Source organism: Diplotaxodon limnothrissa, linkage group LG4, assembly GCF_057381915.1.
Source record: "Diplotaxodon limnothrissa isolate DT_005_m linkage group LG4, D_limnothrissa_male_GT1.1, whole genome shotgun sequence".
NCBI lineage: Eukaryota > Metazoa > Chordata > Actinopteri > Cichliformes > Cichlidae > Diplotaxodon > Diplotaxodon limnothrissa.
Window position 1 is genome coordinate 8990942 of NC_140599.1, and position 106176 is coordinate 9097117.

Consider the following 106176-nt stretch of genomic DNA (forward strand, 5'->3'; position numbering starts at 1 on the left):
TTCTTGAAATGTATTTTAGATATCAGCACTTAGAAAATGTTCCAGAGATCATGTCAGTCAAAACTGAGATTTTAGTAAAAGGTTCAGAGTGTAAGAAGAAAACGCCCACTCCATTAATCTGAATTCTCCAAGTGACATGATCCTTGCTTTTAAATCAGAACTATACTATAAGGGTTTTCTCAAAATATTTGAGAAAGCATGGTGGCACGGTGGTTAGCACTGTTGCTGCACAGCAAGAAGGTCCTGAGTTCAATTCCACCATCAGGCCGGGGTCTTTCTGTGTGGAGTTTGCATTTTCTCCCCGTGTTTGCGTGGGTTCCCTCCGGGTACTCCGGCTTCCTCCCACCATCCAAAGACATGCAGCTTGTGGGGATAGGTTAATTGGATAATCCAAATTGCCACTAGGTGTGAATGTGCGAGTGAATGTGAGTGTGAATGGTTGTCTGTCCTTGTGTGTTGGCCCTGCGACAGACTGGCGACCTGTCCAGGGTGTACCCCGCCTTTCGCCCTATGACAGCTGGGATAGGCTCCAGCGCCCCCCGCGACCCTGAAAAGGATAAGCGGAAGCGAATGGATGGATGGATGGTTTTTAAAAGACTGAATAATAATCATATCTTTTCTTATTAAGTAGATCTTCAGTAATGTGCAATCATGTGCGAACTATCTTAGTCAAGCTCTTTAAGCAGTCTTAAGGAATACTCCAAGTGCTTTCATGGACTTTCCTGTAATGTTTGTCCACGTAACCTGCTGAATATGTACGGAGCTCTGTCATCCCACAAATATTAATGAGAACCTATTACTCAAATTCTCACCAAAACACTCTTATTCTATGATTTGTAAAGTGTGTTAGCTTGATTCAGAGTTCAAAGTAATCCTTAGTTATGTTATGCTAGGCCCTGATGTGGCCTATCAGTTCATTCACTGTGTAAAATGTGCTGTTATAGCTGTTTTTTCCTTTAAGGACCTGACTTTAAACTCATTTTCCTTTGACTGTCTTTCCCCTGAAAACAGAGAGTTAGAGCGACAGATACATGGGGCTTTGGTGCCTACAGCTGAAGCTATTTTATTTAATTCAATTTAGTTTGATTTAGCTCCAAATTACAACAACAGTCCTGTCAGGGCACTTTATATTATAAACAATAATAATAATGGATTGGATTTATATAGCGCTTTTCAAGGCACCCAAAGCGCTTTACAATGCCACTATTCATTCACTCTCACATTCACACACTGGTGGAGGCAGCTACAGTTGTAGCCACAGCTGCCCTGGGGCAGACTGACAGAGGCAACTGATATCGCGCCATCGGCCCGTCTGGCCAACACCAGTAGGCGGTAGGGTAAAGTGTCTTGCCCAAGGACACAACGACCAGGACAGAGAGCCCGGGGATCGAACCGGCAACCTTCTGGTTACAGATGCGCTTCCCAACCCCCAGCACCAAGCCAGCACTTGGCCATGGTGGGAAGGATAAACTCCCTTTTGACAAGACTAAACCTTAGAGAGAACCAGGCTCAGGGAGGGGCAGCCCTCTGCTGTGATTGGTTGGGGGTGAGGGGGGGGGAGACATGATTGAGCTAGAGATTAACAATAACTAATGATTAAATGCAGAGTAGTGTGGTGGTGTTTCATCATCAAAGTCAATCAAAGAATCAGCTGAGAACATAAAAAGATTTTAAAAAGTGATCACAGACAATTATATTTCTTCTCCTGTAGAGATCAGGACAGTCCTGCTACGAGACAGAAACAGTGATGGCAGTCACCAGCCCTCAGAGTCACTGTGTGACTGTTTCACCCAAGAAAATTTTTATTTCTTAGAGCTAATTTGGTTCAAAATGTTATATAAAAGTGCCTTTTCCCCTCTGTGTAATCACAGATACGACACAAGGAGCAATTAAAACTCCTTGTTGTAAAAAGTGTGTCTGTGACCAATGTTTTTATAACTTTTCTCTGTTTTCCCTCCCACCACCATCTCCTTCTCTTGCAGCCAACAGTGTCTGCATCCCACTATAACGCTCTGTTTGGTTCCCTCTCCCAGCGCCTGACATGCCGGCACATAAAGATCTTTCATTTACTTTCCCTGGAGTAAATGTCAGAGATGATTTCCAGAGGGAAAGAATATAAACTGCCTCAGAGCGATGCAGGCCTCTCCAAACGCGTGGGCAGCACCATGAATTGGTGTGCTTCCTCTCCACCGCTGGGGATTATTCAGGGCATTTAGAAGAACATACTGTCAAAGCAGTTAAAAGAAAGGGAAGAAAGAAATAAGAAAGCATAAAGTCTTTAATTGGCAAAGCATGATATTGCCTTTCTTGGGACTCTTTAATGTCTCATCTAGCGCTATGTGTGAGAACAAGCGCTTCCACAAGCATCTAATTAGAGTGGCTTGGCAGTAACTTGTCTACGTTCACACACTATGGAGCCCTGATTAGTCTTCTCAGCCTGCAAATGAAATGCAGTGGAGAGTGTTGCTCATCCGTACGTAGGTCTGTTTATCTGAAACGAGCTTTATCAACTGTCATGAAAATGCAGTTGCAAAAGTGACTGCCTGGAGGAGAGGTGCAGATAAAAGCAGGGCAGACAACAGCAACTGAAGTGAAAATTCATATTCAAGCAGGATGGTCCATCAGGAAGCATTTTTTTGGTGACAGTAGTTCTGCTTTTGGACACAATAAATCTCCACTGCATGAGTCATCAGTGGCCGCAGTGTGTATTTCTGTGTGCGTGCGTGTGTAGAGGAGGGCAGCTGAGTTAAGTTATGTGGAACTGAAACCATCTGGTTTCTTCCTCATCACAGAGAACAGAAATACCTCAACTCGTCACCAGACACGCGCAACAGCCTCTCATCCTGTTGTCATGGCAGTAAAGCGCAGGATGGCGAAAAAATATTTCTTTGAGCAGGTCAGATATTTATGTTCATGGCTTCCACCAAACAGCTGGTTTTGTTATCTGGTAATTACACTACGTGTAGTGTGGCAGAAGTGTGGCACACGCACAGTAGCTTTTTAATATGTAATCAACATGACTGAACTGTGCAAACATTATATGGATTATAAAATAACTATTCAATATGAGTGACATCTGATAAGCTTTATACTGAAAACCAACCTAATTGTTAGTTTGACCATGTAAATATACACACATATACACATATACATAACTAAAAATATTTCAGCACATCTTATCCCACTCACCACTGAGCCTCTGATCAGCTGTGTGTTAATGCAAGTATCTGATCAGCCTATCACATGGCAGCAACTCAGTGGATTTAAGCATGTAGACATGGTCTAACTCTAACCTGCTGAAGTTCAAACCGAGCATCAGAATGGGAGACGAAAGGTGATTTAAGTGACTTTGAATGTGGCATGGTTGTTGGTGCGACACAAGCTGCTTTGAGTACTTCAGAAACTGAACATTTCTGTCATGGTTCTTGCTGCTCTGGTTGCTGTGCTCACCTTCTCCTCCAGGGCGGCGTCTGTGCCATCCTGGATTCCACGCCCACGCTCTAATCACCTGCTGCTCATCTCTACTGATTACTCCAGGCAGTACTTAAGGCCTCAGTGGAGTGTTGGTCCTCGTTGGATCGTTGTACTTACTTCACCCTTCCTTTCAGATTGAGTGTTTTCATTATCACAGACTGATTGAAGAGGTGTGTGAGTGAGTTTTTCCCCAAGCCCTGGACCTTCCCTCTGAACCCCAGGAACCCTCTCCCCACATTCACTGTATATATGTACAAATCTCACCTGGTGCTGTAAATAAACCCTTTTGTGCTTGCACATCTCAGAGTCCTGCATTTGAGTCCTGCCCAGCAAATCGTGACAATTTCAGAAACCATCACAGTGAAAGAAAAACTGTCCAAAGAGCATCAGTTCTCTGGGTGAAAATGTGTTATTGATGTCAGATGTCAGAAGAGAATGGCTAGACTGCTTCGAGTTGATAGGAAGGCAACATTATGTTAAATAAGGTATGCAGAAGAGCATCTCTGTATGCAAAACATGTCAAAGCTTGAAGCAGATGTTACACAGCTGCAGAAAACCTCACTGGGTGTCGTTTCCATCAGCTAAGAAACAGAAATTGAGGCTTTAATTTACAAAAGAGAGAGTTTACAAAATCTTACAATAAATGACTGCAAAAACATTGCATGGATCCATGCTGCTGTGTATTGCTGCTGATCATGCTCATCCCTATATGACCACAGTGTTCCTATGTTCTGATGACTGCTTCCAGCAGTCAACACATCATGTCCCAAAGGTCAAATCATCTCAAGCTGGTTTCTTAAACATGACAATGAGTTCACTGTAGTCAAATGCTCTGTTGGAGATCTGGACATAGATGTCATTCAGGCAGCTTTGAAGGCAAAAGGTGCTCCTAGCAAGCTGTATCTAATAAACAATGCATATCAATCATTCTTTCTATCTATGTAATATGTACTATTTTAATAATTACATGAAACATTATTCTTATTATTAAAAATTGCTCATGATTTTATAGCTGAGTCTGATGTTGCTGATGTGTTGATGATATCTTTTAAAAATGGGAACTTTAGAGCTGACACTGCTGCTACACACAGCTGGAGTAGTCTCTGGATGGAGTCAGCGAAGGAGTCCATGAACTACGTGGACCACATATTAAACGAAGCACAGGGAAATATCAGCGAGCGATCACCGAACACTTACAGAAGGGAGGAGGCTCCTTTAACCAGTGGATCTAATATTTAGGACAAACACAAAGGAAGAGCACTAAAAATCTTTATTACAACACTCCAAGATGCTACATTAAGAGTTACATGAAACTTACTAAACAGTGGACACAGTTGTTTACTATGAATCAGATCTCACATGTGAAACTCGTCTTTTAAATGTTCTTTTTAAACAAACACTGCATGACTCCTTACTAAAAAACAAGTTATGCCCAGTTACAGTCATAACAATGTAATTACATTAATCAATGCGCCACAGCAAATGCCAAAGTGAGACTGGTAAGAGTTTGCTCTCAGAGAGATATCTGCATTTCCACTTTCTAATATATCTTCAAAGGCTAATGGCACCGTCAGAGCAGCTACAATAACGTCTAAGTACTGTAACCGAGCAGGAATCGTTAGCAGATTCATAAGGCGGCAAGCTCTCCTGCTGCAATACACGGTATTTCACAGCAGCACACCAAACAAACTATTTCAGTACATGTCACTCACATTACAGCAGAACACATATAATCTTTCCTGTAAGGACACAGCTGATACAAGAAAGCACTGAGGAAGCCTGTTTATGTGCACACACGCACACACACACACACTAACAAACGTACATTTGAAGATAGTATCAACTGTTGTCACTTTTCGTCTTAACGTCTGGTCACTTGGGATGTGTGACGAAACATTTCTCCCACTGAAAACTCAACGCCCAGATGAGCAGAACCCACTTTCTGGGCTTTCTGAGTCACATGACGGAGCAGGTGAAGCCGCAGCAGTCTTTCAGCAGCGTGAGGCCGGTTTTCGTGAGAAGCGGCGCTGAGGTCTGCTGGGATTTAAACGCCACCTTTCGATCTTGCGAAGCACCTGAAGCTTAAAGGAGAGGACATGACAGTACAATCACCACAGTGGGTTCACAATCATTAAGATTTACTGGTTACTTAACTGGCTTCAATAGTTAACTGTTAACTGCCAGCTTTCTGGTTAGACTCACCTTTTGCAGCCAAAGCTTTGGGAAATTTGGACTGTAAGAAGGCTGCCATCTCTCTGTCTTCCTCTCTCTCCCTGTGAAAAAGCATATTTCCTTGTTATTCACTGTGAATTACAGGGTTTAAAATTTTTATTACATCTTGTTAAACACCACAAGGCTTGCTTTAAATCCCAGGCTGTGGGCATCACAGCATCCTCACAGTTCAGAATATTTTCGCATTTACTTTAACTAACGAGCGGAGGTGACTGTCACGCTCCTGCTAAGTTTTTACAGGCAGATTTTTCTCCGAAATAACAACCTAGTTATCAGAAGCGACAGCTGATCTGTGAGTGATGGTGGACATGCTATCATTAATTAGGAAAATATACAAAGGGGCTTCGTAGGAGTGGAGCTATATGAAGAATTAAGTAACAAATAACTAATTAAGGCTTTAAAGCTGTATGCGCTTTTGTCAGTGGAAACATCACATGAAGGATCAGATTATTGTCCAGATTCTGTTACACGGCAAAGGTGGTGAACCGAAGTGCTCTGACAGAACAGAACCGATAATCAATAATAAACTGTAGAATTAAAAGACAAGTCAGGAGATGCTTTTTATGTCTGACTCATCTCTGTAATCCCCCTGAATACCAGAGTGTGGCACTCAGTCAAAGTTCTTTTCATCCATTAGCCTCACCTCAGCCTTTCAAACTCTACGTCGTCCACAAGGAAGTCTCTGGTCTCCACCAGCTTGTTGATCTGCTGCAGCAGCTTCTCTTCTCTCTCCCGGTCCTCTTTGGACTTGTCTTTGTCTGTTCAGTAGTCACGAGACAAGCCTTCTGTTAGAAATTGTAGTCACTGTGCAGTGTACCAACAGACTTTATAAAAAGAGATGGATGTAGCCACTGTGCCAGCATCTGTCAGTTTCATTGAGAAGCCTTGAGCTTTAATTCAAAGCTGCTTCATCCTCTATTTTACTCCCATCGTGTTGTATTCAGTACGATGAGAAACGAACTTGTTATAAATGTTAGTGAGGTGAGTGAGTAGGGTCATTTTCATCTTGACTTCTTTTTGGGACCACAAGAGTCGACCAAGAATATAGATTCTTATGCCCTTCTGCACTCAGCGGGGGAAATAAGTACTGCGTCCTTCACTGAATTTGTAAGTTTGCTCACTTCCAAACAAATGAACAGTTTGGAATTTTTTATGGTAGTTTTACTACTTTTCTTTTTAGTTGCCAGAGCAACTGTCTTTTCTCTCTGGGTTGCCATCTCAACTTAATGAACAGAGGAATGCGAGTATTCCTTCGACAATAAAGAAATAAAATTTAAGTAGAACACAGAAAAGGCTCCAGAGGCTCATTGTTGCTTTACCTGAAAACCTTTCTTTTAAAAAGTATTTTTCTTTAATTGACAGCAAGCTCGTTCTGAAGATGTGCTTAATTCACTCCAGTCCTCGCTGAACTGCGTTACTGGAGACAGCTCATATCTTTTCAACTATGACAGAGCAAACAAGAACCGCACAGGGCCCGCTCAAAGCACACTGTCACCAGGTTAAAGTCGAGAGGCGCAGGCTACTTTTTAATTTACCTGGAATTGAGACAAGCTTCTGCAACTCCTGCTTCAGCCTTGTGATTTCTTTGCAGAGCTGGATGTCGTCCATCCTGAGAGAAAAAAAGACAAATAAAGAAAATATTTCTTCACCAAACTTTAGATATCTGCAGCAAACAAGCTGATATTCAGGTAAAACAACAGTTAAGCTACACTTGTCTTCACATGGGCTTTAGAAAAAATATGTTTTATGTGGTAATTCCCACCTTGTGTGACAATTGTATGGGTATATCAAAGAAACAACCACTGGACTCAGCTTTTGGCCACAGATGACAGTGGTTTATTAGCTGAAGTAACGCCACCACATTGCCCTCTGTGAATGAATCACACCCAACAGTATCACATCTCATTTTGTCCTCTGACTCTGATGGCGATTTCCAAACAACAGGGGCTGGTTGCATGGGTATTATCTGTGTATGTGGCGGCGTGTGCGCATACGTGTGGGCTGCTATAAATAACAGTGGTGTTAAAAAGAGGAAAGTGACTGTAATAGATGTGCTCTGAGCTGCTGCTTTAATTAAATAGGTTTCACTTCAGTGTACTTCAGCTGTATATATGCCAGCGTGACTCATAGGCTCACAGCGACATGTTTATTCAAAATGCTTGAAAGCAGGAGTTTGTATGAATGTCACAGAGAGCCTAAAGGACGAGGATGTGTTTGCTGCCTATAAGAGGACTTCTGTGGTACAACCCCCCCCCACCAAAAAAAAACAAAAACAAAAAACCCCAGGAAAGATACTCAGAGAACATAGAGATCAAAATAAACCCAAACAGTGTTGGATAAATAATAGAACTATGCTTCAAAGGTTGAGTTTGAGATTCACCTACTTAATTTTGTTACTTTTAATCTTTTTAGTTTTTAAGCTTTGCTACCCAGATAAAGGGGAGCCCTGAATGTAAAACGTTTATCTTATTATCTCTTTGCTAATGCTGTTCTCTAATAGTTAGCTAACTATATTAACTGCTTAAAAGGATGTGCTGTTAAACATTAACAACAGAATGGAAAGTCAGCCAAGAAATGGTAAAAATGGTAAATGGCCTGTATTTGTATAGCGCTTTTCTAGTCCCTAAGGACCCCAAAGCGCTTTACACAACCTGTCATCCACCCATTCACACACTGGTGATGGCAAGCTACAATGTAGCCACAGCCACCCTGGGGCGCACTGACAGAGGCGAGGCTGCCGGACACTGGCGCCACCGGGCCCTCTGACCACCACCAGTAGGCAACGGGTGAAGTGTCTTGCCCAAGGACACAACGACCGAGACTGTCCAAGCCGGGGCTCGAACCGGCAACCTTCCGATTACAAGGCAAACTCCCAACTCTTGAGCCACGATCGAGCAGGTCATATAAATAACTATATGACCTGCTTAGTTGTTGACATTGGGCAAAAGTAAACTTAAGTTCTTCAAAAGTCTTGAGCAACCCTTCATTTCTTTACATTTTGCTAGGAAAATGGAAAAGTATGTGCAGTGATTAAATGAAATGTGTGCAAACTTACATGGAAACACAGGCAAAAAGAGAATTTCTACAATTGTGGTGAGCTTGAAAGTCAGTATTTGGTACGACCACCGTTATTCTTGAACTCTGTTATGCCTGAACTTTCTTATGCAGACTTCTTGTAGTGTCTTTAAGTAGTGTTCAGGAACAATTCTCTAGACTTCTTGAAGGACATTGAAAGCTTTTCTTTTCATGTTGGCTGCCTTTTGTTCTGTTCTTTGTCAAGATTAACCCTTCACTGCTTAAATAATGCTGAGATCCGGGCTCTGGAGAGACCAATCCATGACTACTTTGTGTTGTGTTAAAACTTTTATGCAGTACTCTACACAGTTCTGTACAATTTTATTTTTAATGTGACAAAGTCTGAAGTTATAACACTATCCACATAGTAGAATAAAAAAGTTATCTATTGGCAGTTATTATTATAAAAGGTCGGGTAAAAGGCTCTCTACACAGGAAACAGCTAAACCTGTTGTTTAAAAGGTCAAAGAAATAAACTATAATAAATATTCTTTGTGTCATCAATTTCATTTCCATGTAAAATTACATGAACAAATAAATCACATGAACAAGTGACGTCTAAAGTTTGACGTCTTACTTAGGAAATGGAACCATATGTTGACCACAATACGTATCAGTGGGAATCTGAAATAGGCTTTGTGTCTATAATTGATCTGACAAGTTGGGTTTCACTTCTCCTGGAATAGGATGAGCGCTAACCCTGATTTAAAAGTAGTCTGGGAACTACTACAAAAGTAATTGCACCAGCTTGGTTTCTGCATGCAGTCAAACGGATGAAACCATGCAGATTAAATGAACAGAGTAAATTAACAGATTTTTCACAGGATTCTTATTAGAACTGTTGTTATTTGCACAATTTTTCCTGCTTCATGTATTTAAGCCAAGACTCCCAGCTACATGTTTAGTAAAAAAGTAAAACCATGGCTTTAATAATTGTGAGTGAAAGTAAAAGAGAGATAGGAACATTGAGACTGTGCATCACTTCTCACCCTCTGGTTATGGCTGAACATGAAAAGAAATGATATTTATGACATATTTCATCAAAAGACAAAACAAAACCCAGAACAACAATGATTATTTTCAGTTTTCAAGTTCACCATATGGCTATATTATGCAGTGCTAGCCTCTCTTTCTTACTCTGCTGCGCCAAAATAATGAGAAAAGACCAGCAGAAACAAAAGCCAGCTTTCAAGATCGAATAAAATAACAAACAAACTGTGGGTGTGTATGTGCTGTTCGTCTGCTAAGGCCTGAAATAGCACGGCTGTTTTCCTCACTTCCATCATCCACATGGCTGCTCCAGTCACTGATGGTTGACAGTTGTGGTGCATCATCTCTGACTCCTGAGGGTATCTTAGCAGTATATTGGTGCATTCAGATCCCTGAACTTTAAAGTTTTGTAGTGTATGTGGCAGCAGGGGACCAAACAGTAAAACATCACATGAGATAACAGAGGAATATTTCATCCTCTTACAAAAGCTCTCCTCCTCCAACAGACAGAGAACCATAAATCCTAAAAAAACAAACTAAACTAATGAGATGTAGTCTGGATTTATGCCCTGAGCATGTTTAAATGTACCTAACACGAAGAGGTCTGGAGAACAGGCAGATCTTACATGTATCTCAGCTCTGACTCTCTCCGCACGAGAATGTCTCGTATTCGTTCGATTCTGAACAGCTCTCCTTCGATATCCTCGACGGTGATTGTGGAGTCGGCCATGGAAATGACATCATCTGCTGAGAGACAGACAAGATCAGAATACAGCTGTTTGGGTCTGATAATACACCTTGGAGAGTTTACTCATAGTTAGCTCCGAACATGAAGGCATACAGAGGACCCGTTACGCTTTTCCTTATTTTTAAACATGTATGTATAGCTGCAAAGTGTGCACTCGTATTAAACATAGCCAGAGTATTATATGATGATCTCAGTGTATGTAATCCGTGAGTGCCCTAAGTGCTCTGTTTTGCCCATTTTTTCACCTTGTGGCTCTGAATGAAGTCACTGGGAGCGGTTATCTATAGTAGACCTGAGAGGTCAAAAGCACAAATATAAAATATTGCAAATATCACACAAAACACAACAGAAATTGAATAAAACACAATGGAAAAAGAAAAAACACTGAGAAAAAATATCACAAAAATCTTGTTGCTTTATTGTCTTTTGTGGAGACCATGAAGCAACAAGCTAACAGCAAACATGTATCTACAGTATTAAAACACACATGAGTGGCTTCTTTTTCTCCATCACAATAGAGATGAATCCTCCGCTTTTTTTAAGCGTGTCTCAGTCTCCTTCACTTTCACAGCTGTTCTGTCACATTATTGTGTTCCCAAAACCATCTCTGAATGCTATAAGTCAAGAAGGAAGTCACCTAGGATTTTCAAATATTTACCATAGGTGCATCTACTAAGAGGCTGAGGTGTAGCACTGACGGTCATCAGTATTTTTCTATTTGCTGCTGTTTTCTTAAGCTGCAGTGTGTTTGACCACTCAGGGCCACCGTAGATACCCCTGATATGGTCATGTCCGGCGCACCTATATTCAAATCTTATATTTAAGGGGCAGCCAATCAGATGAAACTAGCTTAAAGAAGAGGAGAAAGAGCTAGCACAGTTTGTTTAAGATGGTGGATAAACAGAGGGGCTACAGCCTCCAGACTTGTTAAGATAAATAAGCATTATTTTGAACTGTGACTTGTGCAAGGCTACTCTGGTAGAGTACATGAAAAAAAAAAAAATCTGAACAAGCATGATATGTCCCTTTTAAGTATCTTTTGTTAACTGAATTACCCTGGAAATCCCAGCATAGCATAGAGTGTGATGAGCAGTCTTCATAAGAACAGCTGATTACTATTACCAGCGTGTGGTTTGCATGTGTAACTTTAATCTATGTATACTTCTAATATTTAAATGTAGCAGCAGGACAGGTGTACAACTGGATTTTTTCAAGAGATCCAGGTGCAGAGCTTTGGTATTGTGGGTGCTGATTCATGCATCACAGGCTAATTATGCAAGCTGTTGCTGTCTGTGCACATTGAAAGCAAAGTCAGGATTGTTGGCTTGTCGAATACTTGCAGTTTTTATTTTAACTTGATTGCAACAATGGATTTTAACATGTAAGCCATGTGTGGCAAATTTCTCCAGGAAAATCAAAATCAAGATAGTCAAACAAGCAATTAAAACCACCTTGGGTCTAAAACAGCTTCCCGCTACGATGTGATCAGAGCTTTGTGGATACTTCCCCCAAGTAACTCTCTGCACGTCCCTGAATAACTGCATTCCCCACCCTGCTCCCGCAGCCTCCTACTCCTCACCAGGAGCGATGAGTCATCCAGCAGAGCTTGGATTGGCTTTTAATTACCCGACCTTGTGTGAAAACATACTACAATCACACTGAACAGCGAGCCAACACAAACACAAACCCTCAAAACTCCCCACATGGCAATCCCGCCGCTGTTCATCTACATATTAATTATCAGCAGGTGTTTTAGTGTTGAAGCAATCTGCATGCGTTCCTTTTCTTGTCATTTTTTTTTGGCTCCGAGCTTTCTGTCAGAAACTGTTTGAAGCTTTTTATTTCACCCTGTCACTTTAAATTATTCACTTTGTACAGAAGCTTCATGTCAACACGCAAACTGTATCGTTTACTCGTCTCGAGCACCCAATCCAAAAATCTTTGATGTCGTTTCCTTTCAGATTTTTGCTGCTGTCAACCGTAACTTTTTTTTTACCCTTTTGAATGTTGCTGTAGGTCCATAAGTGTGTGACAAAACTGAAGGTGCAAAGACCCACAAGCAAGCAGCAGCTGAAGGTGACTGCAGCAAAGGCCAAGCAGAGCAACACAAGGCAGGAAACACAGCACAGAAGCACGAGTTCTAAATTTTATCCCACTATTAAAAATATCCATCCATCTTCTTCCGCTTATCCGGGGCCGGGTCGCGGGGGCAGCAGCCCAAGCAGAGAAGCCCAGACCTCCCTCTCCCCAGCCACCTTCCCCAGCTTGTCCGGGGGAACACCAAGGCGTTCCAAGGCCAGCCGAGAGATATAATCTCTCCAGCACGTCCTGGATCTGCCCCGGGGCCTCCTCCCGGTGGGGCATGCCTGGAAAACCTCACCCAGGAGGCGCCCAGGGGGCATCCTTGGCAGATGTCTGAACCACCTCAGCTGGCTCCTTTCGATGTGAAGGAGCAGCTGCTCTACTCTGAGCCCCTCCCAGATGGCTGAACTTCTCACCCTATCTCTAAGGGAGAGGCCAGCCACCCTTCGGAGGAAGCTCATTTCCGCCGCTTGTATTCGCGATCTCATTCTTTCGGTCACTACCCACAGCTCGTCACCATGGGTGAGGGTAGGGACGTAGATCGACCGGTAAATTGAGAGCTTCGCTTTTACACTCAGCTCTCTCTTCACCACAACAGACCGGTACAATCTGCACCAATCCGTCTGTCGATCTCCGGCTCCCTTCTCCCATCACTCGTGAACAAGACCCCCAGATACTTAAACTCCTCCACTTGGGGCAGGAACTCGTCCCTGACCCGGAGTGGGCACTCCACCCTTTTTTTTCCAGCTGAGGACCATTAAAAACATTAATTACTAATTACGTTTGAGTCTCTGAATGCAGAGAACAAGGCATAAAAATGTTATTCCTAAAACAATTAATGAAAAACTTTGTTGGTCACAATCAGAATACTTTAATGATCCATAAGAAATGATGTAGGTTATAGTTGCTCTAAGACAGTAACAGACTAATTAAATAATACGATATATTACAAAAATTACAAATTTAAGAAACAGCACTAATATATACAAATCGCTCAGTTATAAATATTAAGAATATTACAGGGTGAAATATATATGATTGACACTTAACTCTAACCTCTGTCAGGTCTCTTAACTATAAGCTGAAATTCCACACTTCAATCACAGCTTTTACTCTTTGATTTAAGATTAATTATGATAAAATTACAGAAAAAAGTGTCATTGTCCAAATACTTATAGCCCTAACAGTATACAGATGTTCCCATAAATATATATATATTTTTTACAAATTCAGTAAAATGTTATTTTAAGTAAAATGTTCTAATTTTGGTCGGCATATAAACTACAGCTGTTGGGACTACTGACCGAGGAGACTTTGTTTGGGCTGCAGAGTTCAGACAGCTGCATCATTCTTTAAGTAAAAAAAAAAAGTGCACGCCTCAGCTGAATGCACCACTTTTCCTCTTCTTGTGTCACAGAAATGTGAATACGTGGAGATTATCTTCCACTGCGTTTCATTTTTTTTTTTAGAGAAAAAAAATCTATATGTCAGTTAAAGAGATTGACAGTTTTTGCTCTCATTAAAAAAAAACAAAAAACAAAACAAAATTAAAGGATTACTTTCAGGCACATTGCTGCAGACCAAGCTGCTGGTTGCCTCATTTTGCTTTTATTGCCATTTGTGTATTTATATTTTAAAATTTGAGTATATTAGGGAATGACAAACAATTGTAATAAAAAAGGTTGACATCGTTTAATTAATTGTCCATACGAGATGGGATTAATGTTGATAACTGATCTATTCTAGTAAACTTCTTACACATAGCCCGCCCCCAGCCCGAGGGAGCCCTGGCTACGGCCCTGCTGACATACAACTTTAACATGATGCTCACAGTGGTGATCTTCAAGGATCTAAAAGTCTGCTTCCTTCCTAGATCACTTCTCGCAGCAACAGCACACGCACACAGGCAAACTCAAACACGATGCTCAGAAAGTCACCTGCTTTTTCCGCCGCTTCATCCACCTGCGTGTCTTCCAGAGCGCTGCACACTTGAGAAGATTTTCTCTCTTTTTCCATTTTTCTTAAAAAGAAAAAAAAGACACTTCTTCTTCTTTGTCTGCAGAGGAAATTCAAAGGAGATTCTCGCACAAGCTTAAAATGAATATTAAAAGGTGTCCCCCAGGTCCATGCAGCATTGCCCAAACGTGTGAGGAAACACAAAGAGAGGACAGCTGCCAGCTGATGCTGAGTCCATCCAGTCCTACAGCCGTGGATCTCTGAGCATGGAAAAAAGAAAGCTGTTGCACCTCATGCGAGCTCCGAGGCTCCACCTACTGACTGGCAGGAGCAAAGCAATGAGTGCAAAGTGGGAGAATGTGGAAAATTATAATTAAATCCATCAAGAGAGAAAAAAAAAATGTTCCAAACTAAATTTGTTCTTTCACTCTGAGTCACATTAAGATCTTAAAGGATGTCAGATTATAAGGAGCCTAAAGCCATGCCAGGTGATATTTATAGACAGCAGTGCTTGTCATGAATGTACTCTTTCCCAAAGTTGGGGAACGAAATCTCTTTATAAGCAAGTTCTGCTTTTTTAAATCCAAAACTGAACCGACTTCCCTTCACTTCACCTTCAGAGGAGCACAAAAGTCTGAATCAGAATTCATGGAGATCAATGAACGGAGACATTTTAGTCAAACTTTCAAATCCTTCCCTCAAAAAGTTCAGGTATACCTCTCATGGTTCCACTCTCAGAGAACCATCATCATCAGCGTCAATGGCAGTCTATCTCAGTGTGGATTACTATGGTGGTCATAAAAAAAAATCTCTACACAGGTTCACTGGATGTTAGGCAAAGGCACAAAGGTATCCTCATTTTAAAACAACAAAAGACAACAAAGGTTAAACAGACTTCTTCCGTTTTAATGGTTTCCTCCACTGTAACCACAACAGTAGCACTCTCCACAGGAGAATCCAGCTGTCTATCATCATGAATTTTTCATCTAGCCTGACTGAGTTCAGCTCTCGACAAAGTGGAGAGAACTCGATTTCACGCAGGCGGGCCCTCGAGGCAGCAGGCCAGATGTTCGGGGAGTGCAGCATGCGTCTGCCCGCACACTAGAGCTGCCACTGTGCCATAGATAGCCATGTCCCACAGCCACGAAGCCAGCCAGACACTTCACACATTTGTTGCCACAAGCCCAGAAGCACATGAAGGAAAATGACTGCCATTCATGTTATATGACAAGGCAAGAACATCTGTAAGCCCGACAGAGTGAACACTGTTTCTAAAACTGGCTCAAAATGTGTCGCACATTAAAGTTTTTACTATCTACTTTGGCTTTCAGGTCATGCAAAGTAAGTAGCAATATAATTATTCAAACCCCCCAAACACATCACAATCATTTCTTTTATATACCATTAAAAAAAAACAAAAAAACAACAACCCTGTAACTATAATAATCTTATGGAGCCCTTAGATCAATGCTACTTCACTGCATAGAAATTAAATGTTTAGCACTTTTAAGTGAAGACAAAACCGGAGGTAAAATATCAGATTTCACAGTTTTCATTTGGAGACAAAACGTTTTGGGATTTTTTTCCACTTACAGCAGAGGTGTCGAACTCCAGGCCTCGAGAGCCGGTGTCCTGCAGGTTTTAGATACCACCCTGGGTCAACACACCTGAATCAAATGATTAGTTCATTACCAGGCCTCTGGATACTTCAAGACATGTTGTGGAGGTCATTTTGCCTTTTGAATCAGCTGTGTTGGATCAAGGACACATCTAAACCTGCAGGACACCGGCCCTCGAGGCCTGGAGTTCGACACCTGTGACTTACAGCATTCCCACAGACTGTATACAAAAGATGGACTTAACCAGTGTTACTCCACTGACTGGTTTTTAAAGCTTCTAGTTCAGCAGTTTATGCCATAGACATCTTGAGCAACGTTGAATCTGACTGAGGACTCTATGAAGTTACACTTGTACTTGTGAAGCCATGTCCTATAGCAGCGGTGGGCAACTCCAGGCCTCGAGAGCCGGTGTCCTGCAAGTTTTAGATCTCACCCTGGGTCAACACACCTGAATCACATGATTAGTTCATTACCAGGCAGCTGGAGAACTTCAAGACATGTAGAGGAGGTAATTTAGCCATTTGAATCAGCTGTGTTGGATCAAGGACACATCTAAAACCTGCAGGACACCGGCCCTCGGGGCCTGTAGTTGCCCACCCCGTCCTATAGTATACTCTCATTTATTGTCTATTAAACTCTAAACTGGACCAAAATTTACAAAATAAGAACACTTGATGCTCAGAATTGAGACCATAAACTCATTGGAAAAGCATTTATGATAAATTGGTTCAGAAATAGGTTCTCTTTCATATAGACTTCTATGTAATTGGAGTCCTTTCTCCAAACGTAGCATTTGCCCCCTGCTGGTCAGTGCAAGAAATGCAGATTTAAGGTTTCACAGTCTAAATCCATCTTTTATGGAGAGAGAACATCTGACATGAGCAGAAATATAAATTAGACAAATAAAATTTTAAACAGGTGTCTTCTGACTGTCGTCGCAGCTCAGGGCTGTACAACTCAAGTCATTTTTGCACAAGACATTCTGAATGTGCTCAAGTTACCCCAGTTCAATACACATAAACAAAGATTTTCATCTTGCTTCATCTATATCTTCAGTTCAGAGTTTAGAGCCCAGAGGGAGACACAAAGCTGATAAGTGAGAGCAGTCAGCTGCGACTCCTCCAGCTGATTAACAGCAGGTTCGGGTGTGGTGGTGCAACAGTTTGGCCTCACCTTTTGCACACGTCTTGTGTTTATACACCATGAGAGAAGCTTCCATGCTTCCATTAACACAATACCTCAGGCTGTTTAAGCTGCCCGGCGGCACTGAGTAATTGATTTGCTCGGCTGTAATCCTGCTGCCTTCTTTGCTTTAGAAAACAATAACCGCTTATGCAAATGTACATTAGTAAAAGCTCAGGAGGCCCAGAGATGAATCCCAAAATCCATCCGTAGAGCTGACACTCACAGACTGATAAAAGAAAATAAAATAAAAAATGGAGGGACAGACTGGATGACGTAACATTTAATTCTGATGGAAAAGTAATGAGAAGGAAAAGTCAACACTTTTGATTGTAATGAATACTGTCAGGGTGGGAAATTAATCATCCCCATCTGGACTGTGCAACTTGGTGATGAAGAGTGACATATCTTTAAGCAAGGCTGCAGAGCTCGAAGGGAACGATGACTCCCATTTCCATATTAATAGCAAAATCTGATTCATTTATTATGTGACAGTGAATTTATTCTTCTTATTCACAGAATTGCTTTATGCTCCTTTTAGTATTTTCACCGTCTGGAGGTTTTAGTGGTTTACCTTCCTTGCACTGTTGTTGTTGCTTTTGTCATTTTCCATTGCTTTATCAAGCCAGTCTCTCTCCTGTTCTGACTCGGAGTCACTGGCCTCGCTTGCGTCCGCTGCCAGCAGGCGGGAATAGTTAATCCTGCGGTGGTGGGGGGCTTTCCACTGGAGCAGGGGCAGGCACACACACCACACCATCAAAACCATCGCCAGTCCTCTGAACATCCATGTGAGCCCGATGCTTTGGGCCACAAACCCTCCAGCCAAACTCCCCAGTGCACTACCCAGATGAATAGAGAGGGACTTGTAGACCCTCCTGACGCTCCTCTCAGCCCCTGGTGTGGCGATGTCCTCACACTGGAGCTTCACGGCCCACCAGAGAGCTCCGCTGCTGAAACAACTCAGCACCTGAGCAGGCAGTGCAGCCCACGCTCCCCAGAGGAAGGAGTAGTAGAAGCACTGCAGGCCGAGACTCGCGGCTCCAACTGCGAGCATCCTCCTAGGGCCGAGCAGCCTGGAGACTCGGCCAGCCATCAGAGGGAAGGCGGCCTGCGAGAGCAGAGCGAGGGCAAGAGATAGTCCCATGTGCAGCTCACTGCTTCCGCGATCCTGCATCTGCCACAGGAGGAAGTTGTCGATGGCCGAGTTCGCCACCCCGACCAGCAGGGTGGTGAAGACGCAGAGCACAGCCTGTGGGGAGCCGCGCACCAGTTGCAGGGCTTTCAGGAGCCCGCTGGTCCTGTTTCGCTTCTTGTTCAGGTAGAGAGGGAGGGACATGGCCAGGGGCAGGACCAGAAATGCCAGGCTGGCATAGCAGTAGAAATGCACCACACTCCTTGAGGTCTGAGCAGCTATGAGGCATGCCAGTCGGCTCACCAGCAGGCCGGTTACCCCAACCCCGCATGCTGCTCCAAGTACACCCCACACCCTGGTGCTGCTGTAGCGGTCCGAGGCATCCGCGAAATCTAAATATTCGTAGAGGCCGTCGTCTACATTCCACTCCAAGGGTGCGGATGCCACCTCCCACACACACATGATGATGAGTATCAAGAAGAAGAGCTGATGCTGAGTGTCCATCACCTTTAGGCTGCCCAGGAAGCCCAAAGAACTCTCATCCTTTTTCTCCCCCATTTGCTGCTCTGATTTCAGCTCAGACCTCTTGTTTCTGACCGGAGTTGCCAAAGAGCTGCTGGAACTTTCAAGCACCTTTGATTCATTCTTTTGTGGCGCATAAAGAAGAGGAGATTCAGTGGTATGACTGTGATTGTGATGGTGATGATGATGAGGTGAAGTTTCATTTGCAATAACAGGAGCTTTCCTATCAGCATCAGGAAGATGAGTGACAAGCGACTGGGAAACATGAGGTTTTGGATGGGATGTTACAGGTCCAGTGATGTTCACTGACAATACATCAGATGGATTTTGGGGTGGGCCGACATGCGGATCCGAGGCGTTACAAGTCCATGCATGCATATCCGTGTGCGGGATGAGCAGGAGGAGCAGAGCGGCTGCTGCCGAAAACACGACAGAGCCGCAGATCACTGCTCGTCTCTTGTTGTAGTGTTTGGAGAGCAGGCTCGCCGCGGGGCTCCACACCAGCGTAATAAAGTGCTTGGTACCCATGACGATGCCCGTCATGGCAGGAGTCAGGCCAAGCTGTCTGAAGTACAGGGTGAGGAAGGGCAGCAAGCATGCTTTAGCGCAGGAGCACAGGAAGTTAAAGGTTCCAGCCATAGCGAGGGCTCGCTTTATGTCAATCTGCTTGATCCTCTTCATGTTTGAGCAGCTTAGAGTCCGTCCTGCTAGCTGTCACATGGAGCGATTCAAACTGAGAGAGACAGAGAAAATATAAAAATGTTAGTGCAGACATTTCAGTCTTTTGATACTAATACATTCTGAAAAGGCATCAGGCATCATCATACAAAGATTTGACCTCTGACCTCTCCTTAAAGAAAGGCAAAATTATCTAAAGGTCAAAGTGGTAATAATGCTATATAAAGCTATTTAAAACTATGTTTCTTCCTGCCATTGTTTATATTGACAGCATATAGATATATAGGGATTCTAAATATTACGTTCCTTTGACCTCTGACCTTTTTTAAGGACAAATAAAGTCAAACTTTCATAATATGTCTTTTATCTTCAGAAGTGTGCTTTAGATTCTGCTGACTTTGTTTGTATTGGCAAAAATCAGGAAATGATACTGGTGTATGAGGACTCTAAATATCACATTACAGTTTGCGTGGAAATATCAGTCGCATTTGACCTCTGACCTCAGTTTTACATTTTCAGATCTGCTTTTTTTTAAGTTGACCCTAGAATGTGTGTTACATATTTAAAGAAAGGATTGTCAAGATGCCAAACTAGATAGAAATACACTTTAGTTTAATATTATATAATAAGCTCAAGTTATTCATGTCCAGTCTTTTAAAAATGAATCCATTACTTGCTCACAGATAACATCTGTGCAGTCAAAGTAAACACCTGTCATGCTATCCTTGTATAGCATTTAAGAAATATTAAATGTGGACATTCATTTTAGTTATGTTTTGCCATTATGTTGGCCATATAGAGTTGTTTAAATAAATAAATTGAAGACTCCAGGCGATTTATTTCTGTTCTCGGGTAATAAAATGATTCCTCTGCTGTTCCTAATGCGATAGAGGCCCTTAATAAATGAGTTGAGGGCTGGCCCTCGTTTATTTCGCTGTAGCTCCAACAATAATAAAGTATCTGTTTTTATAGTAACTTATCCACACTCACATGCGAAGCAGACAGACTCAAATGATCACCCTACAGCGACTTCATTGTGTTTGAGGAAATAAGCTGACACGAAAAAAACGAGGAAATGACAGACTGTCAGGAAACCACCCGTCAGGCTGGACGCACCTGTGCCTGCAAGATGTGGAGGACTAGTCCACGTCACGCCAACTTTATAAAGGAAGAAAAACAAAGTTTTAACATTTACCTTTTAAATTCTGCCCAAGTTCCTTATCCTCTTCTGTCGATCATTTCCCACCCGCGACTCCGACAGCGCACTCCCGGGTTTGAACCTTTGTTGCTCTGAGCTCTGGACACCTGTAGCAGTCGGGTACGCGCTCAGCAGCAGCAGCAGTGCGAGTTCACACCTGTGGGCGCAGATTCCCACGACTATAGCTCCTCCTGTTGGTGTGGATGCCCGTGTGCACTACAGAGAGCATCGTCGCAGCTCGATTAGGCGATAGGCGCAGTTCATCAGAGAGTGATCAGAGAGCTCCAACTCCTCTGTTTTGATGTCCAATTACACGTTATTAAAGCAGGTCATCTGGTTTGAATTTTATATTTGTCTCCTCAGTGCAAAGATAAAAATCTTCAGTAAGAACCACTTCAGTTAGTGTGATTAGTGCTGACTTTAAAATCACCCCCTTTTTGGGGGGATTTGAATCTCCGGACTTCTTTTCTTTTGAGCAATGAAACTTGTGTGTTTGTTTGCCTGGATCATGGCTCAAGTCGCAGAAAGCATCGTACAGCAGTTTGACACAAAGCAGAAAATACCAAACTCCAGCACATGCTGTTTTTTTACACCTCTGCTCTCTAACAGGTGTCACATGGGGTGATTCAACTTGATTCAACCCTAAAAATTCACATACATCAAGAGGTTCAAATCACATATATGTTTCTTTCTTCTTCTTTCTTTTTACCTCCCCAGCATGTGGGACTTTAACCTCGTCTGCTGGATGCCACATGGCATTATTGTAGTATTTCATTGCACTGATTAAGTTGATTTATGACATAAAAAATCCACGACCAGCTTATAAAATATAAAGTTTATTATTGAAAAATGGCCACAGGTAACAAGCACTTGGATACTTGTAGTACTTTGTCTTTGAAGCAAATTAACTGAACAGGTACTTATGTAGAGCTTTAATACAAACACTCAAAGCACATTTTACTGCAAGCCTCATTCAACCAATCATGCCTGTTCATACAAGCACTTTTTTCCTGTTGCATACACACCTCTAACATTCACACATTCAGGGGTAGATCGATGCATTGGGATACTTCGACATGCAGACTTGCTCTGCATTCTTAGTTAGTAGAACCTAACTACTTTTTCTCCTGTAGAGGATCCGTTAACTCTTATCACAGGATTTGTAAGCATTTAGAATTCAGTTAGCGAGAGAGATAATGGAATCCAAATAATCGTGTGTTACTAAATTAAGAGGATCCAAAGGGATTAACATTAATGTTACTAAACACAAGACAGTGTAGATGATTCTACTCTGCAATGTAGAGGTGACCTGCTTCTGCCTCTAGCTCTAGCCCACCACGACCCTGAACTGTATGCGAGGTGAAGAAAATGAACTGATGGGTGGACGGATATGCTTTGCTAATGTAACATTAAGATGACTGTGAAGCAGTCAGCCTGTGTCCCTCACATGCTGACACCAGAGAAGCTGTTGATTGGCAGTGACATGACTTTGTCCAGATACTTGCTGAGTGGCAGCTCTTGCTCGCTGCCGATGCTGTACCTACACCGAATGGTGCAACCCGGGTCCAAGCATGGAGAGATTTCTATTCTGTAAAAGAACAATGCAGCATGTTAGTTTTTCTTAAAGGGCGAGAGTGGACAAGTAAAAACAGAAGAAGCATAAAATTACTTTTGGACATTGGTGTATATCCTGCGAGGGTCTTTGTCCAGACACACGCAGAGTGTTCGTTGCTCCATTGTCCTGATGCTGATGTTTCGAGTTTCGATTTTCTATCATTAACAGATTCAGTTAACGGTTGCCTTCAGATATGGATAAAGCACTTCCACTGCATCATGCATAATGAGATATAACTAGCCAATAATCCAAGGCAGAAGAGAATAACGTCTTACTGTGTTGTATGCGGGGTTCAGAGAGTCAAACCTTGCAGCCAGGTAACTCTCCCCTAAACAAAATGAAAAGGATGACTCAGTTTTTTCTCCACATAATTCTTATTGCACTGAAATAAAGCAATTGATAAAAAAAAACCAAACAAAAAAAGAAAACCAACAACAAACCTGACGCTGAAGCTGCCGGCTCTGAGGTAATCACCACACGCCAGGTCATAGATGCTTCTCCTTTAACGTCTCGTTTGCTTAAAGTGGCCTGTTGAGAACATCAGTGAGTGTGAGTCTGTGTGCAAGTGTGACAGTGTTAATGAGTGTAAAAGGATAAGGGGTGCACCTTTGTGTAGTTGACCGACAGAACCACGCCAAAGAGTTCCACCGATGACTTCTTTTGTCGTACAGAAGGTTCCCCTGTCAAAGACGAGCCAGTTTATGTCGCCATCTGTTACCGTGGTTACATCAATATCCACACACACATGCACAGAAAGATTCGCACACATACTCTGCTGCCAGTCTTTAAGGTGTCTGAAATCTGGGATGTCGGCCTCCAGGTGGGACACAAACAGCTCCTCCACTGAGGCCAGATCAGAGTTGGAGAGGGTCATCTAAACACACGGCATATTTAATCAAATCAAAAACCAGCGTGAACAAACGAATGACAGCACCTACCAGACTCTACACTGAAGAAGTAACTGCTAAACTCAGTTTAGTTAAAGCTGTAACATTTGAATTTGTTTGGAAACAGTGAATGAGCTGGAAAGACATTTGGACGCCCATCTGCCACTTTATTAGGCACGCATGTTCATCTGCTATTGATGCAAATATGGAGTCAAACAATCAGCAACTCAGTGCATTCAGGCATGCAGTAAGGATCAAGTCACATATGTTTATAAAGGCATGTAGGTCAAGACGACGTGCTGAAGTTCAAACTGAGCACCATGATCTGAGTATTTTAGAAACTGCTGGTCTGCTGGCCAGACTGTTTTGAGCCAATGGGAATGAAATTATTACTCAAATAGCCACTCTTTACAAACGAAGCATGCAGAAAAGCATCTCTGAACACACAACACATTGAAGCAGATGGGCTGCAGCAGCAGAAGACCACGCCGTTCGCTGCTCTTGTCAGCTAAGAACAGGAAACTAAATCTACAATCAGAGTCACAATACTTTTAGAATTAGAATGGGTTCACCAAAACTGAACATTATCGTGGATCAACACACCAAAATCTCTGAGGAAGGTTTCCAGCATCTTGTTGAATCTTTTTCATAAATAATGAATTCAGCAAACTGTACCTAATAAACTGGCCAGTGCATGTCACCAAAAAGCTTGTGAAGTTATTATGAACTGAGATCAACATTTCTTGTACTCTGATTTGGTCCACCTAGTGGATAAAGTGAAACATTTTCTCTCATCTTAGCTCAGATTTGTTATCCACACACTGTAGGAAAAATATTTTATGCTAAAACTTGAAAAAAAAAAACAGTTTCCAAAAATAACACAGCATTTAAATTAGATCAACATGAAATTTGTTACAGTCATAAAAACAACAACAACAACAAGAAATTGTTGCATAAGTGAATCCCTGAGAGGGGAAAACCCTCAGATGCAAACACAGGGACTGGTTCACCTTTCTGTGAGTTGAACTATGTGGTTCAGGAGCTTAAGAATACAATTTGAAAATTTGGCTGTTCCCTCATCTATTATTGGAATAATGAACAAGCCAAGTCAGTTTTGGCTGTGAACTTTGATATTACTACATTAGAAACAGAGAAAAAGAACTGAAACTCACTGAAAATGATACAAAGATCCACACACAAATAAAACTAATGTGAGAAATTATGAAACAAAGATATGACACAGGAGGTCTAATACTAAATGTCTAAGTCCCCATATCAGCAGGAAAACATTTCATTGTCCAAACTCTAAAACTCAAATTCAACACGCAGTTACACGATTTGACACAAGTCCAGCTTTAAGTAAGAAAAATAGACATTATTTATTATTATTTTCTTTTTAGCTGAATTCTGCTACGATGTTTGACACATGAAAAGCCAGCCTTGCTCTTTGCCTTCCACATTTAAATGCATGTAAAACACAATATCTACACACGATAGCTCTGCTGTACCTTAACTGAATAGACCGGGAGGTTAACTGGCTGTGTCCCACAGCGAAGGTAGTAACACAGGGTGTCCAACAAGTAAAGGCTCAGCTCTGTCGGTTTCCTGGAAACAGAAGGCTGTGCAAAGGGCGGACAGGATTAGATGGACTGCATATAGTTATTATTAATAAGATGTAATCGCTACAGTTGGTTACCAGCTCAGGTAGCGTCGGGATGGCAGCTCCCAGACTGCTAACGTTGACACTGTACCACGGATCCACTCTCTCCAAACAGGACGCCAAAGACAACCTGCTCTCATCCTGTGAGGAGTATTAAGAGTTACGTAGTCCTCTACACTCACACCTGTCAGAGCTGCTTTGAATGTGTCAGTGTAACTCACAGGTGAACTCGGTGAAGCCTCTGCATCAGAGACTGGGATGTAGTACAGCTGCAGGTCTAGTTTCTTGGTCAGCATGTTACGTTTGGCCTCTTTCTTGCTGTATGGACATTTTTAGAAAAGTTTATTTAAAAGTGGGCATGCACACACACACATACACACACTCCAGTATTTGGGATCCTCACCGTATGATGTAATAAGCCTTGGTGAGCTTTCCCAGGGTGCTGTCATCCCCCAGTACCACAACTCGAGCCGTGTGACTTCGCTCCTCTTTGAGTAGAAGCGAGTTTCCAGTAACATCTTCCTTCATCTTCTCCTCCATCAGACTCAGTTTTTCTGCAGACTTTGGCTTCTTCAAGGCATTTCTCCGTTCCCGCAGTGTCTTTTGAGCCGTGTAAGGCAGCTGCTCTGCTTCGTCTGAGTCCTTTAAGTCCTTCACTATCCCGCTGTCTCTTGAGATCCTTTCTTTGTCATCCTTAATGGAGTTGGAGCCAGAAGGTAGGGCAAAGTCTGTCAACAGATTCCCTTAAGGAAAGACAAATTTAACGTCAGTTTCAAGTAAAACTGCAGCCTTCTTGTATGTGTGGTAAGATTATAGATATGAAGCATCAGTTCTTGTTTGTTTGATGGGCTCACATAGTATCTCTTCATCTGTCCACATGAGGAAGTTCATCTCTGGCAAGGGCACTGTAGTGCTGTACACAGGACCTTGTTCATCATGCAATACATCTGAGAGAAGTTGATAAGAAATATTATTATTATTATCTCCACTTAGAATAACTTGTGTTATAACACACTACACTCAGACCTTTTTCAGAGGCAGCCAAGATGTGTTTGTATATCTGCTTCAGCCCCTTCAGATAATCTGCACGACTGCCGGGACCATGCTGTAAACTCTGCTTCACAGTTTCAACCACATCCTGGAAATATTGCCTCACATCATGGTCCTCTAAAACCTGGAAGAAAAAATTAGGGGAACACATCAGATCTTGATGAATAGCTTGATGTGAATAAGGGAACAAAATGACACAGGAACATCCATCCATTCCACTTCTCCGTTTCAGGGTCGCAGGGTCACAGGAGCCTATTCCAGCTGTCATAGGGCGAGAGGCAGGGACACCCTGGACAGGTCGCCAGTCTGTCGCAGGGCTAATGCACAGAGACAGACAGCCTTTCCCACTCACATTCACTCCCATGGGCAATTTAGATTAATCAATTAACCTATCCCCACTAAGTGCATGTCTTTGGATGGTGGGAGGAAGCTGGAGTACCCCGAGAGAACCCACGTAAACACAAACTGGATTTGAACTCAGGACCTTCTTGCTGTGCGGTAACAGTGCTAACCACCGTGTCACCGTGCAGTGGAAAACAAATCCTTTCAGTGCTGGACTCAAACTCACAGCAAAAAAAGTTAATTTTGTTAAGTTTTCCTTGATTTGATTTGATTTTTCTGAGCAGTACATGTTATTTTTTATATTTATAGAAATCAAGGTGGCGTGAACTAAAGTTCTGTTTTTGAAACCTGGAAAATGAAACCTGATTTATACATATACACCATTTGAACTAATGGGTGATTAGTTCATGTAGCTTATGTTTATATTTATATACATAGTAAATAATAAATCTGGGATCATGAAAATGAATGGGATTCATCCTCTGGGGATCACTACTGTTTCTTTGTCCAAAGCACCCTCATGGATGTATTTACCTCAAGAGCTTGAGCTAGTCTGGAGCTTTGGCAGGTCGTCCCTAACCCTGTCTCCAGCACACGGAAAAGCACACTTTTCTCCATAGTCCGTGTGTTTGTGAGCCGGCGTGACACTTCCAAGTATGCTTTAACCGTAGCTTCCAGTGAAACAGAAAACACAGCTGGGTCTGCCAGCACAAACACTCTGCAGGACACAAGCAGGAGACAATAATGTTGCGATATACAGTTGAATCATTCTGATACAGGTCTGGAGGTCTTTCAATATGGCCTGCTTACTTTTCCCTGGCAGCAAAATGCTCACTCTTGATATTTTGCTCTGCGATGACTCTCTTCAGGTACAGAGATCCTGTTGAGGAAAGGGTTTGTCTGGTAAGAGTGAGGGCGGATTTTAGTATCGAGGTCACGCGTGTAAGGATATGTGATACCTGGTGCAGTCATTTCCATCTTGATGCTCCTCAGAGTGTGCAGAGCCACAGCGGAGTATGGCGATGGCAGTATCAGCAGTTTCCCCAAACACTCGTACGCTTTGTGATAAAGACCTTTAGGAATTGTGACACCTGACTGGACATTGAAATACAGAAAAGCCTTTCAGCCTGTATTTGTACATTATTTACAGCTTGTTGCTGTTGCTGCAGTGTTTTCATGAACAATATCGTATTTTCAGCTGTGTGTTGCCAAGTGCGTCTTACCTGAATGACTACATAGTAGAGCGTGTGCAGCACTGGGTTGACAGACATGTAGGTTTTTTTCTCATGGAGCTACACCAGCCAAAAAACCCAGACAAACAAGAATTCAGTATCTGAATTCATTTTGTACTTTTTAAGCAGAAGTAAAGAAAAGAAAGTCTTTAAATGCACAGCTTTTGCACAACTGCACAACTTGATTTTGACTAGACTTGATGAAAGACAAACCTTGGAAACTGTTGTTAACGTCTTCTCCAGCTTTTGGACCAGAATTGAGATTATTGAAAGGCTGCAGGAAGGATTGACTTCCACCTTCCTTTGGAGGTTCCATACCAGCATTCCTGCAAATCAGGCAGACAGTAGTTTGCTTGCATTGTCTCAGATAAGTGTGACTATCTATTTTAGCAGCTAAATTATCCCACTGTGTGTGAAGAGGGTGGAAGGTTGATACCACTACTATTAGCTAATTAGCTTAAAATAACTAAGCTCTGCAGCCCCTTATTAGGTATCCCTCACTCAAAACTATAAATCACAGCTTTAGGAGTCACATAGTCATGTGTAAATACTTTACACTCACCGGCCACTTTGTTAGGTACACGTGTTCATCTGCTCATTAATAGAAATATCTAATCCACCAATCACGTGGCAGCAGCTCAAAGGATTTAATTATGTGGACAAGGTCAAGATGACCTGCTGAAGTTCAAATCGAGCATCAGAATGGTTGTTGGTGCCAGTCAGGTACCATGATCTGAGTATTTCAGAAACTGCTGATCATGGAAACCATCTCAAGAGTTTCCAGAGAATGATCAGAAGACGAGAAAATATCCAGCTAGCGACGGTTCTCTGGGTGAAAATGTCTTGTTGAGTCCAGAATTGAGAGATGAAGGGGCACATTGCTTCAAGTTGATAAAGCCAATGATAACTCAAATAACCACTAGTTACAGCCAAGGTGAAGAGGATCTCTGAATGCAAATATGAACATATTAAACCTTGTAGGCAGACAGGGCCCCACCAACAGACTGACACTCCTGCCACCAAAAATCAGGAAACTGAGGCTACAGTACAGTTTGCACAGGACAACAGAAGATTGAAAAAATGTTGCCTGGTCTGATTAATCTTAATTTTTGCTGCAACATTTGGGTGGTAGGGTCAAAATTTACATGAAACAGCATAAAAGCATGGATCTATTCTGCTTTGTATCAGAGGCTCAGGCCTTCTCACCAGATCTCAGTCAAACAGAGCATCTCTGGGAGAGTCACATCATGGATGTGCAGCCAACAAATCTGCAGCAGCTTAGTGATGTTGTCACGTCAACATACACCTAAAACCTCTGATGAATGTTTCCAGCAGCTTGTTGAATTAATGCAGTTCTGCAGGGAAAAGGAGTCTATCCCAGTATTAGGAGCATGTGCCTAATAAAGTGTCCAGTGACTGTATGTGTAATAGATTGTAAACAAAGGGAAGGAAAACAGGAAGTGATAAGGAAATATATCACAGTTTTAGAATCTATTTCTTATAATTAGTAATTAAACAATACTGTTAAAATGATCGCCTGTGTTGATGCAAACTATCTGCTAACGGAAGCGTCTGTTTTACTAGACAAACACGTTTCTCAGCAATGATGACGAGTTTTTAATAATCCATTATGTTGCTCTTTGACTTCAGACTTTGATTTCAGCGCGCTTATATACTTTCAGTAGTGGATACCTTTGCGGGAACAACTCTCGCTCTTCATCTCTTTGAAAAGAGCCTGGACATCATCACACAAGTTGGAGTCCCAAGTGGAGGAGAGGTCCTCTTTAGCTGTTAAAACACACACACACACACACACACACACACACACACACACACACACACACACACACACACACACACACATTTTGTTTGCATTCTCTAGACTCCGAAGCTGCAGCTTTTACTGGTGAAACGAGAATGCCCATGAAGAAATGAAAACTCTCACCTGTGGGATCGACCATCCTTTCCACTCTTCAGAGTTTTTGCTTCTGTCCGAGCGAGCGTTTTCAAGTAAGTATGAACACAGTTCCCTCCTGAATATTCCCTGCTGCTTCCTGTTACTGACATAATGCCATGATGATCATCACATTGCTATTTTAAGCATGCTCGGCAGGGTGTGATTAACTTATTGGAGGAAATAAAATTCTGAAACAAAACGTCACTATCCAAACAGATGAGTGTAGTCTTTATTTCAGTTGGATGAGCTACAAAAACAAAGTGAAATGCAAATGCTCATGAAGGTTTAAAAAACCAACAACACATGAGAATAAATAACTTAGTTTATTACACAACATTATTGACTTGAAAATGTACACATTAGTACTCAAGTAATCAGTTTTCAAATCACCCACAGCAGATTTTAACCCACCCCTACACAAACAGTGCCGGTAAGACAAGAACCTGTAAAATCCCCCAACACACCGACAAGTACACCCACATTCCTCAGTATGCAGTGAGCGTGCCAGTGTGTCAGAAGAAAAAGATGCGTACACTTCCTTAACAACAAGGCGGCACACCTTAATCTCAATTGTGGCGCACGCATGAAAAAATGTCACTCTTTGTCAGTCTGTTTATTTTTCACCAGCTGTACAGTGTCCCTGTCCTCAAACATCCCAGCATTAGAAAGAATCCCACAGCTTTCTTCTTCTTCAGTGCGGCACCGAGCTGGTCATGGATACGAGGACGAGAAAGAGGTGATGGGGAGGCAGAGCATAGAGCAGTAGGATGGGTGCAGAGGCTGAACTTGGCCCAGCAGCGGTTGGTAGGTCCTCCAGTCCAAACCGCTTCCCGGCTTACAGCACAGAGACACCTCACACCTGCGGGCGAGACAGAGCAACACTGCATTAGACTCGGAGACGCTGAGGTTGTGATTCACATTCGGAGAAAAAGGAGGCACAAGAAAGAAATTTGCCCCCCATCCCCATCATTTTCTCTCAATGCATTTAACAGATTACATAAAACAGAAAATAACAGCATGTGTGGCATATCTGTATGTAGCTGTGCAATGGTGCTGAGTGCAAAGACGTTGGAATAAATTATGGAATAAATCAGGGACAGTGAACTAATTACTATATATACAGCATATACATAAGGACAGCGTATAAATAGTATATAGGCACTGACAACAACAAAAGATAACATATACAGCACACTTTGGTTCAGCTTTGTTCAGTTGATATTTAAATCAAGTATATTAAGTGCTGCTGATTTATTGTGCTTCATAATTGGGGCTGAAACCTTAAAGGTTTTGTTGTTAATGCTACAGTAATGCACAAATACAAAAGTGCAGCAGCTCATCTGGTGTCCTTCTTTCTGAAGAAGAAGAAGCAGGTCTGGAAAATGCTTTTAAAATGAGCCAATTGGTCCTGTTGCTTAAAGTGGGTCTTGGGAATTTTTCGTATTTTGTTAACAGAAAAGAAAGGTCATAAAGAAACTGTAATAAATCCACCAGCTTTGGGCTTTTTATCTAAGGTTTTTGTGGAAGTCTGGATAAAATTACTAAATTTATTTTTTGTTATCAATTTATGCTCCAAGACATTATTAGAAGTTAAAGTATTTTGAAGTTTGGTGAGAGTGTTTTCTTTGTGTAGGGGTCCCAAGAAAGAGGGCAAATGAAAGACTGAGCTGATATGTTTTTCAAGTTATAAATATGAAAGATCAGCAGCTCAACATCTGTCCACATCTTTTGCTTGTAACAGTGTAATTTTAACACGTTGCTTTGATCCTTTCATGTAAGTCACGCATCAGAGTATATTTATTTTCCAAGGCTTTAAAATGCAGGAGGAATTCTTTCTGCCACCAAAGTCAGAGGTGATGCTTCGTTTTATACCTGGTGACACTTTGAATAAACTTCTTTTCATCCTGATCCAAACACACAGCAAACGTCGTCCCGGGATCTCTCCCATTCACCTGCATCTTGTCCACCTTCACTTCTGAGACTGAGATGTGCTGCCGGAGGGAGAAGAAGTGTGAGGAAGGGAAGGGGGGTTGTTTCAAAGGGAGAGTGAGCACGTCATCACATTTAATATCACCCTCACCTGTTTGTAGCCCTTTTTGGACTTGGAGCACTGCCTCTTCAGGACTTCAGTCATTGTGAGCTGCAGGCTCTCTGCTGAATCTGCACAGGCAATATTTGAATAGCTTAACTTACAACAAAGCATAGGCAAGACAAAGAAAAAAACAAAAGAAGAAGTGGGAATCACACGCACCGAGCTGCTGAGGTGTCCTCCACTGTTTGTGAAGATTAATCGATGTGCACATGATTTCTTTATTGATCCACTGGCTCCTCCCACTGATTGCCACCTGTTGCCGAGTCACAGATTAAGGAAATACGCCAGGCTGTGAATTTAAACATCATCTTATTGCTTGTGTTGCAGGAAACGAGTGTGTGGGAACAATACCTTGTTGTATGCAAGGCTTAGTGTTAGAGGGACAGCCTCTCGTTCCTCATCAATGCCAAACCTTTTGCTGGCAGCACCTTCAGAAAGAACACAAAAGTGTGTGTTTGCCTGAATGGTGTCGCTGCTGTCTGATTACAGACATCACAGACTGATTTCAGAGTGTGACTCACCCATGGCCTTCACAGCTCTGGTTCCAGCCGTGTGTCCAAGCTCCAGAGACTGAATAAATACTTCCCTTCTCCTCTCTCCTCCAACCAGGGTGAGCTGTGCAGAGGAAGGAAGTATTCATGGTTATTGTGTCCTGTGCATGCCTGTGTATGTGTCTGTCTGCGTGTGTGTGTGTGTGTGTGTGCGCATGAATCTGCTCTGACCTCAACCTGGTAAAGCTGCACCAGAACAGGCTGGTCTGCATGTCTGCAGTAATAAAGCACCAAATCAGCCAGCAGGGGCAGCTGCTCCGTACCGCTGTTGCTGTGCGATACGCTGTCATCCTTAGAGGCCGCCTGAGTCATTTAAAAAAACAAAACAAACTATGTTGTTATGTTGGCAGCATGTGCATAAATTAAGTATGCTCATTAAAATAGTTTTGCCCAACTCGCCCCTGGTATAAGGAGAACTGAAAAGGTCGCTATTTTTAGGATGAACTTCTGAAACACTGAAAAGTCCCCACAAAACTGATTCAGCTCATGAGGTGTTTTCAGATCTCCAAAAAGTCCTCCACACATGGAAAAACTGAGAGATTTACTATGATCATCACTATGATCTCCAGCCATTTCATTGCTCCTTTCATATAGCAAGTGCCTCACAAGACCTCAAAGGATGTGTCCAAAATGAGGCCTAGCTTACTTTTAGTGCTAGTTTGCTGTAAGAAAAATTAAAACAAGGACACTGGATTCTTTATTCCCTGTAATTCAACTTCATCACTTAAGGATAGTGATTGGAAAAACATCAGCGACTTTTATAGACTTCTACTGTGTGGCGTATGAAACACTGAGAGGTGATGGTGACTGAGTAAAATATACCTGAGAAAGCACGTCAGAGGACAAGCTGAGCAGACTGAGGACATTTCGCTCATACCAGGGATCCATTATACCCAGCATGTGAGCTATATCTGTCGTCCAGTCGTCCACTGCAAGGCCATTTGAGTCCTGTATGAAAAGTAAGGTTGTCTGTTCAATTATATTAATGACATTTTATTATCCAAACTGTTTGCACAGCCATAAAAACATGGCTGTTATTTTACAGTACTCAGTGCTTAATGCTACCCGGTGTGTTGTGCAGCCGACAAATCTGCAGCAACTGTTTGATGCTATCAAGTCAATATGGACCAAAAATCTCTAAAAGTAGTAGCTGTAAACCCAGTACTAGCAAGGTGCACCTAATAAACTGGCCATTGAGTGTATATATCAGTTTTAAGTTTATAACGAGAAAACTTCAGAAATGGCAGGTTGTTAAAAAAATGTCTACAAAATCAGATTAATGCGAACTCAGCAGCCAGTGCTTTGGGTAATGTTCAGAAATAGTGTCAACCACTCATAAAGGAACAGTCTGATGAAATTGTTCTAATTACCAGCAGGGGGCGACTCCTCTCTTCCAGACTTTTAAGAAATCTATGAGAAAGTGACTTCTCGCCTCCCTTCATTAATGATGTCAAAATATCATTTGTTGAAGTTTTATTTAACGCAACGCAGTATCAATTTTGACATGAATCTATTTAGAGAGAAGCTGATTGTATGATGATTTGAAGTGTTGCTATGAAAGTTCTTATCAAGTTGGTTTTGTAAAGTTGAACAAACAGCAAGCAGGCAAAACGCTCAGATAAAGGTATCGAAACAAAACTAAAATAAATTTGCTGGCTACATCCATCTTTAATGTACAGTCTATATATTTGACGTCTAAGTCCTGGAGAGAAAGCGAATTTATTATGAACAATGAAAAGACGTTTTTTTTGGAGCCAGGCACATAAAGTACTCATTCATAGCTGATCAATGAAATTAAAAGTTGTTTTAAGGATTATTCTTTAAAAGTGGTCCCATCCTATCTATGAACATATGGAGATAAAAGACGGGATAAACTGAGATGCAGAGGTGGCAGATGTTCTCACCACAGAGGTAGTGGTTTTGGTTAAACCTACTATCCGCTCCTCAGTTGGTGTGTGCCCTCCTCCCGGACTTCCACTTTGTCTTTTGGTGGGAACAAAGTAAAACTGCAGCTTGCACACCTTGGTGAGCTGGGGACATTTGCTCTCTTTCTGATGCAGGTCGCTGTAGGCTCTGGCCAGCCTTCCAGCCTCTCTGTCACCTCCAAACACCACCACCTTGACGAGGGTAGGTGCTTCTACCAGATCCTCCTCGTTGCAACTCAGGATCGGTCTCCTGCGGACGCACAAATGCTTTTGAGGGGAAAGAGGATCCAAGGGAGCAGGGGACTCATGAAGGGGATGAACTTTGGAGGGTTTGAGGTGTGACTGAGTTCTTTCAAAGTCTTTGTGGTAGGCCATGCTCTGGACACGGCGGCAAACCCTAGGACTGCGAGAGGGCTTGAAAAGCAAAGAGAAGCCTAGGAGGGATCTAGACTTCTTCTTTGGTTTCTTTCTAGGTTTGGGCTGTCTGTCTGGTCTTTCCTCTATGTCCTCCTGTGTTGTCTCCTCGCCCGATTCCACACCCGATGAGCCAGACGGCACAGACCAGCTGGAAGACAGAGAATAGCCGGAGTCCCTGGAGGACGAGGACGCGGTGGAGATGCGATGACTTTGAAACTCAGGATGATCTTTGTTTCCTTCCGGTTCGTCTTCCTCATCAAAGCTGGTGTCGTTATTGTCATCATCGTCAAGTCCGGTTTTAAGGAAACAGTCTGATGAATCCATGTCATTCTGAGCTCCAAGAATGTGTTTCAGAACATCTGCAGTGATGCAAAGAGCAGGATTAGCGTTAGCAGATTATTCTGTAGCTCAGTTAAAGGAAGCTTTAGTCATAAATCTGTTTAAACTGAGCTTGTTACCAAAGTTATCATTTTCCCAGTGGCATTTGTGGCATTTGGGGAAGGGCAGCGTGAAAATGTCAACAGCTCCTGATGAGAAGAGGAAATACTGAGATTAAAGTGAACAGCGCCATTTTCATATATAGTGCTTTCATGTTATTTCATGTTATTCCCTGACCTACCCATGTCTGTGCCTTCATCGGCACGAGCAGGTATAGCAAGGCTTTCTTTGAGCCTCTCCATTCTTTGGAGTATTCCCTCTCTTGCTGATCCAAGATCTGCTGCAGAGGCTGCCATCTCCATGCTTTCTGTCAGTGACTGCAGAATCTGGTCCAGCTCCTCAGGCTGCTTACTCTGAAAGAAACATTAAACATTAAGAAAAAAAACAAAGAAAGAAAAAACTTTAAGGGGAAAAAATTGTGAAAAACCTTTAGATATTTACAGCTTGCAACTAGGGATGTAGTTCTCCTGTAATACAGTAAAATTACATATAATATATAATAATATTTACCTACAAATAAAGGTGCGGTATGCTAGAATAAGGGGGAGGCAAGTCAGATTTTCACAGGGAGCAAAGAAATAATTATACCGTAGGCAAATTTAAGTAAGTGATTTTAAGTAATATGCAATTGAAAAGTATAGTCACATTAGAAAGTGTTACCAAAACAGTCAGTGAGGAGTCACCTGCAGGGCTTTGTGGAGCTCCTGTAGGTCATGTTTGGTGCCCAGAGCTGCCTGAAAGCTGTGCAGGATCAGAGTGATGGTGACGTCTCTGCTGCAATGCTGGGAGGCACTCAGCTGCTCGGAGACAGACTGCACCTCTGTAGGAACATCATCATCTGGACTCACCAGCAGTACCGTGCTGCATACATTAACGCCCACAAACACACACGCAAATGTTTAGTGCGCACAGAAATATCAGCAATGTTTAACTCATTTAACAGATCTTTTTTTTAATATTTTCACTCACATTCTGTAATCATTACATTTTTCGTGGACTTACATGGTTTTAGAGCCGTGAATCTCATGGGAAATACCCTGCTCCGTCCTTACCAGTCTTTGAAATGAAATACCTACAGCAAACAAATAGGAGAAAGGTCAAATACATGGATCTACAAGTATGAATGCATGAGGTGGTTTTGTCAGGGAGACACTGCCTCCATGTGGTCACATGGTAATTAACCAAACCAGTGTTTTCTATATTTTCATGTGTCAACACCAAATGAACTCTATTAGACCTTCAGTGTTGTTATATTCTCTCTTATAACTTAACTGGTAAAGTAACAATGCCTTTTTGGTTGTTAGTAGCTTACTTTAATAACCATTTTGAGGAAAGGCACATCAATGCGCACATACACCACACTTGGTGTTCTCTACTTTACACAGAAAGTAGTACCACAAAACTATAAACTGATTTTACTAAATACATAACAAGTGTCAACAGCAGTCAGTCACTAAGTGGATTCATATTAGGTGGCACTTAATTCTACTGGTGGAAGTTTCCACATTTACCAGCAGAATTAACCACCATTTGGGATTGTTTGGTCAAGTCTGATTACCTGATTAACCAAGTCTGATTAACATTAAACTGATAAGTAGCTTTGAGTTAACTCTAAACTATCTGTTAGCTGCTTTGTTTTGAACTCAGTTTGCTTCCTCCTTCTCTGATTAAAGGATACAACCTTCTTCCTTTTGTTTCTATTAAACTGGCTTTGCTGCCAATGACGCTCACTATTATTGTATAAACACTTAGCTAGTAGTAACTACTGGTGGTATCTATTGTTATGTCTTTCATATTTTACTGCTGTGCATATTAGTTTCATTGCAACCTGGTGCTCGGAGCTCCTGCTGGATGACATTAAGCAGACGTTTAGCAGCAGAACTGCAGGGCTCGGGCCAGGACAGGAAACCATGGAACAACAGGTTGGCGTCCTGCAGCACGCCACTGTTTGCTGGCAAGTAAGGAGCCTGCAAGAGTGAGTAAGTGTTAATGTAAGTTCCACAAATGTTTTTACTGTGCAGCTGATAATGGGAGGATTCCTTCTCATTTCTGTCCTGATCAGTAAATAATAACTCACTCTCAGGAGGGTGGAAGAGAACAAGAGCGAGAGCGGCACCACCAGCTCATACTGACACTGCTCCAGCACCTGTAGAGGAAGAAAAAACTTGAATTGAAACCACTGCCTTTCCTCCTATAGCAATAAACAGCGCAGAAATTGATGTTGGTGTTTCGGCTTTTCACCTCCTTTGTTTTCCTCAGTATTTGCTGTAGAAGGATGAGGAAGTTGTGGGGATCTCTCTTCACAAGTTCCTCCAAAGACCAGCGATTGATGCACAGTCCGGCTAGTCAGGGCAGAGAGAAATTTTAAAAAACCTGAACTGAGCTGCGTATTTCTCCTTTTAGGTTTCAGTCTGATGGCAACCAGTAAACAGACTGTTCAGGTACTCGGCTTATAGTTAGAAAGATGCTTGAAAACGATGACGCCACTTTCACTTTTGCTGCCTGTTTTTCAATGAAGGGTTTTTAGTTAGAAATTTTAAAAAAGGATCTTGCATAACCGGATACTTGCTCATTCTGTGTGTCACCACTTTCAATTCCCATTTTTCTCTTACAGCTCCCAGTTCATTGAGGGTATAAGTCTTATTACATTATTATTATTTGGAAATAATAAATATTTAATATTTTAAATAATATTTTAAATAATATTATTTTAAATAGTTTTACAGTTTTTCCACCAGTAGTCTTAACATGTCTTCCCCCGCCCCTCATAGTGGTTTGTTAGGCTGATGATATCATTTTCTGGGGTGTTACCATTAAAAGCAGCTTTGCTTTTGAATCCTACCTTTCCAGAGCTGTGTGTCAGGAGTGTCGACACCCAGGTGACTGAGGCAGCGCTCGAGGACATGCTGGATTCGATCCTCGGTGCATGAGCTCTGATCCAGCGTCTGCATCGTCTTCTACTGAGGCAGACAAATAGAAAAAAGCTAAATTACTCCCTTTGATGCTTTGGTCTCTTTTGGTCTCTGGTCTCTTCAGTCACTCAGACTTCCCACTGATGGTGCTGGCCACACTTTACAATCATTGTTTATCCCTTTCCAGACCAACACTTGCTCTCACAAGCAAACAGCAAGTGTCCAACCAGTGTCCACAGCAGGGTAAAAAAACACAGCAGACTGGCACTTCCTAGTAATGCCAGTGAGTCACAGACTGGGGGAGTGGACCGGAGATGAGCTGGTGGAAAACAGCTCAACAACTTCTACTTTTTCATTCTTAAAATCAGCTGGTGACACCACATTCATGTGACTCACAAGCAAGTTGGAAATGACTTACAAACGGACAACTTCCTATTTGAGCCTCTTTAGTCCTAAATCAAGCAAATGTGTGACTTTGAAGTAAACATGGTCGCACAAGAAAAAAGAATTGCTGGAATTCACTTACATGCACCTGTGGTTTGGGCGTTCACACATTTAGCTGCAATAAAAAGCGCACAGTGAAGTAGGTAGCAGCATGAGCAGATTCCCCTGAGACATGGTTTGCTGCAGTATTTACTTAAACTCAGATCACACCCTATGACATGGATGAGAAGGAATATTTCCCCTGGTACTTTTTCTAAGGAAGCTGTAACTGGAAAAATGGGCTAATCTCAACCAATCAAAACGGGAAAAGGCCTCTCTGAGGCACACAGTGTAAATTAAAGGGAACATCTTGTGTCATTTATATATATATTGTCGATGCTCATATTAAGCATGCCTAATGAAATAATGTGAGCAAAACGTTTCAAGGCTTCAGACTGCTCCAAACATGTGTTTTCCAGCACTTATTTCTTGTCTCAGCTTCATATGATGTCACTGAGATAGGATATCCCTTATACGGTTATCTCAGGCGCAACAGCCCCACCCACCTGCTGTCCAAACTTGTTTACCAGAGGCAGTCAATGAGAAGACAATTAGCTTAAAGGAAGGGGAAGAAGATTAACAACAGCTTGTTTTAGACAGCAGGCCCAGTGTAAAATATGTAGGCATTATTTTGAATAGCAAATTATCCAAAGAGTTCAGCAACAACCAAAAATATGTAGCTTGAAATGTGGATAAAGAGTCCAGTTGAAATTTTAAAAGAAAAATGGAACTACTCTCTTTAGACATGGGTAGACATGCAGAGCGTTCACAGTATTGCAACATAGTGGTGACGCCGAACTTTTATTTTTTTAAGGGGCTTGCTTCCATGGTCAGATGAACTCAGCTAACCTTTCACCAACATCACCAGTCTAATGAGATGTTTCAGCCACATATCCCTTACCTTCAGCTGCCTACGGTATTTCTTATAGGTAATGATTTCAAACTTTGTGTAATGTGTTTGTGTACATGAAGACACACACAAACACAGAGACACACATCCTCTACTTGGGAACGGCCGTAACAGAGGATACAGAAAAACAGGAATTAAAGCGGAACATGAAACAAGTCACTGACACAGACAATGACTTTTAGTCACGCTGTGGCTTCGTAGTCGTAGTTCAAGCTTAAAATCTAAAGCTGCAGGGCACGAAATAACTACATCTGCACATAGCACATGACCAACAAGGATATGCTGGAAGTATTTGTTTGCAGCAGCTACCTGGCATATCCCCTAGCAGCAAGCAAGTCCATCAATTGTCCACTGAGGAAGCAGGTGTTAATCCATTGTATGCTTTCAGGTTATATTGTTCAGGCCTGCCATGTAAACATGACGTGCCACAATGCAAAAAAAAAAACAAAATACCATTATTTGATGGGAACTTGACACAATAGGATTGCTGCACTTTAAGCCAATCAAATGTATTTTTATGGCGTGACAGCCTGGTTACATCAACATCAGCTTTCAACAAAAGAAGAGGAACAGGAAATCTGCAGAGGTTGAATTAAAGTTTGCCGTTAGGTCTCTTATAAGCTGGGTGATAGATGCTCGTTCTAAAACGAGTTACAGACAGCCTGATATGAGCAGAGATGCACATGCAAGTTGATGCTTAAATGTTTTTAATGCGCATAAAATTAGAGACAACCAGCAAAGCGAGATAAATCTTACCAGTGAGCACTGTAATCTGTGTCCTAGATCATCCCAGATGTACCACAACTGAGAAACGCCAACGAAGGGAAACAATACGGAGACCACATCCTCCTGTGTTGGTGCTTTTCAAAAATAGACCCTCCAACTGCACAGCTAAGAGAGCATGTGCTGCAAAACAGGAACTTGATGAGTCTTTATACTGAAGTAGTTTACACAAGACATTGTGCTGAAGCAGTAGGAGGAGTCTTTTTTTTAAGACAGACCTCATTTGACTAAAGTTGTTCACAACATTGTGCCATAAACGTCTAGACTGTTGTGATCAAATGTGTCAGTCCCCAGAGATAAGGCGATAAAAACTGGGGTTCTTAGTCCTTTACATAGAGAAATCAATCACACAAATTTCATATAAATTTCTGAACACAGACTCCACAGCATGCCAAAGCCTCTTTGGATGGCCTATGTGAGTGTAAGCAGTGCACATACAGCAGTTAGGAAAGCTGTTTTAGGTAGTAAGTGACACCAAGAGATGTTAGCTACTCTTTCTGGTAAGAAAACCCTTTAGTAGGAAACATATTTATGCCATTACTGGTAAATGCCTGTTCACATGGTATAATTCAGTGAGTGTCAGAGGGAACTAGATGTGTGCATCTTCTCTGTGCCCTGAGTGCAGGACTCTAGTTCCCTCTAGTGCATTGTGTGAGTAGAATAAAGGGAAGATAAAGTGAGGTAGGATGTCAGTTAAGTAGATTTTGAATCCTTCTAGATGCAAAATTAGCTTTGGCGGTTTCAGGCAAATACAGTAAACCCATTAGATGCTTAAACCAAAGAGAGGCGAGCTGAAGCTGTCGCTGATCTGTTTTTCCTTTTTAAAAACATAAGAAGAAGAAAATAATTATGTGCCTGGTTAATTTCCTGCTATTAAAGTTGATATCGCTTCTGAGATCCATAATAGCCTGTTTAAGTTAACACGTTCATGTTTCAACTCATTGTAGGGTGTCTTCATCTCTTGTGCTCATGTTTAATACAGGTATTACCAACATAGGACAGTCTTGTCAGGGGAGGCACTGGGGGGACAGCAAATTTTAGGTGCTCCCCAAAGAGAAGCGGGATACAGCGGTAGAAGACCATGCTGGGCACCACTCCTAATAGCTAAGAAAAGGAAACTGAGGCTACAGTTTGCATGCACTCACCTAAATTAGTCAACTGAAAAAACACTGCCTGGTTTGATGAGTCTCTTACTGCTGTAATATTCAAATAATATGGTCAGAATTTGGAGTAAACAACATAAAAGCATGGATCCATCCAGGTGGTGTAATGGTGGGAGGAATATTTTCTTGGCACACTTTGTGTACCAACGGAGCATCATGTAAAACCACAGCATACCTGAGTATTGTTGCTGACCATATCCACTGTCTTATGACCACATTGTTCATATCTTCTCTGGCTGCTTCCAGCAGGATAAAGAACTTTCTTGGACATGACAGTGAGTTCACGGTGCACAATTTTCCTCCACGGTGCACAATTTTCCTCCACAGTCATCAGATCTCAATCCAATATAGCGCCACTGGGATGTGCTTTAACAGATGATGCACATGCAAATCTGCAGCAGTTGCATGATGCTGTCATGTCAATACAGAACAAACCCTTTTAGCAAATATTTCCATGACCTTTATCAGTCTCTGCCGTTAAGAATTAAGGCAGCTCTGAAGACAAAAGGTAGTCCAACGCAATATTAGCACAATGTAAGAAATAAACTGCTGAGTGTAACTTATTGTTGCTTTGTGTATCAGTAGTGATGCTCAATGTGCTACATTTGCTTTTGTTTTGTGATGTTTCCTCTTTTACCTAACATTATCACAGCATACGTAAACACCCAAAAGAGTGTTGCAATTCTGAAACATTTATCAGCTTCCCCTTTCCTATCAACAACCCAGCAATTTCTAAAAACATTAATCAGAGTAAAATTTTATCTACAAGTTACCAAAAATAAACAATGGTTAAAAAAAAGACACACACACACATATATAATACTATATATATATTTATAGTCCCTATCCCTAATCCATTTCATCCACTTGTGTGTGACTCCTTCAGTTTCCAACACCAGAGGTTTCCCCAACTGGGGAATGATGGGCCATGAGGTCATTTTCAATATCTAAATTGTCATGGTGCGTACAATTTACAGAGAGATGGGGAATGGCTCCAATCACAGCTTTGTAAGATGGTGAAAGACGTATCCTTAGCCCCCCTCCTTGATTCAAAGATGCTCTTTCCCTTCAAAGGATTTCGTTATACCTGGATGACTGAGCATGTATCAAGACATTCTAAGTACTCGTTCATATTTTCACAACACTTACTTTATCTGACTTTACAACGTTGTTCAAATAAATAAAATAAATGGAATCCAAAAATAACAATCCCAATTAAAACTGAAGACAAGGTTAACAAAAGTTAACCTATGATTAAAAAAAAAGATGGCTTTAAGCTGTTTATATGTAATATTTCATTATATATCTCATTGAGACGACAGTTCAGATGATTTTTTTTAATGTACAGTGTGCCTGTTAGGCAATGTTGCATCACTCCCTTGCTGGCACATTAGACAATAACGACATGAAAAGGAAGGTTGTGTCTTGCTACTTGCAGCTTACTGGGGCTGCAAACGTGCAGCTGATTTCCTGTGCGTGAAGATAAGGATGTGGTTTAAAGACCAGCGATGAAACCACGGTGGTCATTGATGGTATCTTAGACGTGTTTTTTTTATTATTGTATCTTAGTTAAATAACACATACATACACTGTTGATTAAAGAGAGAGAGGTAGCTGAAAAAATCAAATGACTGCATGACTCTTAAGTTTCATTTCGAGTTTGCTTTTTAAGCTTGTAGTTCACGTAATATGTCGGACGATGTCGCTGCTCCATCTCCGACGTCGAGACATTAAAAAAGAAAAAAGAAAAAAAAAAGCTCCGACTCCTGACTGAATGAGCGGAGCCCCCTTTTTTCTATTATAACAGAGAGGGAATGGGACAGAAGGAGATAGAGGTGGGCAGAGGTGTGACTGAGTGGACAGGCAGAGGCAGAAGGAGGGTCAGAGCCAGCTGGGCATTTGCCATATCTTGGTTTTATTCTGGGTTTTTTAAAGAGGGGGGGGGAAGTATAACTATAGCAGTAGTTGCGGATTAAATCGGATAGGCTGTTTCTCCAAATTCTTTGGAGTTCTCCTGCACTTTCAGGCTGAGCTGTATATTTGGAGGTAGTGGTCTAGGTGGAGTTTTCTTGGCCCTGTAAGAATATTTTATACACATTTATTTCTTTTCATGCATTTGTTTGCGTCCTAACCCACTCTCTAATTTCCTCGTGAGCGTTATTTATTGTTTAATAGCTGTCTTGTTTTCTTCTTAATACCTGACTGCAGCGCTGCTAACTGATTATCTTGTCCTCGTCGCATTTCAGCGCAAACCCACCCCCTACGACTCACGGATTACAATGCAAAGGATTTTGGAGGTTTGGGTCACCTTGGTGACAGTTTCTGCGCTTACCAAATGTGTCTTTGGGGGATACGGGTTCAGCATGTTTGCTGCACAGTCTTCCCCTCCGGACCCGTGCTATGACGAGAACGGGAATCCTCGGAGATGCATCCCCGACTTTGTCAACTCTGCTTTTGGGAAGGACGTGCGCGTGTCCAGCACCTGCGGCACTCCGGCCGCCCGCTACTGCGTGGTGACCGAAAAAGGAGAGGAGAGGAGTAGGGACTGTCACACGTGCGACTCCGGAGATCCCAAAAAGTCCCATCCACCTGCCTATTTGACAGACCTCAACAACCCTCACAACCTCACCTGCTGGCAGTCTGAAAACTACGTGCAGTATCCGCAGAACGTCACTCTCACCTTGTCCTTGGGTAAAAAGTTTGAGGTCACCTATGTGAGCCTGCAGTTCTGCTCGCCCAGACCCGAGTCCATGGCGATCTACAAGTCCATGGACTATGGCAAATCGTGGGTACCTTTTCAGTTTTATTCCACTCAGTGCAAGAAGATGTACAACCGGCAGAACAGGGCAGCAATTACGAAGCAGAACGAGCAAGAGGCGATCTGCACGGACTCCCACACAGACATGCACCCGCTGACAGGTGGGCTCATAGCCTTCAGCACGCTGGACGGCAGACCGTCGGCACACGACTTTGATAACTCTCCGGTGCTTCAGGACTGGGTGACAGCCACGGACATCAAGGTGATCTTCAGCCGGCTTCACACGTTCGGAGACGAGAACGAGGACGACTCCGAGCTAGCCCGCGATTCCTACTTTTACGCAGTGTCGGACCTGCAGGTCGGAGGACGGTGCAAGTGCAACGGGCACGCTTCAAAGTGCGTCAAGGACAGAGAGGGGAATCTGGTTTGCGAGTGCAAACACAACACGGCGGGACCGGAGTGCGACAGGTGCAAACCTTTCCACTACGACCGACCCTGGCAGCGCGCCACGGTTAGAGAAGCCAACGAATGTGTCGGTAAGGGATCCCCTGTTTTCCAATTCACTCTGGAAATATTTAAGCATTTATCAGTGCCAAAATAATCGTAATGAGTGTTGTTATCAGTGTTTTCTGCTGTACACACACACACACACACACACACACACACACACACACACACACACACACACACACACACACACACTTAATTCTAGCCAGGTGATTATTCGTTTGTCTTTACTTTTGTTTTTCTCACTCCCCTGATAACTAGTCTCTCCAATTTAAAATATCATTTTGCGCCTAAGTCTAAAATGCGTACTTTACGCACAGGGAAATATGGTAAATGGTGCTCCTTAAATTAGAAATAATTAATTTCTTTTTGGCTAAATATATTTTATTGGAGGAAAAGAGGAGGAAAAGGCCTTTATGTCAAAAACAAGCTGAAATCTCAGCACCTGCGCAGTGAAAACCCCTCAAACTAAAACGTCTATATCTTCAAAATACTTTCTTGAAAATTAACCAACTTATTGGTGAATTATTATCATTTATAAGGGTATTTATTATACTTTTTATATCTCTCAAACCAAATAAACTGTTGTTGAAACGACCGCAGGAAAAAAAATAGCAAGATCTTTTTTCAGTAGAAATTAGGACTAATTGCTGTTTCAGCAAATTAAAGATTTCGCCAATTTAGTTTGAAAAAAAAAAAATACAAATTACGCTAAAAGAAACACCAATGATTTCTAGGAGGCAGGTGCGCCACCGTGAAATAAAGAAAAAAAAAGTCTTTTTCTGTTGTTTCCCAACTTTCACATCCTCCATATCAGTTCTGCAAAAACGCACTTTGTCAACCTTTGATCTTTATCAACATCCACAATAAATCCATGAATAGCAAAGAAAAGGCAGGAAGTCGTTTCAGTAAACAAAGCGCGCCTGCCCAAATGCGTGACTTCGTTTTGCCCCGCGTGTTTCCGACTGTAGTAGCAGCTCTAATAGGAAAGGAAACATTGCAGCTGCACAGATACACTGCAGGGGCGTGTTGTGTTTCCATAAGCAGGTGCTATTACAGATTGGACGGGCGATTAGGGCGGTTTTATTGACATTTTTGGCACGTAGAGTATAAACTGCCACTTTAGAGGCAGTAAACTATTCAGAGAGGAGGACAAAGCGCTGGGTAATCTGAAGCCAGATCGCCCCTCTTTTTTTTTTTTAAATTGTAGGGAGAGTGTATTTGCTGCGATGCTGATTATTTCTGAACAGAGAGCAGGAAAGTTTATATCAACAGCTTAAAGCGAAGCAAACCTGGAAATGTAACAAAGTCTCCGACACTGCCATGGTTTGCTCAACCAAACGGAACAAGTGAACAAGTTGTTCCCCTTGGCCTCCGCCTTTCGCCCTTGCAAAAGCCAGCATGTGAGTGTATTTTACTAAAACAAAGGCTTGTCACTTGTGGCATCCATCTCGCTGTAAAGGGGAGGGAGGGAGGGCCCCCTTTACACCACCAACTCACTTTTTTTTTGTGCGACTGGTGTCATCAGATAATAAAAAAAAAAGCCAGACTGATCATGTCTCCCTAAGAGAAAATAATAAGGGTGTCCTGACACCTTTTGCATGAAAGAAGAGGAGCCAGGGGGAGGGGTTGTTTCCACTGAGCGCTCTGGTCCATATGGTCTGGCGGTGGGGATGCAGAGTTGTGGCGCTAATGATGTGTCTGGATTTCTCCTCCCCGCTGGAGGACATCGCGGTGCTGAGGGAAGAGAGAGAGAGAGCGGTTATGGGAGAGTTGGTTTCACTTATTGTTCAGGACAAAGTCAACTTCCCATGACTTTGCATGCAGGGTCGTCATCAAAAAAAAAGAAAAGAAAAGAAAAGAAAGAAAGAAACGCATTTACGTTGGCAGCAGCATTCCTATCAGCTGGAGGTGAACGACTGACAAATTTGACCATAAAACAAGAGGGGCACGGGTCCCCCCTCCTGCTCTTTCCCCCTCTCACTCTCACCCCGTGGAATGCGTTTGGCCACCCAGCGTTTCTTCATAACTTCCATATGAAGGGAACGTCAACATTTACAAGGAGACATCGAACGGCTGCAAGAAAACCCCCCAGGACATTCAAAATTACAGTAAAGAGACTGAAAAAAGATTAGAGCGAGACTCAAACTGTCTCTCTATAGTCACGAGGTTTTTTTTTTTTTTTTTTTTTTTGCACATATTTTATATTAGAAATAAAAAATGCATCATTTATTTTGGTATTGCATCTCTCGCATAGTTGTTTTTAATCATCTTATTATAAATGGGAATATTTTGCATGTTGGGCAAAAGTATCCACTTCTTTTAAATCTCCGTGCGGCCCTCAGCTATCCGGAGTCATTTAGGTGCCTTTACTATGCGCGACCTTTCAAAACTCTTTGAAACTTTCACCCAATCTAACAGAAAAGGTAAGCAAGTAAAAGAGACGGCCGTGAAAACAAAACCACGCAGGCGCTGCTCTCAAAACTGTGCCGTGGAAAGTAAAATAAATGTGATTTCAAGTCTGAGAAAAGCTCAGCAAATCATTTAAATCCGCAATTCATTTTTTAAAGTGTGTTACACGTTAAAAACTGCAGCATCTATAGTTTTTCTCCAAAACATATTTTTTATTGCGAGCTCTCTGTTTTTTAATTACGTAACAGACACTACTGTCACACACACACACACACACACACACACACACACACACACACACACACACACACACACACACACACACACACACACACACACGCACGCACACACACACACAGCTCGGTGCTTGTTTAATTACTCAGTGCGTGATGATATTTGACCGTGAGCCATAAAGGAATGCATAATGTTGGGAAACGCGCACATATGGTGACACATCAGGCTCTCATGTCCCAGGCAGCTGCTTCATATTCTCTTCGTGTTCCGCGTATATGGCGCTCTGACCCCTGACAGTCAGGCCCCTGCTCCTCTCCGGCCTGAGTGACTGATGGGCTGTGAAGGTGGGGGTGGGGGAGGGGGGAGTGTACTGTGGGAAACTTTGGCTTGCCAAGTGGGTTTCGAGACGAGATGAAGATGGTCCCTTCACTCATACGTGTAATTTTGCACTTGTTCGATTTATGCTTTTGCTTTTGCTGTCACCCTGCCGCGTGATGCTCTGTTTTTCTTTCTTTTCTTTCTTTCTTCTTCTTCTTTTTTTTTAGAACCTCCGGACAACTGGAGGTGCAGTCAGTCTCATACAATTTTGAGGTGAATTTTCCTGTAGCTGCTTTTATGTGTCTCTAAGTGTAAGGAAAAAAAGTGTTTGTAGGAGAGATTCCATCGAGCAACCCTGTAGTGTAGAAAACGGCGTCAGGCATTCATTAAACCTACACAGATATCTTTGTGAGGAAGAGCCAACCTATTTGCCACCCACAAGGCAGCTGAATTAGGATGTGATTGTATCAGACGGCTGCTGGCTGACTCTGCCAGTACACTCTGTAATAAAGAATCTAAATGCACGTTCACGTATCTTTAAAGAGCCGCCGGGATTGACGGTAAATATGACAGAAGAATTCAAATCAATGCTACAGCTGCCTTTGAAGTGGCTTCTTCTGGTCACATGTAACCCAACAGTCCTCTTAAAGACACTCAAGTACTGCCAACAGCAGCACTCGTTTTTAAAATGCCTTCATCTGAATTTTAAAATCCGTTAAAAATGGATGTTAATGTCCACTTACTGCCAGCGGAAAAGTGGATATTGTCGCACAATATTTTCATCTGGAAGAAGTGTCCGTGTTCAAGGCCATTTGCATTTGTGCAGCTGGGCTGTGCACTTGGATTCAATCGAATCAGACTTTCAAATCAGTCGGGTTATGAGTACCTTGCATGGCAGCAGTTCAGAGAGAAAGAGAGAGAGGGGGGGAGAGGAGACACTGCTGGAGACAGGAGGGAACCAGAGCCTGGCGATACAAGGACACCGCAACCATGTGAGCCACTCCACATCTAAAGCCCTGCTTTCATGTTCAGTTTACCGCTGAGCCATGATGATTTCAAATATGGCTCAGTGGCACCACTGACACCGTTTCTGCTGACGGTGTCTGTGCCACCCGCTCCCCGCCCCTGGGATGCCAGGTTAGGCCGGGCCAGGCCTGCTCACCATCTGGGTCTCATTTCAGCTCCTTAGCAGCAGCCCATGTGACGGGAGAGAAGAATTTCTGCAAAGCAATGATGTCATAGGTTTCCTTGTAATAGAAGCTGCATTCGGGTCCCTTCGCTCTCCCCCCCCCCCCCCCCCCCCCCCCCCCTATTCTCTGGCCTGTCGCTGTGTGGCAATGCCAGGGGGCACAGAGTCAGCCCTTTCTGTTGAATTTGGAAGCTGAGACATATTTGTGTGAGTGTGCATGTGTGTGTGTTGCGGGGTAGAGTGAATTTTCTTTCTTTATGTTTTTTTAAGGCAACAATAGCCAGAGGTGACCGCTATTTTTGGGCTTGTTGTTGTTTTGATGGGTTTCATACGTCTTAACAAGCAGGCACAATACACACTGTGTTTGCAGATGATCAGACAGGAAGGTTTTTAGTCCCTCTGATAATAAGTGAAGCGTTCATAAACAACACTGGCGAGGAATCAGGTTGGCTTTAATAGGGATAGTGATAATAAAAAACAAAGTAAATGTTTGAGTGAGCGACATGCTCCTGTTGTGGGCTGTAAATGATCGCAGGAGGAACAGTCTTTCCCCCCTGGGTTTGAAACAACCTTCACTGCGCCGTGCAAACAGTCTAAAGCAGACTCAACAACAGCAAAGCAAAGTGTCTTTAATAAAGGTGGAATAATGAGAAGAAAATAGAAAGAGATGTTCAATAAAAAGCAGTTAATAGGAAACAGGTGTGCTGCAGGTGAGGAAACACTCGGGAACATTTCTGGCACTGCAGCAGCGTGGAAAGTCAGACACCCTTGACAGAGTCCAACCGGGACCGGACCGCCAGGCCGCCGGACTGACGAGTCTCAGTCATGTAGAACTTGTCAGCGCTGCACGGCTGCAGCTCGGAGGCGCACAGGGAGGAAATCTCAAACGGGGTGACCGACGGGAGAGAAAATTGCAGGCAGTAATGAAGCAATTTATTTCAATCAGTAAAATCAAATGTGAAGCAGACCCGCCTGTGCTTTCCTTATGAATATGAAAAAGAAAAAAAAAACTATCGGCACAGCTCAAATGACGGACTCCTCTGGGGTCGACCCTAGCAGGAAAACTGGAGACACTCGCTGTGGAAACTGTGACAAGAACCATTATCCATCATTTTCTTTTGTTTTTGGATCCATTTTTTAAAGGCCACTTAATTGCGAGGTTATCTCGAATGATATTTGAACAATTCCAGATTCCTTTGGCATTTGTTGAAGGAAACCCCAAGAACTGAGATGTGACTGCGAAGAGTTAACGCCTACCAGGGCTTTGTTTGCCATATCTCATCATATATGATGTACTTTTTTAAAATCAGTAATTTAACTTGACAATAAAATACCTTAGAAGCGGGATAAAAATTAATCTTCAGTAAAGAGACTTAGTTCTTCTGTTTTTGAGTCTTGGTCTGCTTTAGACTGTTTGCACAGCACTCGTGAAGGTTGGTTCAAACCCAAAGGAAAAGGAGGTTATCCCTGGGATCATTAACAACCCACAACAGGAGCATGCTGCTCACTCCAACATTTACTTTGTTTTCTATTATTATCATAACCATATCATTATGGTTATTCCGCACCAATGCCTTGTTTATGGGCACGTCACTTACTATCAGAGGGGGTTGAACCCCTTGTTAAAGAAAGTCTGTCCTATCTACTTGAGCTAGAACTTTCTCACACTTATCATCATTTAAGTAAAAAGAAAGAAAAAAAATACTTTAATGATCTCAAAGTGACAATAAAATAATAAAACTGCACTGAATTAGTTGGACAAATATAACTGTTAATAACAAAAAGAAAAGTAAACAGTCATTTTAAGTAATTTCATAAATAAAAAGAAAATGTTACATTTTCCAACATACTATAATTAACACTCTAAATTTTACTGTAATTTAGCCCCAGATATATAAACATAATGGACAGTGGATGAAAGCTGGTTGTACCTCTTGGGTTTGACAAATGAAGCAGGAACACCTTAAATCTTCATGTATTCTCACGGCCAGCAGGGGGCGACTCCTCTGGCTGCCAAAAGCAGTCCATCTCTATAGAGGTTTATGGGAAAAAAACCCTCATTTTCTTTATCGTATGAGCTCAGCAAACACTTTCTTGATGAGTTTACTTTTAAAATCTCTAGTTTAAAGTGTTGTTTAATATGGAGTGGTGTTCATTTTGTAATTCACGGCCCCTTTAGAGTCATAAGGGAAGATAAAGCATCTTCTGTATAAGAAGCTTTTAATGAGAGGGCAGTGTCCTTCGGTTTCTCAGTAAAATCCACCCGTTGCTTGTAATGACTGGTTTCCAAAACCAGCATGTTAAATGCTTCAATGCTCAGCTTGAAGATTCACTATACAGTGAGTGATGTCACAGTACTTCCATCCATCTCTTCTATACAGTCAATGATAAAAGCAAAACATATTCCCTCCAAATATTTTGTATACAGTCCTTAGTCCATATTGCACATGCTCTTTGCTAAAGCTATTTGTCCATGACCATAAACTTAAAAGCATGTTGTGTGGTTGATTACAGGGAAATCAGTGTTTAGTGTATTGCACTTCATAGACCTTTCATAGACCTTTCTGCTCAGTAGGACTACAACCTACGTTTTTTTTGTATTTAAGCCTCCATGTTAGGTGATCCTTCATGCTGGAGCTGGATACGTCCAGAAATACATCATTTAGCTCTGTCACGATTACAAGTGGAGAACAATGCTTCTGGTATTGGCCTTCGCTCTGTCGCCTCCAGTCTGTCTTGCAACATAAGCCTATGTGCCTTTGGTAAGAGGTTTCTCTGTATACAACCAAACCATAAAACAAAGAGATGTATTTGGGGGATCTCAAAAAAATCCATGCTCCGCTACAACCCAGTGTCCTCTGGGTAAAGCCTGCATGTTTTGAGGATTTTGTTTTGTTGAGCTCATAATTCAACACAGACACGGCTGTTAGGAGCCAGAAAGGTTTCACTCGGGCTTTTAAGAACATACTGAAAAATCTTGTTCTGCGAAGTTGTGGATGGTGGTTTGGAGAGGTGACTCAGTGTTTCGAGAGGAGTGTGTTCACCCTCGCTTAACGCTCGTATTCTTCACTCAGGAGCTGTTGGACGCCATAACAGCAGTGTCGACTAGCACAGAACACAGAACATGCTGACACCTAGCATACAGATTGCTTTATTATACATTTTAATCCAAAAGTTTTAGCCTCTGTCAGATGACAAGAACCACACGTAGATTTGGACACATGATGGGCTGTGAAAATGGCCCAAAATATATAGTTTCAGACAACAAGTGCAGTTCATCCAGCCGTTCTTTTCCTTTAATGGAATTTATTGCACAGTAGAGAACAAAGTTTGACTCGTGTTGCACAGGTGTCGCCTTCAGCTTGTGTCTCATTGCATGACTGAACTTACAGCCAAGAGTAACCCTGGCTGAATGATTGTCTCTTAAGCTGATGCTTCACAGAAACAGTCAGTCACATGAAACAGTGCAGTGACCACAGCATAAGAACTACTGTACTTACTGCATTTGAACAAAAACATGTTTAGATAAAGTCCACTTGGTCGGAGATGCACAAAACACACAATTTACACCAAATAAAATATGGAAACCAGACTTGACTCATGCATGTTTGAAATATGATTTCTCATATATAGGTCTCAGCTACCACACAATTCATCCAAAGCATCAAATTGGCAGATATCGTTGGTGGCTTGAAGTCCTGTAAATCAAAGACACACAAACCTCTAAAAACGGCAACAAATTTGTTCAGTGCGAACAACATAATTTTAAATACAAGTGAACCATATTCCACTGTCAGACAGGTGCCTGTTAACAAAAAACTTAAATATTTTCACTTAACTGGAGAGAATTTTGTGTTTTTGTTCTCTCTTTCTGCTGTCAACTCTCATCTTTCAAAATAAAAGCACCCACTTCAAAATAAAACCAGCAAGATGGATTAAAATCAAACTTCAGAAAATTCGCAGCAAAATGGACAAACATGAAAAACAAGACAAGACATCAAGTATGTTAAAACAAATGACATATGTCAAACTAACTTTAATTTTATTATCCTCCCAGGTTGTCAGCTATGACCCTTTAATGGCTTCCTATTTATGATCAGACATATATAAATTTCAGACCTGATCGGTAGGTCACTGTATGACATACTCCTACTTGGACTCCAATTACACTCACTTTCAGATCCTAAATAATATTATGATTATTATTATTTTAATTCTTCTGTTTATTTGACAACAGACCACAGTGTCAGTGCCACAAGGTGAATGGCGAAGACAGCTCTGAGTGTTTATTTGTCTTCATTCTTGCTCACGTAGCCGAGATGAAATGGATGCACATGTTTGTGCGAATGTGCGGATGCTCGACTCTTTGTGTCCATCGTCTGTCTACACGGAGCTGACTGGGGCTTCCAGGGTGGCATCGAGACCACCTAGTGTGTGCACATCGAGCCCTTTTGAGGCGCTGAAGCAGTGCAGCCTGGGAATGATTAATGGGCCAGCGGAGTGACACGCTCCGCAGCTCAGCTTCAGACCCCCAGCCAGCTCCCCTGCTGTGTCGCCACCCGACACAGCCAGCTCAGTGACAACGCCGCTTGTACGACCACACACAACACGCTTCCTCGGTGTCACTTACCCAACTTTCCCCCGGTGCCACCTCCCCCCAACCTCTCCACTAAAAAAAGCATTAAGCAGCTCCACTGTGGAGGAAACGCTAAGCTCCTTTAGCTGGTACCATCCTTCCTGCTGCGCTGTCAACACAGGTGTCTTTTTACTGGAAGACAAAGGCAACAAGTGACAACCGGCTCAGTTATAGATGTCTAACACGTATGGTCATCTGCAAAATGTCTTGAACCCTACTAGAATAGCATTGATAGTAAGTCTTTGCTACAGTTTTATGGGAAACCGTCATTAGTTTAGGCCTCACAGTGTGTGTGCCTGATCTCAATAACATCATGTAAATTAAACGTGACTGCTGTTTAAACCTTCACCACGCATTAGAAATTCCAGCTGCTAATGGCCTCACACCTCTTTTCACTAACAGCAACTTCACTTTTAAACAAAGGATAGACATAATATGCCGGCCTCAAAGAGGAAATAGAGCTGCTGGTCCCGCTTACATATTTATTTTTCCATATAACCTCTGCGGAGGCGTCTCCGAGTGGCCCTGTTGCTCCATAATGGATTTCTACATCCTCCTGTGCTCTGGCCTCATCTCTCACATACCCCAGTGACCAATTCTTCTCTGAAAGAGAATGAGGAACCACTTATTGGATTTGAGGGGATATCCAGCAGGATAGATAGAGAACAGGAAAATTCTCTGGCTACCAGACATCGTTCCCTAAATGACTATAAATATCCTAGGGTTCCACATCTGCTCAAAGGCGGGAAAACCTGGGGATTCATCAGCAGGAACTCTCCCTCTGCTCACTGTGTGTGTGTGTGTGTGACTGACGCAGACTGCTTTAGCAGCCTGGGAGCAAGGAATCATCCACAGGCAGAGGATTAAGCCGCCTTCCAGTCTCCTGTAACCCTTCCAGTCTGAGTGGGCATGTAGACTGTTCCCATCCTCCTCTTATCTCTTGTTCAGGTCGTCACAGCTACCGTGGGGCAGATGGCTCACGATGCCTTAACAGGCTCAAGCCAAACAGTATAAAGTGATTTCCTTCCTCTCCTGATTCGTCTGAGACATATAACAGGCGGTTTCCTTCCATCTCTGCTCACAGGAAAACCTCAGGCGCTGACTGTGCTCAGGCAACGCCGAACAGCCTATAGCCTGCAAACACCTACATGTGTTTATTTACACGGATAGCGAGGCAGTTTCTCATGATAGGGAGTTAGAGATAACGCCTTGTATCTGGTTCCCACTTATACAGGCATTTGGGAAAAATGACCTCAGAACAGAGAAACCAAACAGTATGTTAGATTTGACCGTGACATACAACTGGTGCAGTACCTGGGCTCTGTTACGGCACCATTTTTGTCTTGTGGCACTAACCATAAGACTTTAAAGAAGTCACAGAAGTGACTGCAAGGTTTCTATTTATTTATTTAAAAATGCATAAAAAAAACATAAAAAAGACTTAATGTAGACACTGATGCAACAGTGCTTGCTGAGAAGTTACAGTCTGTTTGATCTCACAGCTCATTGTGCTTGCTCTGATTTTGATCTGAACATTACAGATTTCAAAATTAAAAATGAAACTAAACAAAAAAAACCACAAACTGAGCAGATTCTTAGACTGACCTGAGGTTACTAGACCACTGTGCTCGCTCACTATCTCTACTAGCAGATTGTGCATTAGCCACAAAAAAAGCCCCAACAGAAAAAAATGTTAGCATTCCTATTGCATTGTGGGTAATGTGCATATACAGTGAGGCCGAGATCAGAGAGTAAAATCATAAATATTTAACCCTGTTTTATATACAGTCATTAGCCTCTGGAGCTAGAAATGAAGCCAGAGCCAAAAACTGTAGTTCCTAGAATGACCACTTGAGGCTGGCTTCTGAAGTGAGTCAATCTTTATAGACTCCAGTATTAAAATGCTCAACTTCTGAGCTGAAATGAAAATGAACTTGTTTAAATTCTTCTAGAAAAAAGGGTCTTGGTCTTTTTAGTGCTATTTTTTTTTAATCGTTAACTTAGTTTCCATGGGTCTTTTCCCGTGTGTTATGAATAAATCTTCTTTTTTGGGTACCCGTACTGTTTTATTATGTTGTATTTATCCGCGACACCTTAAAGGCTGGTCCGTGAAAATATTCTCGGACATAAACCGGTCCGTGGCGCAAAAATTGTTTGGGGACCGCTGGCTTAAAGGTTGGATTATTTGGACCATATCTGATTTGAATGACAGGTGGGTACCAAATCAGCACCTGTAGTCACTTACCATCAGCTAGGCCACATATATTTAAGGTACATAACTGGACCTATTACCCCTTTAAAGCCGGTTGGAGCAGGCACGCTCCATTTTGCGTAACTATTTTTAAATCCCTGTAGAACCGGAACCGCGTAAGCTAGCGCAATAATTTTTTTTGCATATGAAACCGGAGGAGTTGTACTTACATCTTATGCCATCAGCTTGTCCTAGGTCACGGTTTCCTTCCACATATAGCTTTGCAAAAATTGCATAAAAAGCTCTTGCAGGAACAAAAACATAATATTCCAGAAACACGCTTTGCCGATCTGATCAGCTGTTCGTAACACTTCTCACATTGAAACCGACGTCGATCGCATGTCCGCCATTTCCTGCCCGAAACCGGAAGGGACGTTGTTTTCGCGGAAAATATAGTTTTTTATTTGTAGGCCTTAAAAGCCTATACTGGTGTTTTTATAAGTCATGTTTGACTTTATTCTTTTCTGAATAGTTTCTGGGATGCTTAGAACTCGAATTGCACTGCTGGAAATAGTTTATGTTGATGCACATGCTGTTTTCTTTGCAAATTTGCATCATCGTTTTTCCTTCAGTATATAAAAATTGGTGTATCTCAAAAATAAAACTATGAAGACACTCAAATTAAATTTCCTGTTGTTGTAAACTATTTTTGCAACTTTTTTGTATTTAAAGTTTTGAGGGATAAACCTCTTAAATTTCTCCAAGTAGAAATTTATGTAAAAAAAACCAAAACGATTTTCAATTCTTTTGTAATTTATTGCACTTTTTTTGCAATTAATGTAGTTACTATGGACTTAATGCATTCATATTATTAAAATATGGGCTATAACAGTTGTATTGATGTATAGCAACTTTAAATGCTCCCATAAATGGCACTACAGCATGTAAAAATATAATGTAAGCTCTGGCGGACTTGGTTCTATGGTAGGTCTTAAAGGGTTAACCAATGATGTTATCTTTTAATGCAGTTATTTGAAAAAAAACATCAGATGTAATTGCAGTAATTGCACTAACAACTAACAAAAAAGCATGTGCATTGCGTTGTGTTACTAATTAGCAGGTCGGCATAATGTAACTAGAACAGCTATGCAATCTGTGCGTGCACCTTGACGACCCCACTTGCTAGCTTTAGCAAGTGGGGTCAAGTCTCTTTAGTTCTTGTTCAAAACAACAACAATGATAAAAACAAACAACAAAAGACGCTATAATCAAGGATTCAAAAAGAGCCATTTTAAACTAACAGCTGACGTTACTGTGGCCATCTTTCACATACAGTCTTTGGCCTGTGACTCTTGTTATGACAGGCAACTGATAATGATTTGCAAAAATAAGGGTCACGTCCCTTTAAACAGTAAAATGATATATTAGTAATAAACCAGGCAGGTCTGACTGACAGCTGAGGCCTTTGTACTGCATTTGTTTTACTCATTACTCCAGTAAGGTTCAGGTTCACTGAACATTGCCACTAAGATTTCCTCAGTTAACGTGCCTCAGGAAGACACCAAGCCTTTTCCTCTTCACTCAGTACCATGTCCTGGAAGCCACCTAGCAACCAGGACAAACTTTGGGACGAAATGTACACAGCAGTAACAAAATCCCTGTGACTTCTCAGTGTTTCCATAAAAGCAACCATTAACCATTATTTTCCTAATTTTCCCCCCCTCCTATCTGAAGAAAATCTGATGCTGTTCAAGCTCTAAGAGTTTTCCTAAGTTGGTGTACAGCTTTCCTTCACACCTTTCTTTGACTTGTAAAGAGTTTACACACCACTGTGTGCAAAAACTCCACAAATGTCTCAGTGAATTGAATGAAAACTGAAAAACAATTGCACTTAAGCTTTATCTTTGATAGCTAGGACAGGGGGTTAAATGTGCAATCTAAAATACACAGGAGAGACATTTTTGAGATGGGAATGTGGCCAGTTATAAATAGGCCTTTGGAGAAAAGTGAAGAAAAGCACAATAAACATGCCACAAGAACGATGGATTGTCACCTCAGCATTATGATTTACAGCCTAGTGGCTTCCTGCCTCTTCCTCCCTTATTCCCTCTGCACGGGTGAACACCGTGGAGCTGCCGTGTGCCGGAGTGTTAAAATAACCTCCTTGCTCTGTGGGGGAGATTTGGACCTCAGCCTAACACTGGAGTCCTGCAGCAGGACTGTTTAGGACAGGTTTAGTCTGGAGAATACCTCTTATGACCACAAGCTCAATTAGGCTCAATTCATGTAATGCCAGGTTTACTGTAAATACAAGCCGTGAGCTGGAGGAAACTATTCAGGCCGGCCTCAGTTCGGTGATTACAGTTAGGATAAGTGGGTGATTTTCAAATGTCTCCCTATTGTATCAACACTAAACCACAATTCCCATAATCCAAAATTACTCACAAGACACAATGAATAAGAACTATAGGCTGCAGTAATCTAGACAAAGGACAAAATAAGTACAAAGCTTGTGGTGCCACAAAGGCCACACTGCTCCAAAGTCTTATCCTACGTCATGCCCTGTTCCAACCAGCTAGCTTTGTGACTCAACTTCAGTGACAGAGAACTTTTAAGATCTTGGTAATGACATGGAGAAAAAAGGTTTGACAAAGGTATATGGACTTACAGCGATAATTTATGATGTAGGAAATCTGGCAAATGTTAAGAAATTAGTAACATTTTTTTTAAAAATTAAACACTGACTCCTGATCAGATCCCACTGCTTACTTATGCAGGTTAAAAATGCAAAAGTAATTTTAACTCCATATACTCTGGCCTACAGTACCGTGCAAAAGTCTTGAACCACCAGCGTGACCTTAAGAAATTTGAGGAAACTGGGAAACTGGATAAGTGGAGGACAAAAGAAGAAGTGGCAGCTTTAATCTACAGCCGATGAACAGTATCTGAAAATCATGTCATTAAAAAATAGGAAAGAAATCCAACAAAGACCAGAAACAGGACCTGAGAGATGCAGATGAACCTTCAATGGAAGGAAGAGGAAGAAACAGCAAAAAAAGTCTGAGGCATGCATACTAACTCCCAAACTAGAATGAAAATGAGTAGCAACAAGTCTTATGGAGTGAATTTGAATTTGAAATCTTTGGTTCAAATGATCATCAATATGTACAAATGAGAGGGATCAGGCGAGGCGTTACAACAGTGAGTGTCTACAGCCATCTGTGAAACATGGTGGAGGCTCTGTCAATGTTTTTGGCTGCATTTCATTCATTTGTATTTGAGATCTTGTTTAAATTGATGGAAATATGAACACAGGAAAGTAATATCAGATTTTGATCCACTATGCAGAACCATCTGACTGCCAGCAGCTTAATTTTTCATCATTACAATAACACGGTAGAAGCATACCTGGATAGAAAAACACAGTGGAACAGCCTAGACCTCAACATTAAATGGTGTAAAGAGCTACTGAAGTAATGGATGAACAGTTAAGAAAGCTGGGCACAGTGGTGTTATAGCATTTAGATGCAATCCGCATGCAATAACCATATAAGCTTCCTTTAGAGACAGAACGGGGGGAACAGAATTTGCTTATCAAGCTTAATGACCTTAATGACCGAGGACCTTTTCATCACCTCTCCCATAAACTTGAGGAAGGAAAGGAGCAGCACTCCTGTCAGCCTGTTTCCACACCTACACTTTGGAAGCGCTCCAGTTCATAAATGAAAATATACAAGGCATCAAACAAAAACACACAGCTCTATCAGAAGCTAATAAGCTTTTATGAGATTATTACTCAAGAGAATATTTCAGCAACAGTCACAGCGGGCATTTTTAGTCAGTGACGCAGTTGTACACACACACACACACACACACACACACACACACACACACACACACAGAGCATAAAAAAGGAAGTATTCTCCAGTGAACGCCCCGCAGTCTTGAAAAGCAGTGACAGCAGGATGTTCCGTCACCAATCCATCAGCTTTGTGCTTTAATTGGTCATTTTAAGTGCAGTTTTGTTTCCTCCAGTGGGCTGCCAGGAAGCGAACCTCAAACGCGATCAAGATTTGGCTCTGCGTTAAATTTAAACACATGACCTCTGATGGTGGGAGGATCAGGTGAAAGAGAGGCCTCGACAACAGGTCTGGACATTTAAAGAAAAACTAAGAAGAAGAAGAAAAAAGAGAGCTAATAGCCAGCATGTAAACACATTCTTTTACACCCATCCCATCCCCTCGTGTATCTGTGTCCCATTTCATTCCAAAAGACGAGATGAAAAGCGTGACAGAAAAAACGAGTGACACGCAACAGAGGTTCCAAGTGAGGCTGTTGCAGTTACATGGCGTATGTTCCAGCAAACTGAACTAGTGCTACGCCCACTCCCGCCTCCTCTGGACCGCTCCCAATCCTACAACAAGAGGATAAATGGGCTGAGATACACTGGCCATTATGCGTTATTATTCATAAGAGAGGGTGTGTTATCGTTGGCACCACCTAGCAGCGGCTGTTTAGAAAGGGGAGTGAATAACTCTGGTCATTACTGATTGCACAATTACAAAATGTGGCTGCTACAAAATGTCGGGTCGGTTTTGTTCAGCCCCCCTTGGAAGTAAAACGGGTCATGGCTCGGATCAGTCAGAGCTCACACACTGCAGAGAAACTGGGAAGTGCTTCATTGTGCTGTAGCACATGCAGAACACTGTGAAGGAATGCACTGAATGTTGTTAGAATAAACATTTTTTGCGTGTGTGTTTTAAGCAAGTAAAGCCAGGATAATGTCTACAGATCAACCTGGCTGCATTAAAACCTGCAGGCAACTGCTGCTCTTTTTAAATCACCTCCAACAGGTCATTAATTGACACACAAATTATTACCAGCTAATCTTAAACTACACTGGCTAATGGTAAATTGCAACGAGCTGATGTCACGCTGCATTACCTAATGACATGCACTACACTGAGGAGGAGAGGCCAGGCTGACTTTGGGTGGCTGTTTATGTTGAGGCAGTGCATTCCCCCGTTCGCCAGGCAACCAAACGGTTTACGAGCAGTTACTCACACAAAAGCAAGGGGCGGGCTGATTGCTCAACTAATTGATCTCCACCAGAGATCACAGAGCCGTGCTCATAAAGAGGGAGGGGGAACGCCTCCCATGACATCAGCGCATGCTGCACGGCGAGACGGGACCTGCAACTCAGGGAAAAGACTTCTTCCCACACTGAGAGATGCAGTCGGCAGAGAGTTTACACACATTTTGCAACCAATAATCAGCAGCGGGGTACTCTGCTATTAGACAAAGTGGTTGGTGGTATAATGACAACCTTATTAGAACTCCGAAATATAAAATAATATACACATAAGCTTCATGGGAAACATTTGCCATGCCACCTTCTCTTTCAGTGTTGTGCAAAAAATTTGCTTCCAAAATCTTGATTATGCCTAACACCCACAGGGAAATTCCTGTTAGGTCAGAGGCCAGCTTTAGTTGCTGAAATTCCCTTTTTGTGAGCTGACAGGTGTTCGGTGTCTTTCAGCGAAGCTGATGTGAGCCAAGAGTTTAAGCACAGATTAAAAAATCATTGTTAAATTCCATGTAGTGAAAAAAAAAATCTACTTTTCATGTGTTTTATATAAATATAAGTCATTTAATCTATTCTAGATTTTGGATTGGAGCAGCTATATGTTTTTCTTATTACACAGATATGAGAGAACAACAACTTTCAAGTGTGATAGAACTGCACAAAGACTAAGACCCAATAGCTGGGATTATTTCACATAATCCCATATTTCTTTTCTCTGTCTCTCTTTTAAACACAACCCATCAATTGATATCTGCACCGAGGCCAAAAGCAAACACAGTAATGCCGCACGTTTTCACACAGACGAAGAAACATGCTCGGGCCTGGGCGAAGTGGCAAAGAGGGATGGCTTTAGACAGTCTTTCATTGTGAGGATAATTCAGTTCATTAGCACCACTCATACCTTTCATCTCTTATCTGGTCCCCGGGTACAAAGTGCAACCTTGTGTTGTCTGGCAGCTCATCGGAGGTGAAAGGTGAGCTGAGCGATGGCTCATTGTGTTTCTGTGTCTGCAGTTATGGTAGCGGAGCTGTCGCAACTCCTGCCAGCAAGGAGCAGATGTGTGGCTGCCAAATTAGCCGTGATGGCATCATTAGCCTGATAGCATCTGCCCTCATAAAAGCAGGCAGATGCTGCTAAGCTGTTCTGTTAGCCTTTGGCCTTCATATGGAGTGGACAGAGGTAATGGTTCTTGTCAGCTTTGCTTTTGCTGTCACAGACCATAAAATATGTGATGTAATGTTAGCTCTCTATGAAAGTGTAAAAGATGTGGTTGCAGTTGTTTTCAGCCAAAAATTCAAATAACCCAAGGTGGATAGCTTTGCACTGCCGTCACGAATGCCTAATAGGTAGCACCAAGCCAAGGTTTGCGATGAGCCATACTTAGTGTGTGAGGGACCCTGGTCCCTGAACTAGTCTGATAGTGCCAACAGATTCCTAGCCCCAAATCTTGACTCCTGGTCCTTATCCATATCTTGCGTTGACACTTGATGGCTGAAACCCAATCACCCTGAGCGGGTAGACCACGTGGGTTGGCAACGCGGTGGAGTCGGGGGGACAAAATGAATGTGAAAACAGTCAAGTCAAGAATCCAGCAGACACTCTGTAGCCTCAGTGTGTATTTTAATGTACATCCTGCCTGGCTAGAAATGAAACGAACCAAAAAGAAGACATTTAACTGTTATTTATGTTTCTGCCACAGCATTGTGCTTTCTCCAAGATCATGAATTTAACCTGATTTGTGGAACATCTCCGTGGGCTGGCACTGAAATGAGCTGTGATCATTCAGCCCCAAAGGCCACACAGGCAGTTTAGTAGCTGGGGACCAAAGAGGACATTGTGGCATATCTGAGTTTTGACCGTGCAGCTATTATCTGTCGCCAAAGCCGAAGACTTGAGAGGGAGAGAACGTTAACACGAGCTTGACCTCCTCCTTTATTTAATGTGGATGAACACAGAGGTGTGGATTGAACCACACATAGTGGGAATCTGTGTTTTTTTCCAACAATCTTCTCTCAGATGCTTATTTAGTAAAAGATCACGCACTAAATGTAGCGCTATTGTTTAAAAATTGGTCAAATGATTTCTTGTATTTTAAAAGCTTCACTTTGCTATGATGCGCTCATCACATTGTCAAGATAAATACCCAGTGAGAGGCTTGTAGCTCTGACAGTTTCCACAAATATGTCAAAGAACTGTTTTGTCCACCTTAAAAATTACGCCCCACGGCTGCAGTTTGGCTGCGCCCCAACTGGTCACAGAAGATCTCATTTTAAAAGGATTTGTTTTTCTTCCCAGTGCTGCCGAGGTCTTGCTCATAGGGAATTGTAGGATCATAGTGATTTTATTTACCTCACGATATAAAATGGCCTGAGATAAAATGACTGTGACTTGGAGCTCTATAAATAACAATTTGCAGCATCATCGCTGCCACAGAGACACGAGACTGAGACAAAAACTGATTTCACAAAAAAGCTAAGTTGGTGGGGTTTTTTTTTATTTCTGTTGCTTTCCCCCAAACTACCATCTACTCACTATTAAAGGAAGTGGATTTTTAAGCAATTGCAAACTTGACTTGCCACTTGGTGATTGTATGATAAACAGTGCAGTAAATCCTGTTTCTAAAATCCTGTAGTTAAGTGCATGTTGCTCTGGTTTCTTGTCCCTGGGAAAATATATGGACTGTAATTGTGAGGATAGTTTTGATCTACAGTACTGCAAAAAAAAGTCTCAAGCCATCCCTCATTTCTTTTTAGCATTTGTGTCCAACAAGCCAGACTTGCTTGTAAATTGTCTTGAACAATAGGCTTTCTGAAGGTTTTGCAAAGTTCTTCTTTGGACATTGACTGCTTTTTGACTCATTTTCAGCCCAGTCCTTCTACCGGACCATTTTCAGTGGATTTTTTTTATTTTTATTTTTGAACCAGCGTTGTGTCTACACATAACAAACAACTTAGCAAAGAACCAGTTTTGAAGTGTATCTTGTCAAAAACACACATTCTTTGTTCCCCATTTTAAATATAAAAAATATGCCAAAGACACCACAGTTTGACAGACATGAAATACTTTGGCATAAACAAAGTTATTCCCAAAGAGCTTTTAATCAAAAGCTTCTCTCAGCATGGTGTGCAGTGTGTCATTGGAAAATACATAGAATCAGTTCATCCAGTGAAGCCTCGTCAGAAATGGTGTCACTGGAAGAGTGGAAGAAGCCATTATTGAGGAAGGGAAACAGAGAAAAGGCTGAGGTGTGCTGAATTACACAAGAACTGGACTGAACATCAGCAGCAAAAGGTCTGGCGGAGTGATGAATCCACATTTAAAATGTTTGGTTCAAACTTTAAATAATATGTACAGAGGACAGAGGTGTAATAGTGAGTGTCCACAGCCTTCTGTAAAAGACGGTGGAGGATATGTTATGTTTTGGCCCTGCATTTCAGCCAGTGGTGTTAGAGATCTTGTCAAAATGTATGGAATCACGAACACAGAAAAGTACCATCAGATTTTTGATCCACCATGCAGTAACATGTAGAAAGCATTTAATTAGGGACAGCTTCATTTTTCACAGTGATAGTGATCTCAAACACACTGCTAGTGCAGAAAAAAAAACTACCTGAATAGAAAAACAGACAATGGAACAATCAGAGATGGATTGGCCTCAACATTACTGAAACAGAAAGAACAGCCAACATCCAATGAAGAGCTTTGAATATCCTTCAATAAGCCTGGAGAACTATTTCTGGAGACTACTTAAGAAAGCTGCCTAAGAGACATCAGGCTGTGTTGAAGAATAAAGGTGGTCATACCAAATATTGGCCTTCACGCTTTTTAAAACAAAACAAACAGTTTTTGCATTATATATTGTATTTCCATGTGTGTTCTGCACATCTTTCAATAACTAACTGAACCCTTTTCCAATTTTCCTAGCAAAATATAAAGAAAGCTGCTAGAAGGATGCTTGTCACTAGAAAATACAGCATGTACTCTCTATAAGGAAATGGCTCTCTGGCTCTCCTGTGATATTGAATATCTGAACGTGGAGTCTCTCCTTTTCTGTTTAATATAAATAGTATATGAGTGATAAAATGCAGCAAAATGAAGGCCCCTTTCTCATTTTTCAAACATCCTGCTACCTCCAATATGTGCCTCATTAAAACCACATCTCGAATACCAACTCCTCATGTTCCGACTCAGTTGTTTATCTCATTCATGCCATCTCCTTTTTGGCTTGATCAAAGAAAAACGAAATCTTTAAATAATTTTCTTATTCTGATGCTTTGTTTGTTTACATAACACCAAGGTGACGGGGCAGAGGTCGATGCGTAAACCCGATCCATATTCTGCGGGAGATTGAAATCTCCCCTTTGCAGATCCATTTGGTTCAGTGTTTAAATTTTTTTCTGAAATCATCAAAAGCGCTTCCGGAAACTTGTAAAAGGATTCATCATCTGGAGTCCTTGTTGTTGAAGTCCTTTGTTGTTGTCTTTGCCCTCATCAAAATCGCAGCTGCTGCAGCGTCGTGTGATCGAAACGTTCATTGTTTGGTGTCGTGAGTCTGGTGGAAGCGAGCCTGGAGGCAGCTGCGGGTGGGGGTGGGGGGGTCGTGGATCATTTTTATGCCTTTGCATCACCGAGTAAAACGTGCTTTATTAAAGAAAGTCCAGGAATTCTGTGCGACACAAGCACTGACTTTAATAACGAGTCCATTCTGGGGCCGTGGCAACTGCAACACTGTATTTATGACAAAGATTTAAGGGCTGTTCATCATCAATCATCTGCTTTTCTGCCATCCGTTTTATGCAACATGATGTGATCAACGACTCCGTGGCGTCTTTATGAGCCTTAATAGCAACGACTACTGCAAGAGAATTAAGGATAATCTCTTGGTTGCGTTATTAGAAGTGGATTTCTAGTTTTAAGCATCAGATTAGGGAACCACCTTATCTATTAAAACTACACTGCTACAGCTCTGTACAGTATTTAAAAAAAATATATATATAGCCTATATATATATATATATATATACACACACACACACACACACACACACACACACACACACACACACACACACACACACACAGGGGACGTGTTTGCCTATACAGCATTAAATAACATTAAAAGAAAAACTTTATGGTCAAAATATGACTCTGCTATACTGTATGTAAAATGTCATTGGCATAAAATTCGCTATGGAAATCCTCCAAAAAGACTACTTTTTATTATAAATATTTTATAATACAGTTTTATAGTTGAGAACAATAAGCTGTAAAGAAGGGTGTAACTGTATAGCCGAAGCCATAAAATAGTTATGCACATGTTTTTTGAAATGATAAAATGTTGGGGGAACTGTAAATGTATTTTTGAGCTCCATCTAGGAATCAAAAGTGTTGGAGAACCTCCTAAAAAAGCTTTACATATAAGTATCGCTTTTCTGTGTGTTACTACTAAATGATACTACACTACTACAGAGACATAGCTGTAGAAATGAGGGAGAAAGCTAACTTATTATAGTGTAAGTCATTTAATACAATTTAAGTGTTACTTTTCTTTTTATAATACACATAAAGTACAGAAGCACTTCATGGATATGAATGAACTCTTGCGACTTTTCTGAAATATCACCCACATATGCGCCATAGGTGTTATGCAAGCATTGTATAAGCTCTGTGCACTGGAATCAAGTACACGTGACGCATTCGCAGTAAGTGCGCGTTTGTGTCTCTGTGTGCCCAGATCAATAAACCCACTGTTGTCGTGAAAATATGGCTCTGTAATCTGCAGCCTAAGTGCTGTCTTTCCCTGAGATCACAGACCGCCATGAGACATGAACCCTGTTTGATTTGGCGCACGCCTCCCGCTCATCATACCAGCGACTGTACAGGATTACACACAGTGAGAGAATAATTGCTCCTGGATAAGCAACAATTGCGCTGGAATTCGTTCCTTCTCCACCTCTGAAGAAGCGGCACATTCTTTTCAGCCGACACACACACACACACACACACACACACACACACACACACACACACACACACACACACACACACACACACACACACACACACACACAGAAAAAATACAACCCTCACACAACCCTCTCATACATGTTGTATGGTTAGACATCTGACACCTGTTGACAGGGTTGGTAAATTCCTGCTGCCGCCATGGCGCATTTTCAAACCATCCGTAACAAAATTTCATTAGAGATCATCGTGCACAGACATTTGATTGTTTCTGAAGTGTAATCCCCCCCCTTGTAGACGGGACGAAAAACCGCCTCCACCAAGCTGTGGGATGCGTAATTTTCATCCAATATGCACACCCACCGGGAGCGCTTCCTTACTAACCCTGATAGATGGCACTTGAACATAAATAGATTGCAATAGCATAGCTCTAAGTAGGCCCTTGAAACCAAATGAAAGCAGACCCAGAAAAGACACATTGCCACTCTGGATGTCCAATCAAAGCAAGCAGCTGTTTTGCAGTAACCATTCCTTTCTGAACTCATAGAAGATGAAGCTCTGTCCTGCAGTGTGTCTCTCTGATTGCATACAGTATGCTAGACCTAATAAAATAGCTTATTTAACCAAATTAGCTAAATGTTCTTCTTTAATGAGCTGCAGTCACCCGACTGAGAACTTTTGCACCAGTTTTAGTATTAGATGGCAGCAGCATACAGTGGAATTATTGGAGTTACTGGCCGAGATTTACCTGTGGCTAGGCTTTTCACTAACTCAGTTATTTGGCAAATGTGTGACAGATTTTATTGAGAGGCATTTGGAGCCTGCTACTGTGCACATGGCTTATTATCAGCACTCAAGCTATTGTCACTGCAGGAAAACCACTACAGTGGCAGTGTGAGCAGAGTGGGGATGTGTGGATGAGATAACACAGCTCATTAGAAGAGCCTGGGGACAGCTGAGGAGATAGCACTTATTATTTTTCATGATGCTCTCGCAAACATAGAAGTTTTTTTTCCCATGTGAAGTAAATATTAAGGATCATTGACACCAAATTTTTAAAAAAGAATGAAATTAAGATGTATTTCCTGCTTTTTTTGTCAAATGTTGTTGTGTCTGAAAAGTGATTGTGTGTTTTTAAATGATGACTTAAGTGTTACAGTATGTGGAAAGATGAAAAGTGCAATACCAGCATTGGCCTTCTTGGAGAAAGACAACTAAGAGCATTCCGTTACCTATTCATGAAAAGGCCCTGTTGCATTTTCCCTCACACTTCCCTTAAGTGGAGATAACATCTGGGATAAGAAAGAGAGTAAGAGGGAAAGGGAGGAGGGAGCCTGTGTGTGTGTGTGTGTGTGTGTGTGTGTGTGTGTGTGTGTGTGTGTGTGTGAGAGAGAGAGAGAGAGAGAGAGAGAGGTTCTTCAAAGCCTGGCATAGTGCGTGTTGGATCAGTCTTGGGGAGGGAGGTGTGGGAGATAAGCCTGCGACAGCTGCCAAACACCTCTGTGTTTTACTGTGTGTGTGTGTGCGCGCGCTTCTGGGCCTCCCATTCAAAAGCAGTGTTTTTGAATCCCAGCCACCTGCCAGCTCCGGTCTCTTATGGCAGGTGTGAATCCGTTTGTACGTGATTCAGACCACTGATGAACACGGAGCATATGTGACAGTCTTATCGCCTGCATCTCCCTGTAATAACAGCAAGAAGAGCGCACTGATGGAGAGATTACCAAAATGTGAGGTACTGTGGGGGCTGCTCATAAAAATGGTACATGACTGACAGAGGCAAAAAAAATAAAAAAGTAAGAAAAAATAAATTATATATATATAACACAAAGATGATAACAGTTGAGAATTTAAATGTGTTTAATATTAAAACAAATATGAAATTATGGTATATATATATATATATATATATATATATATATATATATATATATATATATATATATATATATATATATATATATGACAAAATGGTGGTGGCTAACCAACCGGACATAGTGGTGGTAGACAAACAGAAGAAGACGGCCGTAGTGATCGATGTAGCGGTTCCGAATGACAGCAATATCAGGAAGAAGGAAAACGAGAAGCTGGAGAAATACCAAGGGCTCAGAGAAGAGCTCGAGAGGATGTGGAGGGTGAAGGTAACGGTGGTCCCCGTGGTAATCGGAGCACTAGGTGCGGTGACTCCCAAGCTAGGCGAGTGGCTCCAGCAGATCCCGGGAACAACATCGGAGATCTCTATCCAGAAGAGCGCAGTCCTGGGAACAGCTAAGATACTGCGCAGGACCCTCAAGCTCCCAGGCCTCTGGTAGAGGACCCGAGCCTGAAGGATAAACCGCCCGCAGGGGCGTGCTGGGTGTTTATATATAAAATAACTTGCAAAATTACCCTGCCACAAAAAACACTAAAGTTCCCCCAAAGCAGTGTCTTGTTTCACTTTTGCTTAAAAGGCAACGCATGCAACAAGACCTGGCAAAAATTATAGAATCAAAACACCTGAAGGACCACTTTGTAGCAAATAGAGCGAGCACAAATATGACACAAAACAAAGTTTGAAATGTGTGACGCATGAATCAAACAAGTTTAATTAAATTAGGTTAATTCATCACATATATTTTCCAAGTAGAGGAAGAATTGTGGAATCACTTTGTGTTCTGCGAGTCTGAAACAAATACCTGCACAAATCTAAATATGTTAAAACAAGCTGTTGTACCTGGCTAATTGAAAGGAAGCGTGGCCCCAGCAAGAGAGCTGTTAGTGGAAACAATGGAAAAGATTATGCAACTCCTTAAAGATGTTATTTGCACCAAAACAAGAAATTAAAAGCAAATGTGCAGAAACATGAGCCAGTGTTTGCGAAGGAACGGTAAGAAATGGGCTGAATGAAAAGGGACGTGCATACAGTAAAGCCAAAGTGAAAAACCAGCACTAACACTGAAACAGAGATTACAGCAATCATGTACTGTCTGCCGACATTATGCTGAAACTTTAGTCTGGTGACGTTTTGGTGAAACAAATAAAGACGACTGCCTTAACCTTCCATGACCCGAACTCTTTCATGGCATGCATTTTTAATTTCCCTTTGCTATTTGTGCTGATTGGGACCTGATGATACTCTACAAGGGCCTGAGATCCACATATGAGGACATTTGTTTAAAATTGCAACAGAACAGTGGCAGTACAATATCCTCGTAAGTAGATATCAGGCCCTCGTAGAGCAGAATTTTGTATTGTGGTCTAGATAACCCAAAATGTGATGTCCACATATGTGGACGCCAGGCCCTCGGAGGTTTAGAAAGAAAACAAGCACATTTGCCTTCATCCTGCTCATTTATCAAATATGGGTTGAATGTCCGGTGAAGGGCGAAGAGAAGATGATTACCTCACCAGGAAAGCCTGACAATGGGTTTCTGATCAATCTATCTATCTATCTATCTCGGGATCTCGCAAAACTTTTGCGAGATCCCGAGTTTGTTTTGCGAGATCTCTCAAAAGTCCGTCTTAATTTTTTTTTCTCCCATGTCCCCTGCGGGGCTCCGTATGTATTTAATGGACTATGCTTATAAAGTTTTGACTTGCCATTTTGATTTTTATTTGTTTTTTTATTTTTACTTTGGACAAGGAGGTAGTGTCACGGCTGCACAGCAGTCGTGTGGTGAATTGAGAAAAGGATCCAAGATGCAGGCACTGACTGGGGTGCGAGTGAAAATTTATTTGCAGAGGTGATAAAGTGACAAAACAGGAAGAGCAGAGCGGGGAGTAAACAAACCTAAACTGGGAAAACTAAAGAACAAAACTTAAACCAGACACTCACGGGAGGAGGAGCGAAATGCACAAAGAGAGATGGCAGAGAGACGCAGAATGAATACCAGGTAACAAAATAATGCAGACTGACATGGAGTTAAACAGACGACGCGACAGAGAGCACAGGAAAACACAGGGCTTAAATACACGGGGAGTAATCAGGGAATGGGCCACAGGAGGGAGACACAGCTGGGAGCAATAAGGCTAACGAGACAGGGGAGAGGTAAAACTGAACACACTGACATGAGACATGAACTTTCAGAATAAAACAGGAAACTAACAGACACAGAACCAGACCGGACACTGAACTTGACAGGCAGACTCATGAGCAGACACAATAACACCATGGACAGACAGAGGGAACACAGAGAAGTGGAAGCAGGCAGGCAAAGAACAGAAACCTAACAAATGGCAAAATCACAACAGAATACACACTCTGAATGAACAAAAGCATAAGGAACACAAAACACTGAGTCCTCAGACTCAGGACCATGACAGGTAGAGCCAGAAAGGTAAACAGTATTAGTTAATGCTAGCTCTAGCACGTTAGCTTAGTTAGGACATAAATACCTCAGTGTTATGACAATTTTCACAGAATTTAATGAAGTATTTATACAAAATCAACACTGTACACTTGTACTAGCCTATGCTTATTTTCCCCATGCTTAATTTTCTGCTCAACATTTGGAAGCAGCCTCAAGTGGCTCTTGGAGGAAACACACTTTGTGTCACTTGTGTGTTTTGAGCCAAGCTCACAGGTCAATATAGCTAGCTTGTTAATTGCTTAAACCAAGTATTACTGTCATTTCAGTGACTTGTACTTGGTTTAATAATACTTGTTCTGATACACTTCTTGTTATAGCTAATAATCTAATAGCTAATTGAATTGAACTGTGTGACCAGTGACAAAAGTGTGATAAATTAAACAGGTACAATGTTATTTTTATTCACACGAGCTATGATTTCAAAAATGAATTCTTTATTTAATGCATCAGTGCAATATGTATCTTGGGGTCGATATTAACAAGTCTCTCAGATGCGTGGGAGAGCGGAAGAGAGTTTTCCTGCCAGACATCACCAGAGTTCAGAGGTTAAATTCACAAGCAGGTGGCCCAGCAACACAGAGCTTGAACCAGGACGTTTCTTTTAGAGGCTTCATTATCTCCAATCCAGACCACAGCACACCATCTGTTTCAATAACCTCGTCTTACTCTGACGAACCCATACTGGGAGATTGAACTCTGTGATGTTTTTTAAGAAAGTGCATTTTCTCAGACTGAATTTGGCTGCCTCATAATTGCAATTTGGAAAGTCTTTAAACTTGTGTGCCGAGTTCGTCACTGTCAGATAACAAGCTCATATTTCTAAAACGTCACCTTTTCAGGAGCTAAGAAAAACAGCGTTGTTTTCTAGCTTGATGACACCGCATTTGGTTTTGCGTGTCCACGGGTTTAGAGTGTGTCAAACGACAGGGGACTGTGTAACCACTCAAAGTGAAAACATGAAAATCAGAAAAACTGAACGGTTTTCAATGGCATTACCACAAAGGGTTGTTTAAATTCAATAAACTAAGTAATGAACTTATTATGCTTAGCCCAGCTGCAAAATGTCAAGGTAGGAGTTTCTGCATTAGTGATGAAAGTCTCCCTCTCTCTTTCTCTCTCTATGCACTCAGCCTGCCACTGCAATCTGCATGCCCGCCGCTGTCGTTTTAACATGGAGCTGTACAAGCTGTCCGGCCGTAGAAGCGGTGGAGTCTGTCTCAACTGTCGCCACAACACAGCAGGACGCCACTGTCACTACTGCAAGGAGGGTTACTACAGGGACATGACCAAATCCATCTCTCACCGCAGAGCTTGCAAAGGTAACAGGATGGTATGGTGTAATTCTTGGAATATGAATGATCCTCAGTCTTTCTCTAAGACCAACCTTTGGACACATGTTGAAGGTGTCTTCCAAAAGGAAAAAAAATGCTGTGCTTGGTACAATGTATACAAGTAGAAACACAACAGTTTAAAACAGACTTGAGTAAGCGACTTTTGGCTGCTGCCTTATCACGAGGTTTGGCATAGCAGGTAGCTCCATGTGTTTGATTTGGCAGATTTTTACACCGGATACTCTTCCTCACATATCCCCAAAGGGATTTGTATCTCTGCCTGGGATGAAACTGGGGATGTTTCGCTTGTTAGGCAAATGTTTAAAACCACCACACTACAGAGCCGGCGAAACAGATTTGAGTAAGCAACATCTAAAAATCTCATATCTTGTAAGCTGCACAAAAAAAGGCTTAAAGCCAAAAATTGAGGGCTTTCAGGTGTGGTTGCTTGAAAAGAGATGTCCACTAGGTGTCACCTCAACTCACCTGTACCACTGACCTGGACCTCTTGAGCATGTTTTCGGCGTTGGTGTGCTTTGGATTATAAAAGCCCAACATTATCTGAATGTCATTATCTAAGTCAGCGGTCCCCAACCCCCGGGCCTCGGACCGGTACCGGTCCGTGAGTCGTATAGTACCGGGCCGCGAGAGTTGAGGCTCAGGTGTGAAATGTATCGTTTTCAGGGTTTTTATCAGTTTTCAGCGTTATTTTGTTATCATTTTTATCGTTAACTCGGTTTTCCTGGGTCTTTTCACGTGTGTTATGAATAAATCTTCTGTTTTTCGGTACCGGTACTAGTTTTATTTTGTTGTATTTATCCGCGACACCTTAAAGCAGCGGTCCCCAACCTTTTTTGCACCACGGACCGGTTTATGCCCGACATTATTTTCACGGACCGGCCTTTAAGGTGTCGCGGATAAATACAACAAAATAAAACTAGTACCGGTACCGAAAAACAGAAGATTTATTCATAACACACGTGAAAAGACCCAGGAAAACCGAGTTAACGATAAAAATGATAACAAAATAACGCTGAAAACCGATAAAAACCATACATTTCACACCTGAGCCTCAACTCTCGCGGCCCGGTACTATACGACTCACGGACTGGTACCGGTCCGAGGCCCGGGGGTTGGGGACCGCTGCCTTAAAGGCCGGTCCGTGAAAATAATGTCGGGCATAAACCGGTCCATGGCGCAAAAAAGGTTGGGGACCGCTGATCTAAGTTGTCTAAAAAAAACATCCATCGAGTCAGTGTTCAGTATCCCGTTGGCATAAGATGAAAGCAGCTACAAGAAGTCACCAACTGGTTTGTGAAGTCCTGTTTTGAAACGTTGAGGTGGGTGTTTCTGACGTGGTTTTTTGAAGCCAGTGTGTGTCAGATCTCACTGCGAAATTGCAAGTTGTTAGCCCGTGAGGATTCCCCAGATAACCCTCCAAAATAGACTTTTATTAGGTATGACCCAGAATCATATTGTTATTGACTATTGGTATTTCTGGCTCCAAAAAAAGTGTGAAAAAACCACCACATGCCCACACCACCAATGTCTGGGTATGCGACTATCTTTTATATACAGTCTATGTTTGGATCCAGAAATCCCAGCCCTTTAAAAGAGATGCTACCAAAAAAATAAATGAAACTTAAGTTAAGTAATACAAATTTGGCCAAGAAATACTACAAAAAAATGCCTACAAAAATCACAAAAAAAAGGAAAGATGTAGTTTTTATAGAAACTGTAACCTCCAAAACCAGGCTCTTTGTAATAGTTTATACACTCACTCTTCACCATGCTCAGGTATGACAAGAATTCGTTGAAAAGTTTCGAGTAAAGCACACACCTGTCTTGGTGTCGATGAAAGGACCCCTGCAGCTCCCCAGATATTTGAGGTTCTCAGTGAATCCCTGACAAGACAAACATAACAAAGCAAAGGTGCGAGCTGATCCACTGAGTGGAGCGGTGAAAACAGCTCGCTAATCGTCCCTCTCTTCCATTCATACTTCCAATGCACGTACGCATGTGGACGGGGAGAAAGGAAAAACAACACGCGCACACAGGTGTGAGCACATACGTCGAGCTGCAGAGGATTAATGTGCGTGGGGGACAAAAGCTGAGCTCCTTCTGTCTTGCAGCTCCTCTGGGAGTAAAGACAGGCTCAGAGGCCCTGAGCAAACAAACTGCTGTCACTCAGTCACATGCACTAGCAAAATACTCAACAGATGCACAAACAGTCCTGTGTGAGATATGTACAGTAAGAGTGCATGGACCATTGTTCTTTATTTCTGTAATCAGTCGGGCTAAAGTTTGCCTTTTGGATGGAAAGTCTGGATAACAAATAATGTAATTTTTTACTAACTTTACAGCAGTGCCTCAGCATGCTTTGTTTAAACAATATTTCACCCTGCCTCTGTGCATTTAATCTCCAACCTCTTCCCACACACTAATGACAAATGAGAAACTCTGGATAGATGCTCATAGTGTGGTCTTCAGCCACATCCACCGCTGAGCTCTGATTGGCTGGTGACAAAGTCTTGAAATGCCTATCCTCTGGTGCCCCTATCCTTGGTACACCGCTGGCTATCAAAACACCGGAACAGCAACGTGATATTTCCTACTGCATGCCACAACAGCTTCCTCTCCTAATTCACTCAGACTTCTCCAGCTCGCATGAAAGGAAAGCGAATGCACGAGAAGCCGAGCCCACAAATGCGTTTTATAGAGGCGTTTTATATCAGAGACACCCTCAAACAGAGCTTGCTGCATGAGGCGAACTGAAGCCTGATAGATCATCTGCGCACTTAGCTTAAAACATGACGAATGGTTCACTGTTTCAGTCTGCCAGCATAAACATTTTCTCAGGCTATATTTGGGGAGTTGTTCAGTTCAGGGGGTCAGAGCTAAGAGCAGGTTATTTTAACAGAGGTTCTCACTGCGCCTAATGGTGAAGCAACACCCATACATCTTTCCAAAGTCTTTACAAACAGCTGTACTGTAACCTGAACACTTGAAGCCCTTCTTCCCATCCCCTTCACGTGTGCTGCTCATTGCTCTGGAATCAAACCCAAACAGCCTACTCCTCAGGTGACAAAAACACGGTGATGTGACATCAGTTAAAAACCGCTATATTTATTGTTCAATTCAGCCAACCATCCCACTCTGCTGTTGTTGGACAGGAAATACAGCGCAGCGCCAACACAGCCAGGAGGAAGTCTGCTTTCATTCTCCGTTCCTGCGCCCGCCTGCTCCCCCTCCACCCCCCAAAATACTTCACATCTCAACAAAAAACATTCCTCCCAATAATTTGCTTGGAGGTTTAGTGGGAAAAAAAACAGGCTCTTCCTTATACTGTGCCTACTTTTCCAATAGCTACATGGAATGCCTCATGCTTTATTTCCCAGATTAACAACTTCACCCCTCATCAAGCGCAGTGTAAACGTGGCTCATGGAGAACCACAGCGCACGCCGCCCGCCCCTAACAGTTTGTTTTTTCTCGAATTACCTCCTACGGTTGGCAGCCTAGAAGTATTTAACTAGGCACGGTGAGTCCAGAGAGATGGAACTGGTACATGGTTCACTGCATCGTACCCCCCCTTCCCTCCTAAACCATTCAGTAACCATTCATGAAATTAAGTCATGTTTCCGGTATTTAACACCTGTAATGAGGGCAATAGTACTGTAGTTTTCCAGTGGTTAATATACAGTCTAGCCTATCCTTCCGCTTACACAGTTTTAGATCAAATATTGATTTGGAAACCTTAAAGAGTTTCGAGTCAAGTCTACAACTACTTAAATAAATATGATTCAGAAAAATAATATTTAGGAAATATGCTTACTTGCTTTCAGCGTTAGTGTTATTGTTAGCAGGCAGTTTAGGCACATCTATAATGATCACTCTGAATCTTTAGCTGAATTCTTTCTTTGATAGAAGTCTGAAATAATTTTACAAGATTAAGACATTCATATTAGTGGCAGACTTAAAGACCCTCATTAGCAATGAGTAACTGCACTGCTAGCCAGCTTAAGCTAATGAGGCTTACTTCACCTACAACAACAGAGGTAAGCAGCATGATTGACAAATCTGACACCACCGAGCTACAGGAGATGTAAAGATGTAAAGAACCCCAATTTCTACTTTGAACTATTAAAGATGTCATTCGTCACCTCGTGCAGCCATCTTTAAAGGTACTGATGGTAAATTCTTCTGTTTAAATACTGAAATAGCTTAAAACTCTCCAAAACTAACAACAGGCTTTAACGCAAATGGAGGAAACATCAAACTTTTTGTTGTGCTCCTCAAATCATTCCTGAACCATTTTTGCTTCGTGGCAGGGTCCACTATCCTACTGAAAGAGGCCACAGCCACCAGAAAGTACTGTTTCCATGATAGGGTGTACATGGCCTGCAACAATGCTGAAGTCTCAAAGTAACATCCACATGGATGGCAGGACCAATGCTTTCCAGCAGAATATTAAATAAAGTATTGCACTGCCTCTGCTGGCTTACCTTCTTCCCATCGTGCAGGTGTCAGGTGTTTCTACATAGCCAGTCATTTACGTGATGTAAAGAAAATGTGATTCATCAGACCAGGCTACCTTCTTCCATTGTTCAGTGCTGCAGTTCTGATGCTCATATGTCAATTGTTGGTGTGTTCAGTGGTGGGGAGGGGTCAGCGTGGGCACCCTGACCTGTCTGCAGCTATGCAGCCTCATACACAACAAACCGTGATGTATTCTGATGCCTTTCTATGAGAATCACCAATTTGAGCTACAGTTGCTCATCTGTTGGATCAGGCCACACAGGTCAGCCTTTGCTACTCTCATGCTATCAGAGAGCCTTGCCCGCCCATGACCCAGTCACTGGTTCACCACTGTTCCTTCCTTGGACCACTTTCAAAGATACTGACCTCTGCAGACCGAGAACATCCCATAAGAGCTGCAGGTTTGGAGATGATCTAACCTACTCATGTAGCAATCACAGTTTGGTCCTTGCCAAACTCTCTCAAGTTCTTACATTTGCCCAATTTTCCTCCTTCTAACACATAAACTTTGAGTACATAATGTTCGCAGGTGCCAGGATGAAGTGAAAATCAGTGTTATTCACTTCTCCTGGTCATAATGTTGTGTAAGTACCTTTAAAGCATGAGTGTACTCAAATGTGCTAAAGAGAGTTTCCTCTTACAATTAGCAACTCTGTCCTAGTGTGTGGAAGATTCATTAATCCACTTAAACACCATAATAAAATTACAATCTCTCATGAAAAAATTAGGCTTTTTCTCTTTTTTTTACACTGCAGCAAAATAAATTAGAGCCACTTTAATTTTAAAGTCATCATCCAGATACTTGCTTCTATTGCTTGCCCTGGATCTTAAGTTATATCCATAAAATTCACCAAAGCTCTCCTCCAAAGTCATATTTCAATGTCTTTTAGTTGTTGGCTTTACTCTCTGCGCCCTGAAAACGACAACATGCTTGTCTCCATCCTGCTGTTATTAGTATCTGAAGCAAAGCCACAACCTGCTCATGAACTCTTTTGTCAAAGTGACATTTAACTCCCTGTGGTCTGTTGCTCATGGGAAATTTTGTTAATTAACTCCTGCAAAAACCTGAATTATTGAATAAATAACGAAGTTGGATTGTTTGAGTCTTTGATTACAGCCTTTATCCAGACATATGAAGCAAGTCTCACAGCATTTGTTGACAAAAGACCTCTTCCAAGCCTGGATTTTAATCAGTGTTGTCATAAAGTCAATAGGATTTTGAAATGAGGTTTAATTACTTGTGGAGCAGAAACCAGAAGTTACAGTTTAGCTTTGTTCCCATACTAGCTTGAAATTTTATTTGTATGAACTGATATTTTGCAGTATATACATGCAAACATACAGTAGCAGTCAAAAGAAAACTAAGCTGGTTGAAATGTTTCGACTGAAACAAAACATCTCTCCATTGCATTGTTAATTTTTATCGTTAGCTTATGTGATGATCATTTTATTGCAGCTATGGTTTCCGTTAAACGACCATCCCTTGGATTTATGTGAAAAACACACTGGTGTTGATTTCTTGGAGGGGAAAAGAGGTAGATCCCTAAAAATGTCACCATTTGGTTTTATTTCAGCAAACTGGCAGAAGCTTTTATATGATACGAATGAGGCAGAAGAAAAACAAAGACGTTAGGCTTTCTTAAAGAAAGATTTAATAAGCATCCCCTAATGTTCATAAAGCTCCATAAATTCCAAGTAAAAAGCAACGTCTACTGGACCACTTCAAGCAAATTTCGAATGACTCTGCTGGTACACATGCAGGACTAATAGGGAGGTTGGGCTTCAACTTCAAACACTGGCTTTATAGTAAAAGTTTGGCAGTGACACACACACAGAACAAATTTCTCACATTTAACGTGCGATCCTCCCAACTAAAAGCTTAAACACACTTTGAAGTGCGTTCCACTCGTCCGTTACTGGGAAACATTATTCAGGCAGTATTTGCAAGGAGCCCTTTTGCCAAAAGGCTTTACATTGGAAACTCAATCTGAAGAGCGCACAGCCTGTCTGATCGCACCGAAGCAGAGGACTCAAAGCCGACTCGCGAGGAGCTCCCTGCCCTCACGCACAGACACATCCGCGACACGCACACGCCAAACATTTGGTGTCGTGCTGCGCGGTGAAAGTGAAACACTGTAATTAATCAAGTTATTTACCCTTCTGCGTGCCTTCCAAAGCAGACCTAATGAAGAATCTTATGGTCGTAATGGGCGGAGGGAAGCAGTGTAATTTGATTGAGGTTTTATGCTGGTGCAGGGCCCAGTTCCCCATCTGTGATGGTCTGGAAGCAAAACACAGCCTCCTCTAATGCGAATGATTTCTTACTAGGTTTTAGTGCTAAGATGACTTTTTTATTGTATAGAATATGTAGAGTCAGCAGAGGACAGGCCCGAGACATGCTGTAGTCATTTGTAAGCTGATATCTGTTTTTTACTTTTAACCGCTCGTGTTTCCTTTCTTTTTCTTTTTTAACTTGCAAGTTGTTTACTTGTGTACAGTTTAGCTTGGTGCTCTTCTTCCCTCTTTAGCATGCGATTGCCATCCAGTTGGAGCAGCAGGGAAGACGTGTAATCAGACAACAGGCCAGTGTCCCTGCAAGGACGGCGTGACGGGGATCACCTGCAACCGCTGTGCCAAGGGCTACCAGCAGAGCCGCTCTCCCATAGCCCCCTGTATCAGTAAGGGCTACTTCTACCACTTTCATTTATCAAATATTGTGTTTCTTTTTCATTTTAAATGTTGCTACAAGCACACCTTTAACCAGATCACCTCCTACACCTCTAATTGGAGGTGGTGACACCCAGGTTGCCTCACAGAGAGGACCTGAAAAGGACAGACCGTGCCTTTTTATCCATGAATCCATTGCTCTCTGTCTCTCATCCCATGTTATTTTTATCCCCTTGTTCCATCACTTTGGATAGATATTTGGCTGTTTAAGCCTGAGTCTGGATAAACAGACGATTACAGCTTGACTAATATGGCCTTGTTTGCCTTCGAGGCCGTTAACTCGCAGTAAATCCCCCGGAATGAATCCAAGGGATTGATGGCTGATATGTTTATTGGCTGTATCTACCCCTGGCAGATTCCAGGCCCTTGGCAGTAAACACCAACGTCTCACAAAAGCAAAGATGGGTCACTAGTAGCTGCTTTAGCTCGGGACATCGTAGGTGGCTGGTATGAACAGATAAGACAACAGCAACGTCCACGGTGGACGTATACACCCTAATGATTGTCCCCTGTGCTAACAGGGTTGACATTTCTGATAAAGCCCATGTGTGGAAGTGGAGCAGTGGTGTTTGTACAGTAAGAATCAGAGTGTTTGGCCAGAATTCACAGAGATAATTTCAAAGTGCAAACCAGCTGGACCAGGATCTCTTTAATTTTGCTGGGGCAGTTACAAATGTGGTGTAAAAGCTGGAAGAGACTCAGCTAGTAGAGTAGAATGGATTTGGTTTCTTGTAACTTTTTCAGATAATGTCTTTTGGTTTTAATAGTATGATATTAAATTTTTGTGTATATCTAAATCGCTGCCAGCTCCGAGTTTAACGAGACCAGCGGCCTTGGCTCACTGTACCTACAACATACCAGAGTCAGGAGGGAGCAGGACATTAATAGGAAATCTTTTCAGTACATCTGTGTGTCAAAATCAGCTTCGTGTCCGACGGCACTTGGAAATTCCTTCATGTTCTCACAGTTGGAATTATCGTTATTCAATATACAGAACAATATGGCGGCAGAGAAAATTGTCTCTTCACTGTGCTCCTTACTTTGTCACAGAGATCCCAGCTGCATCTCCGACAGCGACTTACAGCAGCTATGAGGAGCCGACAGGTGAGTAACCAAAGAGATTTTGTGTCGTTTTTAAAATAATAATTTTTTTTTACTACATATTCTGTTTTCAAGCTGCTGTTGCCCTTTCATTTATATTAATTCAGCTATGTTAATGTATCACCGTGGGTGGGATTTTTTTTTAACTAAGCCAACTGTTCCTCCATGCGTGAAATCAGAAGTGCATTTTGAGCACACGCACATTTTTCCACGCTCCTCAGCTAAACGCACGTCGGCGAGGTCAGACTGATGCTGATGTAAACTCCAGATATTTTGCCAGTGCTCCCTGTGGCCTTGTTGCCCGTATTCCCAGCCTGCCCAGCAGCCTCCCCGGGGTTTCGGCCCTAATCTGATTACATGCTTCATTTGCACCAGTTTGTATTTCAATCAAGGCTGGCTGTACCAGCAGTGAAGCTCTGCCTGAACCTATTGTTCATGTGCTCTGACAAGAATCTCCATGTCAGGCTGCTGGCATTGGATCATGTGCCACGCTAGAATGTGCAGCAGTTTTTGGGGAAGCTCTGTCCTATTTCAAATTATTCTTAAATAACCAACAGCAGCTTAAATAAATTTCAGCATATTAATGAGTTTTCACCGTGATCCAGGTTTGTTTAAATAGGCTGAGTCACCTCTGATCATCGATCAGCGTCTGACGAGAGTGGCGCCACTGACTTCAGCGTGCTTTGTTGCGAGCCCCACTTCCTGCTATAGTGACTGCCGAGGCTGTGTGGAGTTTGGATTCCTGTCAGAGACTCCAAACAGACACCACCCTCCAAATTAGGAGCAGTGTGGTCCCCGGGGACCCCGCAGAAAGAACGTGGCACTGCTGCAGAGATACACAAAGGGGGCGTTTGTCCTCACAGCAGGAGATTGGACCTTAATGAGTGCCGTGGGTGTAATGGCCCACAGCAGCAATTGCGCTAAGGGGCTAATGGGCAACGTCAGCTATCAAAGAAAGGTATGATGAAGGCCCCCAGGGGCCTGCAGGAGATAAAGAGCCCCACCACCACCACCACTTCATTTACATGGAAATCAGGCACGCTCGATATGGACTCGTCAGATTCATTTACTTTGGGATTTCCTCTTTTCTTATTTTTCCCGCCAACCCAGAAACCAGCCAGGAATTCCAGCAGAAATGCTTTCTCTACATACATGAATTCAATCCTCATCCCACGTACCAAACCGCTCTTTTTTCCTCTCCCTCTCTCTCTCCTTTTTTTTTGAGAGGGAGGAGAGGGGTGTTTTTTTCTTTCTCCATCATTACCCAGGCAACCTCATTCACACAGAGTATAATGGGGAAGAAAGGGGAAGACTGGACAGAGGGCTGGAAGAAATAATGAAGTTTGTCCATATTCAGGCAAGCTGAAAGGTTCCCCCTCTCTCTCAATTGCCCCCCTCCTTTCTCTTCAGACTGCCCAGCCCAGCTTTCCCACCCCCCACCCCCCCATCCCCCCAGAGAAAGGAGCACAAGGCTTATTGCTCTGTGAGAGGCAGAGTGGGAAGTGGGAGGGGGCGGCGGGGGTACACTTGGAGATGGTCTGCTTCCAATTTGTGTCAGTCAGTGGAAAGTGGAGGGAACAAATGATTTCAATTTTCAGTTTGGCCTCTGGTCCCACCACCACCTTCCTCATTACAAAAGGTACCTGGCGGGGTGACAGCACACCAGAGTGGCCATCGATAAAGCCCCATGGCGCTCAAACCCACGTTCACATACAGTGAGGTAAAAGTGCAGGGGGGGGGACGCTGCTGAGACATTAATCATAAGTCTGTGAGCTTCTCTGTCACTGCTACTCTCTGGAGGGATCCAGAACATTTAGCCCCGGCCAGCCTTATAGAGTATTCACATTCTCGCCTCATGTGGCTTAGAGTGTGCTAAGGGTCCCCACTGATGTCTGGTAGGTCTCCGGTTAATTCCCCCCCCTGCGACCTTCTCTTGTGCACGAGTGACCTCAGCAGCCCTCAGAGCTGACATAAGAGATGCCAGGACAGTGACGAGGGAACGGGCTGGAATGGAAAAACATGGGAGGCGTATAGTAGGAGCGTGTTGACGGACACAGGAGGATCTGTGTAAGCTGTAATCTGCTTCACAGTGGCACTTTGAAAGCATCCTTAAGACCCCGGGGGCACAAGGAGCGTGACGTAAGGGACTAAATGTGAAGGTCATCCATCTGAAGCCCTGTCTGACGATGCTCACATGCTGCGAATGTAAATTTAAAACATTTTCGTAAACTCCTTCCCCTTCTCTGTCTTCTTTTCCTCAGATTGTGAATCTCACTGTAAAGTTTCCAAGGGCAAAATGAAGATCACGTTGAAGAAATACTGTAAAAAAGACTACGGTGAGTGAGCCCAGCACACAGGAACATGCCCCGCCAGATGTCACAAGGTCAAATGTCTCAATTAATCTGATCCGGAGCATAGCCAGTCCACACCATGTAGCTGGTCTTTGTGCTTTACTGCTAGGTTATTTTAAATAGCCTTAGAACACGTCCACTAATATAAAACCATCTCTGCTCTCTCTGAGAGTTTCCATGCACTCAAGTTAACATGTTTGACCCCTGGAAAAAAAAGGTTTATAAAAAAAAAGCACTCTTCTGAAAATTAAGCTTTTCAAGATGTGTGACCGTCAGCCAACATTCTGTCAAGTTGTAATTGCTCATTTATTATGCTGATTCAGCTGATCTGATCGCATCACGCTTGTGACATATTTCTTTTTCTTATCCCTCATGAGTACAATAGAGACTCGTTTGAAGGTGCGTATACATCAGAATTACCATTAGCATGGGTCACCGTGGGTGTTTAACCTTGATTAAGTCACTTATTAAAGTTGCTTGTGCAGTTGCGTGGCTATAGCGATATAAAAATAGTTGGCCAGTCACCACACTCAGCCTGACTTCATACCAGATGTTTGTGTTAAAAGAGTGTGTTTGTTAGGAAATAGAGGATGTTTTGAAAATGTAAATGCGTACAGGATCCATACCTGAACGCAAATGTGGATGGTCAGATGATGCTGCAACTGGCACACTGGTGCGAGTTACTGGTCTTACATGATTAGAACCAGTCATCAAAAAGTGTGAGGTATGAGAAAAGTATGGGACAAAATTAATATGTCAGCAAAAGTATGATATGTTAAAAACGTCATATTGTAACAAAAAAGTATTTAAAGTACGTATACAAACATTTGGAACTATACAGTGGAGAAAGTAATGAAAGGGTCCTTTGCTGAATATGCAAATTTGCTCACTTTCAAAGAAATGCACAGTGTCAAATATTTTATGGTAGTTTCATTTTGATGCAAAGAGACAGAATATCAATCAATAAACCATAAAAAAAACCCCACATTACTTAAAAGTTATACATTTGTTTGCATTTCATTGATTGAAATAAGTATTTGATCCTCAAGCAAAACATCACTTAGTACTTATTCTCCAGGTTTGAACACATCTCAGGTGGGATTTTGGCCCACTGATCTTTACAGAAACTCTAAATCCTTTCGTTTTCTTTGCTGTTGCTTGGAAGCGCACAAATTTTCTACATGATCGTATTGTGCTTCTTCTTTATCCACTCCTTAGTTGGTATGTTTTCTGTCACTATCATGCTGGAAGACCCATCCATTTCAGGATACATTTGCCCTTTAATTTAAGTCATCCTGTACCCTAAGCAGAAAAATGTCCAAAAGCATAATGTTTCCACCTCCGTGCTTGACTGAGAGGATGGTGTTCTTTGGGTCATGCTCACCATTTCGCTGCCTATAAACACAATGGGTCCAGTTGATGCCGTAGAGCTCAATTTCATGAGAAAACGTCTGGTGCACCTGCACATGTGCCATCTTGAGCAGAGGGACATTGTGGGCACTGCAAGATTTTAATCCATTATGGCCTATTAGTATTAGTAGTGAATATTTAGTCAGTAATGTGAAATTTACTTTGATCTGGCCTTTTTTTTGTAGCACCTCTGTTGCTTTTTGCCAAAATAACTGAGTTTTTTTCACAGCCCTACACAAGCTGTTTCTTTTGACTAAATTAGACAGAAGTCTCACTTTATGTGAGCACACACAAAGCCTAACAAGAGAAAGCTGGGGCTTCGTAAGCCCAACCATCACGGTTGTCTCTTACTGGGGTTTTAGGTTTTGTGGAGCCAGCTAACGTGAAGAAAGTCTGGCTTGAGTTGAGCTTGGCTTGCAATAGATTACTTTGGCCGAAAACTGGAAATTTAATAATTTAATCAATCATTATAGTTAAAGGAAGATTGTTATTTCCATGCACGGTAATTTGGATTTGGCAGTGGATCTGTTACCATTTTTGACACAAATACTTTGAAAGCAGGAGGGGGAAGCAGCAAGACAAAACAGGAATCAACAGACCTGATACTGATTAAGTCAGTCACAGCACAAAAGGTGGGGCTGGTGTTCAGGTGGGTTGCAAAGTGGCATGCAAATGCACTGCGATTATGTGCAGGCTACAGCAGCTTAAATAGATATCCAACATGGAATTTGCTGATGCTAGCTGATCTTCTGGGATAGTGACTAAGCTTCACTTTGTGACTTGCCTGAATTTAATTTGATCACTTCATGCACATTATAATTTGTGATTTTTGTTTTCCACAAATTAGCTTTTTTTTTCTTCTTAATAGCCAGCTAAGCTAACTGGCTTTTGGCTCCAGCTAAAAATTTACAATGCAGATGTGAGTCTGATATTGTTCTTGACATCCAAAAAGGGTGATCTAATCACTTTGGTGATTTTAAAAGGCTGAAACACAACATGAGGTTAGTTATTATATCTCACAGAAAGTAATGCTAATCAGTCACACTGTTATCCATTGTCTGTTATCACTGGAACCACATTTGTTAACAACAGAGACAGATACACAAAAAGTTTCAGCACATTATCCGGAAAAGGTAAACCACCCAGTTTTTAGTTAACTCACTAAAACTAACTTCATGTCAATTCATGCAAAAACTGGTTGCTGCAAAAAGTTTGTCCTGATCAGGGCTGCTGAGAGCCGTTCCTTTCCAGTTACGTTGATCTCTGTCAGAGCTGACTAATGCGTCTTTCAATCAAAATCATTGGTGAAACGTCATCAGTTACACTTTAAACAGCATCCAACTGTAAATTGCTCAACTGTATTTGACCCCCCGCCCCTGCCCGTTACAGTTGGGAAGACAATAATTCAGTCCATTTGTGACATTTTGCTACTGAGCCAAATTTAGCTATTATTCATATTTCCCTTGACTTAAGTCTTAGTTACTGGAGCTGAGACAGGCCGTGCAGCTAAAAATCTGCCACGTTCATTAAGAAAAAAGAAAAAAAAAAGCGGAAAAAAACTCTGGAAGCAGATGATTCTGGCGGCGCGCACTGGGACATTATGGCAGACATCATTGCTTAGCATGCATTTCCTTTGCCGTGGTCTAATTCATTTCTCAGGCCTGTCGCCTCGCTTTTGTGGGGTTTTTGAGTCTCTTTTCTGTTCTTCGGAGAGGGGGGGGCACCCCCATGTGTGAGTGGCGATGCAGGCCCCCCGGGGGTCACGGGAAGGGGCCCTCTGTTTAAACACAGTTGTGCACTCCGCCGGCACAGAGCATTCCTCGGGGCGCAAACAGGTGGTAAATTAACCAGACGGTGACGGATTGCCACCCCGGAGAAAAAGAAATATGTTTTGTTTATTCAATTTTTGTTTTTCATCATTGCCGTAGCTACGGAGACGGAGGACATAAAGGGATTATATTCTCGCCTGACACCCTCCTCTGCACACACATACCCTCCCTTCTCCCTGCCACAGGGAGGACAATGAATCAAAGGGCCGCGTGTTTACCGACGCTCCGGGATGGTGCTCAAAGGCAGGGCCTCCCAGCCTAGCTGGCCACCTCTCTTCGCTCACCCGAGGGTAACAGGTCCCTGATCATTCACTCAGCTGATAACCAGAGGGGACAGGGGCCTCTGCACGGTAATTAAGTGAGCTCTAATTTCATTAGCCCTCGCCTGTTGGTGGCACGCAGTGTCAAGTCGCAGCACACCCAAAGAAGATAAACCCAGTGGGAAGTTTGGCTGTGAGAGGGAGGCTCGGTTGGCAGCCATTGTGCGAGTTGCAGGATCATCTCACACTTCCTCTCACAGTCTGCCTCACCAAACAGTGTGCGCTATTTTGTAATAGATTGCTTGACCCCGTGCTCCCGTTCCCTCTGTGCTGTCTATTTAGCTCAAACCAAGTGGCAGAAGGTGTGTGTGGATTTGTGTGTGTTTGAATACGTCGCAAAGACTGAAAACATACTTGAGAGAGAAAGAGAGAGAGGCAGACCCTGACAGAGAGACTGCGCCTGACAGAGTCTCCTCCAATGAGTCGAGCACAGCAGCTCTGGGGAGGAGAGCGCTATCTCCACTGGATTCTCACGCTGCGAAGTTGGATGGGGCTCTGGGAGCAGAACCCGGACAGCTCATGAGGTCGGAAACACATCCCGATTCTGCTGGAACTTTTTCTGTGGCTGCGAAGACAAATAGTGGCCCCTCCTTTCCTCCCCCTCCTCCTCCTCACACACCCTTTATGTGTCTGGATGAAGGAGAGGGCTGCGATGAATGGCGGGGCTGTGAGAGCTCCCTCTACTCAGCCCAACAAACCTTCTTTCTTCTGAAATTGTGTGCAATTTGCTCACACCATGCATCGACACACATACTTAAACACCCCACTCCTTCAGTTCTCTGCATTCTTGGCAGCGATATAAGACGGGCGATGAACACGGAAAGTGATCGTGTTAAGCCAGAAAGGCGACTATAAGGCCAACCTGCTTTAAAAACAGAGAAAGTAAACCCTATTTTGTTATTATTATAAAACTGCAGAGGTAACGCATTAGCTGACACAGCGTTAAATTGGGTATACAAATGAGCATTATATGGAATCTAATGAAGTCTTGTCCAGATTAGATTGTGTTTAGGTGCTAAAAAGCGTCCTTACTGGCACGGGAGAAGCTTGCACGGACATCGACCAAGAGGACAAGTGTACAAACTTTCCATACATCTCAGTAGCACTCTATAGTTAGTCATTTCTAAATCCAAGCTCCATCAATATGATGACAATTTAGGGATTCCAATTCATGGTTTGCTGTTTTATAATTCAACTGATGTGTGAAAAGCAGAATATAATTGCTTGATGAACCACCCGCGGGCCTCTCTTTGAGAATCTGGAGCTTAGATGATATACTATGCATACCAAGCTAACCCTCCCTCCCAGGAAGAGTCCTTCACTTGAAAGACATATTAGCTCCGGCGTCTTCGCTGTTTAGCTCTTGCTGCTATCTTAGTGATGCAGTAATTACCTGCTTGGTTTGATGGAGAATCTACACAAGAAAGCGTCAGCGAGTGGAGCTCGAGTCACATCCTGGTATGAATTCACTTGCAAGTGGTGTACCAATAGTTACCAGGTTTGGCCTGATTTAGCCTGAGGACGTCCATGTTTAGATGTTCAGATCTAACACCTGAAAGACCAGTTGAAAAGCATTTGTTTCAGAAGTTATATTACTAGCAGATGTGGTGTTTTCCTATAAAACTTCTTTTTTGGCCAGTTATGTTTTGAAAAGAGAATTAGAGAACCCTATATCCTATTTCTTCTCTCTTTAACCCAGCCTGGCCACCTAAAAGTAAAATGCCTCCGTGCCCTTTATGCCGATGCGTGCTTTCAGATGTTCTACATCAGAAAGCGTAGTGCAAAGGGAGTCAGGGAGTGCTGTGGAAACTGTTGCTGTAATAGGGAGTGTGCTCAGGGGCACGAAAAGGAAAGGTCCTAGGTCAGAGATGAAGGGAGGGGCCTGTGATATGCTGCAGATTACTGGGTTCAAACAGACATTTTTATTCACCCTTTCATGCAATGATATATAAACGCTGTTGAAATAGAAGGTGCTTGTCAATCATTCCCACTATTTTTCCACTTCACTAATTCATCTCAAGGCAAATGTGGTCATTTAAAATAATTTTGAAGGGCTCTATTTGCTGTAGTGTATACTTATAGAAGTCGATTTGATATATAATTATATAATTATAATTATATTATACAAGTTGACACTGTTACAATATGTTTTTCTGTCACTGGGTTGTTTCCAGGACTTTTAAAATGGGGAGTGACTGAGAATGCACCAGAGGGGCCACAGGAAATCAAACTATTTAGTCAGAAATTTTTAATGTACTTCAACGTGGAAAACATGTATACAAGTCACAATTTTCAAGTTATGCAGCCATGCATCCTATTGCATATTTGTTATCAGGAAAGCAGACCTGCTTAACAATTTGAAAATAGCCTTGTTGATGGATACTTTATTGAAAAGTAGAAAAGAAGTATAAGATACAATCCTTTTTAAGTGCCCCAATAGTTCACTGTATACTAGTATATTGAAATATACTTAAAGTACCTTAAATGTACTCATGTAACATGACACTTTTTACAGTCTTCTTCAGGATATTATTGGGCTGCAATTATTGCGTATACATCTTTAATGTTTAATTGGTGTTGGGGATTATATGTTCAGTTAAATGGTGCACCCCATACCTCGGCTGTAGACACACCCCTGCTGGTTTGCATTGAATTTGGTAAAGAATTTGACATTTACCTGTAATTTTAGCCAGATATTTAGATTTTAACCAGTACAAGGGGTGCTGATATCCACACTATATTACTATATTACTATATGACTTGAATCACTTTTTCTTGTGGGTGACTTAACCTGTGCTTTTCTCTTAAACCAGCTGTTCAAGTGCACGTTCTTAAGGGTGACAAGGCGGGCGAGTGGTGGAAGTTCACGGTCAACATCATTTCTATCTACAAACAAGGTGAGCACCGCATCCGTCGTGGAGACCAGCTGCTGTGGGTGCGCGCCAAGGACGTGGCCTGCAAATGTCCCAAGATTAAGCCCGGAAGGAAGTACCTGCTCCTGGGTACAGACGACGACTCCCCTGGGCAGAGCGGCGTAGTTGCCGACAAGGGAAGCCTCCTCATCCCTTGGAAGGACCTGTGGGGCCGCAGGCTGAGGAAGTTCCAACAGCGCGACAAGAGGGGGAAGTGCTAAAAGTATCTGCAGAGGAGAGGGAAAAAAGAGTCAGAGGCAGAATTAGGCCTCTGATGGGATGAAATCAAGGACGAGGGATAAGGATGGATGAAAAAAAAACTGGAAGAATTAAAAATAGAGAGACAGGTAATACGTAGGAGAAATGTGGAAATGACTGAGTGCTGCTGCTCTGAGCTGGAGCGAAGAGTTTAGTGTTTTCTTCTTTAGGAACAGTTGTGAAGGAGCTCATTCAACAGTCTGTCTTTCAGCGGTTGTTTTGTTGTATTATTGCAGAGTTTGCACCTAGTGTTACAGATATGTCTCACCCTGATCATTTTACCCACAATGCATTTTTATTAAAGCCCCTTGCTCAGTTTTTAAAGAGTGACACATCTTCTCTGTCACCCTGTTTGTGTCTTCAGAGGATCTTTTTCCACTGTGGTGTAAAAATCATTGTCTAGTTCAATGAAGACTTATAGCACGGCCGTAATTTCTCTCCACAACCTGCCAAACGTTAGCAAAAAAGTTTCAGATACAAGTGAAAAAATGGTAATTGTTGTCTTATAGTGCCATTCTTGCTCATAGGCGAGTGTTACCTCAGTAAAACAAGAAAAAAAATGCCATTTTTCTGTACAATGATCTCACTACAAGCAAGCCTTTGCTCAGCGCTTATTGATATATCAACAGTATGTTGTGGTTGTGACCTCTGCAATGTAAAGTAACCATATTTGGATACATAGACATTATTTTTAGTAGACGATGCCGTAGCATCAAGTAGGTGTAGAGTAGATTTGTCAACCATGCACTTATTTTTACTAGTCAGACGTTTAAGAACATATAAAATATGTTCCAACATTTTTAGAGTGCTGTCCAAAAAAGGGAAAAAAAACAAGCCTTTACCATTTAATAGAATGTATAGCTAGTAGAAACCCCGCTTGCCTCACTCATGACTCCATAGGCTGATGTTTCTGGTGGACTGTAACAACCCTGTATAAATCACAACTACAGTGGAGTCAGAATGTAGTTTTTTTTTTTTCTTTAATAAAGGACTAATTGTAAGTTGGACTTCCCAAGCATTTCCCAGTGGGAGAACTGATGAAGTGAACTATTTCACCTCATTAAATAAAGGGGGGAGAGAGAGAGAGAATATCGACCTATCAAGCAAACCTCATACCACTGACAAACTGCATGCTCACTATTTACTGTAGCTGACTGGCTAATGATGATTGTGAATTATGTACACATTTACTTTGTACACAATATTCAATGTTGTGGGAAAATAACCTGTGGAGTGATAAAAAAAAAATATCACAGATGTTTATTTAGCACACTGTGTAAAATATTCTTCACCTCAAAACGACTTTCTGAGGACTGAATTTCATCGTTAAGACTTGGTACTGGACAAAAAGGCATGACCGATTGTCTACATGTTATATAGCTGTATAGTATTACTTTTTTGTTGTTGTTAAAACATTAACTAGATCTATCCATGTGAAATTAACCAGAGTTTTTTTTTTTTAAATACTAGAGGCTTAATAAAAGAAAAAGACAAACAAATGAATGTCAGACAAATTTCTCATGTTGTGCACCCAGGGGATCACACATACTCTCTCTCACACACAATCACACACACACACATACACTGAGAGAAACTTGGACTGAATTTACACACACGCGCGCACACAAGCAACACCCAAATACACACATGTACACTTTGACGTAAATACACGGGTACACCTCAGTACTCTGTGCATCATACTGTATGTATTTGTTGATTACAAAGTTTTTACAAAGTCTTCGCTCACTCAGCTGTACCGACATTTTTCAACCTGCAGGCATCTGCAGAAAGGTACGGCCCGCCAGACTTTTGTTCTCCATGGATATTATATCAGAATAATTATCTGCTCATGTTAATACATTGGCTTGTAAATGTTGTTTAGCAGTGTCCATTGCAAATGGTTGTGTAATGTCTTGTAATACTAATATATTATGTTTATCGAAAATGAATATATTTAATGACACATGACAAAAAAATGTGGCTTTTGTGGTGTTTTGCTGTCGATCTTTTATTTTTTACTTTTACATTGGATTTTAGACGGCTGTAATGAAAATGATTGATGCGTGTTTGGCTATTGAACAGCTTAACAGACCTGAAATTTAATTTGAAATAAAGCTGTGCAAAAAAAAAGAAAAGAAAAAGAAAAGAAAAGAAAGAAAAACAAACAAATGAGGATCTGTTGCTGAAATTGCATGTTTAGCTCCTATTTCCTCTTATGATCAAAAAGCTTCTTTTGCTATCACGACACAACAACACAGTTCCTACTATTTGCTTCAAGTTTCAGCTGCAACTGGAAACCACTTTGTAACATGAATTTTGCATTGCAAGACATAAGAAGAAGAATCTAACACAATAAAATGTTCCTGAAAGTCCTGCCAAATATAAAATTGTAGATTTTTCCATTCTGGTAACACTCTAGATTACAGCCCCCCAAAAGTATAATTTGGGTATGAGAGCTCATGCAAATACTTATTTGGTAGTTACACGCTAAGTACAGGAAAAGAGTTCAGGAGGAATAAGAATAAGTGGATTTGACACACAGTAAAGTGGTAAACACACAGATTTGCCTTTAATGCAGCAGGTAGTTAAAAAGGGTTACATTTTAAATAATGACAAAATACTGATGTAGACATTGCAGCTGTCAGAGCCAATACCAGATGCTCGCATCAATGTTGAGTTTAAAGCTTTTAGATCTTGACATATCGTTGCAATAAAAAAGCTGCACATTTATTGAGATTTATTGCACAATATACAGAATAAAGAGTGTAAAAAGCCATCAATTTAACAAATTACACTCATGTGCAAAAGTCTCAACTCACCCCTTTATTCTTTATACTTTGCTTCCAAAGAGCCGGACTTACTTGTAATTTTTTAAAGTGGTCTTGACCAGAAGTTTTCTTGACTTTCTGAAGGTCTTCAAAGTTTATCTTTACCTAACCATTTGAAGACAAACTGGCCTTTTTTATTTATTTATTATTTTTTGTCGTTAAGCCACTTAACACTGACCTGTGGATCATTGTAGCATAAAAATGATGGGATCTAATTCAAGGAATGAACCAGTGTCGTGTCTGCTGTGTTTTCATCAATGTGTGGAGATATCTCCAAACAAAAAACAAAAAAACACCCATTTCCCATTTTCCTAGCAAAATATAGAGAAATGAAGGGGTGGCTCAAGACTTTTGCACAGTATTGTATAGGAACTGTGCATAAGAGCCATGAAGATGTTTCTTTTTGGTGCCATTACACTTAAACTGTAGGGACAAACGTGTTAGGTTACATATCTTAAATTTATCATTTATATGTTTCAGTCCTATGTCCCCAGGTGTATAAAATTAAGCACCTCTGCTTAAGTTCTATTATTGCAAAGCATAAAGTGTATAAAACATGGACATAGCTTCTGGTTCAGATAAATGAAACTGGCCTGGAAGTGCCAAAAACCAGGCTACCAGATAGCAGCTGTGGTTGCAAAAACTCTTCCAGTCCTATAGCAGTTTTCTGTTTTGTTATAACATGTTTGAAAATGCAGGATTATGTGTGGTATCAAACTGAACGGCAAACGAGTTGGTAATCACAAATACTTTGCTGTTTCATAACCAGACTCACACATCCAGGGTTTTGTTGCAGTTATGTTGGAGGAAACTCTCATGTCGAGGGTTCAAAATGCAACTTAAGAAAACTAGTGGGTGATGTCATAGCAGCTACGTGCATCTTTTATACTGTCTCTGTTGCAAAGCATTTAGGACCCATAGCAACTCAGCCACAAAGTGTCGGACCGTGTAACGTTACAGAAGCATTTAGTGCGTAAAATTACAGAGTTCCACATCTTTAACATCATTAACATCAGTACAAAAACTGTGTGCCAAGAGCTTCATGCATGGATTTCCATGGCTGAGCAGCTCATGTAGGTGTAAAGTGTAGGTGGCAGTACTTTTGTCCATATTGTGTACAAATTACTATCATATTTTCTCTGCTACAAAGCAACTGAGTGGAGCCAAGGAGCATTTCTATGCTGTACAGAAAAGTAAGCACTTACAAATTATAGTGTCTCGTTTTTGTTGAAGTATATTCCCGTTGTCAAAGATTACATTACATTTACATAATTAAAGTATCTGAAAAACGATCGCGTTGCTACGTTGTTTTAAATCTACAGGATTTGGTTCGTTTTTCCGAAGACGTGACTTCTTTAAACTGAGGTGTCAGTGTGACAGAAAAATGTGAAGCCAATAGTAAAGCATTAGCAGCAAATAAATGAAAACATCGGCCGCTGCCAAAGAACTTGAACCGTGTCCTGCAGCGCAGATCATTTGTGTTGGATCCTGTGCCTCGATAGACTTCACAGACAATAACGACTGGCTGTAAGATTCTGCAGGCAAATTACTAAAAAAGGGTGATATCACCAACGTGTCTAATCCAAACCGCAGATGTTATTGTTGTAGCTGGGAGGTTTTGGATTCGGTGGAAACCCTTAACTTATTCCTACGGGAGCTTTTTTTACACAAAAGCACACTATTCTGAACCTGGTCCAAATGAGAGTCCATCTGTCTTGGCTCATGGAGGGGTATTGATATACTGTTCCTCCAATGCCCAGTGCAAAACACTCCGAAGGGGCCAACCAATTATACAACGAGTGCTGAAAGCTTAAGCTGTGTTCTCCATTAATATAAGGCCACCAGGATCACTAGAAACAGAATCACTCCAACGGCAAAAAGAGGAGAGAAGAGCAAGATATGAGGAGCTCAGTGGATAAATGCATCGTCAAAGTCTATTAGGTTTTGTTGTTAAAGGTATGCTTCGAGCTCCCTGACTGCTCTGTTAGTGAGGTCATAAAGGCCTGAAAACACCAACAATCTCACTCCACCAACAGACTCTTTCGTTGCACAAGAGAGAGACCGCTGGACTGTAGTTTTTCTCATGATTTGGGCGGGATGGGAGAGCTGAAAAGAGATCTGGGCGTGTGTGAACTTCCCTCTCAGTATGCACAAAGATGAGGCTGGAACAACAAACACACAGACACAATATGACGATAGTTTTGTGCGTGGAAGTTACCCAAAGTCGACCTAACGGCGGGGTCGGGTTTTTCACAGCAGCAGCAACTTGGAACTTTCCACACAGACGAATCCCTCAGCCATTGTCCTCCTCGGAAAACAAAGCCAAGCAGGGTGTTTCTGATAGCTCAACAGGCTTAGGTTGTAGCTTTGGTGGCAGGGTGGCCCGCTGGCCTTCGGTTATGTGCTGTGCAGGAAATGGAAACAGCAAGTGGCTAAAAAGTCCCATGACGAGCAGTATATCCTATATGTCTGCTGATGACAACAGGATGGAAAAGACCCTGATTTCTTTATCAGACCGAGCCCATAAAAACAACCAGACGGTTTGAATTTATTGCCTTTCCGTATTGTTCCTTGCCCCCTTGTTTTTCCCCGAAAGGTAACCAGCTGCCATTATGAGACCACTGTGGCTGTCTGCAATGTTGAAACAACATCACATCAGGGGCTATGTAACTTCCACATATTTTAAAAGTCTACAGAGACACAGCGTGCTCCAAGGTCCTTAAACCCAAGTGGCCTCAAAGTAGTCCAACACTTTGGGGAAAAAATAGTAAAAGGAAAGGTCCTGCTAACTGGTTGTGCAAGAGCCCACGCTATGAAGTTTGTATGAGCTTTTTCAGCACGAGTTTGGAATAAATCCATACACTGAGAAATCGATGAAACACCCAAAAGCTCTTAAAAATTCATTCTGATAAAATGACCACAATATTGGAGCAGGAAGCACCTTGTTCCCGTGCATAGACCCTCACCAACAGGTTTAAATCAGCAGTCAATAGAAAATGAACAAAGAAACCCATCTAATAACAACCTTATTACAATGTAATTACAGTGTATTTCCAATTCATCCTCCAGCTTCATTGTTAATATTTTGTTTTTACTGTTTTTGTTCTTTTTAAATGCACTTTAAGAAGTTTGCAGCAAAAACAAGCACAGAGCACAGTCGTTGTGAAAGGCTACGTGAAAAAGTAGGTGTAAAATTTTTTTTTATAACACGTTTATTTTTTTCCCCCTCCCAGATTTTCAAGAACACATTCATGAAAATTGCTCATGTATTCAAGTTGTTATGTATTTAAATGTTATAACTGTTACAGTAATGCACAAAACAAAGTCATAATAAAACAAACCAACTATATTCCCAAAGTATCCCTCAGCAAAATGTCCTTCCCAGTCTGACCTATTCTCATTTTAATTAGCTTTAAGATCAGTCTATTGACCTTGAAGGAGAGGTCAGAGGTCAAATGTGACATGATATTTCAATTCCTTGTGTGGTGCTAAATCTTGACAATACACCGCACACAGAATCATAGTTATCATGCTTTTGGTAACGTTTTCACCAATAGGTCATTAAGTTGATGTGGAAGACCTGGAAGTCAAAGTCGAATGGATTATTAACATGAAGTCTATCGCATTAAGAGACAGAATGACGCGCATGCATTTAAACGCATGCAAACCAAAAACATAACGATTAATACTTTAAAGATGTTTCACAGGACAACCTTAATGAGCTTTGTTTTGCATCATCTCACAACTCCAAACAACTTCAAATATTTAAATCCATCAATTCTAATCAGTATTCACCGACGACCTCTGCACCTCCAGGAAAATCACTAGCAGTAGTTCAAGAAGGGCTCCGCGAGTAGCACCACATTTAATTTTAGTCAAAGAGCCTCCATCATTTTATCAAGTCAGGAAAGATTTTTCCTGATTTTATGCATGAGATTTCTGCAGGCTCACTCTGAGATTGGAAACTACATGTAATCACAGTCTTTTGTTTTTCTGAAACCCACTTGGCCTCCTGCTCCTTCTTCTTAACCCTCTGTAAAAACCGGAGCTGCACCGCAGATGCTGTTTTGTTTGCTCCTAAGCACCCGACTAAACAGAGAACAAAACAACACTGTGTTTTCTCAGCTGATTAAATGCATTTCCAACCTCTGTTTGCTTTGCTTCTCATAAGGACGGGAGGAATAATGGAAAAAAAAAAAAAAAGCAGAGCAAATTTCAACTCGCAATTATGCAAATGTGCGTGAAGATTGACAGAACATGACAACTCGGGAATTTGGATTGACAGTTTATCTTCAGGCAGGTGGTGTTTGGTATTTTTCAATTCATTTCGCTTTTATTTACATGGCGCCAGCTGACAACAGCAGTCATCTAGAGGAGTTTTATATTGTTAGATAAAGACAAAATTAGGTTCTCTAATAGCTCCTCTCCTTTGGTTCTTTTAGTGGTGTTTTGCATCCATCGATGGCCGCTCTTTTGATTCCCAGTGGTCAGGGTTCAGCGAAATGGATAATTAAGAGACAAACAATGATGCACCTTTGGAGACAGAAGGAAGTCCTCTATATCGGCCCGCCATGTGATCAGCGTGATACGTATGCGAACACACGTGCACAGACACACAATGCTTTACACCCCCTGCTTTTGACACCAACACCTTTAAGGCCCTCCCCACCCGGCCATTCACTCATTCACTCTTTCCCAAAACTGCGTCTCCTTTTCTGCCTTTTCTTCCTATGCACATAGTTCAAAAGCTGTATTTCTGGCTTACTAGATTGGAGCACAAAGGCTCTTCTTATACATCCCGGAGAAGCCCCACTAGAGAGGCCTCGATCCCATCCCGGTTAGAAGAGCGCGCACAGAAAGAGTTAGCTCTCCTTTTCCCCTCATTAACATTCCCATACAAGATTAAGCCACTTGGCTTTTGGATGGTGTGTGCTATATTTTTCACCCATGCAACCCCTCCCTCCCCCCTCCCCACCCTCTCTGCATTCTCGTGATTCAACTTAAATGATCGGTAAGACAATCAGCTCATAAACTAGCCCTGCTTAATGTCTATTCATTTACGCTGCCGGGTCCAGGGGATGCCAGAGTGGATAGATCTCTGTGGAGTTGGTGCCATGAGGAGAGTCCTTCAGTTGCCTTGGAGTGGCACCCCATCCAAAGGGACACCAGACACAGTTTACCAGAAACTACAAGCAATTTATACATTTTTGTAGTTTCAAATTAAATGCCAAAGTAGAAACTTTTTTGGCTTTTTTTCCGAGATAACTGAGCAATTTATTCCTACATAATTTCAACTTATTAGTTAAAAAATGAGTTTTCATTTAGTTTCGTGACAGAATCTGCCAGTTCTGTGAGTCTTGTTGTCTACTGTCTACTCCCGTGAAGCTGAATAAAGATGCAGATGATGTAGTTAATGCTCAGCTTGTGTAGTTTAGTCACAAATTCAATAAATTATACTACCAAGGCTACTGGCGTGTTACAGATATATTGCATCAATGTGTAGAATCTGGAAAAAACTGACTTGGCTCACTCCCCTTTTCCTCCCTCCCTTCCCTTCTCATCTGTATACACTCATATCTAAAAGTGCTGGCTTGGACCAGAAATACTCATTGACTAAACAAAGTGCAGAGTGACTTCAGGGTCTGGGATCTTCAAATAAACCCTGCCTGGGTGTCATGGTGACCAGGAAGTGGAATTAACTGTTATATTAGCTGACCTTCATCTTGTTGTTTGTCCCAACCTGCCTGGCTGGGCCCCGGGCTGGCGCGTAACCACGGTCTCCGGGCCCAACAATGCGGGCATTTCCCTCGGCGAAGAAACACAGGCTTCGGGGGTTTACTGAGCAAACAAGATGAGCCCTGCCAAACACTCCTCGCTCCCACATTTCACAATCGCTTTCTATATCACCATTTCTCCTTCTTTTGCTCTGGCCCATCCGTGGAGATCTGAGAGGCTAGCAGACAGTTCTGGGTCGAGTGTGAGGCTGAAACGTACGCAGACCTATGGTGAGATTTAGTTTTAGGAAAAGCACGCAAGGCGGTCGGTAACTATCTGCAAATGCCACGCTTCAGTTTCCAGAGCGGCTGCGAGGTTAATGTGAAACAATTTCTCAAAACCTTCCCCCTTTTCTAGTGTGCAGTCTGATAACTTGTATTCAATCAGTGGTCAGAACAGGAAGTAGAATATTCACACTTTTTAGAACCTACTAGACTTAGAACTGCACGATGAGGGCTCCTCAGTTCATCTTCTGTCTGAAACAGGCTGCTAGCGCCTTTCCCTTTAAGGCCACCCTCACCTTCTCCTGATTGGCTGTTCCATTTTAAGAATATCCTCTGACATCACACAGAGCAAAGAGTAGAAAAAATCAGAGCATGTACAGCAATTTGTAAATTGGGCTTGCACACCTCATTATTATTATCATTCACTTTGCCCATGTTTAATATGAACATCCACAACTGTAACAGTAAATGACAGAAAATAAGAAAAAGCATTTTAAAAACAGCATCTTATAAGAATAGTTATTAAATAACATTGGTATTGGTCAAGTGCAACTTTTGTCAGTTTTCCTACATCTGCATGCTTCTGTTTAAACCAAAATTTTATTTATATCACACTTTTCATTCCAAATAAAGCACGATGTGCTGCATGAAACGTGAGCTACAGAGACTGCAACAAGATATGGATAAAGTGAAACTAAATCAGTTGAGTGAATAAAATAATCAAGAACAACAATCACAGAAAAAAACAACAACAATGCGCCAAAAGAAAAGTAAAAAAAAATAAATAGATAAGATAAAACCAGCAGCAGTAAAATGATAAGAATCATAAACTAAAACTAATAAAAGAAGTATGAATGAAATGAAATAACATTTAAGATCAAAGACAACCAAAAAATTAGAAAAAATAAGAAAATCCTCCAAATTAAAATAGATTTTAAAAAAAAGGAGAAGCCAAATAAAACCATGATTAAGATTGGGAACAAGATTAGTGAAAGACAACTTAAAAAGAACGTCTTTGGTTTGGTTTCAACACTAATCATATTGGAGCACATCAAATATGGCGTGGTGTGACGGCTTCAGCAGCACTGAGATCGTCACCTGTTTCAGATAACCTGAGCTGCTTCATAGTTTACATACGAGTCCTATGATCTTTAAAAATAGCTAAAATGTTTAAATCAATTCTAAATCTAACTGGAAGCCAGTGTGGAGCTGTGGTGTGCAACACAGAATCAAACTCTGGTCAAGAGGAAGGACAGGTGAGATTGATTTATCCACACAGATTACAGGATTAAAGAAGATGTAAAGTTGGATCATAAGAATTAACTTAATACGCTCCATGATGTGTGATCTGAGAATCCCAACATCCAATGTCCATATATCCATACATACATCCTGCTATGCGAGCTCCACGAGGAGTCTATGGGCTCCTTTTGTTAAGATGAAAATCTCATTCTTTCTGTCCGGTTTGCATCTCTAAAGGAATCATAAAAATCATGACAGGATAAATAAATAACAAAAATAAATGAATTCTGATAAAACTTTGTAGCGGTGCAGCGTGGGGTCATATACTGTACCATACTATTGTATAATAAGCTCGTGTTATTTATTACCAATTACCTACTGCCACATAATCTGAGTTTTACTGCAGTACACTTGATTTAAGTACGTTTAAAAAGAACAAAGAAAAGAAAATGAATATACACAAAACACAATACAGTTCCCTTAAGAGTAAATCCCGCCTTGGCGATGGTTTGCTCTCTCAGAGGGCTTCTTGTTTTCATTTTCCTCGTATTAATTACGTCACTGATCTTGTTTCAGTGCATTTACAGGAATTTTTCATGTCTGTAAGTACAAGCACACAAGAGGCCCCAGAACGGCGAGACGAGCCAAGCTGTCATTCTGTAACCGCTGCATTGTAGCTAATGCTTATCTTTGTGGTGTAGAGAGATCAGTCGGAAGTTTAAATACTGTGACATGAAAATGGTTAAAGCCGAGTTCAGTCACGTGGCAAGCCGATTAGTGAACTTTAGAATCAGTAATTTTATCAAACTCACACACAAGCATATTTTCCAAATTTGTGTGCGAGTATTGGATTTTGGCTTTACAATAAATCCTATTCAATGAAACTGTCTTCATGTACTGTGACTAAAAAGCATTGATTTTTTCTTTTTTTTTCCCAACAAGCCGTGTGTTTAAGAGGTTTGCGTCTGCTTAAGCCATTAGTCAGACTGTTGTTCCATCCTGCTGAAGCGGACATAAAAGCAGAGCAAAAGGAAAGTGGTCCTGCGCTGCTAGTAAATCAGGCTCCTCACTAGCTCAGATTAACACAGGGAGGCATCAAACAGTCAGGAAGCAGCAGAACCGCTGCACAGCGAAGCAGTGGACAGTGCAAGAGACAATTACTTGTGCACTTTCCTGTATTTCCTGTGAGGTCTAAAACAAGCACTGAATTTGTCTCAGAGGAAGACAAATATATGTCAACAGGAATTTAAAAATGTACACATTGATAATAAAAGATATTATTTCTGAGATTTAGGCCTAACACTACATTCTCCTTCAAAAGTATCAAATAGTGGGTGCAGAGTGTCAAAAATACCACAAATATCAATGCTCGGGATTAAAGAGAGAGAGAAAAAAGAAACAGCTCCTCCTCTCTACATGTGAGGCCTGATGCTGCTGTTGCGGATGCGATGTGTGTTTGTGTGTTAATGTCTACCTGTGCGTGTTTCACAGTGGGTGGTTGGATTCAATTTTTGCTGCTGCATCAAAGTGGTGTGGCCATCAAAAGCCCAGCATCAACCCAGGGATCAAACACGCCTCACTCACCCTAATCATCAGGAGGGTCACAGGAGGGAGACACGGAGGCCAGGAGCCAGGAGGAAATCCATTTTCAGATACCTGCACACACAGACATTCACCTTCAGGATGGCGACCTTGGGTTTATGGCTTTGAGATTTTTGTTAGGACATTTTGTACGATTATCAGCAGTTGCTAAAGTGTCCAAATGGCTTTGATTACCTGTTGCCGTGTCCTACAAATTAGTTTAAAAGCTCAAATGCTATAAAAATGCTACATGTAAATACCTTGTTCAAAACAAACTGGTGCACAAATTAAAATTTTTCTTAAAAATGATCACCCTGTCTCTGTGTCCCCTGTGTGTAATAATGTGTGGGGGCTGAGCTGGTCCTCTGTGGGGCAAACATTTGAAGAATTACTGCACTGAACAGAAAAACAGATCCATTTTCCTCTTGAGGAAGATTTATGCCTTTAACGTTCTTCGTTCATCACTGTTTTAATATGTTATGCTCTTCTGATTCAGCGTGTCTCATGTAAGCAGTTAAAAAATGTTAAAAACAAAAATTCATTTTGGGCTGGTTTTTAAATCGTTATTGGCCGCTGCTGTCAGTTATGTGTGAATTTTTAAGGCAAGTTGAGTCAGTTTGTAAAACTGGAAATATTGCTGCATAATTTATTCACTGGTGTTACAGGTTGGACAGTGATCTCTGGGACATGTGTTGCAGTAGTGTTAAAATTGAAAGCATAGAATAGCTTGTGTTGGCTTGTTGTAAAAATCCCTTTGAGTGCTCAGAGTAGAAAAGCTCAGTCCATTTACAGCACCCAGCTGCGAATGTGTGAACTGTTGGGATCATAAATAGGAAGCAAATGATGGCTTTAGCAACCTTTGAAGCCTTGATGTTAACATTTTGCTAGAAAAAAAGTCTCCATATTTGACCTCATGTGGACTTCTTGACTGCTTCGTGTGGACCATGTGCCATTAGATATGCAATGAATCGTGACATAGGATAGACCACAAAGGATCCAGCTAATACAGCCCTCATATCCGGAATAAGAAGTACATTAGTGTGCCACATTTGGAGGAGGCTTTCTCTCCATCCATTTTCTTCCGCTTATCCATTTTAGGGTCGCGAGGGGGGGGCTGTATCTTAGGTTGAGAGGCAGGGTACACCCTGGACAGGTCGCCAGTCTGTCACCAGGCAAACACATAGACACAGACAACCATTCAGTTTCTAATTCACCTATCTCCACTAACTGCATGTCTTTGGGCAGTGGGAGGAAGCTGGAGTACCCGGAGAGAACCCAGACAAACACACAGAAAGACCGCGACCTGATGGTGGAATTGACCTCAGGACCTTCTTGCTTTAAAGCAGCAGTGCTAACCACTGTTCCACCATGCCACAGTGCTGTCCTGCAGGAGGCTTTGTTAAATTAAATACGGAGAGCCTTCATTGCCTCGCTGTGGGCTAATAAGCCTAGAAATGCAGCCTTCAAAGGATGCAGGCCCTGTATGTCGACACAGCTTAAGTTATCGGCTAATGCTAGCAAGCTAACTGCTAATTAGCGATAAACAACATAATAATCTCACTCATCAAAGTGGAACAGAAACTTTTTGGGTGAGCTGTACTACACAGAAGACCATTTATTGGTCAGACAAGTCCACTGAAATGCTCCAGAAAGCATCAACAACACAAAAGAAAAGAAACTCTTGTGAGGTTCAATGCTGTGACTCAGATTTGGGGAGGTGCCTGTGTTGCCACATCTGCAAATACACTTTCTATAGTGAACAAAATTCATTTTTCAACAGGTTGTAAATATGTTTTTAATTGTGTAAAGTTGGACTTTTTAATATGGGACTCTGTGGAGACTCACTCATTTTTGAAATAGCCTCAAGTAACCAGTCCAGAAAGTGTCATTTTTCTGGCACTTTATTTTTCAGCACCACAGATTGCCAGGACTCCTGAGCTCCAGCACAGTTAACACAGAGGCTGGAAAACCCACTCCTCGAGTCACAATGTTTAATATGCAATAAGTGGTTTGTCAAGATAAGTAGAAAAAACTAATTTGTATGATCTTTTCTAACCAGAGACTAACATCATCTATCCCTTAAAAATACCCCTGTGACCAGGATGGAGCTTTTGAGTCCCACTTGCATGCTGTCTGCTACCATCTGGGGGAACGGTTAAATTCTCTATGACCAAACAGAGTCTGGATTACACCTGTGTGAGAAATGATAAAACATCTCTCTACCTCTTTCTTTTTAAACACAAAAGACAAGAACATTAAAAAAAACATCAACACAGGGCTATCACGACTAATCTGATGCTTGTATGTGCACAGACAAGATAACCAGCCCTACAAGAAAAAAAATATCAACCTGTTCCAGATTTGTTTTTCTCGAGGAAACAAGAACTCCACGGTTAGACCATAATTAACAGCTAAGCCTTTCACATGTGGTGGGGAAAAACATTGATAAACCAAGTACTTCTAATCACACGAACACATTATCAGAGTGTGACAGCGCATCTCAATGCACTTTCATCCTGTAAGCAGTGGTGTGAATCTTATTGGGCCTTAACGAGCAGTGTCTAGACACATGTCCAAGGGATTACCTGAACTTAATGAATTAATTGTTAGTAATTGAAGAATGGGTGTTGAACAAACACTGAAGGTGCAGCGTGTAATGAAGATGTAATTTCACGTCATCAACTTTGGACTTTAAGTAAAAGCTATGGCTGTAGTTTAAGGATTGACTGGTTGATTTTTGTTTGATAGGAGTGGATCAATATCCAAATACTGAAAGTATTGATAACAACTCTGATATTGGTATTTGATCGATACTAGCGTGACAAGATCAATTTTTACATTTGTTTATCTCCTGTAAGATCAGTACATTGTACGTTGTTCAGTACCACATCTGTGCAAACACCACTCCTCTTCAATAGATTTGACTCTGCAGTCACAACTACGCCCACTCCTGCTCCTCCGTCTTCTTCCCCCAGTTCTCCTGAACATGTGGGCATCTTCACTGCAACTCCATCTTCTCCTCCAAAAGTGTGCTTTTCAACCACAGCTCGCCTTTTCCCTTCCATGTCTAATGTGGCAGCTACTTCCCCTCTCACACGTCTTCCTCCAGCCTTGTCTGTCACAGAGGCAAGGGTGAGAGCGGGTAAGACTATGCTCTGGGAAAGCTCCTGGTCCAGACGATGTGTGTCCAAGGTTGCTTACGGACTATGCTGCCCAACTGTGTTAACCTCTCCAGCGGATTTCCACCTGAGTTTACAGTTGAGGTCAGTGCTGGCACTGTGAAAAACATCCTGCATTGTGACCCACAACACAAGCAGTCAGGATTTTTAATTCTAGCAGATGAACCAAGTCAGACATATGATTTCCCTCTGGAAAATACTAATGCTGCATATCGTATCGACACCAAAATTTGCAGTATTGCACAGCACCAGTGGGTGATGTGCTGACATGACTGTTTGCCACTTTCCTAATGAGAAACGTGTGACATCAGCAGCCTTTCAAGACTGATCCACAGTTTCTGGCGGTGAGAGGAACCCACTCCCTCACGTTTTTGCAGCTGTGGTATCGTCAAAACCGAATGGCAACTACTAGCTTAATTAATGTTTATATTTATTGAACTTTTACTCAGAGCTGACTCCAAACTAATTGACACCATGTCAAATATGCCGCCAGTGTGGCTGCATTTTTACTCAAAGGAACAGCCAAAAAAAAAAAAAAATAGAAAGAAAACATGGTTGAATGCAAACAGCTCAACTTCTAACATGGCATAACCTGTAAAAGCAGTAACCTAATTTGTCTCTGTTTGGTTGTTCCACCAGCTTTCATGTTTAAAGCCCCAGGCTTTGAATGTGAACGTATGGACATTGGCCTATGTTAACATGTTTGGCCTATTTATCATTTTTATAATGCACCACAGGCACAGCTTCACCAGCTACACCTTCTTATCAGGTTCCTGCACAGATCAAGGGTAGTGCGAAGCCACCTCTCCAACAACACAGAAAGTCTATAGTTAGGAGTTAAGTTCAAAATAATGACACTGAATTATTTATTATGCTACAAAGACAAGTTTTCACTGTAGCAGATTTAACTCATCTAGAGATCATGTGCGTTCCCCTCCCACCCGCAACTAATACACTGATTCAAAATAAGCTACAACTGTCCAAAATTTGCTTTGGTTGACTACAGCTCTACTTTAAACACACTAATAGCCATCAAAGCCTTGGAAGTTGGATAGAAATTTCATCTTGGCCAGATCTGACTCACATTTTGTTTTCCTATTTTGTTCCTCATCTCATTTTCTGATTCATCTGTACCTCTTTTGTTATTAAGCACTCATCAGAGAGGTCTCGCTGACCTCTTGTGCTTGTTTTTCCTCATGCGGGGAGCCTCCGCTACTGTCAGCAGCAAACCTTTTTTGCAGAAGATGACTTGGACAAACCCTCTCTGACACTAATATGGCCCACAAACAGTCACTCTCTGGGGTTTACAAGAGGATACATGTGACCGCTCAGCTCTGATCCAGACAGAACTCGAGGATGTTATACACAAGAAAAGGAAGAGGGTGGCGTCGCATTATCTGCGCGCTCTGGCCTGCGCCAGTCTTCCGGTTTGGACTGGAACTGGTGACAGACGCATTCCCCTTCAGTTTCACATGGAGGTTTCTCACAGCATCAGCACTCGAGATTGCGGCTCACGTGTCTGGACGGCACGGTAAACTTTCATTGGGGCGGCCAGTCACGAGATCTTGTTTAGTGTTGCTCTTTTATTGTGTCTGTAGCAATTAGGGCAGCGTCAGTTCTTGTGA

The 106176-nt window shown here is 41.9% G+C and overlaps 5 protein-coding genes across 6 annotated transcripts; 1 reads left to right on the top strand and 4 right to left on the bottom strand.

Annotated features, from left to right (window-relative positions):
* Positions 1 to 5430: 5430 nt before the first annotated feature.
* Positions 5431 to 14617, bottom strand: LOC146633236 (bMERB domain-containing protein 1). 2 transcript variants are annotated; one of them, XM_085351409.1, is made up of 6 exons: positions 14539 to 14617; positions 10398 to 10518; positions 7242 to 7315; positions 6350 to 6464; positions 5677 to 5747; positions 5431 to 5549 (listed from the first exon to the last, which is right to left on the bottom strand). In XM_085351409.1, the coding sequence occupies exons 1-6, from the start codon at positions 14615 to 14617 to the stop codon at positions 5431 to 5433; spliced, it is 579 nt and encodes a 192-aa protein (XP_085207535.1). The 2 variants fall into 2 exon arrangements, with proteins under 2 accessions (XP_085207535.1, XP_085207534.1); XM_085351408.1 differs by having other exon boundaries at positions 5431 to 5555.
* A 3303-nt stretch (positions 14618 to 17920) lies between these two features.
* Positions 17921 to 19693, bottom strand: mfsd6l (major facilitator superfamily domain containing 6-like). The gene has a single exon (XM_085351396.1). The coding sequence runs from the start codon at positions 19691 to 19693 to the stop codon at positions 17921 to 17923; it is 1773 nt and encodes a 590-aa protein (XP_085207522.1).
* Positions 19694 to 22331: 2638 nt separating this feature from the next.
* On the bottom strand, positions 22332 to 29635 carry pik3r6b (phosphoinositide-3-kinase regulatory subunit 6b). Its single transcript, XM_085351395.1, has 19 exons — positions 29620 to 29635; positions 29367 to 29462; positions 27888 to 28000; positions 27666 to 27734; positions 27402 to 27537; positions 27253 to 27322; positions 26977 to 27160; positions 26077 to 26224; positions 25905 to 25997; positions 25454 to 25793; positions 25272 to 25368; positions 25087 to 25191; positions 24899 to 25009; positions 23275 to 23377; positions 23110 to 23183; positions 22944 to 23031; positions 22779 to 22831; positions 22558 to 22658; positions 22332 to 22476 (listed from the first exon to the last, which is right to left on the bottom strand). Exons 1-19 carry the CDS (start codon positions 29633 to 29635, stop codon positions 22332 to 22334), a joined length of 2142 nt encoding a protein of 713 aa, XP_085207521.1.
* Positions 29636 to 30342: 707 nt separating this feature from the next.
* LOC146633239 (phosphoinositide 3-kinase regulatory subunit 5-like) lies at positions 30343 to 40143 on the bottom strand. The gene is made up of 18 exons (XM_085351389.1): positions 40116 to 40143; positions 37897 to 38014; positions 37296 to 37396; positions 37132 to 37200; positions 36883 to 37021; positions 36057 to 36126; positions 35738 to 35915; positions 35236 to 35407; positions 35075 to 35143; positions 34179 to 34975; positions 33097 to 33222; positions 32446 to 32577; positions 32245 to 32338; positions 32075 to 32151; positions 31883 to 31976; positions 31712 to 31791; positions 31504 to 31622; positions 30343 to 30490 (listed from the first exon to the last, which is right to left on the bottom strand). The coding sequence occupies exons 2-18, from the start codon at positions 38003 to 38005 to the stop codon at positions 30343 to 30345; spliced, it is 2574 nt and encodes an 857-aa protein (XP_085207515.1). The 5' UTR covers positions 38006 to 38014; positions 40116 to 40143.
* Positions 40144 to 43584: 3441 nt separating this feature from the next.
* On the top strand, positions 43585 to 89836 carry ntn1b (netrin 1b). Its single transcript, XM_085352077.1, has 6 exons — positions 43585 to 44599; positions 72077 to 72265; positions 79343 to 79492; positions 80592 to 80645; positions 82904 to 82978; positions 89366 to 89836. Exons 1-6 carry the CDS (start codon positions 43585 to 43587, stop codon positions 89683 to 89685), a joined length of 1803 nt encoding a protein of 600 aa, XP_085208203.1. The 3' UTR covers positions 89686 to 89836.
* Positions 89837 to 106176: the final 16340 nt, after the last annotated feature.

Excerpts from the sequence above, each read along its gene's own strand:
- LOC146633236 (XM_085351408.1), bottom strand. The coding sequence starts at position 14,617 with ATGGAAAAAGAGAGAAAATCTTCTCAAGTGTGCAGCGCTCTGGAAGAC. Across the intron at positions 5,748-6,349 it reads GTAGAGTTTGAAAGGCTGAG|GGAGAGAGAGGAAGACAGAG; the intron begins GTGAGGCTAATG and ends GCTTTTTCACAG. Across the intron at positions 5,556-5,676 it reads CAAAGCTTTGGCTGCAAAAG|CTTCAGGTGCTTCGCAAGAT; the intron begins GTGAGTCTAACC and ends CTCTCCTTTAAG.
- mfsd6l (XM_085351396.1), bottom strand. The coding sequence starts at position 19,693 with ATGAAGAGGATCAAGCAGATTGACATAAAGCGAGCCCTCGCTATGGCT.
- pik3r6b (XM_085351395.1), bottom strand. Across the intron at positions 27,323-27,401 it reads GATGGAAATGACTGCACCAG|GATCTCTGTACCTGAAGAGA; the intron begins GTATCACATATC and ends TTTCCTCAACAG. Across the intron at positions 23,032-23,109 it reads TGTCGGTCAACTACACAAAG|GCCACTTTAAGCAAACGAGA; the intron begins GTGCACCCCTTA and ends TGTTCTCAACAG.
- LOC146633239 (XM_085351389.1), bottom strand. The coding sequence starts at position 38,005 with ATGCAGACGCTGGATCAGAGCTCATGCACCGAGGATCGAATCCAGCAT. Across the intron at positions 31,977-32,074 it reads TAAGCCTTGCATACAACAAG|GTGGCAATCAGTGGGAGGAG; the intron begins GTATTGTTCCCA and ends ACTCGGCAACAG. Across the intron at positions 30,491-31,503 it reads TTTATTCAAAGTGTCACCAG|GTGTGAGGTGTCTCTGTGCT; the intron begins GTATAAAACGAA and ends TCTCGCCCGCAG.
- ntn1b (XM_085352077.1), top strand. The coding sequence starts at position 43,585 with ATGCAAAGGATTTTGGAGGTTTGGGTCACCTTGGTGACAGTTTCTGCG. Across the intron at positions 44,600-72,076 it reads AGAAGCCAACGAATGTGTCG|CCTGCCACTGCAATCTGCAT; the intron begins GTAAGGGATCCC and ends CTATGCACTCAG. Across the intron at positions 79,493-80,591 it reads TCCCATAGCCCCCTGTATCA|AGATCCCAGCTGCATCTCCG; the intron begins GTAAGGGCTACT and ends ACTTTGTCACAG.